Below are 144,179 nucleotides of genomic sequence, written 5' to 3'. Positions count from 1 at the left end.
AGCTATAAATATCCCCTGAATACACAAGCCGCCAGCTTCTGTTACTTCAGCAGCGCTCTGTGTGTGTGAACTGAAATCTCGATTGTGTTTGTCTGTTCTGTCAGGAAAGGGTTAATGTTTATCACTATATATATATATATATATATATATATATATATATATATATATATAAAAAAACCAAGAATATGAGCGAGCAGTATAAGAAGTGTGTTTCCCCCTGTACACGATACATCACGGGTGGGGATTCACACCAGCTATGTGTGGCTTGTTTGGGAGTTCAGCATGCCCAATCGGCCCTTCGAGGGAGTCGATTGTGAGCATTGTGAGCGTTTTCCTCTGAGAACTCTGCGCTCCCGGCGATCGCTCTTCGAGGAGAGCGGTATGCTGCGAGCACCCCGAGGCTCGGGTCCCGCTTCTGTTGAGGCAGAGTGGCGGCGTTTGTCTTGGGGCTCGCAGATGGATCGCACCGGCGACGTTGAGACGGGCCCCGCCCTATCTCAGCTTTCTCCGGCGGGATCCAGTGCCTCTTACCCGGCTCTGGAAGCACGCGCAGCGGTGGTTACTTCTGCACATGATGATGTTGATTTAAGATTGTCCAGTTCTGAGGAGCTGGATGTCGAAAGCTTTGCATCCGAGGAAACTACTTTGCCACATTATACTGCAAATGATGAAGGTTTGATGTATGTGTTATCAGGCGCTGTTGAAAAACTTAGTATCGATTGGCCAACTGATAGACAGCAGTCTAGAAATAAAAGTAAACTAGACGATAGATTTCTGTCTGCATCACCTCAACCTTCTCGCCGGTGCCTACCGTTCTTCCCAGACCTTCATGCTGAGGTTTCAAAGACCTGGGTTAGACCGGTTTCTAGCAGGATTTACACTAATCAGTCTAATGCTTATGGTAACATTTCTGGTGCTAAATCTGCTGGTTATGTGACGATGCCGAAGGCAGAGGAGACGCTCGCGAGCTATCTCTCGCCGGCTTCGTCGTCTTCACTTAAAGTACCGGCTCTTCCATCGAGACCACTAAAAAATACCTCTGTGCTGGTAGGCAAGGCTTACTCGGCGGCTGGGCAGGCGGCTGCTTGTCTACATACGATGGCTATTATGCAGGCTTATCAGGCCGACCTGCTAAAAGATGCGTGCGAGGGGGGAGAAATTTCCGCTGATATGATTAGCGAACTCAGGCAGACTGCCAATCTCACTCTTCGTGCTACCAGAGAGACCGCAAAATCTATCAGTCGGTCTATGGCAGCCATGGTGGCCACAGAAAGGCACTTATGGTTGAGTCAGACCTCCATGAAAGAGAAAGACAAATCTCTCCTTTTAAATGCTCCCGTTTCGCCTGCGGGCCTCTTCGGTGACGCTCTTCTTTCTGTCACGGAGAGGTTCCAGGAAGAGAAAAAACAGGCAGCTGCTTTTCATAAATACATCCCTCTTAAAGTGCGTGTCACTGGGGCTGCTGAACGTGGGCAGTCCCAGCCGTCGAGTTCGACCTGCAAAAGAGCACAGCAGAAACGGAGTGTCGCGTCTCGTGCCCCCCCGCAGAGAGACTGGAGGGACGAGGTGGGGCGCTCTCCGGCGCGGCCTTCTCGGGGCAGGACTGATCTGAGGACAGTCATTATCGCTAGGAAGGCCACGTCGAAAAAATCCTGACGTGCTGAACGTCAGGACTCTGAGGGTGGTCCCCATCGGGAAAGACTTGAGTTCACCGCACAAGATCACGGTGCCCTGTCTTTCTCGATGCCCTCAGGGGTCTGTTCTACTAACCCTGCCTATACAGGGCGTAGAGAGACTCGTGAGCGGTTTCCCGAGGGACGCTCGCCCCCTCTGAGGAGGGTTGTGAAGTGCTCAGACCAGCTGTTTCCTGCCAGTATGTTACAGGGCGCTGCGTCTGTCACTCGGGATGTTCATCCAGAGGCCAGCCTCGAGAGGCTGGTTCCCTTAGTAGAGTTCCTGGCGGAATGGGAAATGCTTCCCATTCCGGGAAATATGGGAAATATTTCTCAGTGGGTCCTGAATATCATAAAGAACGGGTACGCTATTCAGTTCAGAACGCGTCCACCTCGGTTCAGAGGGGTTCTGCCTACTGTGGTGGGCCCCGAGCAGGCTCTGGTATTAGAACAGGAGGTAAAAACTCTGCTTCAGAAAGAAGCTATAGAACGGATTCCTCCACCCAGCAGGGAGTTAGGATATTACAGCCGGTACTTCATCGTTCCGAAAAAAGATGGAGGGCTGCGTCTCATTCTAGATCTGCGTCTCTTAAATCGCACTGTTGGGAAGCTCAAATTCAAAATGCTCACTCTAAAGCAGATCGTGTCACAAATCAGATTCGAGGACTGGTTTGTCACGATAGATCTAAAGGACGCCTACTTCCATGTTTCAATCCTCCCTCAACACAGGAAGTTCCTGAGGTTCGCTTTCGGGGGCGAAGCGTACCAATATCGGGTTCTTCCGTTTGGCCTAGCACTGTCACCCCGCACGTTCACGAAGTGTATGGATGCTGCTATAGCTCCGCTCAGGCTGCAGGGCATCCGTATTCTGAACTATATAGACGATTGGTTAATTCTAGCTCAGTCGGAACAGCAGGCGGTTCGGCATCGAGATGCTGTTCTTGCTCACATCAAAAGATTGGGGTTGAGGCTCAACGCCAAGAAGAGTGTTCTTTCTCCATTACAGAGAACCACCTTTCTTGGTGTAGTATGGGATTCGACGACGATGCAGGCACGATTGTCACCTGCTCGTGTTGCTTTGATTCTCGCCGCAGTATATCAGGTCAAGCTAGGCCACTCCTCCACCGTAAAACAGTTCCAGAGACTGTTAGGTCTCATGGCGGCTGCGTCCAACGTGATACCCTTTGGCCTCCTGCACATGAGACCATTACAGTGGTGGCTCAGAACCAAGGGTTTCTCCCCGAAGGGAGATCCTTTTCGCATGATCATGAGTTCGCGACGGTGTCATCGCGCCCTGGTTATGTGGAAAGATCCTTGCTTTCTGTCCCAAGGACCTGTGTTGGGAGCTCCTTGTCGTCGCGTTTTGCTAACGACAGATGCCTCTCTCACGGGTTGGGGAGCGATCATGAGTGGTCGCCCAGCTCGGGGTCTGTGGAAGGACCATCACCGTCTATGGCACATAAATTGTCTAGAGATGTTGGCAGTATTTCAGGCTCTGAAACACTTCCTCCCAGACCTAAGGGGCCACCACGTCCTTGTCCGAACAGACAACACGTCGGTGGTCTCTTATATCAACCATCAGGGGGGTCTGCGTTCTCGCCCGCTGTACAAACTGGCACGTCAGATCCTTCTATGGTCCCAGGGGAAAATTCTTTCTCTGAGAGCTATTTATCTCCCGGGGTATTTAAATCAGGGGGCAGACATCCTGTCGAGACAGGGGCCGAGGCCCGGGGAATGGAGTCTTCACCCCGAGGTGGTGGAGCTCCTATGGGAGCATTTCGGTCGTGCCGAGGTAGACCTATTTGCTTCCCGAGAGACATCTCACTGTCCACTATGGTTCTCTCTCAGCCAACCAGCCCCTCTGGGGTTGGACGCGATGGTACATCCGTGGCCGAGGTCACGCTTGTATGCTTTTCCCCCGATCGCTCTGCTCCCGGGAGTTCTGGAGAGGGTTCGCCGGGACGGGCTCAGTCTTCTGTTAATAGCCCCGTTCTGGCCGGCCCGAGTATGGTCATTGGCTTAGAGGGTCTCTCCCTAGCTCCTTTCGAGCCCATAGAGGAAGTTTCGGAAAAGTTCCTTACACTTAAGACTATCCTTCTTCTGGCTATCTCGTCTCTAAAAAGAATTGGAGATATTCAAGCACTCTCGGTGGCTCCCTCGTGCCTGGAATTTGCTCCTGGTTCGGTTAAGGCTTTTCTCTGTCCTAGACCAGGGTATGTTCCTAAGGTGCCAACCACTTCCGTTAAACCTATAGTACTGCAGGCCTTCTGTCCTCCGCCTTTTTTGACGTCAGACCAGGAAAAATTGAATTTGCTGTGTCCCGTTAGGGCTTTAGATGCTTATGTCCACAGAGCTGCCCTGTGGAGGAAATCGGAACAGTTCTTCGTCTGTTTTGGGTCACCTAAGAAGGGGTGTCCTGCATCTAAGCAAAGGATGAGCAAGTGGGTGGTCGAGGCCATCTCACTCGCTTACGTTTCGGCCGGTCAAACTTCACCTTTGGCTGTCAGGGCCCATTCTACCAAGAGTATGGCTGCCTCTACAGCTCTTCTTTCAGGGGCTTCTCTTCAGGACGTTTGTGATGCGGCAGGCTGGTCCTCACCGCACACTTTCGTCAGGTTTTATTCTCTCGATTTTAGCTCCACTCCTGGGGCTCAGGTTCTCTCTTCGGCTTGTGTCTCCTAGTCACACACTACGGGGACCTGTTCGTATGGGGATGTGGGTATTGCGTTCCCACTGCGATTACACGCAGCGGTAGTCCCTGAAGTGGAACGTCCCGGGTTGCGTATGTAATCCTAGTTCCCCGAAGGGACGGACGCTGCGTGTCCTGCCATACTCCCGGCGTCCCCTTGGGTCGCTTGCTTCAGTAACATTAGAAGCTGGCGGCTTGTGTATTCAGGGGATATTTATAGCTTCCTGGTCAATGACGTCACTTGCTGTGACGCTCCATTTTCTCCTTTGACTGATTTCATTCATGCTTCAGACGCCTTACGCTGGGGGGCGTTCCCACTGCGATTACACGCAGCGTCCGTCCCTTCGGGGAACTAGGGTTACATACGTAACCCGGGACGTTTTTAATACTATTCCTCGATCAGTGTCGTTGTGGGTTTTGCTTTCAAACATATGAAATGACTGAAATAATTTGGTGATATGGAACTGAGCGGTCAAGACCTGCCCGGAACTACTTTAGCCGTGCATTTCCCAGTTAAAAAAAAATCTTAATCAACTTTATTTATTTATTTAAATTTTTTTGCCAACAAGCTAGCTTCTAAAAGACCAGTTCTTATCTTGAGACTAACTTTTTAATAGCCGCTTATTTTACAGTCCTATTCTACGTACATATGTAGACTACTTATTGTAATTACAACTGAATATAACTAGGTAGGCCTACTATCCCCGAACCTACCACTAAATTGAACCTGAACTCATGAAGCTGGCTTATATTACTCAGTAAATACATTGAAGGAGCACATACTGTAAAATAAAGTGCAACCAAAGAAGGTGGATGGGTTAAAATAGTTGAATAATTGCATGCCAATTGCCCAGAAAAATAGATAAATAAATATTGTGCATAAAAAATGAAAAAAGAGAGGTAGCCTAGCCTGTCTGACATTTCAGTCAATTTAACTTCTACTATAAGAACTTTTACTTCTAGTATAACATTTAACTACTACTACTACAGTAATGTATACTTTAAAATGTAAATAATATATGTTTCACATTACAGTTATGAGAATGAGATTTAGGTAATGAGATATTTAGAAAAAAATACAGATCAATAATGATAAAAAATCCTTTTGACATCCTGATGATTTATCAGAGTGAAACTGACACTACTTGATGGAATCAGAGAGAAACCAGTACCAGCATGTAAACTCTCATTACCTGGTAATGATGACAACTGAAATTCACAGAAGGCAGAATCTTATACAAAATCAGATTACAGCCACAGGCCACAGATCACAGGCCATTCCCACCGAATCTTTGAGTAAAATGACATCTCAAAACCAACAGCTCTGAGAGTCTGATAACGCAACAGGAAATGTTCTTCAGTTCATGAACACTGAAACACTGGTTGCAGGTACTGTATACCAGTTCAACCCCAACCGCCCCTAGGGAGCATATTACAATAAAAGGCACAATTTCCCTCCCTGGCTTGCACTGCTCAAAAAAATCAGTTTACAACATGTCTCAAAGTGGAAAGCAAGTGGCTTTTCAGAGTTATTTACAGTGACATTGAAGACAATTGAAGTTGAAGGATTGAGATAGGCTGAAGTTATGCTTTGTGTAGAAAGAACTTGACTCTGACCTTTACAGTGAGCAGTTAAGATAATGCTGTAAAAATAACCTGAAATTTAATGGTAAAATAATATATAATGCTTACTTAGTTAACTGTAAATTGACTAATATCAGACCAATGACTAATAAGTATACTGTATGGTGAAAAATACAATGAAGCCAGTCAAATTACAGAATTTACAGAAACAATTTATGACGATTTTTATAATACTGTTAAAATATTTTTTTCCTATAAAAATGTTAAGTAACAATGATAAGGTTACAATCAATTATGTTTACCAACGTAACCTTTCTTTTCTCTATTTCAAGTATAACAATGCATACTTTTATGAACGGCAAAATATTGAAGTAGTCCTTTTGTGCTATTTTAATTTTGTTTTGTAAGTCAAGTCACCTTTATTTATATAGCGCTTTTTACAATACAGATTGTAAGCAGCTTTACAGAGATAACAGGAAAGTAATGTTGTAATAGTATTGTTAAATACAAAATTAAATGTTAAATGTCCCCAACTAAGTCCCCAGGTTTACATCCAACCAATGTCAAACACACTTCATTTTGCATATTTCTTATATATTGCAGCATGTCGGTTCGATTTTAAAATCCGTTTCGAGCTACAGTGCATTCATATGTGGTTTAAAATCCTATTCAAATCGCATTTCTGGAAATCCATTTCAGTCTGACTGCTCTGATCAGATTTTGCATGGATAATGTGACTTTCTCAGGCCACGTAAAGCGCAAGCGTCAGACGATGTTATAGGAAACATGCTGAAAGTCGCTGCAGAAACAAGGTTGTGTTGTTGCAAAGTGGCGGACGAGCAGAAAATGACAATATAACGAAGACATATTTTGAAACTGGCGGAGATGACAGCACGGGATAAAGCTGTACAGGTTTCTGACTCTGTCTCAGAAGATGCACTAGTCCCGTCATGTTGTGGTTGTTGTTGTTGTTGTTGATTTTGGCGTAAACCTCTCATCGTCATTACCATAGTAACCAATGCAGACATTTAGGAAAACGGAAGAGCTGCATGGAATACACAAATTGTATCTGAACATTTGCGAAACACAATGTGGACTTCAATAATTTCAGATCAGATTCCAATTCGGATACACTAATAATCGCATTTGAACTGACATTGCCTAAGATTGGAATTACTGACGACTCGTTTAAGACGAGAATTGGTTCTTTCTTTTGGGAGACAATAACTCCATTTATCTGCACTTTGATCTTAAAAATTTTCCAGGCCTTTTACAATCACAAACAACACAGTACATAAAAAAATAATATTCCAAAAAGCATGATAGGGCCACTTTAAGTCAACAAAATGACATATGATAAAGCTATTTAAAAGACAATAGTATTGAATGTTTTTTTTGTTTTTAATGGAACATTTTTCATCCTTGGATTCATACAATATTTTTTATGATGTGCACAGTGTAGACAAGGCTGTGAAAACTAGTGTCAGGACATCTCTAGAAAACATATTCTGGCTGATTTATCACCAAACCACTTCCTTTAGTCATCTCTGGGAGATATGATCTGACTCACAATGTGGGCTTTCCAGGAAAATCAGCTTCAGAGTCATAAGTTGAATGGGGTTTGTATGGGAAAAGTCTGCATGACTTAAAGAAATGTTAAGTAATCTCAGGAGCCACAGTCTAGCCCAGGGACCAAGAGATCAGCCCTTAAATACAGGAAGAGAGGACAGTTTTGTGGAAAAGTGGCTTGATAAAAAGTGAATCCCTTTACAATTTATGCAGAGTTTATAACTACAGTGACACGCTTGTCTAACAAACAAGACAAAAATGAAATACCACAGGAAAGATGAATCTAGCATTGCATGCTGACAGATGCTAATTGCCTAATTAGTCAACAGAATGAGATTGGGCTGTTAGTATCAAACAAATATACTAGTCACTGTGGGCATATTTTGCACCAACAGTGCAAAACAGAGTGAAATAACAAATCCTTCAAAAATCAAATCTGCTGCTTAATAAAGCTATAAAGCCACACTGAGCGCAAAACATTTGACTAGAAGCTCTTAATTGATTTCAAACAACGAGCATGACAAGACTAGTCCCACTTTACGAAACTATTTAGTAGTGACAACAAGGGACAAAAAGCTAGTAGCAAAACACTTCTATGATTTTATCATTTGTGATGTAAAAAAACATGATGCACAAGTTTTCAATAACATATCCAGGACCAGGTCATATTTAACCCCCCAAATCTAAGGCAATAAATTAGAAATTCATTTTTTTCACACATAAAATAAAGCACACATAAAGACCATTTTATTGCAAACTTAGATTTTTTTTCTGAAAATTTAGAGAAATTAACATTTATCTCTCTATTAACATAAAGTATGAAGTATATTATTATATTAATACATTTAATAGATAGATAGTATAGATAATCCACAGACGATGCGTGATGCAGAGCAATACAACTACACAATCCACATAACGTTAACACAAGACAAAGACGTAGAACAGAGGAGAACTGAAGGCTTAAAGGGATAGTTCACCCAAAAATGAAAATTCTGTCAGTATTTACTCGCCCTCATGTTGTTCCAACCCCGTAAGACCTTCGTTCATCTTCGGAACACGAATTAAGATATTTTTGATTAAATCTGAGAGGTGGATCACTCCTCCAAAGGCTTCTAAGGGATTAAAACTTGCCAGCCCCGAAAAGTTATTAAAGATATCGTTAAAATAGTCCAAGTGACTACAGTGGCTCATTAATGTCCTTCTCTGTGGGCCTCGAGTCAGTTCACTAGTGTAATAGCGTAAGCTTCTGTTGTTGTACGTCACACGCATCACAGCGACCAGCGTCGGCCAATAGTGAGCCTACGTATCACTACGCTATTACACTACATTAACTGACCAGAGAAGGAAATTAATAGTTGAAATAAAGTTGTTATTTTTGTTTGTTTTTGCACACAAAAAGTATTCTCGTCGTTTGATAAACTTAAGATTGAGTCACTGTAGTCACTTGGACTATTTTAACGATGTCTTTAATAACTTTTCGGGGCTGGCAAGTTTCAATCCCTGAAGAAGCCTGTGGACTAGTATGGAGGAGTGATCCAGCTCTCAGATTTCATCCAAAATATCTTAATTCGTGTACCGAAGATGAACGAAGGTCTTACGGGGTTGGAACAACATGAGGCTGAGTAAATACTGACAGAATTTTCATTTTTGGGTGAACTAACCCTTTAAATACATACAGAAAAGTAACCAACGAAACAGGAAACAGGTGTGCCACTAATCAGTGAGTATGGCAACTTTGAATGACTAGGGCTGTGTTCGAAATCGCACCCTATATCCTCATTCACGACTCCCTACATTTCTCCACTAATATAGTCCACTTGAAGGAGTGAATGAAAACGAGTGAGTGAATAAAGCTGCTGCTTTCGCATAGTTTGTGCTTGCTGTTTAATCATACAAAACTTAGTAAACTGTCAGCTCCATTAGTAATGAAAAGATTTATATTTAACTCAATCATGGAAACTAGCAGTATGAACCTTAATTAAACAATTTAATAATCAATTAAAAAGGAATTTATACTTGTATGATATTACGCTGTAACCACATTGGACCATCGGTTTGAAAAATGAATGGATGGATGATTCATGGATGGATGAGCGACCCTCACAGTGAATTATGGGTATTCTTTAGTCTAGCCAGCTGTTGAGCGCAGATCAGTTGTACACTCCTTATTGCGGTGCATTGTGGGATTTAATGAGTGCACTTGATAACATCTACTATAGTTTCGTACACCACTACAAATGACTGTTCCCTCAAATAGTGGATGGATGGATGGATGATACTTTATTTAATTTCAGATAACATTAATTGTATTAAGTAACTTTAAAGTAACTAAGTTTATTTTATTTAACCCTGCCTTGACGTGTTTCTAAGAGATTCACTCAAAACTACACAATAACACACAAGCAATATAAAAACAGATTAAAAGCTGTGGTGTTTTGATCATATCAGACGTTCTCTGAGCACTTTTACATCAGAATGCAGGAGGCGACACTATCTGAGATCAGAGATGGACGTTATAACTGCTGGCTGACCGGCTCCTCTGAGACTCCGTGTGAAAGTCACCTTTATATGCTGATCTCGGTCACGTCTAATCAGATCCTAACAAGAGGACTTAACAGGGAACTGAGCTGAAAGTCTTAGACAAGGGACCTACAAAACTTTCTAACAGGTTAATGAAACGCTGGAAAATGTTCACAAAGCAAGCGTAAATTTGACATGAGACTATTCAAGCGAATCATGTAAGAGGGAATTAGAGAGAACATTGCTGCAGGAGATGTGTTTTTATGTGAGTCTCTGTAACATACAAGTACTGAGTAACAATAATTAACAACATGTATTAGGGTTAGTTGCATGTAATTACTATAAATAATTTTTAAAAAACACTGTCAAACAAAAAACAACAACAACAGGGGATTTGTATCTGTTAAACAGTTGGACAAAAAGCAGCCTTTGTTTTTAATGCAAATCCCTAAACAATTTTCAAAGCACAGCGCACCTGTGGAGACTTGTGAGGAACATGTAAAACATCATTCCCTGAGGCACCACAGTAGATTAACCACTACTGACTGTGATTTGAACTAACTTACGTATTCAGAGCCACTCCTGATACACCTAAAGGGAGCTCGACATCTGTGCTTTGCGAAACATTAACCAGTCACATTTAAAAGTCCTTTTATGCCCATGTCCCTTCTTGTGCTTCCAAGTGTAAGTTAGTAAGGTAGTTTCAAACCAGAATGGTGTTGGTTTGCCCCTGGCAGAGTTGAAATCGTTTTCTCTACTGTAAGCCTGAGGGCATTGCTCTCAAATGGGCAGAATAAAAAACGAAAGAAAGCACCCAGGTCTACAAAACTGCTCACCGGAAGCTTTAGGGTGTATGAAGCTCATGCGAACCTATGGCTGACAGAGGTTAATGCTTAAAGACCTGGGAAGAAACGTGAAGCGTCCTTACAATTGCTCTTTACAAAGTGAGATAATGAGGATTAATTCAGCCAAAAATGAAAATTCATCTTTTACTCATCCTCATGTCATTCCTAACCATTTAACATATAAAGACAAATTTTAGATGTATAGGCCTACTTGTTTTTTTAGATGAATACTTGCAATTTAATGAATAATGCTTTCAAGCTTCAAATATAAAAAAATAAAATAAAAGTAGTCCACACAACCCATGCACTATAATACAGGTCTTAAATAGAACAAGATAACAAACTTATTAAAACAAACGAAGGTAAGAGCTTTAAAAAAAAAATTTGCGACTGATTTCTAAATCCCTGTTTGGATGGGACTAGATTTCTAAATAAAGTTTGAGTTACAATTATCATGGCAACTGCAACGGGACTAATATCTGGGAGTAGAGTTGTCGAAATTACTGACTTCGGTATCAAGTCGGTACTTAAATTTTAAAAATATGACGATACCAGCATTTCCCTCTAGCATTTTGAGCGCTGTTGAACGGATTCTTAAACACTTCAGATTGGCCATTGTGTTCACGCGCTCAACATATATCTGTGATTGGCTACAATGATCAACGAGAGCGTTTGAAAGCGGCGTCTATCAGCAGATATATTAGGGATCTGCTTATAGACGCCTGCCTTTAAATGCTCCCGTGTTAATCTGTGTAAGCACTCGATGAAGAGCGTTAAAGATGTCATTATTGATCATTGTAGCCAATCAGAGACATATATGTTGAGTGTGTCAACACAATGGCCAATCAGAAGTGTTTAAGAATCCATTCAACAGCGCTAAAATTGCAAGAGGGAAATACTGGTATCGTCATATTTTTAAAATTTCAGTACCGACTTGATACCAAAGTCAGTACTTTTTGACAACTCAAAGTTTGTGTTTTTTCTAGATGTGGGCATTACAGTAGGTCATGTGATGTAGTTGTGTGCATCATATATGATGTTTATGTCTTTTAATGAAATATCTATTTACATATTTTTTAATTTATTATAAATAAACTTTACATGAGCTTATAATAAATCCACATAAGTGAGCAGAGAAATCTAGACAAGTATTTAACCTGATGTTTAAATAGCCAGTTTCCACAATTTGGATATCCTCTATATACAAATTCTATATATTCTCTATATATTGAAATGTACAGCATGTGGAGGATTGGTGTGCAAACGGTAGCTTCGGCAGGTCAAAAAACACAGGAGGAGCGTTGGGGTAAAACAATATCAGCCATAACAGACATTCGCATTCGGACAATATTAGATTTCATGGAGAACCACAAAGTTTGCTGAAAAACTGTTAGTAATTTGATCTGGATGGTTGTGTGAGTTGGCAGATTTGGTTCTGCAGAGCTGTAGGTGCTACACACAGTCTAAAACAGCACAAGTACTGACAAAACTCACCACATTTATCCATTATCTTTAGTTCTTCTAGTGTTTAGGTGCAAGAGTATCTGTCCTAGTTCTTCATTACCTTACGGCAATTGGACAGGCCAAGTTTCTGGACGGCAAAGTTTTCAGAAAGTTATAGTATAATTAATCAATTCAGTTGTAATCACCTGTACACGATCGCAATCGGAGTCCTCATGACCCTTAGTGCTCAGTCGGACTAAATAAATATGTCTAATTTGATTAAAATGTTCATTTACATTTTAGTAGTGCCTCTCAAATAATAGAGATTTGTCTGACAATCACATTTCCTGATTTTTTTTTTAACAGGACTCCCATTTGGAAACCACTTGTATCCAAGACAAACAATTACTGCCTTAGACGTACTGATGAGTCATTTTTTAATTTCCAATGGATTTTCATTGGATTTTTCTACATTCAGCTGGGTTTATGCTTAAGCCCACAATATCTGTTGGCCATTGTACACTGTGTAGAATCCCACTGGGCACACACCCGTTGTTTGCTCTTCAGAGTCAAATTAAATCCAAGGAAAAATTATGAGTCCATTTTAAAGTCTACCTAAATTGGAAAATGTATATTCTACCAGAGAACCTACAAATGCTGCTAAACAAATTAAATATTCTGATGATTTCCCATTAGCCAGATCTAAACATCACTGCGCTTCACACTTTAAAGAGCTGCAGTCTTTTGCAACATCCCACTACAAACAGATGGGAATTTGTTTGACAGCGTTCAAAGAGGGACTAAAACTCCAAAGACAGGGTGGCCCTCAAGACCTCAGACGAAACAGCATCATTCATTTAAGACAAACAAAAACAAGGCTGTCATGAATGGAAGCACTGTCCGTTCAATATGTCGGTTTTGTACCGAAGTGTCAGTTATGGGTTGTGGAAATTATACATGGTTTTCCACACTTCTTTTAAAATTAAATATGGAATCTGGGACAATGACAAATAGAGCGCATGAGATGAGCAAAAGGAAAAATCATGGTAACACTTTATTTCGATAGTCCACTTTAGACATTCTACTAACTATAAGTAACTTTGCAACTACATGTCAACTAACTGTCATACAAGTATTAGAAGGCTGTATGCTTAATATCTGCTAACTCTTTATTTTAATGCTCCCCAACAGATATTCTACAGACTTTAAGTAACTTGGCAAATACAAGTCAACTTATTCTCCTAACCCGAACCCTAACACCTAACAGTCTACTAATACTCTAATGAGAGTTAGTTGACATGTAGTTGGAAAGTTACTTAAAATTAATAGAATGTATAAAGTGGACTATCAAAATAAAATCTTATAATCTGAACCGGAGGGTCAGCTAACACATTGAATTAAACTTGAAAGTTAAAGACTTTCTTATAAAATGTACTCTAATAATCTTTTTATAACTTTACAGTGATGATCATGTTTACAGGTTGTAATCAACCAGACATTTTTGGCATTATGCTAAAAATATATTAAAATGATGTTTAATAAAAAAAAAAAAAGTAAAAACATGTTGATCATACAGGTGCATCCAATTAATTCTCGTTCACGTTTAAAAAAATAGTTTTTAGACCGTAAGAATGTAAATCCAAGTGCGCCATTTGGGACAGGAGAAAACTTATTACCGTCACCTGTGTGGTGGACAAATGGGTCTATATATTGGGTTCTGTATTTTTTGAGATCAATTAAAGTGCTCATGCTCATGAACGTATTATCGTTCCTGGTCTGTTCAAAATCAAAACTTTACTTGGAACCGCTATGACAAAGTAGATACTGAAACCGCTCACCACTGAGTGTGATTGACTGTTCCCATCACTTCCTTTACTTGTCATCTTCTGCCAACGTGAGTGCAAAGAGCAAACAGTTAAGGTGACCTATACACACAACCACAATAAAAGCCACTCAAGCAGCTTCAAGCCTTTGATGATCGATTGTAATCCAGCTTCACCAGATGGATCACTTACAGAAATATAACACCAACTTCAATGTGAGGCATCTCTCATTTAGGACACTGAAATATGATACACGATGAGAACGAGAGAGTTAGATTGTGTATGTGCGTCTGACTGATAAAGCTAAGTTAGCCTTGTAATTTCATGAATTGTCAAGTCACCTATATTTATATAGCGCTTTTTACAATACAGATTGATTCAAAGCAGCTTTACAGAGATAACAGGAAAATAATGCAACAAAGTTTGTTTCTAGAAGAAAAAAGCGTCCCCATCCAGCTTACGTAAGTTCAGTGATGGTTAATTTTGTTGTAAAATAGTTATTAATTTAGTTCATTTATAAATATATGTTTACAGGTTGTAAATAGCCTTTTTAGCTACTCTGGAGAAAACGGTGATGTTATCGTCCAGCTCAGTTCAGTTCTCATATAATGGTGTCAATACAGGCAGATCAATGCACTGTAAAAAGTGATCAGTTGACTTAACTTAAAAAAAAATTAGGAAACCCGTTGCCTTAAAATTATTAAGTAAATAAACTTCCTGCTTAATCGAAATAAATTAAGTAATGTGGAACTGTCATGTTCACATAACTTATTTTTTTTCAATTAAGCATTAAGTTTATTTACTTAATAATTTCAAGGCAGCAAGTTTACTAGAAAAATGTAAGAAAGTGAACTGAACACTTTTTACAGTGTGACAAAGTATGACAAAATATCTTAAAAAATAAGATATTTTGAAGAATGTTTTGATTACAAAATGAAAGTCAAAGGGGGCTAAATATCTTTGAGTTGGCCAGTCTATAAGCTATAAGCCGATTTTGCTGTCTACTGTTTTAAACAACACCTTTTAAATATTATCGTGTAACCAATGTTTAAACAGAGTCATTAGGTGAAAAGCATCATTTTTTTCAATAGTCATAACATAAAATATATTTAATTTGTGTAGAATTATTGTTTTATGTGCAAATACTTAGTAAGTTTCTTGGTTCATTATTACTGACTGAATTATTTAACTTAAACATTCCTTCAAGTTTTTTCCAAGTAATTTATAATTTAATAAAAAAAAAATCAAGGCCACTGTTTTTATTTAATTTGTTCACACTAAAATGTAACCTTTGTAACAAGTGTAACAATGTAACAAACAAGCATGTTCAATAGCATATTAGTTTTTGATGGGGCTTAAAAATTGGTATTAACAAATATGATATTTCACTGTCAAAAAAGTAATCTTTTTGTAAGTTGTTCAAATGTTTCAAATTCAAATTAATAAACAAAGCAAAACTACATGATGACAGCAGAAAGACGTCTGATCTCTCAGGGAAATCATGTCCAATCATAGCACACAAAATTTAATTATTATCCAAGTATGTCACTCTACACTTTCTTTGTACTTTGCACTAACTAAGATTTGAAGAGAAAACAATTGCTGGGTATTTGCTGCTTTATCGATTAACAAAGACAAACCGGCATCCCACAGGTTTGGTTATTCATGCTCAATTTCCCAAAAGCAAATGATGAATATAAAGGAAATTCTAGCATAATCACACTGTGATCAGTTTGAATATATTAATGTCATTATCCATATTGTGTAACTTATAATGTATTCACTGTCGTAAAATAGTCATTCATTAATATAATGTTACTGTACAGTGTAAACCCAGATTTTGTTTCTAATTAAACTTACGAGTGACCATTACTTATTCTTTTATGTTTTGTAAAAACCTGCTATGATTACTAAACAACATTAGTTGTTTGTACTATTTAGCTGAAAGATTCATTGCACTAATCAAATTTAGCAGAGATTACTTGGTTTTTAGTTTCATAAGGAAGGGGAGGGGTTCAAACACCACATCACAAATCAAAAACCTGCCTGGTCACGTGAAAAGACCCGCGTCTAACGTGCTTCCAAGGGGCTCTACACCTGGCTGGACGAGCACAGGCCTCGGCAACAGACGGTATTGAGAATTAACAGAGGTTTAGATGTTGATGAATTATTGTTTAATTTAATTTAAAAATATTCACCATGACGGTGATAAGTGTTGACTTTAGTTGGGCTCTTGCCCTTATCATTTGAAATTTAATTATTATCTGGCTGCTTTACCTGTGTGTCTAAAAAGGCACAATTGTTATAGCTAAAAAGCTAGGAAAGTGATCCATTGATGACTGCACATTGATGTTGTCATTAATAGAGATTAAAAGTCATAAAAAATGAATAGCTTAATGTTGGAATGCATGATGGGTACCTAACAGTACACCTAAACTCAAAAAGTATTAAAATGTGAACTAATGATTTTCAGTAATGACTACTAATGTAAGCTTGTTTTGTCTACTGCACCTACATAAGATTATATGTTAATGCAACTCAACACGTTTAGTTTCAGCTTGTGTAAAAAGTTAGGGTTCCATGTTAATGCAACTCAACATGTTTAGTTTCAGCTTGTGTAAAAACTAAAGTGGTATAGGGCAACGGTTTCCACGCGATTTGCGAGTAAAGTCAACTAATTCGGGTTAAGTAGTGTAGTTTCTTCCTATAACATGTAAGTGCTACATGTCATACATGTTTTCATAGTTACAAAAGACCAAGGCTTTAAGGTACCTTTTCAGTAAATGTAAAAGGATACTTCAATTATACAGCAACGTAATTAACTCTGATTTTATGGCCGTCATGCTTTAGTACAGCCAGATTATGGTGGGAAATGGCTGCTTTCCATTCACACACGCACTCGTATCATATGACCTTTCCCAAAAGCCCTTTCAATGCCTGTAACCAAGCTCCCACTCTTATCCTATGCTTCTCAGTTCAGTTGTGTGTATTTCTCACACCCTTTCATTCAGCATTCAGAGGGGTCCTGGTTAGAGGCTGACCACCGATGCCAAACTGGGATCAGTTCCCCAGGATTCCTAAACATAGCAACCTAAAGCAAAAAAAAAACTCATTTGAAATCAGCGCAAAAAGGCTTTCCCTTACAAACACTGTGCTTGGGTCATTCCCACTATACATTACTTTCATGTTCCCATTTACATTTAATTATTACACTTATTGTTAGTAATTAAAAATTAAAGTATTTTTTGATGTTGATGTGCAGAAGTCAATCTTAAATAAGCCACTGAAGGTTGATTTCCCTAAATACTAGTATAAACAAAGTGGCGCTATCAAAATATTGCTCTGTTTTTTGGAAAATTCTGACTAGCCTGACTCAGCAACACTGACTCAGCCAATGGCAGGAGTTTTTTTGACCAATGGTAAATGGGGGCGTGTTCTGAAACAACTGTTTTGGTATCTGTAGTTGGGCAGAAATTACACACTTTAATTTAAAATAGGATTGAAATTTAATGGATACAAGATTCACCAAAAGTTTAGTTATGTTTAATTTAGTGTAGTTTTGTCCCATGTTCACAGAGCTTAGTGCACTTAATTTTGAAATATTGGTGCTCTTTAATTTCTTCCTGCTCTAATCTAAATATTTCAAACCAAACAAAACATGTTTTCTCTGAAGTATTGTTTTAATAAGCCCATCAATGATAGATGGTTTGTCTTTTGTAATATTCCTAACAAAAGCCAGTTTCTTAAGTGATATCATCCTCCAAGAAGTGACCTAATTTTTGGTGGCATAACAACAGCATAGATATGAGCAAATATGGTTACATTTAAAATATTTAATTATGTTAGATACAATGAAAGTAATCTGTATTATAAAATAACATTTCAAAAGATGATTGAAAAATATTGTAATTAACTTCCTGACCTCATAAGCCAACTCAAAATCCCACACAGAACAATGGCTAACTTTAGCACTTAATTTCCATCCAGTTAATTGTCTTGCCACCATGTAAACAGGTTATAATTAATTATGTTTAAGTGCCTGAGCTTGACCAGTGCATATATTTGCAAGTCTAGTACACTCTTAAAAATAAAGGTTCGGTTTCACTTTATTTTGATGGTCCCTTTAACACATTCTGTTGTCTATAAGTAACGTTGCACCTGCATGTCTACTAACTCTTATTGGAGTATATGATTTCCATTACACGAGAGTAGATGTTAAAACTTCATGCTGATTTGTACTCGGCTTTCGCCAAGATAATCACCAACTAAGACGTAGCTTTACAGTAACCTATGCTTCTCCATCCATTTACGCTTCTTTCCATCTGGTGACGTGAATCTTCTGTCTGGTGTTAATACAGTGTATAGCGCGTCAGCACACACAACGGCTGCAACCACAGTGCGGTCCCCCCATAACAACCCTCTGGATTGAGCGGAGTAGGGAACATCTCTAGGGTCTTCAAGTGGGCACCTTCCGTCCTCAGTGTTTCGTCGACTAGCCCACGACACCTCAAGAGGGCTCGACAGTGACTCTGGCGTCCCAGAGTCCCCCCCCTCCGTCCCCCACTCAACTCAGCCCAGCTTACTGACCTCTACTTCCCTCTTGCTGCTGAGACCTAACCACAATCTCACAATCTCTCCGCAACCCAACCATACGCGCCAACCCGTTTGACTAAGGCTGTCGAGCCCCACTGGTGCGTTAATATGCAGTTTCAGTGGCAACGGTTCCGTATGGCATACCACCTACCACAAAACACAATATCTGCCCAACCACCCGTCATTCACGCAATATACACAGGAACGTAATGACTGTAAATACTATACAACCTATACAAATAAACCAACAGTTGCTGCTGAGACCTAACCACAATCTCACAATCTCTCCGCAACCCAGCCATACGCGCCAACGCGTTTGACTAAGGCTGTCGAGCCCCACTGGTGCGTTAATATGCAGTTTCAGTGGCAACGGTTCCGTATGGCATACCACCTACCGCAAAACACAATATCTGCCCAACCACCCGTCATTCACGCAATATACACAGGAACGTAATGACTGTAAATACTATACAACCTATACAAATAAACCAACAGACCTTTCAAGTTTTCAAGAATTCTACGAAACCGTAGCATGGCGGCCTGTACACAGCCAGCTAGAATCTTTCCGTCTCAACCACAGCCAGTTGCTGCTCCTTTCTGCTGCTTCAGATAAGTTCTTTACTGTACGACGCAACTCTTGGCCACTGAATCCGACGTCTCTGAGGAACCGGGTTGTAGAGTGTGCCACAAAACCACGACAACCCACTTCCACTGGATAAACCTGGACTCTCCATCCTCGCTGTTCTGCTTCAGTGGCCAGATGAGCATACCGCAGTTTCTTCCTCTCATATGCCTCATCTACCGCATCCTCCCATGGCACTGTTAACTCTATCAGTTGAACAATGCGTGCTGATCCAGACCACAAAACAATATCTGGTCGTAGGTTAGTGGTGGCAATCTCAGGCTATAAGTAGACTGGTAGGTTTAGGGTTAGAATAAGTTGACATGTATTCGCCAAGTTACTTATAGGCAGTAGAATGTATGTTGGGGAGCATCACAATAAAGAGTTAGTTGATATTAACAGTCTACTAATACTCGAATGAGAGTTAGTTAACTTGTAGTTGCAAAGTTACTTATAGTCCACAGAATGTTCAAAAAGGGACCATCAAAATAAAGTGTTAAGTTCTTTATTGGCGTAGATGGTTCAATGAAGAACCTGGAACATCCATGGAATCTTTCATAGTGGAAAAGGTTCTTAAGATTATTCAAATGTTTTTCACACTAAGAAAAAATTGGTTATTTCAAGAACTGTTCCCTGAAAAGTTCTTTCGGGAACCAAAAATGGTTCTTCAATGGCATCGCTTTGAAAAAACCCTTTTGGAACCTTTATTTTTAAGAGTGTACTTCTATATGAATTACAACCCAATATGCATTCATTTAAAAAAAAAAAACGTATTTAATTTAAAAGGTACTGCATTACAGGAATGACCTGCTTGTTCCTTCAACACATTCCTTCACACTTGGTTGCTTAAAAAGACCCTTGTTCACAGCAACCTATCACAGCTGGTGCATAGCTACATCTTGACCCAGCCCTATGGAGCCTGTAATTGGCAATAAGGTGACCATTGTGAGCCCTCAGGTGAAAATAGCTCAGCCTATTTGAGCAATCATGCATTTTCACAGCCAACATCTCTGATTAAAATATCAGTAACGTCACTTGGCGAGCCCCACAGACTTTTTAATTTCGCTATAGATGACTTGGTGCAATGCCACGTTATTTTCCAGACATCTTCCTCGTGCTAATATAGGGTTTGCACGGCCTTTCTCGCACTTGAGTGATTCCAGTGCACTTCTCCTTTGCGAGAAGAGCGATTTGGTGGCCCACTCAAAGAGGCCAGACAGAGGCTGTGATTCCTGGGTTATGATTGAGGTCAGTTTGGGGCAGTCAAGGAGAGATGCCAAGCTACACAGGGCTTTTAGCAGCTGCTAATGAGAATGAAGATCCTCTTGTAGAGTGGCAGACACAAAAAGATGCTGTCAGACGGGCTCTAGCCCTCTGACCCTGTGTTAGTGCACTGCCAATATTAGTGTTCTTAATATACGCTTTAAGGTGCAGTCACATTAGCAAAACTGGTGGGCAAAAAGGGTCTACTGTTTATTAGGAGCTCTCGCACCAAGTAGTTCCCTTAGGAACATTTTCCTGGTTGCATTCGCACCGACAGTAGGAACTCTGAAGTGACGTAATCCACGCTTGTTGTAACTTTTATTTTGATGGTGCTGAGAATGCTAGAGCCTGTGCACACAGTGTTCGTATTCTCCGTTTTCATTAGTTTATGATCTGTTCAACAGTATTGTCTAATATGTTATTATATAGAACTGTTATACATAGAAAGTAGGCCGTATATGAAAAGGTATTAGCGTATGCCGTGTGGTTGATGTCCAGTGTCGCTAGCTGAGCAGAAATAAATGATCATGTTTGGCTTGGTCCCTTCAAAGTTGCGTTGGATTTTCTCCTTAGCATAGAGGTTAATAGGCCCTTCTATCACTGTTTTCCATGTGCGTAAAGTTAGTTTGTGGAGTAAATACAGTAGGCTGTAACCTGTGTGTAAGCTTTTACAAAAATGGCGGGTGTTGGTGTTTCACATACGTTCGACCAATTAGCGTTCACTAACGTCACTGGTAGTTCCTATAGTGCTGGTTTAGACCCGACTCTGAAGTAGGAGATAAATTAGTTCCTCCAAAAGGAATTCCTAGACCTAAAATCGTTCCCAGTTCCTGCCAGAACACACCAAAATCCGGATACTTCTGCCAATAGTTCTAGGAACTATGAAAAGGTTCCTCCAGTGCAAAAGCCCCTATTGACGTTATTATAGCGATGTATGAAGCACAGCTCACACAGAAGTCACTTTCAAACCAAGCAGCTTTCTGTTTGTCAACTTGTCAAAATCACCAAAAACGACCAACCCTCACCTTCAAATTCCCAACCACATGGATTCCCATAAAATTCGGCTGCGAGAATTCGACAACAATGGTAACTGTGATTGTACCTTTACTCTTAACATTCAGACCTGAAGTTGATGTCAGTTCAATGCTAAATTTGGTAATATTGGTGAAACATGAAACTGGTGAAACTGTTTCATAAAGGCACTGAAACCTCTCAAGTATCAAATGACTGAGATCAGATGGATGCGTTCGTCATGCACCCAAAACATATGCACATGTCCCCCATACACGAGGGGACAGACTTCAACAAACTGTGCTGATGCCGAAACATTTTGTCACATTGACTGTCCGTGAATCTAGGTAGAATGCAGACAGGGGAAGTATACTTTGGGTTTGAGTATTAAACTTTGGCCAATAACTTATAATAACCTAACAGCCAGTAAAGCAGGAAATAAAATTTCATTGACTTTCACTAAAGTAGGGACCCAAGCCATATCTATAGAATATCCCGGAGACTTGAATTGGGCTAGTAGGCAACCACCTATCAATCACCCAGAACATGCTAGCAACCACAGAGCAACACACTAAAAAGCACTCAGAAGTCCTTAGAAACCCTCTAGCATTGTAGCAGCAACAACACTTTAGTTGTGTCTTAAATAACATACTACAACTCTTAGATAAAAATGGTAAAAAATATATCAATGGGGGCAATATCCTTTCAAACGGTAGTACTATTTAGGTACTAATAGGTCAAGTCTAGTCAAGTCACCTTTATTTATATAGCGCTTTATACTATACAGATTGCTTCAAAGCAGCTTTACAGCTATAAACAGGAAAATATTGATACTAATAATAATAGTTACTAAACATTTGTAGGTATTATTATGTACCTTTAATGTACCCTTTATAAAAAAAATATACTTATTTATTTATTTATCCTTCTCAAAAAATTAGCATATTGTGATAAAGTTCATTATTTTCCATAATGTAATGATAAAAATTAAACTTTCATATATTTTAGATTCATTGCACACCAACTGAAATATTTCAGGTCTTTTATTGTTTTAATACTGATGATTTTGGCAAACAGCTCATGAAAACCCAAAATTCCTATCTCAAAAAATTAGCATATTTCATCCGACCAATAAAATAAGTGTTTTTAATACAAAAAAAGTCAACCTTCAAATAATTATGTTCAGTTATGCACTCAATACTTGGTCGGGAATCCTTTTGCAGAAATGACTGCTTCAACGCGGCGTGGCATGGAGGCAATCAGCCTGTGGCACTGCTGAGGTGTTATGGAGGCCCAGGATGCTTCGATTGCGGCCTTAAGCTCATCCAGAGTGTTGGGTCTTGCGTCTCTCAACTTTCTCTTCACAATATCCCACAGATTCTCTATGGGGTTCAGGTCAGGAGAGTTGGCAGGCCAATTGAGTACAGTAATACCATGGTCAGGAAACCATTTGCCAGTGGTTTTGGGACTGTGAGCAGGTGCCAGGTCGTGCTGAAAAATGAAATCTTCATCTCCATAAAGCTTTTCAGCAGATGGAAGCATGAAGTGCTCCAAAATCTCCTGATAGCTAGCTGCATTGACCCTGCCCTCGATAAAACACAGTGGACCAACACCAGCAGCTGACATGGCACCCCAGACCATCACTGACTGTGGGTACTTGACACTGGACTTCAGGCATTTTGCTATTTCCTTCTCCCCAGTCTTCCTCCAGATCTGCCACCTTGATTTCCAAATGACATGCAAAATTTGCTTTCATCCGAAAAAAGTACTTTGGACCACTGAGCAACAGTCCAGTGCTGCTTCTCTGTAGCCCAGGTCAGGCGCTTCTGCCGCTGTTTCTGGTTCAAAAGTGGCTTGACCTGGGGAATGCGGCACCTGTAGCCCATTTCCTGCACACGCCTGTGCACGGTGGCTCTGGATGTTTCTACTCCAGACTCAGTCCACTGCTTCCGCAGGTCCCCCAAGGTCTGGAATCGGTCCTTCTCCACAATCTTCCTCAGGGTCCGGTCACCTCTTCTCGTTGTGCAGCGTTTTTTGCCACACTTTTTCCTTCCCACAGACTTCCCACTGAGGTGCCTTGATACAGCACTCTGGGAACAGCCTATTTGCTGTTCTTCAGTCTTCTTCAGATAACTTCAGTCAAGTTATCCTCATTTATATAGCGCTTTTAACAATGTAGATTGTTTCAAAGCAGCTTTACAGAGATAAACATATAATTTAAGGTAACAGAGATTGGTTTGGTTTTATAGTGGTTCTTGAAAAATGTTTTTTCCAGCTAAAGTTAGTTTTGATTGATTCACTTCCGTCTAAATGATCATTTGTTATTAAATTAGAGGCCGCTAAGACGACACCGTTCTCTCTAAACAGACTTTAAACGTGAACCTGTGATAGACGCTGATGGCGTTCACATGCGCATTAAGAATTTATTCTATAGTTATGTGCGTTTGAATATATGTGCGCAGGTTTGTAATTCCTTACAAGTCTTACCCTTGATTGCAGTTTTGAGTAATGAAACAGGCTGGGAGTTTTTAAAAGCCTCAGGAATCTTTTGCAGGTGTTTAGAGTTAATTAGTTGATTAAGATGATTAGGTTAATAGCTCGTTTAGAGACCCTTTTCATGATATGCTAATTTTTTGAGATAGGAATTTGGGGTTTTCATGAGCTGTGTGCCAAAATCATCAGTATTAAAACAATAAAATACCTGAAATATTTCAGTTGGAGTGCAATGAATCTAAAATATATGAAAGTTTAATTTTGATCATTACATTATGGAAAATAATGAACTTTATCACAATATGCTAATTTTTTTAGGAGGAACTGTACAACCCCAAATCAGAAAAAGTTGGGACATTTTGTAAAATGCAATAAAATCAAGAATCTGTAATTTGTTCATTCTATTTAACCTTTAATTAGCTGACAAAAGTACAAAGACACGTTTTCCAATGTTTTCACTGACCAACATAATTGTATTTTGTAAATATGAACACATTTTGATTTTGATGGCTGCAACACACCCCAAAAAAGTTGGGACAGAGACCAAATAAAAGTGAAATGATTATCCAAATTAGATTATCCAACTATTTTGAAACCGTCCACAATGAGCATGTGAATTGGTAATAGTTGAGGGTATCGTGTTTGGGTGTAAAAGTGCTTCTCAGTCTTTTTAAGCAAAGATGGGTCATGGCTCATCACTTTGTGCCAAATATCATGAGAGAATTGTCAAACAATTAAAAAATCACATTTCTCAATGCAAGATTGCAAAGCATTTATGCCTTTCATCATCTTCCATACATAATATTGTCACAAGATTCAGGGAATCCAGAGAAATCTCAGTCTGTGTAGGGTAAGGCAGTAGACCTCTGTTGAATGTGCGTGACCTTTGAGCCCTCAGATGGCATTGCACAAGATACCATCATGCTAATCCATTAAATACAGCCACATGTGCTCAGGAGTAATTTGGAAAACCGTTTTCACTGAACACAGTCTGACTCTTTATTAAGAAATGCCACTTGAATCTCTGTTACGCAAGGAGAAAGCTTTACATCAGTTCTATGTGGAGATGCCGGCGAGTTCTCTGGGCCTGAGCTCATCTCAGATGGTCTAGAAGACAGTGGAAATGTGTGCTGTGGTCAGATGAGTCCATGTTTCAGCTTGTTTTTGGAAAAAAAATGGACATCGAGTTCTCAGTCCCAAAGATGAAAGGGACCAACCAGACTTTCACCAGCGACAGGTGCAAAAGCAAACATCTGTGCTGGTATTGAGGTGCATCATTGCAAACGGTATGGGTAACTTGCATTATTGTGAAGGTACCATTGACATGGAGGCATGTATTTGGATTGTACAGAGACATAAACTGCCATCAAGATGACATCTTTCCTGGGAAGCAAGACAATGCCAGGCCTCATTCTGCACAAGCTAAAACTGAGTGGTTTCTAGACACTCTCCACCATAGAAGGGATGTGCCTCCTGTTTACTGCAGCCCAGATATGTCTCTTATGGAAAATGCATGACCCATCATGAAAAGGAGATTCAGGCAATGATGACCACAGACTGTTGAGCGGCTGTCTTTTATCAGACAAGATTGGGCAAATATTCCACTAGCAAAACTCCAACAATTAGTATCCTCAACTCCCAAATGATTAAAAAGTGTTATTAAAAGGAAAGGTGATGTGACACAGTGGTAAACATGTCTCTGTCCCAACTTTTTTGGGGTGTGTTGCAGCCATCAAAATCAAAATTTGTTCATATTTACAAAATACAATTACGTTGGTCAGTGAAAATATTGGAAAACTTTTCTTTGTACTTTTGTCAGTTAAAAAAAGGTTAAATAGAATGAACAAATCACAGATTCTTGATTTTATTGCATTTTACAAAATGTCCCAACTTTTTCTGATTTGGGGTTGTAGGTATAGTATACAAAATATATCTGTTGAAAGGGTAACAGCTGCCAGCTTTTGTACTTTTTCAGAGAGTGACACATTATGAACCTAAACTACGCAATACATAATTACTATCTAGTTTATGACATTTAAACGGCTAGGTTGTCATCCTAGCATCGGAGTCTGATAGCCCCTCTCCCTCCGCTACGTAATAAAAGCTGCATAAAGTCTCCAACATTCCATGTCGTTCCAAACTCGTAAGACTTTGATCAATCTTCGAAACACAAATTAAGATATTTTAAAGAAATCTGAAGGATTTATTTCCCTCCACTTACAGCTACACAACTACACAACTACCACTTTGACACTTCAAAATCATAAGATCATAAAACAAATCCATATGAATTGAGCAGTTTAGTCCAAATTTTCTGAGAATATGCAAGAACCAATGAAGTTCATTCTCGTGTTATGTAGAAGATCATAAAACAAATCCATATGAATTGAGCAGTTTAGTCCAAATTTTCTGAGAATATGCAAGAACCAATGAAGTTCATTCTCGTGTTATGTAGCACGTGTGTGTCAGGGTTCTGTCACTTCGGTCTAGTTTATTCTTGGTTTTGTGACTGAGCCCTGACACTCCTGTCTTGTCTGTGTGAGAGCGTGCGGTTTCGAGTGTGCTCGAGGCGTGCGCTCTTCTGTCCATGTTGTCTTGTGTGCGGGGCGTGGTGTTCGGATACCAGCACTTCAGTCTAATTTGGTTTTGTGTCGGGATTCGGACACTTATGCTCTGCGTGTTTGTATTCTGTTGTGAGTGAACAGGATGAGTATTTAGTTGTCCTCGTGCGCTCTGTCTTGTTGTTCAAGCGTGCGGCTTCGAGTTCGCTCGGCCGTACGCTCTTCTGTCCGCGTGAGTTGTTGTGTTCTGTGTAGCACGCCGTTCGTGTTTTCATCGGCTGCGTGCTCTCATTCTATGTTTTGTCTTGCGCTGTTTTGTGTTAACACACACGGCTTATGAGTTCTCATTAGCTGCGTGTTCATGTCTCGTTTTGTTTGGGCACATGGCTTGTCATGTGTTTCCTTGTGCCATGTGCTCTCTTGTCTATTGCCTAACCCCACCCATCTTGTTAACTGATAATAATTGGTTTATTTGCCCCCCACCAGTCCTCTCATTACCTGCCTTGTTTGCTCCCTATTTATTCTCCTTGTGTTTGCAGTCCTCTGCTGGATCATTGTTGAATGTAAGTCAAAGTCAAATTCAAATCAAGTCTTTTGGTTTCCCCCTCGTTAGTTTTTGTTTGTGCTTTGTTTTATTTTGCTTCATAAACGCCGATTTCTCCTGCGATTGAGCCCTTGCTTCATCCATTCAACCACAAACCCTGACATTTTGAGCTTCAGCAAGAACCAATGAGATTCATTCTCGTGTTACGCAGCACGTTTGAGCTTCAGCAAGAACCAATGAGGTTCATTCTCGTGTTACGCAGCACGTTTGAGCTTCAGCAAGAACCAATGAGGTTCATTCTCGTGTTACGCAGCACGTTTGAGCTTCAGCAAGAACCAATGAGGTTTGTTTTCAGGTGTCAAGCACATCAAGTCAAGGTTGAGCTTCTGTTTGTTCACTGATCAATGTTTATATGTGCATAAAAGCCTTAATTAAATCTGTTCATCATTCTAAAGCAATCCAGTCTCTCCAGAAAATTTGGACTAAACCGCACAATTCATATGGACTAGTTTTACGATGTTTTTATGAACTTTTTGAAGAGTCAAAGTGGTAGTTGCATTGCTGTCAATGGAGGGACATAAATCTCTCAGATTTCATTAAAAAATCGTAATTTTAGTTGCGAAGAGGAACGAAAGTCTTATGGGTTTGGAACAACTTAGGTGTGAGTAAATGATGACATTTTTTTTTCATCTTTGGGTGAACTAACCCTTTAAGTAAGTGCATCATCCAAATATTTGAAGTGCACTTCTTAAAGTTGGAATTTTCAGGGTGAACACAGTTCTTGCACTAAATACTATATTACATAGCATATTCAAATTGAGACCCACCTTATCAACAATTAACAATTAACAAAATGGAAAATGGAAAAATCTCTTATTGTGCGATTCTGTTATATTTCTGTTAGTAACAAACATTACACACTTCACCTTAAAAAAGGACCAGGTGTGTGTTTGTGTGGGAAGGGTTTTCATTTCATTAACAAACAAGTCATGTTCTTTAATCCAAGACAAAAAGTCATTTTCTGATTTTTTTTTTAAATTATTCACTGCCTCCATCTTTATCACAGAAAGTAAATTCAAGTCCAGTTGCCATACCACATAAAGAGTGATTTTTATGGGTTTGAATCTGAGGTAAAAGATTTTCACACACACATGGCTTGTGCAAACACACTTTCTGGTCATTGACACTTACTCATTGAGCTGAGAACCTAGTTTCTATGAAGGTTCATCTCAGCAGACTAAGCTCTGCACATCTGAACATTTTCTTTTTATGTTTTCCATATGGGCATAATTTTAGCACTGAAATCAATATAATGCAACCTTAATTTAACATTCTAATGCATACTAATGTTACACTATTAAAAAACCAATTTAATCTGCCAAATATTAAATGTATCAGTGCTGGTGCCCTAGTTGTTAATTAAAGTTAATAATAAAATTGATAATTCAGCAGTTACTTTATTCATCTCCCTCTTTATTCTGAACCGCAGCTTCTTTTTCTCTTTTATTCTTTACAACAAGAATATTCAAAAAGACCCTCAGGGAGCAAAATTACATCAGCAATAAACTCACTTCACATATTAAGTTAAACATTTCAGATATACATCTTACCTTTCCCGTAGTTGAAGTGGAGTTTGATGGATTTGCCCTGGTTGATGTGTAGGTACGTAAACCACACGGCAAAAGTAAGCAGCACCAGCAGCAGCAGAAGTTTGAACTGCTTTCGTATTTTCTTCACAGGGAATCGCAGCATTTTCGCAGCTGCAGCATCATCATCAACAGCAGCAAAAAGAGAGTGTCAGCTGCTCCTCAGTCTGGCGCTTTAGAGACAGACTCCTGATGTCACAATGTCATATTTGCATCAGCTAATCCACAGTTTGCCACATCTCAATTTCTGACATCACAATGTCATATTTGCACGAGCTGCTTCTTAGTTTGCCACACCTAAATTCGCAATGTCACAATGTCATATTTCTAAAACAAAAAACAAAAAACAGCAGAATCCGTCTTAGCTGCTACTTTAGTTTGAAGCATCAAAAAGATAGGACTCCTGATGTCACATATCTGATAAATTCCACTGTCACAAAAGTCATATTTACAATTTGCGTCAGTTGCTTCTCTGTTTGGCACTTTAAAAAAAAAAAAAAAAAGATTCCTTATGTCACAATGTCATATTACAGCAGCAGAAAAATTATTAAAACAGTTTACTTGAGTCTTATAGAGGCATCATATATGTATAAACTGTTTGTGACTTCAGCTGCTCCGGAAATCTTCATTTAAGTCCCATTTGCGATAAACCAGTTTTAAAAATAGGTAAAGATGAAGAATAGTCCAGTAAAAAGAAGTTATTGTAGGCGTACAGGCAAAAGAAAAGAGCAGAGGGCTGTTAATCTTGTGAAAGCCGCTCTGACAGCAGTCCAGCCACTCCAGAGAGGATCATCTTCTGGGTTTAAAGCTTTCACTCAAATGACCAGTCTAACTTTTTAACACTGCGTTTTCGCATTTAATTAACAATAAACAACACAATCTAACTGCAGAACCCGCAGTTGCCCCTTCCTAAGGATGCATTTTAGATTTGTTGAGATATCTCAAAAAGTCATGATAACAATACAACCATTCTTATAAACCTGTAACTGCCATAACAATTTGCAAATGGAAAATGTAGAGTGAAACCACCTCATATAATACAATATGTGCCTATTATGAATTGTGAAGAATTCTTACATCTTTGTTTCCATTCATTTAACTCGTAAGAATAATTTAATTTCTACACTTTTTCTTTAGGAGTAATTAGCTTCAAAGTGGTCAAAAAAGTGTATAAGTGACTTTAGCACCACTTTGAATTTACTTCAAAATGTAAGGCATGCAATTGTATAGAGATAATTAAAAGTAATGTAAATAAACACAATGCATAAGACACTTATAGACGCTACAATATCTTATTAAATGTGAATTTCGAGTAGATGCACTGATTTAGTCAATTTAAACATCACGCGCCTGGTACCATATCGCAATGAGATGGGGGAGAAAAAACAATGCAATGAAATAAATGCTGCTTTATAATCAGATATTATTTTCCGGAGCTTAAAACACTAATATGTGAAAAGAACAACGATGATTGAAGAATCACATTGCTCTGGCGGTTTATAGGTGATGCGTTCATGCACCTGCTATCCATCCAAGTCCACGCGCAACTTATTGGCTCTTTCAAAAAAAAATGTAAATCAAACGCGTGCACCTAAACGTTCCGTCCCCCGTTAACAGAAAACCCTATTCATAAAAACAATAACAATGGTCTATTGGCGTCCGTACGCTCCAATACCGCTAGCAGCATCTGACATTTTGATTCCACTAGTGCGCTCCGCAAAACAAACGCTTTGTTTCACCGATGTGATGTGATGCGTCAGTCTCCGCACGCGGGTCCTATCCGCGTGGATGATGTCACGCCTTTAGTCAGAGAAACTATTTAGCAATGAGTCTCATAAATCCCACGAGCTCCGCTTCCAGTCCTACGATGTGACCGACTCTCGATCCCCGCGTTCAACTGAGCATCCATGACTCTGCCGGGGAGCGACATTACGAATCCTACTATTGAACTGGGCGAGCTAATGAATTATTCAACAGGCCATGTTGACGTTACGTGGAGCATTTCGTCGTTAAGTTAATTAATATTCATAAGCCAAGGATTACCAGGCAGGCTTACTGGCCGAACGTTCCCTTTACGTAATTAATATTCATGAGGCCAACCCGTCACCATAGTATGATTAGGATGTTCGCTACTGGGCAACCGAACTTGGGTGGAGCTGTTATGTGCAGCAACTCTATCCAACCATCGGCGGACTTCCAGCGCAATGCATTATTATTGGAAGAGATCGTTGACGAAATGCATATATTAATCGTTTGCTGTGATGATCTCACCTTGTTTATTTGATGCTTCCATAGTTTGACAGACGATATTAACACTTAAATCATTACGTTTATGAAACATTTCTCTTTATATTAATGACAAATTCTATTTCAATGATTGTTTTTCGTATGATTTATTTAGAAAAGTGTTTTTTATGTATTTTTAAATTAGTCAAATTAAATATTTGACTTTTTATAGGCTATTATTTATTTATAGTTTGTTTGACTTGGTCTATATTTAGAAAGGTGCATTGTTATTATTAAATTAACCATAGCTAAATGATAATTGAATAATATCTTAAATCAATATTTTAATTGAAGAATATAGTTTAATTTAGTTTTTTAGGTCATTACATTGTTTGGGGGGGGGGGGTAATGAAAAAAGACATGTAATAATGGGAGTTATACATAACTTGGGACTATTTGCATTAAAATGTCATATTTAAAAAAAAATATTGATATATATATATATATTTTTCCTATTCACTTGTTCTGTCTCCCAAAATGCCTGACATGCCATGATGTAAATCCTAGTGTCCACAACAGTGGACGTGTATGAAATCAATGCCCTGTTACAAAACAGAAAGTGATATTCTGATTTGAAACCCCATAACATTTTCCTGAGATGTTGATTTCTTACAAACAGTTGGAAATTAGTCAGATTTAAATGATAATTACAAAATATTATCATATTTCCATAAGAGTGCTAAACCAGATAGGGAGAGGGAGTTGTCAAGGTGAAACATCTGGTATCTCTGCAAAGCCCTGAATGTCTCCACATCCAGACTTAAAACTGTGACATGTATGTTGTCAGAGATATTTGATAAAATATAATGTCCTCTACAGAGAAAATGCCTATTCCTGGGTCTCAGGAAGTTATAATTTTTTAATAAATTAATGTTAACCACTATTTTGATTACTAAACAGAATAGAAATTAATGTAAGGGTTCTGTCACTTCGATGTGGTTTATTTTTGGTTTTGTAACAGACACTCATGTATCGGCAGGATGTTAAGTTACTGCCCGAATCATTGCCCATTTGGATTATATACGCTATAGATCTCCTTGAATTAGCCCAGGGGTTTGGTGGAGATGGCTTTAATTAACTTTTTCCTGGTCAGGATAGGTTTTCCGACATTTCAGTATGGATGAGAAACTTTTGGAAAACACTAAATTCGCCTTACTGCGCATGCGTAAAACCTCACAAAAGCTCACTGAGACGAAAACATAAGTAATAAAGTTATCGCGCAACTCTTCTGGCAGGTTCATTTTATTTAGCAAAATATCTCACCATTCACTGTTGCGTTCAAGTCTTACTCTCTCACCATTATATGTTTGGTCAAAAACACAACTGCTCTTATGTTTTTCCGCAGGACAGGAATTGTGAGTAAATTGTATGTCATCTTTGCAGGACTGTGATATGAAGAGTTTATTAAGTAACATATTTCAGCAACAGTGTGAAAGTGAACAGGCACATAACAGGCACAATACTGGTATAACATGAATATCTATTGGTACAATATGCGTCACATGACTAAACTTACGTCATCGTTTTCAAGTCCCTCTGTTTTCACAGTCCACACTACAACACGAAAACTGCATTTTCAAATGTATCCGGTTTGGAGAGCGTTTTCAAAAAGCTTAGTTTTCATTAATAAAAACGGCGTCTCAGTGTGGATGGAAGGCCAAAACGGAGAGAAAAGGAAGCGTTTTCAAACAAAAACATATTAGTGTGGACTAGGCCTCAAGTTACATTCAACACAATACATTCGAATAGATCATACATGTCACTCATAAAAAAGTCTGGAAAAGCTTCCCTTGAGATGCATTTGTCACATTATGATTTTACGAGGTAATTTAAAGTCCATCATTTCTAAACTCCTAATTCGCATTTTAAGTATTCTGCATATTTCCTGGCTTTGATCATTTACAGCATAAGCACAAGACTCATCAAATCTGTGAATAATTATGCCCCGTTTCTAAAATGCATGAAGCTTGAAGCAAGTGTAGAGCTTATATGGTGAAATATTAGGGTTTTCTCCAGCAGTGATCTCTTCCTTATGCAAGGAGCTGTCAGAGGTGGAACAACCACAGTAATTTCTCTCACAATGTCTTCTTCATCCTCTTTCCCTGAGAAACTATGGTCATGTGCGGTGAGTTTGAGCATAACTGTGCCGGGTAGGGTGACAGCCAGGTTTTAAATATGTAGCTGTCATCATAGCTTGCGATTATTATGACACAAGAGCTCACAGCTGAAAGAGAGAAAGACTAAGCAGGACTATTCTAATGGTATGAGATTTTCTTCCTAAGATATAATTGCTCTTATATAGAATGGCCTTTTCCCTTGTACTGTTTGTCTTCCTGGCCACTTACCGGCGTGACATTACAATAAAATGGCCAGCTTCAACTGAAATGTCAAGTGGATTAAAAGGCAGGACTTTTCTTTAATGTTGATCTCAATCCAACACCCGCGTTCATTGCAGTTACTCCTTTTTTCAGGAGTGAATCATTTCCACTGCATCTTTAAGGTTTGAAATGTGACTCTGCTGACTTCCACTTCCAAGACACAAACAAACCATGAGGATCGTTGAGAGTGCGGATGGAATTTCATTGACATGATAATGCACTTGATGGCAGCGTGTTTCTCATATTCAGCAGCCTAATACAATATTTGTCCCATGCATCAGGCTGGTAAATAAATGTCACAGTGGTGTTTGGGTTAGTTTGTTATCATTTGGACTTGTCTGCTTGTATTCACATGTCACGTGTCATCTTCACTGTCATCATCAGTTCAGCTGTATCACCTGTGTTTAGTTAATCATCATCATCATCATCTGTATCATGCTACCTGCTCTGCCGTCCTGTGTTTAATTTCTAATAAACCTTCGTTTTGTAAATATATCCTCATCTCCGTATGCCTTCCTGCAACCACCCGTGACAGATGATTTGACCAGCCCAAATGGACGACAGGGCTATATTTGTCGCTATTGCTCAAGAGAGCACGGAATTCTTTTCCTTCATGGTTAAGTTTGTTTGCCGAGCCGTCACTAGCATCACGCCAGATCAGCTGTGCCTGTATCTTCGGCAAGGACGACCGCCGCCTCACCGTCTGAGTCCTCAGCCTGGATGGCTGCCGCCATGTCAGAGCCTGTTCCTGGACCTGTTCCCGTCCCTAGACTTGTTCCGGTCTCAAGAACTGTTCATGTTCCTAGACCTGTCCCTAGACCTGTTCCTGTTCCCAGATCTGAGTCTGTTCTTAAGCCAGTATTTGTCCCCGAGCCTGAGTCTGTTTCTGAGTCTGTTCCTAATTTCCCACCCAACCTCCCTCTCCCGCCGCCTCTCATCATCCAGCCGTCATCCTCATCTCCTCTGCCTCCAGTCAGCCCCATCACTCGCCCTCTACATGCCAGTGTAATGGTGGGCTCGCTGAGGGGCTTCCAGTCCTCAGCACCATCAAGGACAGTGGATCCCTGGGATCCAACCCCAGCCACCGTGTCCAGGATTCCACATCGGCCCATCAGTCCACTGGCTCCTACCTCCTTTATCTCCCCCGTGGCCCATCAGTTCACCAGTCCCGCCAGGCTCCCTGTCCCCCCGGATCCACCTTGGTCACTTGTCGACCTTCCATCACATCTGGACTGCCCTCCTCTGGCTACGCCCCGTCCCTTCGTCCCCCCGGCTCCATTGGACTCATCACTCCCTTCTGCTCCTCCTTGGTCCTCAGTCCCTCTGTCTCCACCGCGCCCCTCTGTATCCCAGTCTACACCTCAGTCGCCCGAGCCAGCGGCTTCCCCGTGTCCCTCTGAACTAGGGCTGGGCGATAAATCGATTTTATCGATTAACTCGAATGTGTAGTTTACGCCGATTTTTTTGAATGAAAATCGTTTTTTTCTTTAACAACCGCCGACGCTCCCATCTGGGCTCCCGTAGTTCCGACCGGGCTCAGCACTTGCCATGATAGAGATACACAAACAACATGGCAAATGAGCAAGACCGCGGCAGCCTAAACACACCCGCCGAAAACATTTACAAGCTGAATCTGCAGGGCTCCCAACTCTCACAAGTTCACTGTGAGAGACGCAATTCTGTCACTTTTTAAACGCTCTCACGCCACACATCCATTTTCTCGCGCAGAGAAAAATTGCGAAGCAAAGAGAACACTGACACCGACAGACAAGACAGAGCAGGTTACTATCGATATGAAACAGATTCTCAGCTCTCAGATTCTGTCAGTTTTATTACAAAATTCAAACAATAAACACCGTTTTGGCGCTTGTAAATGTGACGTGAAAGAACGCTGACAGATCTCAGTTCAAGCGGCACGTGAACCGAACATCTGTTACTCTTTACTACAAACTTACCGAGATGTAATAAAATCGATCGATCAGTGTTTTTCAACCGCGGAAAGATGTCCATAAAACAGCTGGAGAACAACATATGCCACGTAACGTCATATTTACCTCAGGATGGCTTTTAATGACCCATAGCACGCATGTTAGTTAGACGCATTATAAAATAAAAAACGCATTATATTTAATTTGAGTTAGTTTTAACCTTTAATAATACCAGCTGACAGGGCTCTCTGTATGTTTACAGCATTAGGTGATTTTTTTTTTGGGAGAACAATTAACACATTAACGTATCTACTTTTAGATAGTAGTATATACGATAGTTCTTAGGTAGTAGTACGTAGCTACTGCGAACCTATTTATCCAAAGGAATTTATATTGAATCAAGATCAGAATCAAATCACAAGAATTGAATTGAAATTGTGAAATTTGTGTTAAGCAATAATAAAAACAGTAGCAAACCAGTAAACTTAATAAAATTATGTTTAGTTACCAAATCATTTGACTACCACAATACACTTATTGTGATGCAATTTTTTTTGTTTTTTTTACACATCCCCCCCAGTCCCAATCCACCCATTTTATTTTATGTTACATTTTCATTGTTTTCAAAGACAGGGCCTGTCCTCTTGTCTTTTTGGCTTGTTGTTTCTGATTGCACTTTAATGGAGATCAAATCCCAGAAGGGAATATTAAAACAAAATAAAGTTAAAACTTGTTTTGAACAATTTCTTTGTCATCTGCAGATTGATTTTAAGTATGTAGAGAAAAAAATCGATTTAAATCGTAAATCGGATTTTTTGTGAAAAAATCGGGGATTTTTTTTTTAGGCCATATCGCCCAGCCCTACTCTGAACCCTCTGCTCCACCATGGCTCGGCGAACTTCCCTCTCCTCCCTGTCATCCTCCCCAATCGGTTCCGCCTCTGTCCGTCATCGCCCAAAAACCTCCTACCCTTCAGCCTCCATGGCTCCTCCCCTCCATCAGCTCCATCATGGATCATCATCCTTACCTCTAGACCTATCACCCCTCTGCCAAGCCCTTCTTCTCCTGATATTCTGCCTGCCTTTTCCGCCCTTCGCCCACTCCTGTTCGCCCACTCGCGCCGTAAAGAGAGAGAGATGATGGTGGGGAGGTGGGGGTTTGGGAGGAGGAAGAGGAGCAGGCGGAGGGCTGAAAAGGCAGGCAGAATATCAGGAGAAGAAGGGCTTGGCAGAGGGGTGAGAGGTCCAGAGGGAAGGATGATGATCCATGGTGGACAAATAAGAGTCTATGATAAAGAATAGTCTTTTTTTAAATGTAGATTAAAACGTGTGTCAAGTTTGTGTTATCAAAAAATCCATTTAGTTGATCACTAATTTTAATCGCTTTCTTTTTTAATTATCAAGATAGTTGTATCACCCTGAAAAACTCATGTCATTCATTGACCATTTAGGGACATTTTCATATATTTGTGCATAATAAACACTTCTGGTATTGTGTTGGGTCGCCAATTGATGAGCAAATCTATTTGACAGCTATAGTTATACATGTTTTGTGTATTTGTTTTCGGACTAGTTGCATGTAACCATGTCAATTGGAATGAATTGGCCAAATCTAATTGAAATTTCACATGGATTGTAAGGGGTGGTTTAAACCGTTTTTAATCCATTTTATACATGTAAACACTTGATCGAAAACCGAAACTAGAAATGTATGCGCATATGCAATGACGTAAAAATGCCATAATGACCTATGATGCACAGAATACGCTGCTGTTGTTGAATCCTTGTTGTTATAGGGATATTTTTGGTCCCCTGTAAGGAAACAGCTTATAAATCATATTGAATATTATTATTATTATTATTTATTTATTTGGAAAATGTAAAACTTGCAGAAAGTAGGGTTAGGATTAGTGTAAGGGGATAGAAATTAAATGTGTACAGTTTAAAAATAATTATATCCATGGAATGTCCTCATATAAACATGAAAACCCAACAAATATTTAATTTGAAATGCTAATAAAAAATAAATAGGAAACCTTTTAGTTTAATGTTCATAGTTAATACAGATGCTGGTCATATAATTAGAATATCATCAAAAAGTTGATTTATTTCAAGAATTCAACTTTGAATTTGCACCTGCCCACACTGCCAAAAGAACCAAAACCTGGTTCAATGACCATGGTATTCCTGTGTAATTTCTGTGTGATTTCATGTAATATTCTAATTTTCTGGGATTTTGATTTTGTGGGTTTCATAAGCTGTAAGCCATAATCATCAAAATTATAACAAATAAAGTCTTGAAATATCTCAATTTGCATGTAATGAGTCTATATAATATATTAGTTTCACCTGTTAAGTTGAATTCTTGAAATTAATCAACTTTTTGATGATATTCTAATTATATGACCCGCACCTGTAGAATGAAGTACACATGTGGACCTGAGGAGAACTAATTTCATCATCCACTAAAATCACTAAAACAGCTGATAAAAAGTAATTGCAAAAATGTCTAAAGTAAAGTTAGATTAAATATTCTGGTCACACTTTAGATTAGGTTTTAATTCTCACTATTAACTAGCTATTAACGACATAATTTGCCTCAATAAACTCCTAATTACTGCTTATTAATAGTTAGTAAGGAAGTTGTTAAGTTATTGGGTATGGAGTAAGGGATGTAGAATATGCAGAATATTACATAGAAGTAATAATAAACAGCCAATATCCTAGTAATCTGCATGCTAATAAGCAACTAGTAAATAGTGAGAATTGGGCCTAAACTAAAATGTTAACAACATTTTCAGGTAATCACCTAAAAAACAAAAAGTCAAATACACTAAGTTTTACATGTAACTTTGACACAAAAGAGAGCAGCATGAAGACATGAAAACAATGTTGCACTTGCCACAATTTTGTGATCAATCTCTGCTTCTGTGAGGAATTGAAGAATCTCAGACAGGAACGCATTGATTTCACAACATGTGACCAGAAATTGCCTTTCCAAACAAACACCTCCGCTCCTGTTTTTCTGTTAGATGATGGTATTATCATCACAGTCAAAACCTTTGGAGAACATGATTACTTTATATTTGGGCTAATTTGATTAAGCTTTCAGCCACAAATAACACTAGCACTTTAAGACTCAATGCAGAATTAGCCTACATACATATACAATTACCCAGCTAACAGAGTACGTTCTCAGAACATTCGAAAAGGTTTTTCAAATAAAGTTATCTACACTTTTTCTTCTAGTAACAAAGTTATCCGGTCTTTAATAATGGTCTCAAAACGTTAGCACTAAAACATTAACTGTACATCGTTCGTGAAACTTTTTTTTTCTGAAACGTTTGGTTTTGGTAATTCATCGACCATTTTTAAAGGTTACAACTTGTTTCAGACTGTTCAGAGAACATTCAATATATTGTTTGCAAAATAGATTGAAATTTAACATTCGCATAACCAAGAAAAAAAGTTTTTAAAACGTTTAAAAAACTGAACGTTTTCATAACATTCTTAGAAAATTTGTTTGCTGGGTAGTTCCAGTACTCAAATTTGATTGGCCACGCAGTTGGGACTTTTCATTGTTTTATGATATTTTAGCTATTATTTTCAGTTTCACTATATCCCTAACACTCGCTTGTCTGAGTATGTGCGTTCCAGACATACTAGTGTTATATTACGCCAGGTGATTCAAAAACTCAATCGGTCAAAACTCGAAACAACGAAACAACCGACTGTCTCGATTGAGTCATTGAATCATTCAAAGAACCGTTTTGCTCAAAGATGCCGATTGATTCAGGCAATTTGTTGTAGAGTTGCTTGTAGAGTTGCTAAGAGACATTCGTGTTATTGATGGGCGGATATATCGATACTGACGTCGAGAATCGAAAGCATCGATACTCAAATAAAATATCGATAGGCTACTACAGTTTTGTTGTTTATATCTAATGTGTACAATGTGCATTGAATTGGATGAATAACCTATGTTAGTGAATAATTGTGTAGTAGAACCACTTCCCTGCTCATCTGAACTGAACACGCAAATGCTGCAAGTCAGAACCAATCAATCACAGAGAGCGTTCACACACTGCCAACAATGCATTCAAACCATATTGTCATTAGATAGATCAGTGATTCAAACGATGCTTAACAGAAGACAGAAAAATATATGTTTGAGCTATTTCACAATAAACAAATTGTAGCATTGTGCAAATTTGTCCAATTAAATTGTTTTAAATTGAATGTTAAAAGTTCATACTGATGTTCTATTCTCTAACTAATTTTAATATAAATCATACACTGTCAGAATAAAAAGGTTATATTTTATTGGTGCAACAGCCTGTCACTGGCAGTCCCTTATGAAAATGAACATTACAGTGACCATAGTTCAAATAGGCCTATAATATTTTGCTTTTTTCCACTGTTACCACTACAAGTAAACATTTTAACCATGTGTAAATAAAAATATAATCTAATAAATTCCAATTAAGGCATATTGAATGTTAAAATGCCTTTCAAATATAATGTTTAGTGGGTATCATTACCCATTTTAATCTTAGTAATTCAATAATTTAAGAAATTTTCAAATGTAAAAGTTCAGTTTAGAGGTATCATATTGGTATCGATGATACTGGCCTTGAAAGTATCGGTATCGTATCGAAAACAAAATAAGTGTCCATCTCTAATTCGTGTTCCTGTTTTAACCTCGTTTGGAACTATTCTGACAAAAATTGACAATGTAAGTAGCAATATTGTGTCTAAAATGTAGGTTAAAATCAAATTCTAATTTATTGAACTGTAAGAATCGACAAAATGACGGAAGAATGACAGATACCGAGCAAATTATCATATATAAATAAGGAATCATAATATTTTGTTACATCCCTGGCTGTATGTAGTTCTTCCCCCTCACATTTCTGTATGCACTTGTCACCATTTTCAAAAATAGTTTGGATGTTTTTATGACTCCAAAATGCGATTAGCAAAATAACACAGAAGGATTTTAATTTGCATGTTTTTCTGCATGTTAATCACTTTGGTTAATCCCTCTAATGACCTGCTTAATCATCAAGGGCATGCATACAGTGTTCGTCTCCTGCGCCCGTATTTGAGGTTTATGAATATATAAGTGACTGACAATCCTGTCACCTGTCAGTTATTAGACCACGAGTCGTAATAATCCGCTCTGGAGAAAGAAGCTCCATTCACACGCGCTTGTGTATTCCTGTCATATCTCAAGGAAGGAGAGTGGCATGTGAATGCAATAAGCCGAGATTTAGCTGAATTCAAAGGACGGATGAGACTGTCAGACACAAATGTTTATTTGTTCGTGCAGTGCAGCGCCGTTGGAGCTTTTCATTCATTACAAGTGAGAAACAGAGCGGGTCTATGAAGGATAGACGTCACGTTCACCTGGACAGAACAAACGTCTCTCACAGCTGTGAAAGCAGCACCTGCCTCGTTTTTTCTCTTCCTCCCTTTGATGTTAGAAAAGAAGGCCTCGTTTCAGCACAGGTTACAAGCGATCAAAGATTAGGAATAGAATAGAAAAAGATTGAAAAATTGGGAATTTTGGCCTATCTCTGTCACAGCTGGTTGCAGGATCTAGGCCTCAACTTTATTATTAACAACAAACCAGAGGTGTAAAGAGTACCTGAAAACCATACTTGAGAAAAGACAAATACCTTACAGTGAAAATGACATTACATGTAACAAGTCACCAATTCTAAAAAGTTAAAAGGCTGTATCTGATTTTAAAATCCCCCAATAATTTTTTTCCCCCCTTACAACTCATCTATGATCACCACAATGAGATATTTAAAGTTTTCTCCTTGAATTTTTTTTCATGGCTTAAAATAGCTTGAATGTGTAACTTCACTCTTGCCTCATTTAGTATACGTGGTTCTATGAATATGCAAATGAGCCCCGCCTCCACTCACTCACAGCAGCTCAGAGATCCACTCGTTGACGATCACACGTTGATCTGATTGGTCACAAGATAGTTTGTGACGTCAGAAACACCAGCGATTTCAAACCGCGTTTTTGAGATGGTCTTTGGTTCACTGCAGTTTTAAGCAGAACATTCTCAGCAATGGTGTTAACTTATGAATGACATGGTTTGTCTATTAAAAACACCACATAGACATATTTATTTTTACCCATACTGAACTGAACTGATGCAGTAGTCCTCAGCACTTAAGAGACGTGAACAACAAGAAACGTTTGATTTGTGATATTTTTTTTAAAATCAATATAAAACTGAACAACTCAAAATTGCAGTTGCAAGGTCGACACAACAGCCTTTTAAACGTCTACAGAGACAAGTCTCAGTTAAGCTCAAATGCTCAAAAAGAGCATAAGTAAACCAATATCATTCCAAAAGGTTTCTTCAATATAACGGATAAATAAAATAATGTTAAGTAAAATTTAATAGTCAAAGCCTGCTTGCACTGGACGTGCTGGCCTCATCACAGCTGCAGACATGCCCTCATCTCATATATGAAACACCTGCGATTCAAAAATAGTTACGTCAAGTCTGTAAAATCTTGCAAACGTGCATGATGTAGACCATGATGCTGCCACACAAATGTCCCCCACAGGAACTCCTTATAGTGCAGGCCATGAAGTAGCTACACTTCTGGTTTAGTGTGCCTGTATTCGAAAAGAATAGGCAAAAAAATTTGAACAGTCCTTACAATTCGAGGGCCATTATTGTAACCCCTCTACGTTTTTCCACTTTGGACCAACGTATTCAGGGTACGTTTTTATATGAAACTGGGTTTTGTATTCCCATAGGAACTGGAAACCCTGCTTCTGTATAGGCATGGGAGATAACATCAACCGACCAATGTGACATATGTTGCTTAGAAAGTGGCAACCTTAGTCTGGCCTTTCCATAGCAAACAAAGAGCTGAGAATGAGACTTCCTCAAAGGCTGTGTTCAAACCCTCCTGTTCTGCCTGTGAAGAAAAAAGAGGTTGAAATTGAGCCACCTCCAGTACTGAACTGAGGATTAAGAATGTTTGGCAAAAAGGCAGGGCTAGGCCAGAGAGACACCCCTGTGCCATCTGGCCTCCAACATAAACAACCCTCACTAATAGTCAGAGCACACAATTCTCCAACCCTTTTAGCAGAGAAGAGAAACAATAGAAGAGCTGTCTTGAGGGACAAAGCTTTTATATCTGCACAAGACATACCCAGCAAACACAGAACTTTGGCACAATGTACCCAACCTTCTAATGGGCAAGGTTGCTATAACTACGTTATGTGGTTAAGGTTGTTACAGCGTTGTCACAATGTTGACATTGTACACCAGATCAGGGGCATTGCTTAAGGTTGTGCCAAGGGTGTCTGGACGACATGTACTCGTCACTGCCCTGAAGCGCGCCACAAATCAAACTTAAATTTTAACCAACCGTTGGGATGTCTCATTCTTCATCGAGCAAGGATACAAGAGAATTGCTTACCTCAGCTAAATAAGATACCCGTATACATTAAATTGAGGCTTCTGAGATGCTTTCTTCCATGCTGTCCTCAACATTGATGTATAATCATCTGCCACTGGAGAATTAGTCTGTCCTCACAAACATCCCTGACACGAGCTTAATCAGGCACGGCTGCAAACCAACAATCTTTGCTGCACTATAACAAAAGAGCCATTTATATCTCTTTTTGGGGGAGATATGAATAATAATAATAATAAAATGGAATTCACATTTTATTTGTCTTATCCTATTATTTTAGTAAGTAGAATGAGTAGATTAAGGCTAAATTATTTAAATACTATACTAAAAACAAATCAAGAAACTAGGGATGCACCGATACCGATACCAGTATCGGTATCGGGCCCGATACCAAGCTCATGTACTTGTACTCGTACTCGTAAAAATACCCCGATACCAAAGACCGATACCTCACGTATATCCTTAGCTTATATTTCTTAATTCTTATGAGCACTCTTCCTGCAGTTATAGTGTTGCTAGATTTAATAGTACACTCTAATATTTCACTTTACACTTTCGGCTGTGATTACATTGTTACTCAGTGTTATGTTAAACATTTGTTCTGTGATTTCTTTGGCACTTTATGACAAATTTGATTGTCTTGTTGTCTGTGATTTCTTTAGAACTTTGACAACTTTGTGACAGGCAGGTAAAAATTACATTCATTATGTCCTTGGTTTTGCCCTTTGGAGGTTATTGGACACTGTGAAATTTGGGCTTTGAAAATTTGTGATAAGCACAATAAGAATGATTTATTTTTTTAAGTTTATTTAAGTTGTTGAAAATAAAGATGCTGATTTGTTCATTAGTCTCATTGTGTTGTTCTTAGAAAATTGCCACATAAAACGAGAAAACCCACCAGTACAACAGGCATCGGTATCGGTATCGGCGAGTACCAGGAAAAAAATATCGGTACTCGTACTCGACCCTTAAAAAGTGGAATCGGTGCATCCCTACAAGAAACCCATTCTCTCCAGGACTCTCTTCTCATTCTGTTCCCACTATAGGCTAACCGTAACCCTAACCTGACGCTTCCACTACCAACATCTACGCAAAGAGGCGGCTTCCTCTGCTTTAGGTAGGCCTAAGATGTGTTTTTCACTCTTTTTTTTATTGCAGTCGTTCATTATACGTTTTTAAATGTAGAAGATATGCTAGATATATAACCACCATAAACATTAAGACATTTAGAAGTCTCCCCAAAATTTAGAAATGGCCAAATTGTTCCTATCAATCAGTTCTGTTTGTTATTTGTGACAAAAAGTTGTACAAATTTTCAGGTTGCTCTTTCTCAGCAGTGCAGGGTATGTCAACGTCAAAAAATAATAATCAAATCAAAGAGGGCTGGTCTTACTGTTTACAGAAGACGAGTGTGAACTCCGGCGCACCACGTTAGTTTTACCGCTAAAAGAGTGCGTGGAAAGTATCAGCTAAACATTTAATATTTGACAACTGTTTTATGAGAGGAATGTTGAACGACCAGTTATATCCAGGGATGAAAGCTAGGCTACTCAACATTAAGAAATTTCAGCGTTTTGAATATAAAATATGCTATAATTTGCATGTGATTCATGAAGAGCATAACTGAATGTGACCGTCAAAGATACTGTCTAGAGTTCTTTGAATCAATGGAGGACGTTAAATGCCAGTTTCACTTTATTTTAAATTCTCCCAAGCTAGGAAAGTGCCAGGTGCTCACAGGTGCCAAAACATAAAAAAAAAAGAAATTTAAAGAAAAAAAAAACTTCAATATACAAAACAATAACCTTGGAGCAGGTATAACAGTTCATCCAGAGTACTCAGCAGATACTACACTCACTTCCACCAGTCACAAAAGAAACTTTTCTGCCTGACCACTTCCTTGTGTGAGCATTTATACCCATGGGTACAACCATTTCTCGGCAATCATAACATGGGAAATATCAAAACCATGAACATGTGTTACAGATCAAATAATCCCATTTCCTTCAACACACAAATTTAAATGCACAGCACACTCTTCAATTCAACACTAATTATAAAAAGTATCATTATAATTATACTAATCAACCATTATACATCAATACCTTCATCAAACAATTCCACCCCTTACCCCCCATACTTGGTATCTCCCACTTCCATGAGGCAACACAGCACAGGTACAAAACGCCTGACAAAAGTCCTTTCCGGTCTTTTACTGAAATCAAGATGGCCGCCACCATGTATGCTGATCCAGGTGATAGTCAACAGTTTGTAAAAAGCTTGAATGTCCACTAGGTTAGTGCTCAGATGGCCAGTCTGAGACACAACAGTCAAATTGTAGGTGTATGTTTGGGTGAATGTGTGGAAGCCATCTCTCCCTTTGCTGGTACCTCAAGGTAAATAAAGAGTCCTTTTAAAAACCTGAGTATGTGTTTCTAGACAGGGCTAACACAGGGAACAGAGGTCAGCTTTGTGACAGTGACTCAACAAAAATTGATTTGCGTTTTTGATATATCATACATACAAGTGAATGTGTGTATATTTTAAAACAAAATATTATTTTAAATTGATTACTTCACAACTGCAGTTAGACGTAGAACTTTTTTTTTTACGGTTTTTACTTTTAATTATTCCCTTAAATCCTTTATAATACTTAAATTATTTAATTCCTTTAAAAACAACAGCTCTGACAGTGGGTGGCTGTATTGAAAGCGCACATTGATGAAGAAACTCAAATAGATCTTTAATCCAAGAATCAAAACAATAAACAGGAGAATAACTAGAAGGAAACCCCACATACACACTGATGGTAAACAATCCAGGACAAACCACTAACTGAAACTGAGGGCTTATACACAGGTGAATAGGATGAATAAATGAAAACTGTGTCAAAAGAAAACCACCCAGAAACTGAACACAATGAAAAAAGACAAAACAGAACATAACCCTGACAATTACAGCATCAGCCCATTTTTTGGCATGTTTTTTTTTTTTGGATGCCACAGAGTATATGAAATAATGAAATACTGCCCTAACGAAAGACAAATTTTGAGCACTTTACTGTATCAGTCTTTTTTTATGTACCCTTGAATAGGACACTGCACACAGCCGTTCTGCGCCATCAGCCCATTTCACAGAGCTCCAGAGAATGCATTAACATGGACATATGGCTTTATATTGAGATATATTGCCCTAACGAAGCCAAAATTTGAGCAAATAGATCTTTATTAATTCATATGCATCCATACTCTCGTTTTCTTCATAGTAAAATGGCAGTGACGCACAAAGTAAATAGGTTATAGTATAAATAAACCAGAAATTGTAAAGCATGAGCACTGTAGCAAATTAGCTCAAAAGAGAAATATGAATAATTAATAATAACTTTTAGTCAATTATAAATTAATCAGTTAATAAAATTAACGTGAATTAAATTTAGTCCTACGATCAATTAATTTGAGACAGACGTCTCACGTCTATCAACTCTCAGAAAGGATAATTTTTGTGACCACAGATAAAATGACTTTTTCTTAGCATGTAGCTGTGATTGCATTGCAAACTCACAAGAATGTGCACAAAAGTTTTAACTCAATCACAAACACATAACTAATCTAAACAAACACATACACACAATCACGCATACATGGGAAAATAGAAAATGACTGAATTAAACATTAAACAGAAGCAGAAATTAGGTTATAAAAGAGTCATTTAACCATCTGAACAAAACCATCAGTTTCTTATTTCAAAGCACCTTGTTAACAGCGCATACTAAATCTCTGTTAAATATACATTACTTATAATGCCTTAGCTGTTGACCAAGTGTCCGGATGCATAGGAGAATTGCAATCAATTTATATAACAAGAATACAATGCATGCTATTAAGGCAATGATGTACACCAATGTGCAGGGCCTTAAATGAGAATTATTTTGATAGGAAGCATGGAATTGATGAGGTTACAGTACATTAACTAGTGGTTCTATCATAATGCATCAAACAGTATACAATACTAAAAACACTATACGTAATAATCATACACACAATGTCCAGATATATACATTTATATAAGGTTTGCCTATCAAATAATGGAAATAAGTAATTTTTTTAGGGCCTTTTGAGTCTTAAATGGCCTGTCCTGTTGGATGTGCATCTTCCCCCTCTGGAACGCCTCTGAGGTCCACTAGTTGATGGGATAGTGTCACCTGGGGGAATAAAAACTGATAAAGATCAGTGGGAGAGCAAACCTCTCGAAGCCAGCTTGGGCCTTCTTTGACCATTGCTTGTTGTGGTCTTGAGGCATCTGTTGGATTGTCTGATTGTTCCACCCGCTACAGCACGGAAAAAAAAATAATAATGCAACGTTTCTTGCGTTTGCATTATTATATATATTTTTGCATATATATATATATATAATTTTTTTTTTTTTTTTTTGCAAAGGACCCTTTTGGGGCTTACACAACACCATTTTCAACTGAAAACAGAAAAGCTTTTTATGCGTTTTGGCCATTCATTTACACAACAACAGCGAATGGGGGCCTGAAAACACAAACTTTTGAAAACGGGTTTCAAATTGCAATTTTTTGGAAACCGACACTGTTATCGTCTTCTGAGTAGACTAAAACTAAAAAAAAAAAGTGAATTTGAGAAAAGTGTGATCTGCCATTGTATGCCAAATCAGCATCAACTAACATGTAAAATGTTAAAGCTATAATATATGGTCAAATAAATAACATACTATACAATGCAACTTCTTTCAACATTACAACAACAAGATTTCATAAAATGTTATATCTCAAATCAATTTTTAATTCATTAATAGATTTTGAATTTAAAATTGATTTTGAATTTGAAAACTTTCAGTTGGGAACAACGTGGCGCTGTCGCCAGCTATTTCTACCCAACCTTTACTTTGTGGGTGTAACTAATGTAGGTTTATTCTATAAAATTACATAGGTACACCCACAAAATAAAGGTACGTCGGGTAGAAATAGCTGGCGACAGCGCCACGTTGTTCCCATCAACCTGCAATCATTAAAAAAAGCAAACAATAAAATAAAAACAATTAATAAAAGCTGCTTGGACATTCTGCTCAACATTTCCTTACTGTATAATGCTTAATTAAACCTTTTACATGCCTTAAATCAAACAAAATAGTGTGAATAGCACTATTTAACACTGCTATCATATCAGCTATGAAATATGGCCTCTTCTAAATTCTGCTCATGTAATATTCCATCAGCTTTTACCATAAATAAGAATGTGGATCAGCTGGTTTTCACATGCATGATCAGACACGCAGATGCTCTGACAGCACGGACTGAAATGAAAAATCATAAACAAATGAGATGTACAGCTGAATGAAACACTGAAAATAATCAAATTTAAAAAAATAATTAGTAGTTACTAGAGTAATTTGTTACAGTCTTTAAGATATATGTATTGGCTGTAAAAGTTTTTTTTACTACACAACACAAAATCAATGTTTGTGGCATTGCATTCACAGAGTTACAAACAATCTAAAGCTACATAAAACACAAATATTAACAAACCTTCATCAAAAGCACAAAACAGAGGTAAAACATTTGTCAATTCTAATAGCATTTATTTAAATGTAATTTACTATAAGTGTTTTTTATGGTGATGAGTAAATAAATAAACATTATTTAGAAATGCTTGGTCTAAAGTAGAGGTTTTCAAAGCATCCTCTTGCAAGGGACCTTCTTTCTAAAATATATACAGTAGACAGATGTGTATTTTCCTACACATCTGTTGACTGGATAAATCTTTTTATACAGTGAAAAATAAAATTTAAATAATATAAATATTATCTGGAATATATTTACTTTTTATTAAGACTGTCTTTTTTTGGCCACCATTCGATTACTGTAATATAGACTTGAAGAGAAACATAAAAACAACAGATGTCAAATTTGTGATTAATTATGAATTTAAAATTTAAAATGACCAGCTCTGGTCTTCTGGTAATCCCGGGAACTCAATTTGACCTAAACACTATTTTACCTTTTTTTTTTTTTTTAATAGAGAACAGTTATTGTAAGTTGTAATAATATGTCATAATGTTACTGTTTTACTGTATTTTTAATCAAATAAATGCAGTTTATAAGCTGGATACTTTCAAAATATATTTAAAAAATGTTCAGTGGTGTTCTATATAGAATACTAGCATTCTTGACTCAATTTTAAAGAACGCTTTATGTCAAAAAGGTTCTATATAAGGAGAAATGCTGGAAATGTTTAATGTTTAATAAAGTATATTTTCAAACTCTTTCATTTATCGTTCAAATTAATTAGTAATACATTTAACACATTTTTAATTGAAAATAATTAGAGCTAAATTCATTCATTTAAAATAAATTCATAAAATGATCAAATGATGGGAACTCCTTAAAGATTCAATAAATGAAGCTCTTGACAAAACCTTTTCTTCTAAGAGTCTCCCGACCCCAGACTTTTGAACAATATTTAACTATTGATGCATTTGTAGCAGACTGCTATTAGATGATAAATAATGTAGATGCTGAAATGCACATCCAGAGATGTCTTTAATCTCTGAACACCGCTGACACCTGCTGATCATCTGTGTTAATGCAGTTTTCAAAAATACAACTGTCATACAATTCTTTCTTTTCAACACTTTGTATTTTATGCATTGCTTTGTAATAATAATAATCGAAACATAATTTATTGACATAGCACCCTTTAAAAACAATGTGTAATAAGTGAATAACACAACTAATATAAAAATGCAAAGAAATCAATTCATAAGAAATTAGACAAGCACAAAATGTAGTACGTTCAAATTTGAAAATATTATTTAGTTGTTTATATTTAGGATGCATTAAAATTACAAAAATGTCCGATCTCTCTTGTAGTAATGCATGTATATCCACTGTATATCCACAGATTAAATAGAGAATGTGATAAGTGTGTTTTAAAATTTCCAAAATTCCACAAGACCTAAAGTGGTAATAGTTGAAAAGTTGATAAGTTATGAGATGATACAGAACAATTCAAATTCCAGGGGGGACGTTTACATGAAAACAATGTACTAAAAATGGGAAAGTCTTTGCGTTTCACGCGTACAGACAACACAGTTGTCAAAGCGATCCCGTTCACAAGAAAAACGACTCAAAACGCTGTAGCTATTATTCATGCCAGGCCAGTAGTTGGCGATGTCACTTTGTAAAGAAACACTACGCGCCTATATCTGAACGTACACGTACAATATTCATGCGCAATACATCACTGTTTTCACAAATGTGCTTTTTGTAGTTGACACGAAGACGATAACGGCAGGCCTTTCGTTTTGAAACTTTCACTTTGAAACACATTTTCAAAAGTTTTAAAAAACAGGAAAAAAACCGACCAAAACGCATAAAAAGTTTTCAGTTTTTTGTTGAAAGCGGTGTCATGTAAAGCAAACGCTTTCATACTATCCGCACCCGGGTTCGATTGACAGAAGTGAGCCGCTAAAGAATGATTCGACAAAATTGTGTGTTTGTGTGTGTTCTCACTCACTTTCCTGACAAGCGTGACTGACGCACTGCAAGCAGAGAGTGTGTATATGTAATTTCTGCTCAGATATCCTGCATTCTTTAGCACATTGGCAGCTCATTCATGGCAGACACAAGCATTGTGTGCTGTGAAAACAAAACCAAAGGTTCAAGGTAGTGTATAAGTGAGGCATGCAACACTGTGCATTTTGCAGACTTCTCCTGCGTCACCGTATCTCTGTATAAAGGTCTTTACATAAATCTCTATGACCACCAGAAGCAGTCCAGAGAAGAAAGAGGACAGGAGATGTTAAAGAAGTCTCGCTATCACTGATGAGAAACACTATGAACATGACTTCAAGAAACTTGGAGATGAAGACCAAGGCAGATGCAGATGTGTTCATCTCACATGATAGATTTTTACATTTCCAGTGTTGAAAAGAGTGTCGTTGCATCACTTTGCATGTGGAAAGTTCCTGCAACAATACTAAGTGTTGTGGGTGATGGCGAGGACTGTGCAGTGGCTAATGTAATATTTGGCACAATTTGGTTTGGGTAAATTTACATCAATTAAGTGATCATTTTGGACACATTTGACATCATATCTCGGCGCGGAAGACAAATGATCAAACTTAAACCGAATGGATATACAGTTAATATTTGGACACCTAAAATAGGGGTGTTCAATCCTGCTTCTGGACCTTCAAGTTCATTTCATAAACTCGTTGAAGAGCGATCTGTTTCACGTATTTTGTTATTCTCAGGTCTCTAATTTGCAGTCAAGTCTCATATCAGTTGTTTGAGTCCAAGCCCAGTCTCAAGGTCATTTATTTGCAGTTTAATTCCAACTCTCAGACTTGAATTTATATCTCTGTTAGCTGCACATTCTGTAAATTCTGTTACTAATTTAAATGAGAATTAACCAATTCTGTTGAATTGATATTGATGTGTGGACCAGGTAACCGGATGAATATATTGATGAACAGACATATTCATGGATGTTTAATAATTGTGATCTGGACCCGAATCTCCGCATTTGCCTTGGCATCCCATTTTCCTGCATTCTGCTTGTGTTAAACTTTCTACAATATGTAGAAATGTCTGTGCGTTTTTTTCCTTTTATGGACAAAAACATTGTACAAAACATTTGCTTTTGTGTTCTGCAGAAGAAAGTATGTGACACATGTTGGGAATGAGTAAACGATGATAAAATTTCCCTTTATAATCAAGCACATACATTGACAGAAGAATATGTTTCATTGACCGCTGAAACATATTTTATACATAAAAAAAAAACTAGTGCTGAAGATTTGTAAGTAGATTAAGAAGAACTTTGGTTTGGTTACTGCGAATCTGTGTCTGGAAGTGATCGCTAAAGCTTGATTTCTACAGTGGTTTTATCATAGCCACAGACTTTTGGGTCACTGAACACTTTATGTTTGCTCAGATCATCATAAACCACCTGAGGGTAAAGTCGAGTTCCTTGAGAATGCAGGGAAAGCACCAGAGACAATGGAGGCGTGATGATGGTGAGCAACAACAGATAAAATCAGTGACTAAATCACTATGGCAGGTTGCATAAGAAATATTGGATTCTCCTTTCTGAAAGACTTTATTGTTGTTCTCGTGATATGATACATTCTGCCCACACCACAGGTTAGCCTTCATATGATACAAAAGAAAAGTAAATCAAATAGTTCCTAATGTCATACACAACAAGTCTCACCAGAAATATTAATGTGTTCAAAAATTGTCTCTAAATTGTGCTCTACACCTATTATAGAATATAATCGTAGCTGATATTGTTGTAACATGGGGAGAGTTGTAACTCCACCAACTCCACTAATGATCATTTCCTCATCATCATTGTTTACCACTTCCTTCCAGATCCTGTATGAATGGTTGTCAGTAGGCACATGCAGATTTTATAAAGAAAAACAATATTTTGTGGTTTGAATCTATTTTTTCCCACTAAACTATATTTTGTTTAGCACTTACATTTTTGCAGATAAAATGTAAATTATTTAATTTGATGCATCTAACATACATTAGACTAAATTGTAGTTTTTATACTGATTTCAAACCAGTTTGCAATAACACAGCTTTTTTTTTTTTTTTTTTTTTTAAAGGAACTGATGAGATTTTAAAGGGACGGTTGATTATGATTTCACTTTTCTAACTTGTGCTGTTTGTAATGTTGCTGTTTGAACATAAACAACATCTGCAAAGTTACAACGCTCAAAGTTCAAAGCAAAGGGAGATTGTCTTTTAAAGAAATTGCTTTTTAAGGACTACAACAAACGGCTGTTAGGGTACATCACTAACCCTAATATTGACATAAACCCTGCCCCCGGAACACGATTTATAGATTATCAAGACAGAATATGCTCCAAATTTGCTCCAATACCAAAGTAAAATAAAATACATGTTAGTGTTTTCACGACTTTCCAAAAAAGTAAAGGAATATAGAGAGATTGATTAAGTTGGTCAGAAGAGAGAAAGATGTCAAATTTTCCGTCACTCCCTCAGATGTTGTATTAGTAAAACTCACACAGCAACGTTTATTCCCTTTTTTGTCATTGACTGCCAAGGTAATAACACAAAGTATAGTGTTATAAATGTGTATTACATTTTTTTTATTAATATGAAAAACTTTACTAGATTTGCAATGTTGATAACTGTGGAAACGCGTCATCACAGTCTGTGAAAAAGAGTCCATAATGTTTGTTTTTTTGGCTACAGATAAAGATGACCAATGTTTCCGGGAGTCTCTTTTTTAAAAATAATTCTAGGAAAGAAACGCTCAATATACAGACTAAGGAAAGCAAAACGTGAAAGCTGGGATCAATACTCCTCAATGACGCCCTGAGAAAGAATGACTGAGACGAGAGTGATATTTTATTAATGATTAAGTTTAGAGCTGCCATTGAGAACTAAAGGCTACTTCAAGGTTACATTTATGAACTCTTAATCACGCCAGAAAATGTGCTTTTTACCACATGACATTTATTTTCCTTGCTTCAGGGGATTTTTACGAAAGGTTAAACAGCCTCACAGAACATTAATTGTCAATAAAGGTTTTGTTCACATGATTTAACGATTATTATTGCCACAAGAAAATCACCACCTTACTTTCCATAATTGCAGCCAATGCAGTTTGTTTGATTTGTTGGATGAGGAAGGAACTTTAAAGGAACCTGAGGCACTGAGGTAAATGTTCCCAACATGTTCTGAAATGCATTTACAAAGCAATTTTGTAATACATCAACAAAGTTACTGGGTGTTAGCAAGAGAGGTGTTTAAGGATTAACAGAAAAAAGTGAAAACAAGACTTTAATGATTACACAACGTAACAATACAAATGTGTTATGTCAAATAGTAAGCTGCACTGCTCTTTATGACCACTAGGTGTCTTTTACCTTTTTGGTCGCCAGTGCTCTCGATGAAATTCATATTCCACAGCCGTCAGCCGTCCACCACAGGCTTTATCATCAGCATTCAGCTCACTTGCATCTGACCTGGGCAAGCCTTCACACACGCTTGTCTTTAGACCAGTGTTTCCACACAGGAAATCCAAATCTCATGCTGGACACACCAGTCGGACTTTATAATGGAGAGGACAGGCTGTCCCGTCTTAGTTTGAATGTTTATCAATGTCTTTTCCAGTCAAATCTTTTGAAATGTAAAACAGACTCAAACTAATAAGGCCCACATTACAAAGATATTGTTTAAATGTTGTTAAACATCTAATAACCAGTACAAAGTCCTTAGTTTGGGTTTCAGAACAGTCAAAGTGTATGTAATTCAATACGAGCACTATGCTATCCGGTTGACTGCTTTGTCTGGTCATTGCACTGTCCCATCTGTGAATGCTAGTTGAAAAACGATCTATCCTCTAGTCACGTATACACAATAGTTAAAAGGAAAATGTTTAGCAAACATAGGAATTATGTCTTCATTTTATTCAACCTGATGAGGTTCCAAACTACCTCATCTGCGGAACACAAAAAGAGATGTTTAGCAGGATGTTCAAGCTGCTCTTTAACATAAAATGGAAGTGGATGGGGAATGTTCAAGATTCAAATAGGACCAAAAAACAAAACAAACAAAAAAATCACCAAAATGCTTTCCCCAGTGTATCAATTACAGAAATGCATTACAATATTGCGTTGCTCCCTAAAAAGTAACTAAATCGCATTACTTAGTTCATTTTTTCTAGACTCAATAACTAATGAGTTACTTCCTTTTGCATTACTTTTTCTCACCTGCTTGTTTGTTTTTAATAAAAATAAAAAAAGTTATATTTTTTGCAAATGTAAAGGCCCTTTCACACCAAGGCCCTGTTTGCACCTAGTATTAGATGCGTTTTGGTGGATCAGATCACAAGTTGACGACGCTAAAAACAGTACAGGTGTAAATGAAGTCTAAAACGTTTTAAAGGGTTAGTTCACCCAAAAATGAAAATTCTGTCAGTATTTACTCTCCCTCATGTTGTTCCACCCCGTAAGACCTTCGTTCATCTTCAGAACACGAATTAAGATATTTTTGATGAAATCTGAGAGCTGGATCACTCCTCCATAGGCTTCTTCAGGGATTGAAACTTGTTCCCCGAAAAGTCATTAAAGACATCGTTAAAATAGTCCAAGTGACTCCAGTGGCTCAATCTTAAGTTTATCAAATGACGAGAATACTTTTTGTGCGCAAAAACAAACAAAAATAATAACTTTATTTCAACTATTAATTTCCTTCTCTGCTGGCCTCGAGTTAGTTCACTACTGTAATAGCGTAAGCTTCTGTTGTTGTACGTCACACGCATCACACACATGACCACCGTCAAATGAATAGTTGAAATAAAGTCGTTATGTTTGTTTGTTTTTTTGCGCACAAAAGGTTTTCTCGTCGTTTGATAAACTTAAGATTGAGCCACTGTAGTCACTTGGTCTTTAATGTCTTTAATGACTTTTCGGGGAACAAGTTTCAATCCCTGAAGAAGCCTATGGAGGAGTGATCCAGCTCTCAGATTTCATCAAAAATATCTTAATTCGTGTTCCGAAGATGAACAAAGGTCTTACGGGGTTGGAACAACATGAGGGAGAGTAAATACTGACAGAATTTTCATTTTTGGGTGAACTAACCCTTTAAGCTTGTCCACTTTCGACCACTTCCAGGTAGTCGAATACGCATTTGACCAGATTACTTTTGTAGTGTAAACGTTCATGTGGTCGAATGTGTTCAAACAGCCAGAAAAGATGCCTACACTCCACCAACTGACAGCATGTAAACATTATGGGAAGTGCTCTAGACAGACGGGATTTAAACTTTGTCGACTGAAGACCCAAGTTTGGTTTTAAGACAAAAAAAACGTACCAAACACAATGTTCTCTCAATTCCTGATTTCTAACACACACACAGCATTCATTGTGGTCTTGTGGCTGTCAGAGCAGAAATGAAAGCAACTGGTCTCCATATGTTTTTCCATCGTCTCCTTTCGCGTTCATAAATTGTGTGAGCGTAATTGATCCATTAGATCAAAAGATCTGAAAAAAAAAAACCATGCATTTACACTATAGACCCTCCCCTCGAAGAAATCAGGACAGAAGTGGTTGAAAGTGGACAGAAGAGATGGATTAAAACACCAGGTGTAAATGGGAATGTGTCTCCCTCGTCGACTTGATCAGATTGACCAAAACGCATTTTAATACCAGGTGTAAACAGGGTCCAAAAGTGAAATAAGCCTCAGGCTAAAGGAAATGCGAAGCTCAAACAAACCTTTCAGCTGTGCTGCCATTCTGGATTGCAGAAGAATAGGACGCAGGAGAAGAAAGTTCAACACTTTTTATTAAATAAAAAACAAATTGAATGTTTATTTATTGGATCATTAAAGATCAGCAGCAAAGACATTGGTTAATAAAGTGAGGTGTGTGTAATATTTAATTTTGCATTTGACTGTTTTTATTCATTTTGAGGAAAACTGAATCTGTTTTTTGTAAGCGAGGTGAGTAAACGCATGTTCACAAGTCTAGATTAGATCTACAATAAGAATCATGTTTACACAGCACACACAACGCCTCTGCACGTACTCACGATTGCTCTCAACATGGGGACAGGAGAGGTGTCAGTCAATACATGGAAAAACAATAACTAGCGTTACTCAGTTGAAAAAGTCATTCAGATATTTTGTTGTGAATTTAAAAGTTTAATTCAAAGTAAAATTCAATTACATGCATTCCCTTTAATGTGTTACCCCCCAACACTGACTTAAGGGTTCATCATCTTCTGCAAGTTGCAATTGACAATAATGAGACAGACACACTTGTAACATGTTTTCAGTTGCATTGCAGTTGCATTTATTTCTTACTTGGACTGAATCACATTCATAGCAGTATCACTAAAAGAGCACTACGGTCCTTTAACACAATAACGAAAGGAATTAAACTACTGGATAATAACAATAAGGTAAAATATTGAATAGACCTCACATCTACTCAGAAAAGAAATAGCATTCGTTCACAACACAATGGTAACTTCACAATGTTAAGGGTCAAATGTAGAAAAATATATAGATATATAGCAAGAGAGAGGTACTCCTATAAATATGTGTTTCCCTTATTTAGTAATATTGTTCACAGACAGACCATAAAACCTAAAGATAAAAAGATTGTAATTACAACTGCACAGCTTTCACTACCAAAGCATTGTCACTGCCTTACATACAGCATAGTCATACAATTTTTTTTATTACATATATTCAATTCCAAAAACTCTATACAATATTGGTCCACCTTAGATGCGTTGTACTTTTCTGTAACTGTAAATGTGAAATCCAACATATGAATACACTTGCAGTATGTGCTTTTAGTACTGGGCAGTGGTTACCGTCAGCTATGGGAAATAATAATGCTATTACACTGGTATCTTAGAAGACTTTCTCATAAGATGGAATCACAGGATTATACCATATTTTATGTTAGTAACAGCATCTACCCTTGGATTTACTCTTACAGGCAGAGGTGATAGAGTATAATATAAAGCAAATTTGGTAAAGTTGGGATAGTACACAATGTTCGTGGCAGATGTTAGGAAAAAAGTGTGTTAAAGCAAAAACAACAACAAAGAGAATAAATAAGAAATAAAATGTTTTTTCCTCCCTTAAATCTAATGTCTGAATACTCAAACTTAGTGAGCTACCTACCTAGACAGCATTTCAAGGCATCATAGATGCTTCCATCAGGAAGAGTACATTCTAAGATATCTCAATTAGCTGACGCAACACCGCAAGTATCTTTTACAGAGAATGCAATCCCAGAAAACACTGTCTGAAAAATCAATCCAAGATGGAGGACGAGTCGAAAGAAATGTTAATTATAAATACTTAAAATTTCACTCAATACTGAAAACACAGTGATAAACACTATTTAAATAATAAAAGGTGTATTGTGAGCATACTGACGTGCTATTGCGTTAGCTTAGCAACATGCTAATACGAGACTCCTGTCAGTCATTGATGTTCAATCAAACTGAGACAGCAGACAAAATGGTAGCTCACTAGGTTTAGGAACAAAGCTTTTATATTAGTGAAAAAAGATGGCAACAATAATATGAAAGGATGTATTTTAAAAGTGCATTTAAAAGGTGCCCTATACTACAGTATGATGCAAAAGGACAGAGTTTAAATTAAAGATTGAAAATTCTGAATCATTGAGAACTTCCTCCACAAGGTATGAAACACTTACTGAATACCACTGTAAGGCCAGAAATATACTGTACGCAATGTGTTATTAAGGCCCACTCACACCAAGGACAATAACTATAACGTTTTAATCATCATTCTATGAGAATAGCAAAATTCACCGCTCAACGATAACGACAGAGGAGCGTTATCGTTGGAATCACTTTCAGAATGAGTTTTTTTCAGCTGATGATGATAAAAACATTGACAGCCAATCAGAATCAACTTTTAAAGAGCTCACACATTTAAAGTGGCAGACAACAACTGCAGTATGGGCTTCTAATAAACAACATTATCGTCCGCTGCTGGGATGCTACTATGGTTTTAGTTATCTTTATAGTTTTGTTTATTCAAGTAGCTAACTATAAACATACCATTTATTTAACCAGCCTAATTAACTAAATTGCTCAGTAAGATGCAATGGAAGCTTGTTTTAAAAAATAAAAATAATAATTGCAACTTTTATTAGATATAAAGTCAGAATTGCAAGATATAAACTCACAATTGCGAGGAAAAAAGTCTGAATTGTGAGATAAAAAGTCACAATAATCTTTTTAATTTTTAATTCAAGCTTCCATAGGATGCTCTTCAAACTGTTGACATACAAAACCTGACCGTAGAAGAACACCGTTTATAGCACCCCTTGTGGTGACGCTGATAATGCTTACGTTATGCACTGTCACCTGACGCGTTTCAGAATGCAGTTAAGCACAAAATCTGACTTTATGAATTGCATGGCATTTGCGTTGAGTAAGTTTCAGGCCTCAAACTCAAAGATAATATCAGGAAAGCTACACAAAATATGAAATGGAAAAGTGCAAATATTTACAGTACATCCCTCAAAGGTGTGCATTGAACCAAGTGGATTATTCCTCATTATCTTTAACAACACCTAAACACAGTCATCAATACTGAACCCAATGAACGCCCGGCATTCGGTTTCATCCCCCTCGACCCGTCACAAAAGCATCAAACACCTGAGTGCTGACAGTGGGGGTAAAATGATCGCACTCACTGCCATTTGAATAAGGTCACAAGCTAAAAAAGCCAGATGGAAAGGAAATCTTCCCCGTGCCAGTGACTGTCTCCACACTTCTCAAAGGACAGCATTTCAGTGAGGGAAACAGAAGGCACCTGTTCTCCTCCACGGAGTTCGCATTCACACAATAGAGAAGGACACGACTAGGCGAGGTCGAACTCGAACCATCTGGGAGGTGGCAGCAGGTTGCAAACAAAGAACAAAAGAAATGCTAAGTATAGAAGAGCAATACTGACTTTCTAAACTACCATTAAAAAAATGGTCACATGACATTTACTATGAGAATTCACTTGAAAAGTCTGTTTTCGCCTCTAAAATGTGATTAAGAGGACACTTCTTTTCAACTCTTATTTTCATGAAACCTATCCTATGAACAATTATAACTTCATTTAAAATGTCGTTCTGCCGCAGACCTTCACAACACATTACTGATTCGTAGTGTGGGACACAATGGCTCTGAAATGACATTCTGTTTTGATGACCTTGCAAATCATGAACGTTTTTTTTCCGGCTACGCTGAAACGGTTTGCTGACAGTGTCCCTGCATAGGGAACCTATGAAACTTGGCATTAAGCAAATGTGTAAAAATAGCCAAGCTGATTCTCGAGGGCTCAGCGGTTGAGTGCGTGTTGATAGCGACAGGATCGTTTATGTGTGTCTCAGGATGCTTAATGCTATATAGAGGTGTAGACGCCATATTTAATGTGATGTGAAAAAAGTCTTTTTTTGGCTTGTTTTACTTGAGAAGCAAAATGTTATTCATTTAATTAAAATTTAATTTAGAATAATTTAACATACAAAGAACTTATGTTTTGTGTACACTGGAAATGTTCAATGTTTTGTTTGCTGAACACACCAGTGTACACTGGATGTTGCTGTCCCGTGCAACACGACCAGGTTGAGGATGCCATATGACTTTAAAATGGACCACTGTTGAGTGATCCGCTGTGTTTGCATTCAAAGCGCATTTCCACTCACACCTGAGGGTACAACAGCTGAGTACATTATCAGACCGGGCAGCATTTCCCATCATGGCTGACGGTTCCCTCATTTAGCATCAGTAAGGATCAAGCTGACGATCCTTTTTGAGATTTATGAATAAAACAATGATCAGTTTGAATCAACTGATATTAAGTACAGTACAGTACATATGCTATTTGCTTAAATGGCAGAATCTCACAAAGCCTGTTCACGTCATATTTCACCTCCCCCCCAAAAATAATATTTATATTTGAATATTTTGCATAAATAAAATGAAGTCTAGTTTAGTATCGGTTTTCATTAATTTATATTGATATTTATTATCTCACTTAAGGTTCATATTAATTATATGAATTAATTACCATTAACGGGATTTTAAAAATTCCTATTTAAATCATAAAGTACTTGTATGATTTTAGTATTTGTTGTACCATAAAGAAAAAACAAACAAACAAAGGGTCAGCACAGAATAATTCTCATTACATTACTGAAAATCTAATAAGAACCATCATTGAGAATAATGAGAATTATAAAGAAAAGTAAAACGTCTGGGTCCATTACAGGAATGACAGCATTTCTTTTTACATTATGGTCTTGAAAATAACGCAAAAACACCTTCATGAGAATAAAATAGACATTTTCTTTATGCAAAATATATAATTTTAAAATTTGTAGTGAAATACGACTACAAATAATTTGTGATTCACCATAGTATGGAATTCAGCTAATACAGCACAGCCCTAAACGAGAAAAAGAAGAACTGAAAACAGTACTGGCTTACAGATAAAATACCTCATCTAAAGCACACGACATAGTACATTCGCCCACCACAGGCTTTCCCTTGAGTAAGATGCTTCCTACTGGCAATAGACAAATGAAAGTGGTTGGAAGCATGATATATGCGTATCATCTGACATCACTCCCTCTTTACAAATATTATCTGATACTATACAGACAGAATTTACAGTACAACTTGTACTTATTTGCTGTTTCCTTGTGGTAGAGGTATTGAGCAATGCTGCGGACTTGGCAGAAACCTAAGAAAAAGATAACAGACACTGTCACCCTTCCCTTTTTATGAAAGTTTCGATCTGTGGTTTCATATACATCTCAAATCTTAGTGAAGAATAGCCTCATCTAGAGACAACGCTAGCGCTGGTTGCAGTCATTTGGGCTTGATGGCCTATTTGAGCCAGGACAACTACTCCAGCACATGTGTATTTAGACATGGAAGTTTGTGTACTACTGAAATCAACACTTTAAAATGTGTCAGTGACACAGGATCAACATTAAGGTATACCTCACAATACTTACAGCAAAGATTGTGCAGATTTTCAATACAGCAGCACTACGCTAACATATCTGCTTTAATATGAAATGATTTTCATGCTACTCTCTGATTACGTTTGGGGAATCTAAGATGAGACGGGGAAACCAGCCCCTAAGAAAAACCAGAACCACTTTGTATGTTTGCTGGTCCATTCTGCAGGACTGAAAGTAGGTTCCAGATGAAGACTAGTCCCTCAAGACTCTCTCTTTGTTCACAGTACAAGCCATCAAGGACTATCTGAAGAGGACAACATATCATAGACACTGAGAAGACACTGAGGTTGAAATGGAGAACATGCTTATGTAAGGAAGTAGGGTATATTGAGGATCTAGTAACCAGAACTCCAAAACTGTCTGTCCTTTCCTGACACCAAAATAGTGGTTCTACTAGAGGATTGTAGGAAACAAATGCGGTATTGTAAGACTGAGGGACTATGGTGAGAGACTTGACTAAGTCAATAGGCTAAAGACCAAGGCTCAATCCCAATTCACCCCTTGGCCCTACCCCTCCGTTTTGCACGTTCCTGTCTAGGGGTAGGGTGTCCCGATTCTTGTTGTGATAGAGGGGTAGGGTGAAGGGATAGGGCTACATAGCCCTCGAAACGGAGATTTTTCAGAGGCACACTCCGAACGGAGGGCTACGAGAAAGTTCCCAGAATACATTGCAAATCACCGGCGGGATGGCTTCGCAAAAAAAAAATATATATAGTCATTTAAATTAAGAAATTGTATAATAAATTACCTTTCCGAAACAGAAAAGACATACATTTCGAGGAAGGAACGTAATAATCATCATGTTTCCTCAGAGGTAAGAGCAGCGGCGCTCATATGACAGTCGTTGTCATGGAGAAATCCTTTAAAAACTCGTCGCTTCCGTAACGTCAGAGCGATCATCGACGACTGATGACGTATGGGGTTCACGAAGGGTTGTTCCATTTCGTAGGGGAATATTTCAACCCCTCGGCCCTTGTAACTCTGTTTTAAGGGCCAAGGGGTACATTCGAAAACAAGGGGTAGGGGCAAGGGGTGAACTGGGATCGAGCCCAAGACTATCAAACTTTGTACATGTATCCAGCAAGAATTCGCCCATTGGTCTGGTCTTACATGGATTTAAACTGGCGATTCCTCAACTATAACCATTATATCCCAGTCATGCTCAGACAGGGGATCTGTGGGAGGACCAGGGGTTTCAGGAAGTGGAACTTGAACCTGTGCAGCTGCTACCGATGTTGAGTCATTAGGGGAAGGTTGGTTAATGTATGGGCCCTCAGGCTCTTTTCCAAGATGCATTGGCATCTTGACATTCGACTGCCGACAGTGCGATCAACATCTGTGCTGCATAGTAGGTCGCCATTATGATGGCTCGAGAGTGGGGCACAGGGAAGCAGAACTTGTTGACAGCAATGGTGAGGTCAGATACCATGAAGAGGACGGCTCCGAGACAGGCCGACAGCTTTGTCCAGGTCCACAGGTCATTGGCGAGCTGGACTCCAGCAATGGCCCTCCAGCCCATGAAGCCGATGAGAGCGATGTAAACGGCCACCAGGTAGGTAAAGGGACCAGAGAGGTATGGGTAAAGAAGGGTGTAGCTGAGGCCTGAGATGACAGCGATGACCAGACCTGCTCTCGAGTTGATGGGTTTCATCCCAAAGGCCGAAGAGTAGAGAATGTGGGTGATGGCGAACATTAGCAGTCCTGTCAAGGCAAATTCAACTGAATTAAGTATTCAATGAAAGCATCATAATGAAAGCAGGGGGTGTCCAAACTAGGGATGCGCGGTATATCGGGCACCCTATCGGTATCGGCCCATAAATAACGGATTATTTCCTTCAGCTGAGACACTTCAGATGCGCACTGTTCATATGGAGATGGTTTTGAATCACTTGAAATATGATTGGAATCACTCAACATGTGCAGCGCAAGTCAGTGCAGAACATCATTATAATGGTGTCCTTGGGACATGGATTTTAAGGGTGAAACTTTAGTTTTTGTAACCAGGCTCTCGAAAATTATATAACAATTTGGATATAGATTTATCGGCCAGTATATTGGTTATCGGGTTTCAAATATAAAGAATTATCGGTATTGGCTAAAATGTTCATATTGGTGCATCCTTACTCCAAACCTGCTCCTGGAGCGCAACCTTTCTGCAGAGTTGAGCAACAATACACAATAACTTTCAAGCAATCCTGAAAACCCTGAATAGCTGGTACAGATGTGATTTCTCAGGGTTAAAGATCAACTCTGCAGGAAGGTCTCCAGGAGCAGGATTGGACACCCCTGAATGAAAGAATTTAACATAAATATCTCTTGTACAGGATTTATCAAGAAACGTGCAAGTCTTGGTACCACAACCCTGTTGTTTATTCCAAAGGAAAACTTGAGTAACTCCTTGGTTCCCAAGGGTATCTTTGGGCAAGAACGGTTTGTCCCAACCCTCAACCTTGACCTAAAAAAACACCATTCAACCTCTACACTACTTTCTCAGAACAAGAGCCGCTGATACGGCATGATAGTTCAGGGTTGGAACATAAAAGTTCTTGCTTGAGAGTGGAGACTCGCATAAAACCACAGTCTACTTTCAAATAATTATCATGAACTAATTTAATCAGCATTTGAAAGTGCAAAAAAGTTAAATACAATGTTATATTGATACAGAGATTTTGATCAACAGAATTATACATCTTTCCCTTCTTATCAACACACAACACACATATTAATAACTCTTAATCCTTTTCTAATCAAATCAGAGCAAAACAAATTAATTAACTCACCGTGACTAAAGTAGCCTTGTTCTTGCCAGATGAGAAATGCATCACCCAAAGCTGAAAAAATAAGTCCTGCCAGGATTTTCCTGGCACTGGAGTGGGCACCTAAAAAGCTGATGCCATGAGCGAGCAGAAAAACCCAAAGACAGAAGATGGGCAGGCATTTGATGAGGGCACTGTACCAGGTGGGGCTCGAGGTTGGCAACCACAGAACAAAGTAGACGCAAGTGGCTTTGAAGAACGGAACAAGCTTTGGACCCTCGCTCTTGACCTGTAGGACAAAGGAGAGATTGAAGTTGTATTCATGGGAAGTGAAACACTATCACGTGAGTCAGAAAGACTGACACAGAGCTCCTTTTACATTTAACAATTGGAGGTGATAAAAACACTTAACAAGAAGCACTTTGATTCATGTGTTTTCTTTGGAAATGTGAGATATAATGAATAAAAACTATGACAATTGTTAAATCTCAGAAGGATACCAAACCCAAGAGAAGTATGTCAAAGTTTTGCTGTAAACAAGGCAGGAAGAACTGGGCATCTTTCGATCCAAGAAACCCTAAAGTTTCAAGTTTAATTTATTTCCAAAGCCATTTAAAAACAACAGTCGTTGACCAAAGTACTGTACATAAAGGGTCATAAAACAAACAACAATAATAAGGATGATGTACTGACTTACACCCCAAATTATGTAAGAACATACAGCTTGTTTTGTGACCCATAGGGTCAAATTAATCTGATTACACAACCATTACAAAACTGGGTGATTAGACTTCACACCACATTGAGCAGTAGCTGTCATGAATACAATTTACCACGTTTAATCTTAAAATTATAATTCATACAGAAATGTATGTGTAACTAGTACATGTAGAACTGGATTTTTATTATATTCTCAAGTAGGGTTGTCAAAAGTACTGGTACCGGTCTTTCTGCAGTACCAAGTACCTGGTCTATTTGCTACCTGCTGATAGGTGCTGCTTTCAAATGGTGTGAGCGCTCTCTGAAGAGCATCAAAGGTTTCTATTTACAACACATTTTTTGCAGCGTTGAGCATTGTAGCCAATCACAGACATGTTTGTTGATCATGTGAGGGCAATGGCCAATCAGAGGCATTTAAGTTAGTCAGAATCTGCTTAATACACCAGAGTTTGTTCAGCATTATATTTTGTTATAACCAACAAAGTATAAAGGCAAGGCAAGGCAAGGCAAGGCAAGTTTATTTATATAGCACATTTCATACACAATGGTAATTCAAAGTGCTTTACATAGAAGAAATTAAAATAATCAAAAGAAATCAGAATAATTAAAACAGTTTAGAATAAAAGATAAAATACAGAAATCAGAATAATTAAAACATAAAATAAAATACAGTGCAAACAGTCGGACGAACAGTGGCACAGTGCTCATTCAGTAAATGCACAGCTAAACAGATGTGTTTTGAGTCTGGATTTGAATGTGACTACTGTAGGAGCACATCTGATCTCTTCTGGAAGCTGGTTCCAGCTGCGGCTGGCATAGTAGCTAAAAGCAGACTCGCCATGCTTAGAGTGAACCCTTGGTATTTCTAGCCGATGTGATCCTAATGATCTGAGTGATCTGTTGGGTTTATATTCAGTGAGCATATCTGCAATGTATTGAGGTCCTAGGCCATTGAATGATTTATATACCAGTAATAATACTTTAAAATCAATCCTAAATGTAACTGGCAGCCAGTGTAAAGACCTGAGGACTGGTGTGATGTGTTCATATTTTCTGGTTCTGCTCAGAATCCTAGCAGCAGCGTTCTGTATGAGCTGCAACTGTCTTATGGTCTAAAGACGATATAAATAAGAGGTTTATTGTGCAGTATAGACAGATTTTTGATTATAACAGCAGTTTTCACTCAGTAAGCTTGTGCTGTGTCTGAGTGTGACTGCTCCATTGATTATAAAGGAAGCACTCTTTGCTTGCTTTCTGTGTAAATAACCCATTTCATAATTTGAATAAAGTTTTATTGTTCATGTTGCAAAGTACACACTGCAAAGGTGCAGGAGTGACGACCGTATTAAAACGAAGGCATTCAATGTTTGACAATGGACGAGAGTAAAAAAAAAATCTGATGTCAAAGTCTGAAAGTGCAATAGAACTTCCACTTGTTCGGTTTCCTGTAATTTGTTTCTTTGTTTTTCATTTTATTACTAACTTTTCATGAGATTATTTTAATGCAATGTTTATTTAACTGAACAATATTTGAAGGCTACATGGTAATGTTTTAACATATTACTTATAATCATAAATCATTCAAATGAACAAATTTCATTTATTTATTTCAAATAGTTAAAATTAAAAATGTATATTACAAAAAAAAAAAATAGTTACAATAGTTTTTGCTATAGTACCGAAAATGGTCCAGAGAACCGTGAAATTTGACTGGTATTGGTACTGAGCTAAATTTTGGTACCTTGAAAATCCTTTTCTCAAGAAAATAGGGTTGCGTTTTACTACGATGCTTTGGGATGTTGCTAGATGGTTTCTATGTTAGTTACAAGGGTGTTGCTAAGTGGTTGCTGAGGTTGTTGGCGGTTTCCATGTGGATGCGCAGGAAATGTGCGAAAATTGTAGGTCATGTTCTTTAGAAAAGTAATATCACAAGAACAACCCCATAACAGTAACTATGAACAATAATAACAGTATGTGTTACACACAACACAAGTGCTTCAATAATGACCTATATTAACTGAAGGGGGGAAAAGTGTGCTTGTCCTAATCCTTTTCTTAGTCCATGACAGTTGGTCTTGGCTTAGTCTTGGAATTTGTAGTTTGAGCCTTAGCCCGTGGGGGAAGTGGAAAAAGGCTATTGTTAGACAGCGTACATTTTAATCAGATTCTAGTGTACCCCGCAGTCAGAGAAAGGTCACACTGAAATACAGAGACTTTTAATTTCAAGGCAGTTGATGTGAAGAGATGGTGCACACAGCAGAAGCTCTTTATAATGCAGACTTGTGGTGCAGTTCTACGAAATGGATGTGGTAAAACTTTGTGGTTATAAAACTAGGCTGGTAAATGAAAGGTTGTATGTGCGAACCTCACAAGGAATGATCCATTCACTATAACCATTTTGCTGGTGGCACTGTCCTAGTTATAACTGTACGAAATGCACCCCCTAAATGACCGTTTACTAAAAATGTAGTCTAAATCATGTAATCTAAGCACAACATTTCATTGAGCAATTTAAAAAATGGTTTGCTAAATAAAATAGATAACATAATACAGTTCATAGGCTGAACAGTGGGCCATGTTGCCACACTCACCCTCGGTTTCACAGACAAGGTTTAAGTATAGTACTGGACTAAAATGCATGTTTAAGCTGTTTTAACTGAAAGCAACTTTGACATAATTTAAAATATATTAGTGCCATATTTATGTATATTGTTTTTTCTCAAGATGCACATCAGTAAGGTTTCTTTGCCTAATGCATGTTTATAAAAGATACTTAAATGTCCTAATTTTACTGAGACCTTATCCTGGTTTGATCTAAACCCTGTCTGTGAAACCAAGCCTACACGGGATAAATTGTCACAATGATAATCTGCTGTTACATGTTTTCAGGGGGGAAAAATAAACAGTAAAACATCTATGAAGCTCAAAATGTATGTAAAAAGTCACATACCCCTATAAAATATTAAACTACTGTTTGGCCAACGATATCAATAGGCTACATTTAAAAAAAAAAACCTGTACACTAAAATCACACGTGACAACTACAGTTGGTCATACACCATATAGCCTAATAAAACTTAAAAAATTTAAAAAATCATAAGTGAAAAGAAATTCTGAAACCAGAGGACATTTGAAACAAAAGTTTTTGCTGAAACAGTGAAACTAGATCACTTCAGAAACTGCATGAACAGACGCTCTTCCAGTCAGAATGCATGCGTCTGTATGAAACAGGAATAAAGGTTTGTCACGAGTGTTTCTACTGAATAAGGCCCTTTGAAAGCAGATGAAAGCAGAGAAAATGGGGAAATACTGAGAATGCAAACCCTGAAGAGCGATTTAATTATAGATCAATGGAATCTTTGCATAAATAAACCAGCGCAATTCATGACCATATAGCACATGGTTTGTGGAGGTAAAAGGCTTGTTCGACTTGAACCGGCGCTGCAAAGACCGATCGGTTGATGACATCAAAGTATCGCGAGAGCGATTCAAAAGCATAAGGAGCCGTCTGCTCTCTAATCGCTCTCGCGGTACTTTGATGTCATAAACCGATCGGACTTTGCAGCGCCGGTTCAAGTCGAACAAGCCTAAAGTAAACACGAGCATGCTGGCCATTATCACGTGTTCATTGTTATTCTCAAGATAACAGATCAAGGATGCATGGACAAAAATATACATATAAAACAAACAGTGATGTCAGCGTATGTGTATTGTTCTCCTTAACAGCAAAAACAAGTCAATACATAAGCACAATTTTTGATATTTGTATGACATAAAGAATGTGATTTGCAGAGCTAAGCAATACATAAATTCGAAATTAAAATGATCACTTCAAATACTTATGAATGCATACGTAATGCCAATCTCAGTTTAACTGATATCGTGTCTTTATGAAGTGATAATGTCATTTAAAAATTGGTGTTTTAATGACAATCTTTAATAGAGGAAAGAGGTAACATACTTACCACAGTGACCGGAGAAACCATCTTTATGTGAGTTTGAAATGCCAGTGGAAAGATGAACAGATCGGTCGTGGCTAACACAGCACCCGCTAGTATTTACGTCCCTTTGTATGCGCGATTTGTTTTTGTCTTGTGTTTGGGACAGGCCATCATCAGTGGGAGGAGAGAAATCAGCTGTAATGTGGGCGGGGCCTGCGGGTGAAAACAACCCGCGTCCAATCAGAAAGCGTGAAAGTGTTTACATTTCGAGCCTCAGCAAATGTTGACGTGTGGGCGGGATTCAAGCTGCATCACAAGTGTTTAAACTGTAACCGTTTCTGCCATTAATATTTGATTGTTAACGAGTATTTCTGATACATATATATATATATATAATGTGAGTTCTATAAAAATTCAGAATGTTTATAAATCGACATTTAGTTGTGTAAACAGACCGCTGAACTGTTTCGTGGATCTATATCGACACCTTGTGGTGGCATTAAAAAACAATATTGCGTCACTCGCAATGTCTATTTTGCCTGAACAAGTCAAGACAATATTAAATTGCAAAATGATGAGTCGGTGTCGCAAGTCGGCTATATAATACATATTTAGCATGCAAAAGAAAACACGTGATATATATAAAAGAGTAGTATCGTTCTTGTATATGGTCATTCATATCATTCGTCTTTTTCTTATAAGTATGTTTTAAGTTTCTTTTGTTTATTAGTATTTGTTTAGCAACCTTCATTATGTATTTTTATTAATTGTGTTGATCTATTTATTAGATTATTTGTTTTTGTTTAGATTGTTATTTTCATAGTAATTTAGTTGCATTTAAAATCTCATTGGCTGTCTAACAAACAAAAACAAGAAAACACAAGAAAAAGCACGTGGTAAAATCTGTATGGACTTATCTTTTGTTCATTATATATATATATATATATATATATAACATAAAGGGTTATTTTGTTTTGTTGCTTGTGGTCAGCTATTTCTAGTCTAAGTTAATTGTGACTAATCAAAACTTTATAAAAAATGTTGTGAAAGAAGATAGAAGATAAAGTAGAAAATTGAAAAAAGAAGAAGAAAACGCATGTCTTAAAACCGGATGTGACGTAGAAATGTGAACCGGATGACGTGGGCTTGGCTGTCGTGTCTAGAGAACACAAATCTCACAAGAGGATTTCCATATTCACGTTTTTTTAAAGCTTTTCTCTTTAATGTCGTTTAATGACAATTTAGGGAAAGTGATACGGTATCACTGAGCAAAAACAGAACGGAACTTTTTATCATTAATCGTTCAAGCTCTCCGTTGTTTAACGGTTTAAATGTACAGCAGCTGATAAGATGACGGCCAGAAGCTGAAGCCATTAATCGATGGTTTTCTTTTTTTAGTTAGTGTCTGCTTCCTCTAAACTCGTTTGATTTTAACATCAGGGGAGATATCAGTTAACTCATAGATCGTGTTTGCGGGCACAAAGGCTGGCTGAGGTGAGTGTTTGTCGACTGGCGAGTGGTAGCTATTGCTATTAGCTAAAGAAGTGAGCTGTGGACAGTAAGGGATCATGGATTTCGACAATGTGCTTTCCATTGCCACCCAGAATCGAGGACTCGGCAGCGTACCGGTATGTATGAGGAGAACTATGCATGCACAAATAATATAGCATCATTTAGTCTGTGAAGTAGATTAAAATATGTGCAAGCGAGGCCTTTGGTAAGTTGGGTCCAACTTTATGTAGTTGTTTGATTAATTCAAATGTTTTACTGCTTTCACATGTCTAACTAGCATGTTTTATGTTAATATTAATAAAATGTGCCCATATATTGATATACAAGTCTAAGTCATGTGGAACTTTGAGGCGTATGTAATTTTATACACACATGCTCATACACATAATGCTCATACACATAATGCTCATACACATAATGTTATACACATTGCTATTGGGTCATACCGTGTCAACTCAACCAGAGGTCTCCGGCTAATTCTAAAAATGTTGATCTTTTTTTATTTTCTTTTTTCATTTACATAAATGAAGAAGATCCCCATATAAATGTGAGTTAACCACGCAAGACCTTGAAAACGTTTAAATCATTTTAAGATATCTTTAATACTATTTGAGTTACAGGCACACAAACTTTGGAAAAAGAATATTCATGGCACTCGTACAGGTTTATTCTATGCAATTGTGTTGACAGAAAAAAGAGAGACATTTCTAGTTTCAACATTTATTATTTAGTTATTCCTCTTTTAAAGAAAATCGTATCAGCTGTATGCAGAGTGACCCACATTTGGTTTTCGACCACTGAAAATGTTTACAATTTACTCATGGAGCCACATTAAGATCTACATATGTCTGGGATTGAACCATATAGGGCTTTTAAAATGAAGATACAAAACTACATTTTTGTTAACCAGAATCTAAAGGGATATTAAGAGATCTTTTAATAAAAAACACAATAAGAGCTTTTCCCCATTTTTGGACTGTCACTGTTAGCATAGAGTCAGCAGATTTTACCGATCTCAGTGTAAAGAGTCATTTTTACCCTCTGAAACTTGGCTCCAAATCTCAAAAGTGAATATTTTAATTTTGACCCCCCTTTTGCAAAATAGTGACTCAGTAACTATACATCCATTACATTTAATATTTTGGCTTTCATCACTATTTATGTTTGTCTTTCTTCAGATTTTTTTTTAACAGGATCTACAACTTCTCAAATGTGGTTGTTTTAACACGGAATGACCCTATTCCTTTCAATAATTTCTGTCTTTAATAGAAGCGGTATAGCTTAAAAACTGGACCACCCAAGAAAGATGACAGAGTCAAAGGTGTTAATTCGGCTGCGGTTCAAGCCTTCTTGAAAAAACAGGCCATGGACCAAAGGAAAAAAGGTACTTTTTTCCTTTGTAATCTTTGTTTTGCTATATATAATATTTCTCCTTAAAGCCTGCCAGCCAAGTCATTGTTTATGTCCTCGTGTCACTACAAACCCTGTGGACCACAAAAGATTGCTCTTTTCCACATGATTGGGACGGATGCTGTCAAGATGATAAAAACGACCTTAAATCGCCATAAAAGTAGTCAATGCTACTTGTATTTAGACATCATGTCGCCGATTTCATTGTAAAACAACCAACTGCTTGTAGACGGTTAAAAACCAGAAAAAATGTAAATGATAATAAAGAAAACCAAGACCTCAGATCTGTCTTTTGTGTAAGGGGATTTATAATACCTTTACAGTTGTTTCCTCTCAAAAAAATGTGATTTGCTTATACAAATCAAATATATTATTATATTAAATGTATTATTATATTATCATATCGTATCAAAATAAGTAGTTGTCAAAATCATTCTGCTGCCTTTCTCTGCTGCCCTGCTGACGCACTCCTCTAACATTTGCAGATAAAATGTAACTGCAAAACAAAAAACACTTTTCAGCACATTAAATGCACACACACCTGAAAAGGTAGCCCACATGAAACTAAATGGTTATTAGCTTCTTTAAAGGGCTTATTATAAAGTCATCCCATGCTTTGGACTATTTAGGCAAGGGCATGCACTTATTTAAATTTTTAAATACATTTTCTCCATGGAAATGCCTCTTTAAGAACTGTAAAGTGATGTCGCTCAGGATTTTTGAATCTGTGGAAGTCTGTATTTTTTTCAGAATCTGTATTTATTTATTTTTGTGGCCAATCACCAATTGGAAGCAGTATTGGCCGATACTGATCCCCGAGATAAATAATAAGCCAACTATTCTTAATGTTTTTTAAGTATGATAAAATAAGAAATGAAAACTATTATGAATGGCCAACTTTAAAACATAAAATGTTTCACATTTTGCTTGCCAATAAATAAAGATATTTATTGGCAAGCAAAATGTGCAACATATTTTATTTCCTCTCTAAGAGGTGATCAGGAACAGATTAGAGCTTAACAAATAGCCTATAGCATTCCTGTGAAAAAAACAACAACAGCATCAGTCTTTATCAACAGAGTAATTAAATGTAAAACACTACATGGTATTAAGTGTATAAATTAAATATATATTAATCATACTAAAGAACAATGAGTATTTACTTCTGTATCTTTTGTTGTTTGATTGTCATTTATGACAGACCTCAGCAGGAATATTAGGCTGCTGTCACTTCAAGACAGAATGCACAGATACGATATACTCTTTCACATCTGTCTTAACCCAATGATTTATGTTTACTTAAGACATAACCAATGGTGTTTTATGTCAATACTCTCCTAGCTGGGTGTTTTAACACATTTCTGTATTAGTTTAGACACGAAACCAAAGCTCAAAGTTTACTGTGCTTCTCCGTGTTCCATGCACAGAAAGCAGGATGGGGAACAGGATCACATTTGCGGCTTAATGCAGCGTCTTAATGTATTTATTGCGATAACGATATAAATATAGTACCATTCACCACTGTTTTCGGCTACAAGTGATAGCTGCATGCATTCTTGAGAGCCTCAATCAAACATTGATCTAAAGTAAAACATACCCTTTATCAAATATGCCCCTATAATATTACAATTACATAAAAGAAGAAAAAAGAAACCGTAAAAATCCAAACACCAGCCCATGCAGAAATGGAAAATTTACAGATAAACGTTTCTTCTATAAAAGTGCAGATGTTTAAATAGTGCAACTGTATTGAAAAACATCACACAATATTAATTACACAATAATAATTCAAATCAATTACAAGTTTGAAATGTAAACACAGAATCTGTATTTATTTATTTTTGGGGCCAATCACCAGTTGGAAGGAGTATTGGCCGATACTGATCCCTGAATTTATTTACACTCTCATGGTGCAAACAGTTGCAAAAAATAGTGCAAGGTAACAATCCCTACCATGTCTTCAGATAGGTTACAAAATTACGAGAGTGCAAATAATTAAGTTCTATAATTAAATAATGCTTAAGTAATTAGAACTAAAACTAACCATGTATGAAGGAAAACGTATGAATACATATTTGTAATTTTAACTGAATTTAGGACTGGTAGTGGTGCTTAAGATATTGTTGGTCATTCAGTGTTTCTGTAAAAAAAACCTAACACTGATAAGATACCTAACCTAATACTGATAAGATAATACTACTATTTCTACAAATTAAATTACTGTTAGAGAATTTACAGTTAAAGACCCAAGGACCAGATATGATTAATTAAGACCAGGAGTTAGATGTGCAGTCAATTTAAGACCAGAGTCAGAATTCTAATAAATTGAAGAGAATTTTTACTGAAGATAGTTTGCAGTTTCAAAAGCAGAAGTCCACTTCAAGACTCACAAGGAGTTCGTAGGCCGCCCCGTTACAGTTACAAAGATCACAGCAATTATATCCTTCATCAAGGTATAAGCTACGTCATTGCTTCAGGTTGAGTGATTCTGATTGGCTAAGAAATAGATAAACATAGTACATTTCCACACATGGATAGGCAGTAGCACATTTCCATAGTCTGTACGGCTGCCACCAGGACCCTGAGTTGGGTACGAGTGGCTCTCCGAGGTCACAAGACTGTGTTTCTAGCTGCCAACATGTTGAAGAAAAGAAGTCAGTCAATCTCCAATAATGCTAATTGTTCCTGAACCTGTAACCAAGAATACTATCACACACACAGACACACAGCTTCTTCAAGGTTGGATTTGGTCGGGCTCTATTTATAAACAGAAGATTCTTCCCAAAACATCCACATAACATGTTATTTCTCTCAGTGATAGGACACTTTAATATAGAACAGGAAATGCTTTAAATAAGAAATGGTCACTCAAACTATTGGTTCCAATAACCCTCGTGACCTATAGCTGTCATGGTGAACAAGAAGAGCAGATATACGTTTTAAAACATGAAGACCTTTCTCAGAAAAAAAAAAAAAAAAAAACGAGCCCATTTCATTTCTGGAAGCCGGGCTAAATGAGCAAGCACTGTTACTGCAATCCTGGCATGGACCATTTCAGTAATCGCACTGGAAACTTCTATAGCGAGGTTAAATCTCATAACCCTGGAGAAAGTCATTCAACTCATTTAATATTTAGAAGGAAAAATATTGATTAATACCTTGATTATAATCACTCATTAGATATACATTGAAGCAGCAGTGGATTCCAGGATCCACTCCCTTCATTACTAAAAATAGAAACCGCACTAAGGATTGATGAGCTGCTGGGTTCATGAATATTTATCACGTTGACTGAGTTCGCTCGAACTGATTTGCTGAAATCAAAACGGGGGCGGTAATAGATGAGCGCCATCCAATGAGATTGCTGTTTGGCTTTTTAATTTCTGCTTGCTCATAAAAGGCTGAATAATTCCAAATGAACTCTGTTCTTTTTACAGGAAAATACAACAAATTATATCGTTCACATGCATTACGTCAATTCTGCGTGGTATGTAAGACTCTCTCGCTCTCTCTTTGAGTGTGTGAGAAACTCTGAGTGCTCTCAGCAAAGCGACGGCGAGTCGTGCGCCTCACACTAGTGTTTATTGTGCGTCAAATACACTGTGCATTCATTGAGATGAACTGAAATAACGCTTTACGGATCGCTTGACAGAGCGAAACTCTCAAGCGCTCAGTGTTCCACAAGTGAAAATATATCTCTGTTCCAGATTGTAGAGGTAGTTCCTCGTTTAGCGATACACTCACGTCCTCCTTCCACCATAGCTGTTTTCGCTCTGCACGTGAGCTGCGAATGGGTCCCAAACAGAAATACGTCATTAATTAATAGTTATCGCGGGAAGACTTATCCTTATCGTGATAATTTTCACCTGTATATCGCAAGCTATAATATATCGCCCATCCCTAATTTGGACGTTAAGTTTGGGCTTGTAGGGAGGAAAGAAATGCACTAAAATATCACACTTGCTGTCATTGCCATGTCTCAGTCTGCTCGCAAAGACGTTGCAAATTTGTTGTCCTTTTCAAACACCTGGTGGAACTGCCAGAATGTAGTGAAACAATTTTAGATATGCAAAGAAAAATTGCAAGTTTTGCACCATCTGAATGTCTTTATAAAGACCACTGATCAAAGTAATATAAAGCTAAAGATTGGCGCCCAATCAATCAGAGCACCCTTATTATCGATAACAATAGTCAACAAATTTCGTTACAGATTTGATCAATTAGTTTAGTTGTTGAGGCCCTGTTCCAGTCATAGGCGGCCTTACCTATGTTTCACCCATTTCAATTGAAACAGGCCCCGCCCTCCGAGGCCCCCAAAACACCGGCAGAAATCCCATTCAATTTCTCCGTTGGATATTGATTTTAAGCCATATTCTAAACCATCCAAGGTCCAGGGCATTCTCAGCACTCAGACACAGAAGGGTGGATTTCTAAAAAGGGCTCAGGTGAAATCTACGCCCGCTGCCCGGTGAGCTCAGCTTCCCACGGTGCTGAAATAACACAAAGCCCATCATTGTATTTATGATAAGTTCGGTTCAGTGTCAGTCAGACACGTTTTCTTCTTTGCTTTTGTTAATAATTTAAGTTGAGGGGATGTTTGAGCTGTTTATTTTGTCAGCCCAGACAGCTGAAAATATACTGCGCTAATCAATTAAGCAGAGAAGTTGCCGTCCGTGAAAGGGCGAGGCTTATTCCAACTTAAAACGCTGTATAATTGTATATAGTTTTAGTCAAATAAGGTTGGATGATTTCTATGTTGAGCTTAGGGCTGTAGTCAACCAAAGAAATCCTTAGTCGACCAAAGTCCTGTCCTGCGCAACCATTAGTCGACAAAAAAAAAAAAAAGACGCGATGTTTTGCATTTTGATTGAACATTTATTAAACAATTGTCATAGAGCATTTATAAAACAACAACGAAAAAGCATCAATAATACATAAAACTATAATAATAATACAATTCTTTGAAAATTAAGTGATTTTTTTAACTGCAAAGTGAGGAGCTCTAGTCTATAGTGACAGTCACAATCGCGCACCTGACCACACCACACGCTACAAAAAATATAACTGCTCCTGCCAAATAATGAGAAATCCTAACAAAAGCTCTCGTTTATACAGGCTGTATATTCTTTACTTTCAAAACTATGGGTTAACTTTTGTCCAGCCGATCTAGGCGTTTTAAAACAAACACACAAAAAACCCAAATAGCCTAAAAAACAATCCTAATAATAATAGCTGTTGCCTATAGTAGGAAGGCATATAGGTTTATTTTCGTTTTGTTACATTATTTAGGCTATTTTCAAACGCGTAAAGTGTACAAATAAAAACAAAAACATAAGAAAACACAATCTTATCTATTGAGTCAGCATAATAAAGCCGTTAAGGGTACTTAAAGATCTGCAGGCCTAGTCCACCTTTTTTATGTTGTGGGCCAAAAACACTAACATGTCCACATTCTTGGGTAAAAGACAGCTCCTCGACTTGTTAACAATAAATCCTGCTTTGGAAAATATCCGCTCTGCAGGGGTGGAGGTTGCAGGGATGCAGCCAGACAAAAGATTTCGTGGACATTTTGTCATATATAGCGCCTAAAAACGCGTAGAAAACGCTAGGGCGCGCCGTGTTCTCCTTTTTCTAAAGCGCTAGGGCGGTCGCGTTCCGGAGGCGTCTGTGCTAAGCACAACCATCAGCTGCGCTCTCCGTTAAGGCAAGGAAAACGCTTGCGAGATTCTGAAAAGTTGAGATGAACGCTTGGAAAAAACGAGCGCGTCGCACCGCGACTGCGTCGCTTCCATTATGAGCGCGCCTACATTTGAAATAACGAACTTGAGCGCACAAGACGCGATGTGTGAACAGGCCCTAAAGCCAAAACAAGCAGGGTTCTAACTGAATGAATACAGCAAAACTACCTATATTGCTTACTGAGCGCGAAGCAGCAGTGGAGCCAGCCACAGGTGCGGTTCACGAGTGTTCCACGTGGTGCGCTAAACTGTGCCGCTGTTACAAAATAGCCTAAATTAAAGCATTTAAAGTTGGGGATAAAACGTATGTTAATTATATTTAGAATACAGGTATATATAACTACTTATAAAAGATTAAATATCAAGGAGTAAATCAATGAAAATTTCTTTCTATTTGTAAAAAAACAAAAAACAAAAAACTGGTCGACCAATGAGAATGTCAGTCGACCAAGACGGCATCGACCGATAAGTCGACTAAACGACTAAAGTTGACAGCCCTAGTTGAGCTACCTGTTCATGGAGCTGAAAGTGCACGTAATATAATAGTATACCATTGATGCAAACCAACAGGAATCCTTGCTTTTTCTGCTCTATTATGTTTGTTTTATATGGGTAGGGCCCCATATTAGTTGTTGGAAACGGGCCCCCGGATGCATAAGGCCACCATTGGTTCCAGTTTATTACAAATCTCTAACACACAAGTTGTATGGAACACTTTTTTTTAATACTTTATTTTTTAGTTTAAATTTAAAATAATGCCAGTATCTATTCAAATTTGTGTTAATTATAATAGTTTAAATTCTGTGGTACACAGAATATGTAATTGGGCATGTGTCCAATCCTGCTAATGTTCTGCAGATTGTAGCTTCAACATGCACCTACACACTTGCCAGGAAGTTTCTAGTATTCCTAAAGAGGCATGACCTTTGTTTGGTGGTTCAGGCATATTTAATTGTGATTTGAATGAACTCTGCAGGATAGTTGGCCATCCAGGAGCAGAATAGGACACCCCGTCATAGGGATTTGCAAAGACTTGAGGGTGAGAAAATGACAGAAATTTCAGGGCTCCAGACTGCTACCAAATGGTTGCATTTTGCGACCTTTTTTTCTTGCTGGTGTGACAATTTTGTTTAGGTGATGATACACAGGGCAACTTTTTGAGTAATGTTGTTGAGCGATTGTTGCTTGGGCACTTTCCCATTGAGAATGGCAACAAATTTAAATCAGGATAATTTAGATCAGCCGTGGGCCCTGTGTGTCACCTGGTTGCCTGTTGACGGCAGCATTGCCCAGAAACATTGCTCAAAAAGTTGCCCCGTGTATCATCACCTTTCAGACTGATCTCATGAAATGGCGTATGTATGACACGCCAATTCGTATTTCCATTTTTGGCGTGCTATCAACACGCATAATCGCTTTTCAGCGTGTTTATCAACGCCTTTGACTTAACGTTATATTACTGTATTATGTATATATAGATATATGACCTACCCCAACCCCGTCCCTAAACCTACCCGTCACTGGGGTTAATACCATTTATGAGTGTTCTCCTACCATCCTAGGAATAAAAAGATCGCTCCACAGATGTAGATATAGATTTTGCTTCGTTTCGCTCGGACATTTAACGGCGTACACATACACGCGGAATCACTCGGACATTTAATGGCGTAGACATACACGCAAAAGATTTCGGCGTGGACATACACGCGGATAGCTCAAAATGCGTATAGATAACACGCCACTTGACTTGAAAGTGGCGTGTATGTTTACGCAAAGTCATGATGTCATGTTGCACCTTTAGAGGTCGCACTGGTGCCACCAGCACGCTAACCATCTGATAAGAGCTGCCATTTCTTTTGCCTATGAGAAACATCAAACGGCAAGCGAAACGAAAGCAGAAAGAAACTGCACTTCTCATTTGAGCTGAGCAGCGCAAGACCGTTTATCAGCTCGGACCAATATTAGACCGCAGTGTGAGCTCAGTCAGAACTCTTGCTTGACGATCTCAATCACACGACACCTTTACTTCACAGTGCTGGGAGATCTGACGAGAGAGCGTTTGAATTCGCCGCAGTATTAATAACACTGCTGCAAAATATAATGAGAATCAATCAAATCCGCCAAAGAATTCTCACAGAAATCAGATCAAACAGCGCTGACATGAAAACAAAGAGAAACATTGTGCCATGAAAGAGCAAGTTATAGAAGGCTTTTCAATCCACAACATTCACCATGGATTAAATATAGTATTGCTAAAACTGTAACCATGGCATTGTGACAGAAATAGTCGATTTTTTTTACGTTATTCGTCTCAGGCTTCGTACAACCTTTTAAGAGTGAAATTCACTCTTCACACTTTTTCAAGCTCTAAATAATAATAAACTGTTTTTTTTTAGTGTGGTCATTTGTAAAACTAAAATTTAAAGACAGATATAGGAAAACTGACAATTTGTGGCAAACAAACACTTTTTAACAAAAAAAGACATGCCATTACCACTATAACCAATAGATGGCGGCAGAGGCGCACTTGTTAACCATTTCCCTCCATAATATATCGAAAAGTCACAAAGTCTCATGAAAAACAAAAACTTTTCTTCAAATTGTGACTGATTCACACAGAAAGCAAGTAAAGAGCACTCTTTTTATAATCCCTGATGCTGTCGGTCAGTTCAGTATGATATTGTAGTACAACAATTGTATGTTTAATAAGAGTAGAATATTAAAAATTTTCAGTACAAAATTAGGTTTTTGCATTTTACTGTCATTAATAAAAGTTAGTTTTATCTGCATCTCAAATCAAGCTGTTACATTTCTATTATATACACATGTAATATTATTATTAACTAACTTTTACTTATTAATGCAAAGCAAATGTAATATATATTACCTCAATGATAAAAAATCTCCCCAGAGCCGCCAAATCAGTTGCTGGTGTCACCATCTGTGAAACTTAGTGGCATATGTTAGTCTGGAGCCCTGAAATGGCACTCACATGATGCATATTTTGATGTCACTTTGCTTCTCCTTTTTAGAAATCCAGAATAAGAAGGCAAAAGAAGAACTGTTAGCCAAGAGAGTGGAGCTGAAATCAGACAGGAAGGCGCGGGCAATGGCTTCACGAACCAAGGACAATTTCAAAGGATACAACGGCGTCCCTGTCATAGACCAGCCCAAAAAGAGGCAGTCGAAGGGAGACAGATCAGAAGAGCAGGAAAGGTCAAACGGATATGATAATGATGATGATGTTGTTGATAATTATGACTATGAGGGTACGGATTCTGAATCTGATGAACCTGAACAAAGCAGGCCTGTTAAGCCTCAGCCTCAGTTTCGGGCTGAGTTCTCCAACAAAGCTGACAGCAAACCGAAAAAAGCGAGTGCTCCAGCTAGGCCCGCCCCGCCATCAATGAACTTTGCAGATCTCTTGAAACTTGCGCAAAAAAAGCAGTATGAACCTGTTGAAATAAAAGTAGTGAAGAAGACCGAAGAGAGGCTCAGAACAGCAGAGGAGATTCGAGAACTCGAATTGGAGCGCAGGGTTAAGACACAGAATAAAGGGAAGGAAGCAAAACCAGACAAGAATTTAGGACAGAAAGACAGCAGATCTCAATCCAGCTCAAATTCTCAGAAGAAGAATGTAGACCGAGACGGCAAAAATGGGAAATTGCCTAAGCCACCAGTAGAAAAGCACCAGTCAAGTAGTGCCAGCAAAAAGCCAAAGCTTCAAGCATCCAGTGAACGAACTCCAGGTTCTGCCAAACTACATGGAGACAGAAACAACTCAGGCTCATCAGGTGTCTTAAATGGTAAATCTGCCATGAAATATGGTGCTCAGTTTAACACAAAACAAGCACCACCTAGACCATCGCAAGGCCAAAGGCCCACAACCTCAAGTGACCTTACCCCAAGGAAGGGGAATACTTCAGTATCTCAAGGGAAATCAAGTATGTCGGGAAGTCGCACTGTAGCTGCTCCTGGTGCATCTAGATCAGGGCAAGGGCCACACAAAAACTCTGGGCAGGGGAGACCTAGTAGCTCCGATAGGGGTGGGCAACCTCAGAAACCAGCAAAACCAGTACATTTATCACGACCTGGGAGCGTTGCTCCACCTCGACCTGGTAGCAACGGACTTGTACGACCCTCTTCTGGTGAGCCCTCAAAGCAACCAAGACCAGGTGGTAGTTTTCAAGGTCAGCAAGTTCCTGGAAGCTCCAGGGCCTTTATAAATGGACCAAGTAGGATGGGAGGTAGTGTTTCTGGGAGACCGGTAAATGGCATGGGATCTGGGCCTGGTAGACCTCAGTGCACTGTTGTTTCAGAGACTATTTCATCAAAGAACTTTGCATTGAGACCTGGGATGGTTTCGAGGCCTCCGGGGCCACAAGGCCCCAAGACCGTGATTGGCCCCTCCGGCCACAGAGTCTTGGTTAAACCTCCTGGTAAGAGATAAGAGAAGCGTTTCATTCATTCTAATTGTTAATATTGTGAAGATAATTACTGTTTCAATAGATCACAATCTCAGATACCCCAAAATAATTCCTATTTGTCCCTTGAAAGAAACATAAGATCCATTAATATAAAACATCTTACAACAGAAGTAGGCATTACAGGCTTTAACGTTATACGCATTTCAGAAATGTGTCATGTTAACCCGTAACAGAATATAAAGTGTTAGTCACTTACTGACCTGGTCTGTGCAAAGGTTTTATTGATCTCATGTCATGTATAATTAAGTTGCCGTCTTTATATGCAAGGATACCAGAAAGATATACCATTTTGAAGTCACCATGAAATCAACAGTGTTTGTTAAATTATGTATTTGTTTACATAATATTTTTTATAAATTCACTCACGTGATCTGTTATCAAAACAATAACTTTCCCTTCCCCTCGCACCCACATCTCTTCTCTGAGGACGTGTACCAGTGTGAGGGCATGAGATCAATGAAATTAGCAAGCAGCAATGATCTAATCAATTCAGAAAGCTGAAAAGATCATTGTAATTTATGTTTCATGCTGACATTCATGTACTTGTTTGTTTGCAAATTGAGGGGACAAGTGGAAATTATTATTGGTGGTAATTGACAACTCATCAAAGATGATTAATCCCTGTGTCGTGAAAAATCCTATCCCGTCGCAGAGACCTCTATCCCTCATATTCAAACGCCATTCCATGGCTTTTTATGATACTGTAATTGGTGTCCGATTAGAAATTAAGATGAATTTGCTTTACTATATTTAGTACTACAGAATGAAAATATGCTAAAGTCTTTTAAATTACTTACAAATTTACCAAAACTAAAAATCCCTTAACTTTTCCCTTCGGTAACTTTCGGCCTTCGGTTAACAAGTTAACATCCAAGCCTACTAGCTTAGCATAGTGCTAATTAGCTTGAAAGTTTCTTTTGATTTGCTTCAAGAAGATTTTGAGATAACATGCTATGTTTTTGAGGAAGGGAGGAATACTGGGGGGAATTTTAGGACTTTCCAGACAGGGATAGGATCTTATACCACATATTATACAATACCGTAATATTCCTTTAATTGTACTTGATGGGAGTTGATCATGGATGCTCCTGCTTTGTCAAAGGCAGTTGATTTAGTGAATCATCTGCAAAAATAGGAATCCCGGGTTTTTTTTTTTTTTTTTTTACATACTCTGTAGTTTATCAAACAAGCGGAATTAATTTGGGAATCAATTCTTACGTTAATTGTCTTTGAATTGCTGCATTGAATTTGCAAGCGTTTATGAATAAATATGAATTATTTACACACACCTTCATTCTTGTTTTCATGAATGAGGCAGGTTGTCTTTAACTTGTAGTCGGTAGCAACATGTGTGTTTATGCGTGTTCTTGCATATTTTTGAAGTCGTATCCCCTGCTATTTTTGAAGGACCGTCGTTGCCCCCCATAACATCCACTTATAAACGCAAGTATGAAGAAGAGGAAGAGTACGACTCGGAGATGGATGACTTCATCGACGATGAAGGAGAAGACCAAGATGAAGTTTCAAAACATATCAGGGAAATCTTTGGCTATGACCGGAACAAGTGAGTTCTTGCCCATTTTAAGGTTACATAAAATATCCTTTGCCTTAAAATATACTCAAGTATTTGATCTTGTTAAAGGTGGACAAAATTTTGCGTATTTGCATAGAGCCTTAAAATACGAGTGTTTTTTGCATATATTGTGGTAACGTCCTTCGTTTCAATAGATATAAAGATGAGAGCGACTATGCACTGAAGTTTATGGAGAGCAGCTGGAAAGATCAGCAGAAAGAGGAAGCAAGAAGGTAAGCCAACACATTCAGCTGCGTACTGTGAGTGGACAAACAGTAGCTTTGACTAACCCATGTGGTTCATCATAATTTTCAGTTTCAAATCATCACACTATTGCCTCCTTTCCGTGTGTTTCTTGTGCTATGCCTTGCCCCGATTGTCTGATTAGCCTGCGAATGGCAGTGCTTGAGGACCAGGAAGAGGAAAGACGAGAACTTGAGGAGATTAATCGGAAGAATGCCAAGAAGAGAAAATGAATATATTTTCCGATAGACTGAAATAAAATGCTTCTCTCCCTTTAACGCAGAAGACCGGAGAAAGTTAGTTCCATAATAACATCTGTTTTTTTCTGCTTCAGTTTACGCCTGGGTATCAAGGAGGATGAAGAAGAAATGCGACTGGAGGAGGAGGAGATGAAAAGAAAACTAGCAATGAAAGCAAACCGGAAGAAGCTTTAGTTCAGTTTACTTGACTTTGATCTTGTCTTATTTGGTTGGAACCGAGCGGAGTGGAAATGTGCCACGGACATTGTTACACTATTTATTTGAATGGCCAAACCGTGGGCAGGTTTGCACTATCATGAGCCCATCTGACGTAGCTGAGCTTCGGAGAAAATTATGTATGAAATTAATATCTGAGAATCACAATGGCAATTTTTGTATCTGTAGAAACAATGTAAGTATATTGATGTGGATGCCTTACACCTCAGGCACCAACTTCTTCAAAATTGGTCCTGATTTCGGGAGAGTTATTTTATTACTTATAGTACTATTTAATTGATGAGGAAAGACAGAAGACTGCCATTTTTTCCAATGTATTTTTTTTGTTAAAATTATTTGACAGATGCTTTTGTCCTGTCATTTGTTAATTCTATATTTTTGCTTTAATTGTGGAATCGTGTTACAGAAATCTGAAAGAAAAAATTAGTTAGTGGGTGTGGAACTCAAATATTAACTTTGTCACTTTGCACATGGTCTTGTAATGCGAATTACATCATTCAAATTTCAGCATGTCTTGCTTTTAGACAACTAGTTGCAATGCCATGGTATTCTGTGAAGAACCTTTAAGCTCATTTGATACTATGGGTTACAAATGCAAATTAAATATTATTACCACCACAGTACTTTTTAGGGGTTATTAATCCGGACAGCCATTGTAGAAATTAAGCACGATGCTCAAATAAAGTGCTAAAGTGGTTTTGACCAACAGAGTGCATGACTCGCTATAGCTATGGATAAGGAATGCTAACATTTGCCTACCTTTACTAATTATTTGCCCGCTCTAATTTTGTCACTGACCAGACTAGAGTGAAAGCCCGCTCATGTTTTACCATCATTTGTCTTCATTATCTACAGAGTAGGGCCGAGCGGGGCACAACCTAACGCGGGGCTAGTTGTAACACGCATGGTTTAGAACTTTCCACACATCCTAGCATGATAAAACGTATGTATTTACTAGTTGCCATTTCAACACTATACTGAGAAAATAGTGCCAAAATTTAACCATAGCAAAAGTACATTTCTTAAGTAACTTTTGCTTCTCTGTTTTTTGTTTATTTAAAATGAGACAAATCGATATTATTTTAATCTTATATCTGATATTTAAGAGTTGAGATAGTTCTTTAATGCTGATCTAACCTGCAGAAGACACTAGCCGAGGTTTAAGTCCCCCTGTGGTGAAAATCAAGTTTTTAATGTTGTTTATATGTCTATGTGGTGTTTTTAATATGCTTTAAAGTGGTCATCGGATGCAAGATTCACTTTTATATAAAAGACGGTGTTTGCATATAAATGTGCCTTTGCAGTGTGTGGAGACAACCACCATACAATGAAAAAAATCCATTTCCTCCTTTTATTTAATCCTCAAAAAGTCGAAATACTCAATCAAGCCTTTTGGTTTTTCTGAGCACTATGATGTCATAATGCTGATGCTCCACCCACGACCGCTGACGAACTGTGCCGTATTAGCATATTTCTGCCCTCAGCCATTCGACACCCACCATGGAAGAGAGGGGTGGGGTGAGCAGTTGCTCATTATCATTTAAAGAGACATGCACCCAAAACGGGTCACTGTGAACAAAGCTGGTTTTGAGGAGGTAAAAAGGGTGTTGTTTTACGCAACCATTGAGGAATTTTAATCAAAGTATATTACTTTACATGAACACCCTAAAGAATCATACCAACTTCTGGAGAATGGGCATCCGATGACCACTTTAAGACAAACCATGTGCAAATTCATAAGTTAAAGCAACACTAAGTAAGATTTTTTTACCTTAAAATAATGTTTCCAAAATCGTTTCAGTGGTTCATCAAGTCGTGACATGGTGAAATGCACTTATGCCACAATTTGTGCGGTCCTTTATCTGATATATCCACGCTATGTGAGATTGCCAGATCGGGTCGCATTTCTGTAGTTCTAATGAGACATAAGAAAACTACTAATTTGACTTGCTTTACGACAAGCGTTACAATTTCTACAATTGCTCGTTTGTGATGTCGCAATACATCATACTTTCATAAAATCATGCATCATACTCTACCTTGTTGTCTCTGAGTTGGAGCAAGTGAGTGGAGGCGGGCAAAATTAGCATTTTCATAGATCCGTGTATACTTAATGAGGCACGGGTGTAGAGTTACATTCAAGCTATTTTAAGGCATGAAGAAATATTTTTTTCGAGGAAAAAACGTTTAAATAGGTAATTTTGGTGATCAAAGATGAGTTTTAAGGGATCAAATTATCGACTACAAGGGGGACTTTAACTCCTTACTCAGTTGGGGGACGTTCTAACACTGCGTTACAATGTGCCCTTATTAGAACTATTCTATTCTATACTTTTATTAATTCTATTGAGAGAGACGGTGAAGTCCAAGTTCAAAGGCTTGAGGCGTAATCTGTTTCCATGTAGGCTCCTACAATGCTCCGTCCTTAACCTTATATACTGGGAACTTGATGCATCGTTCAGTCTTTCCCAATACTTTTACTTCCAGCTTTCCAAAGAAGATACACTCTGGGGGGAACAGCTGCTTGGCTGAGAAGGACCCACACTTAGGTGGTGAGCGTGATGTTGAAGCTTGCTGAGATGTCACAGTAGGTCTTTCCTGTAAGCGTCCCTGGTTCTTTGTAAACTTTTGGTAGCAGGCTCGATGATCGCCAGTTGTTTCTAAACTGGCACCTACAAGACTCTGGAATGAGATTACAGACATCCTCCATGCGAAACGGCGAATCAAGAGATTCTTGAAGACGTCTATCACGAATGTTGTGTAGCAGAGCCAGCTTGTCAGTAGCAGACCCCTTAATTTTACCAAGGGGTGGGAAATCTGCATGCTCAAAGCCATGTACATAAAATACAATTTTCAGGACCATGGTCTTTTGGATTTGGGACCATGGTCTTTTGGTTTGGGACCATGGTCTTTTGGTTTGACACCGTCATCTCTCTTGGATTTCTTTGTAGCAGGATTGAACTCTTCAGACTCACTATCATTTTCTTGTGTTTCTTTGACTTCGACTTTGACTTGGGCATGATTAGCAACGATCACCAACTAGCCAATTATTAGCTATTATAGTATAACAGTGTTGACTTTCTTTTTCCCTAATGTTTTCAAGGCAGCTTCAAACTTAGGAGTATATTTTTCCCACTCACCATCGATATCTCCCTTCTTGAGGATGATGCATGCACCAGTTTTAATTTCCCAGATTGTCATCAATAATTTTCCGTTTCCCAGATTGTCATCAACATTGGCTGTTTGTAGAGAAGGTGGGAATATGGGCCGCAACTGATTCAGAGTGGCACTGCATTTCTCCAAACAGCTTTTTTTGTATTTTGGGCTTGCTAAGTCTGGACTTTCTGATAGCCTTTTCAGTGTTATTGATTTTCGACCACACTTATTGTTTCAAATTGATTCAAATCTAAATCAAAAACTTGGCACTATATTTTAAAGTGGGGAATATGTTTATCAAACACCTAAAGCATTACAATGCATAAAGCATTACAGCATGTTCTTTTTTGCTTTTTTGGAAATCCAGAGTGGCAACCAGTATAGCCAGAAAAGACATACATGTGACAATATTTAAGGTGGGGATCATCAACATTTGATTATTAGACATCTTACAGACTGTAAAAACACAAAAGTTAGAAAACATATATCATTAGGGTCCATAGGGGAGGAGTTCCAGTGATCCAATGTCACAATTTGTTTAAATTTTTTGGTGTTTACTGAGTTTTTATGCACTATACATCATCTAATCATGACAGTCCTAATATCTATCAATTCCTCATGCAAAGAAGAAGAGAAAATGGGGTGGATTGTGTCGGATGTATTGTTAAGATGTAGATTAACGTTTTCATTTTTCACAGCCGAAAATCAAGCACGGACACAAAAGATGATTCAAAAAATCACATATGGGACAATAATTTGCGTGGGGAACATCAAAATTCATTTTCTAGACACCTTAAGGATTGCAAAAAACTAGGTTAAAAAAATATACCTTTCGGGTGCAGGTGAACCCACCCCCACGTACCCACCCCCTTTCCTACCCTACTACACCTAGCATATTTTATTTGCATGACATCAACCTCTTGGCTTGCCGTAGTATATACCAGACGTCAGTCAGCTGAGCTGAATGTGTTTTGCGGAAGTTTGAGTTTCACTTCATTGCCTGGTTGAGATTCAACAGCTCGGGCTTCACCGCACAGTTTTAAACAGCGATCATGGATTTAAATTCGGAATCGGTGAAGAAAGTTCTCTCTAAGGTGAGTAACATGAACGCCAGTAGTATTAAATATTGATGAATATTTAAGGGTGATGATAAACACTGGTTAAACCGGTTTAAAAAGTTTAGTCAGTGTGTCAAAAATCACGCCTTTAAATGTGGATTATTTACTCTCTCTCTCTCTAACATGGTACTTGGTTTCCTTACTAGTATAAATTTCGTGATGTGGCCATTGAAGAGCTTCAAAAAGTGTCCCGCGTTCACACTGATATGGAAATAAAGTCTGGAACATACAGTAAGTAATTTTCATAAAACATAATAACATATAAAACCACATTTATCTGGTTAAGTCAAAGGGAGTTCAAAGCTTAAATTATCTTACTTGAATCATTTGAATCTGCTGAGTCATTACTGAAATTTATTTTGCAGCATTCAATGACAGTTTACAGAAGGATCTACTCAAACTGGTTGGGAACATCCCAGTCGGATATCAAGGTGAGACTCCATGAAAGAGAATCTATTGTTTAACTGAACAAGAAGTATACTAGATCGATATAATATCTCATTTATAATTGCTCGGAAGAGTCTTCTTTACGTTGATTTGAACACTGTCTTCATTGATGATGATGTATTCACAGGACACTCATATAACCTTCCCATCATGCTATGGCTCTTGGATTCCTTTCCCTTCACGCCTCCCATCTGCTTCCTGAGACCCACTTCCAGCATGGTCATACGGGAGGGTAAACATGTCGATTCGAAGGGGAGAATACACCTGCCGGGCCTGCACAACTGGGACCACGTAAGAGAACTTGTTTACTGTATATGCAAAATGCTTTATTTGATTGATTGTTTGATTATTCAATTCCTAATTTAAAAAATGTCCCTTATGCTCACAAAAATATAGAGTAATTAATTACTCTAAAATTCAACGACCTTAAATTCATTGAAAGTCTTTGGGATGTGCTGAAGGAGACTTTACAGAGTGCTGGACTCTTGCATTGTCAATACAAGATCTTGATCAAAAATGGATGCACCTCTTGGTGAAAATAACATTTATTTCCATCAAGAGATGCATCAATTTTTGGTCAAGACCTTGTGTTGACAATGCAAGAGTCCAGCACTCTGTAAAGGGACCAACAATTATTCAGACACTTTGACCTGACCATGTTTTGCTTGCGAGTCTTTTCTTTAATTGCCAATGCAACCTTTTTACACCACAGACTGAACAAAATCAAGCATTGCTTGGTAATTATTTGACCTACATTTTTATGATCTAATTGTGTAGTTAAATTTAACAGCTGACAGATATTCAACCTAATTCATCTGTGAGAAAGTCTAACAGAAGGATGGACAAAACCAGTGAAATATCAACTGATTTGATAACTCTTCTTGTCATATTTATTACAATTTTCTATACCATACCAAATAAACTGTGATAATGTGAGAAATGTTGAAGGTACTCTGAATACATTTTGACATATATATATATATATATATATAAATAAATGTCACTATTGCAGCCAAAGTCATCTGTGAATGGCCTTCTGGCAGAGATGACTGCTAAGTTTGAAGAGGAACCTCCACTGAGCACCAAATCTTCATCACATGTTGACAATCCCAACGATCTACTGGCATTTGTTGCAAATCTCAAAGTTAATGAAGGTATGTGTGGAATGGACCAACAAAATGTAATTGCACATGTTGAGTACAGCTTTTATGAATTCAAATCATAATCTGATGTGGTTTTGCTCTTATAGGTGGAAATCGTCCCGATCAAGAGGTTAAAGTGTCTGTGATTGGCGGGGGAGATTTGGGAATTGCTGCCGTGTTGAGTATTATGGCGAAAGTAACTACATGATTGTCTTTTGTTTGCCAAAATTGGCTCATGGCTACGTATGCATATTTTTATGACCAGACTATGTCATGTCATTCTTTCTGTCATAGTGCAGTGTTGACAAACTGGTTTTGATTGACATTCCTGAGAGTTCCACCAAAGGCGGCACGATGGATTTGGAGATTTTCAGTTTACCAAAGGTCGAGGTCTCAAAAGGTGCTTTTCATCATTACATCCACAAAAACTCACAATGTCTGTCCATAACATGTCTGGTGCTGTGACCCAATTGGCCTACTTGTACTATGCCCTAAAAGTACTGTTTTTGAGAAGAAAAAGTACATACTTTTGTGTGTAGCAGAAGGGTATGCAAGCTTTGGGACATATTACTTCGTCGTAATTGTGTCTTAATAACATGCAACCTGTCACTGTCTATGTTTACACGCACAACTTTTGTTTCAGTCGCACTGAATTCTTTCCGATTGATGAATCCGAACGTAGTGTTTACCTGAACGCTAAACGTGATCGGGTTGATGTGCGCGTTTACATTTCACAAGATTCAAATGGGAATATATTTTTTGACATGCGCACACTGCACGAATATACAGAGTTTCCCGCTGTTTGCGCATAATAACCGTTCTCCTACATTGGTTCTTTATTTGTTTTAAACAGCAGACTTAATATTGATCCATTGCTGGTCATAATTTGGAGACAATGATCATATGAACAGTTGTGCCGTGCTGCTTATATTTATCACGCAGCAAAAAAGCCCCAAACCAGTCGTCTGAAACAAGCACTGGTGGGACATTGTCCTGCTCCACTTCCCTGACGCTGAGTGAGTGAAAGGAGAATTCTAGAATATCGGGACACTCATTTATACAACACTTTATTCAACAGGCATATGACTGCACGTCATAACGTTATTTTGAAGTCATTGCACATGCGCAGTCCTTTCAGTTTCGGTTTTCAATCCGATCAAGTGTTTACATGTCCTCTCGATCGGGTTAGAAAAGGAATAAACCACCCCTTTCAATTCGATTGAAATTTCGTTCGGGTCAAGCTCAATCGGATCGAGTAATCATGAAGGCTTTTCAGTCCGATTGAGCCTTCAATCCAATTACTAACAGATTATTTGGTTGCATGTAAACGTAGCCACTGTTTAAACTGCCCTGTCAATCATCTTGCCACAGTTTAAATCCTCCACATTTAATGAAATGTAATTAAATTTCACACAGAGAAATGTAAGAGAAATCGCACGTCATGGGTCTTTCATTCGGAGAACTCCTCACATTTGCATAATGATGCATTTAAAAGTTAATGACCAAACGCATCGTTCTAAAAGTTCACAATGTTGTTTTAGATTAAATATAATATAAAATATAATGTGGATAACATTTAATAAAGATGTGCGGTTGGTGCGCGGATGAGGAGGAGGGAGGGTCTAGCTAGCCTCTGTTTTGTTTGACAATACTTTAAACATCAACAAGAAGTGACATCGCTTAGAGCTGTTTTAACCGTCGGTCTCACACATCCGTCACGTTTGTAGTTTTTTAAAACTTATTATATGCGTTTGTAGTTCTAATCGAATCCTCGTCCACAGCGCAGTGGGTTGTGGGCAATATTAGCCGTTAGAGTTTGCACGGATCTGCACTTCGTATTCTAAAATAAAAGAAGACCATCCGGGTATCTTTGGAATACTTATTTCAACATACTACGATTTGGGACACACTACTTCTAATTTCGAATGCTATTTAGGACGGATAGTATACGACACAGCATCTGTCATATTTCACTCCGAAATCAAAGGAAAGAAATCAGGCATCATATTTTGCTTTGTGACTATTATTTACATGACATTTAAACACATTTCTCATTAGTGTTATTTTAATATTATTTATTTAATATCCTAGTATTATTAATATTTCTACATTTTCAGTTTCATTTAAATTTTTGTTTGTTTTAGTAGTTTTGTTATGCGTGTTGTCATTTATTAATAATGTCTATGTAACTTTAATTTTATTTTCATTTCAGGTTTAGTTTGTCATTTTAAGTTTTTCACCTTATGTTTATATTTTATTTTATTTTCAGCTTTATTTCAATGACCAAAAACAGTTTTTAGTAGTTTTAGTTAACAATTACAGCCCCGATTCTTATTAATGTAACGCTATTATATATGCATATGTATGTATTTATGTATATATATATATATATATATTTAAATAATAGGAATTCAAACAAAATAATATTATTTATTTTAATTTTGTTGTGAAATAAGACTTAAAGACTTAAAAAAGACAATGTATTCATAATTCCAACCCTCCATTATGTGAAGATATGTAATTTTTCAGTATAATTATATATATTTTATTTTTATATTTTAGGTTTTAATTTTAAATTTTATTTAAAGTTGTGTTTACAACTTGTGTTAAGTTTGGTTTTAAATACCTGTATATAGGATTTGAGTTTTAGTTTGTCATTTTAGTACTTAAACTAAATTAAAATGAGAAATGTTGCCTGGGCAACTAGCTGAAATAAAATCTGTCTTTTTTTATATTTTATTCCAGTTAATTTTACTTCAATTAATGAAAATATGTTTTTTATGGTTTTAGTTTGAACGATAATAACCCTGGTGAAGATACAGCTGTCACCACAAAGTCTTTACAAGTCTCTTAATTTTTTACTGTCTACACTGTAAAAGTTCTTCAACCTCTCCTGCACAACAGATAGTGACTGTCTTTAATCTCAATTTCACAGACCTGTCAGCCTCAGCGGGCTCTAAAGTGGTGGTCGTCACAGCGAATGCCTGGAGTGATGAGCAGTCATATTTGAGTGTAGTTCAGACTAATGTGGACATGTACAGAGGAATCATCCCACATCTCGCCCAGCTGAGTCCAAAAGCTGTCCTGCTCATCGCCTCTCAACCAGGTTAGTGATCGGCAGCGAGCTTAGCCTGTGCTTAAGGACAACATAAAACCAGAATCTCCCATTTATTATCTTTATTGATTGATTATTGATTGTTCTTATTAGAGCTGCTCGATTAATCGTTAAACGCTTGCGATCTCGATTCAAACACCCACGCGATCTCATTCCTAAATGACAACGATTTGCCTGTGACTATTAAACCTTTGACAAAATCACACCGGAACATTTAAATCTGTGTTACAATTATTCATATTACATTCATATATTATCACAGATGTCAAAATAGAGCAAATCACCATTTGAAAGTAACTTGGCTCTTCATTATATCGTTACACCAGTAGGTGGCGACAAATGACGGTTAAAAATGTATTTGACATTGAATCATTCATTCAAGAAATTCGTTCAAAAACGTAGATTTATCCTGTAATTAAACAAGCAAAGTCTTTATGAGTGTGTCATTGAATCATTCATTTAAACTGATTCTCTCAAATTAATTAAACATTTTTAAATGATCGTCATCATTTTCCATCTATTCTATATCTATTTATATTAAAAAAAAGTACTTGTACTGTGTTATATTAAACTGGGAAGGGTCTTAGCACTTGCATATTGTTGTCCTACTGTTAGTTTAACTGCTTCTATTGTTCTCATTTGTAAGTCGCTTTGGATAAAAGCGTCTGCTTAATGTAAATGTAAATAAACTGCAGCAATTTAAGTTAATTAAGTAAAGTTAGTTTAACTGTCTGTTCAGAATCGCGGGAGAATCGTCATCTCTGTTTGAAACCAAAAAATATTTGATTCTCAATTTATCCAGAATCATGCAGCTCAAGTTCTTCTAGTGAACGATTCATGTTTAGTCAGTAATTACTAATCTGAAATATAACAGACAACAGAATCTTGCTTTGTCGACCACGAATGTGACCTCTGACCTTAATGTTCGCAGTGGACATTATGACACATGTCGCCTGGAGACAAAGTCTTCTTCTGCCCTCTCAAGTGATCGGTGTGGGGTGTAATCTGGATTCAGAGAGACTGTCTCACATCATCAACATTTCACTGGTGGCAAATAACACAGGCAAGCAGGCCTGGGTCATTGGAGAACTCTCAGAGAACAAGGGTGAGTGGATCAGGAGCAGATTGACATATTTTAAAGTGTTCATGAAATCATTTTCAGATGTTTATCGAGGTTATCTTATGAAGTTAGCAAAGTAAAAAAAAAAAGATAATTTTCCATCCTCATTTTGACTCTATCACACCCTATTTCAAGGGGCGTTTCTTCTTTCAGAAACACAAGTAAACGCCCACTGCTGTGATTGGCCAACTTCACCACAGCATTTGTGACGTGTTTTTTAATGTAAACACTGCGGTAATAGCGCCAGATTAAAATGAATTAGTTTATCACTATACCAACATTTAAGTAATCACAACTAATACCAGTACAATTTCGCAATTCTCTGTACCAATTTAGGTACCAAAGAGAAATTGAATTAAAGGGTTAATTCACCAAAAAATTTAAAGTCTGTCATTAATTACTCGCCCTCATGTCGTACCAAACTTTAATGTTTTCGAACACAAATGAAGATATTTTTATGAAATCTGAGAGTTTGCTGTTCCTCCATTTTGACAGCTACGCAACTACCACTTTCAGGCTTCAAAAAGTTCATAAAGAGACTGTAAAAAATAATCCATATGATTCAAGCGGTTTAATAAAAATTTTCTGGAGAAACATGATCGCTTTATATGATGAACAGATTTAATTTAGTGTTTTATTCACGTATAAACGTTCATCAACTCACACACCAGGGGCCTGTACCATGATGGTAGTTGAACAAACTCAGGGTTACAGGATTAGTTTAGAGTTGACAACCAAACCAATCCAAGCAGGCTTTGTTGGTACCATGATGCTGATCATCAACTTTCTCTGTCAACTCAGGCTTTGATCCTGAGTTTAGGAGTTTAGGTGTGACATCAGTAGTGAACAGCCAATCACTGCTGAGAAAGAGTGAAACTGAGATTTATTTCTCACGAGAGAAGCAGCGCGATTCACTACAGAATATTACTAGATTGAAAAATGTAAAGAATTTAAACAAATTTACACAGCAAGAATAAAATAGCTGTCTATGAAAGTGGACCACTAAAATAAAGTCTTGCTATATCAGTGCAAGTAAAAGTTGTGAAGTTAGTTTATACATTTGATAAAGGTAGAGAAAATGTAACATTTAAGCTGACATGTAGTTATTTTATAGCTTTATCCATTGATTCTAAAGCGTATTTATATTACGTTATTATATTTATTCAATTAAACTGTGCGTAATATTAATTGATAAACTAAAATTGTGCATGTGTGATCGATTTAAGGGTACAATAATTACATAAATAATATCTAAAACATACAAAATTATTATTCTAAATAAGCATTACTAAAAGCCGGATGATTTTGTCTTTAAAAATCATTTGCTATGTAGTGACCTTTAGTTTGGAGTGGAAACAGGTGGAGCGACTTTATCGCATCAGGCATGTGTCACTTTGCTCACAGCTGATTGGTCCAAGCTCGGTATACAACCTCTCACCTGGAACATAACCTGCCCCGGACCAGGTTAGCCGTGGAGCGTAAGTTACTATGGCGATGAACACTGCTAAAAGCCAAATTACTTTAATGGTGCCTAAAACCCAGGGTTAGCACAAACTAAACTGAAACATATCGGGCTAGCCACCTAAACCGGCTTCATGGTATAGGCCCCAAGTGTGGTAAATGGAAGCTCAAGCAAGTTCGCTTGACGTGCGAGAACCAATGAGATTAATTCTAGTGTTACGCATCACGTTTGAGCTTCTGCCACAACCTATGAGGTTCATCCTCGTGTTACGCAGCACATTTGAACTTGCAAATGTGATCAGCACCTCGAGTGTGCACTGATGTCCTGAGGTCGGGGTCTGGCTTTAAATAATAAATTCGATTTGTCTCTGGTTGTTCCTCAGTGGCAGTGTGGGGTAATATGGCGCCGGGAACTGACCAACTACAAGCGTTAACCCCAGTGTCCAACTCCACCAAACCCTTGATGGACAGGTGTGGGTTTAAATGATCACTGTCAAGATTTTTTAAAATATTATTTCTAATAGAAATGTAAAAATGATTTGTTTTTTTATTGCATTATGACGGTGTGAACCGGTTTTATGTTTTTAGGGCGTTAGAGATGCTCAAGGGCAGAGGTCAGAAGTCATGGTCAGTTGGGTTATCCATTGCTGGCGTCATTCACAGCATCGTAACAGACCAAAGGAAAACGCACTCTGTCACAACATTGGCTGAGGTATGTTCAGTTAAGTAACTCTGTGGCCAGTCCTACATGTGCATTAGTGATGAGGATTAACATGCAATTAACTTTCATAAGGGTTTTGAGGTTTAAGATTCAAATTGTCTGTCCATTTTTTTAAAAATTATTGAAGTCATATTTGGGAAGTGAAAACCTCATAGAGTGCATTAGTGTCTTGCCACTTTTTCAGCTGCGTTGGTTCAGTAAATATTTTTCCATTCATTTTTGTAAAGTGTTATAAGCCATGAACCAAACCAACCAACCACGAAGTGAATCAAAACATTTGAAAATCAGACAAGAAGACAAAGGTTCAAGGCTGTGCACTTAATGGCTTCAATGAGGGAAAGAACTACAATCCCATGAAGCATTGCGAATGACAAACAAATATCTGTAAGAAATCTATATAACAATATATTTTATTGCAAAATATGCATATTTAAATATATATAAATCATTTTATTGGTTTGTTATTGCATTATGAAATGTGAATGGTTTGACATGTTTTCAATGACAATATAAATGCAAAAATGAGAAACCAATTCGATTATGTAATTCACGGTGCTTCATGGGAGTGGACGTTCCCTGCAAAGCTGTTTTGGTGCGATTTCCTCGCCGCGATACAATATCATGGGTAATGTAGCTTTTCAGCACAAATTCCACTATCAAATACAAGTATTTAAAAAAAAGTTGAACTATTGCAAAATGATGGCTTCAACCAAAAGCATATACCATCGGTTAACAACAGGTCTGTCTTTAGAGGTTCATTAACTTTAAAAATATTTTTTTTACTTCCAGAACTCACCTTTTGCACTCTAAAGGAGTCACTGAAACATTAAATTGTTTTGCAGTAAAATGTTAAAGATGCAGTTAAATATCCATGTCTGTAAATGTTGAGAGAATTGAGTCTCCAAAATGTGTGCGTTTCCTTCATTCAGGGTTGGGGTGGAATCGGCTCAAAAGCGTTCCTCAGCTTGCCGTGCATCCTCGGGGAAAACGGCTCCACCAGATTACCAGGTGTGTGTTTAGGTTCAGAAGATGAAATGAAGCTGAGGGAGAGTGTGGCATGTCAGGTTAACCTCTTCATGCAGCTGAGATTGTAATTCAGGAGCTGGATAAAACAGCATCACCTCTACCGCAGCTTTCAGAACATTTACGGACGAGGGGCTATTCAAAGGAATTTCTAATAGAATGTGAAGATTCGGTTTAGTCCTTCCTGCAACACTCGCTCATGTTATATTCTCACTGAAGCCACTGTGAAGTGAAAGTCTTGCATCTGATCGCAATAGCACTTAAAGACTCTATCCTGGCTTCTGGTGAAGCATTATGCATAATATTACTGCACTTCAATATTGTTTACAATACAAACTATGTAGATGCAATCCTTTTCGTCATATAACTTATTGTATGTGGTTACCTTTGCAAATAATGGTGCCTTTATGGAAGCTTCAATTATGGTAGATGGTTAAATTACAGTTGAATGGTAAAATGAATGGCTTTAAGTGCTTGTTAAAAGGGATGGTTCACCCAAAAATGTTAAATTTCTATCATTACTCACTCTTATGTTGTTCCAAACCTGTATGAATTTCTTTCTTCTGCTGAACACAAAAGATGATATTTTGAAGAATGTCGGTAACCAGACATAATGATTGGCACCATTGACTTCCATGGTATGTGCCTGTTTGGTTACCATATTCTTCCTTTGTGTCCAGCAGAAGAAAGAAGTAACACTTTAGAATAATGGGCCGTCATTAATAAGTCATTAATACTATGCAGGAAGTAATGCAGGACTAATGAGTAGTACTACATTAACACTTCAGCTACTACTACTAACTAACTAATATAAAAACAACTAATCAGTAAGTAATATCAAATGTAGGATAGATCATTATTAGGTAATCAATAATTACTTAGTTAGTTAATAGTTATTAATGAGACTTATAAGAACATTACTGTGAAAAACATATTTTTTCACTTTAAAAAAAAATTGGTCCAGATCACTATTAGTTCCTGCATAGTGACAAGGTAACCCTTGAGTAATTAGAGATGGATTTTATGACCACGTCGAGAGTAAAAAAAAGACAGTTGCTAATGTCTCTGACATGTTTATTGTTGTGATTGGTAATTAATTAGTAATACTTTATAATTTGTCATAATTACCTATTCGTTCTTAATGATGCCAATCTCATTAAGTAGTTATTGATTACCTAATAAGGAACTATCTTAGTCCTCAATATGATATTACTTGCTGATTAGTTAAGCTTGTTTCCATATTAGTTAATAGTAGCTAAAGTGTTAATGCATTACTTCCTACGTAGTTACTTATTAATGACGGACCATTATTCTAAAGTGTTACCAAGAAAGAAATTCATACAGGTTTGGAACAACTTGAGGTGAATCAATGGTGACAGAATTTACAATTTTGGGTGAACTATCCCTTTAAATACTATTATCAATCATGTAAATCTGTGATGTAGGTTTGCTTAAATTAATTAAAGGGTGTGGGTTCCTAATGTGCTTTTCTGCAAGCGAATGTACATTTATTTCTAAAGAAATAGATCCTGGTATTATATTTTATCACGTTGTGCTTGTCATGTACTGTACCTCTGAATGTGCAATCAGAAAAATGATAGCAATAATGTAAATAAACACTCCACTTTACTTTCTATTGTTTCCACTGTTGCAATGAGGAAAACGTTTTTTGTTTTTTTAGTTAACGCTGCAGTCAGTAGTTTTTCCTCTTTGTCGCCATCTCTGTTCGACTTTACATGGGTTGTGCCTCGGCACGGCACAGCACGGATGAATCCAATGTTTTGAGGAGAATGTGCGGCTGTCAGTCGCCGCGCCGTTGTGGACACTGGCATTCAGAATCACAGATTCTACTTTTTGGAAGTATGACCAACATATGAATTTTCACCAGAAAATGTCCTCTGAAGTAACATCCACTTTTGTTTTGACCAACTAAGGGAAAAAAAGAATTGCAGTAAATCGTGCTGATGAAATCTAACGATCGCTTATTATATCACGTCAAACCGTGCAAATGATACTTTGTTCTCAAATTGTTAATGTTAAGAATATCAGCATTGCGTGACTACATTTAATCCCCTTCCGATATTTATATTATATTTATATTTATCCTTGTTTTCGCATGGGCCGGTTGCTCTTTTTTTTTCTGTAGCCACTCTGAAATCTGAACAAAGTCTTTTGCATTTTACAACAGGTGAATCTCCAGTTGTCACTGGTGATTGTCATTTGAACCTTTCTGGATCCGCCGTCAAATTAATAAGTTTAATTATATCAAGTGCTGTGAGAAAAGACTATAAATCTCCACCTCCAACATCCTCACACTCATAGTCTACTAGTCGAGACTCCTTCTTTATGTGTACAGATGTGACGTAAGGATGCAAAGACATGCTCGAATTTCCCGTGGAAATCCACCAGTACCACTGGAATTAAAAACATTATAAGAAGCTTACAGTTAGAGAGCTAAGGCAAGCAGATAGTTTTGAACATTGGCTGGTCATTTATTTTGGATAATTTTGAACCCAAAAAAGTTACGGACTGGAGCTTTAAGCAAATAAGTCAAATGAGCATAAACCAAAATAAACTTTAAACTGGGGTTAAAACACCATTTTTAACATGAGAATCAATATAAAAAGCAATTAAATATAGGCTGTTAATACAAATAAAGTACAAATCAAACTAGTTCTATTTACATTTACACGATAAAGCCATAAAGTGACCTTTAATATACAGTTCCTTCATTTTTTTAACATTCACTGTGGTGGCTGTATTTCCCAGCAAATAAATTGACCAAGCTGGGCTTCATTTTCACAAGGTGGCGCTAAAGGGCAGTATATAACACTACGGTTTACAAATGGAGAAATTTAAAAGAAAATTCCTTTGAGCAAATCAAGGACCACTGAAAAATATCTTTCAATTATTGTAACCAAGGAACTTTTCGGTGTGGTGAGATCCTTGTTTACATTTCCTAAATATGATCGTTTCAAAAGATAGTTTGATTTTTTTCAACAAAAACAACACAAAAATTGCACTTAGAAAAAGCAGTCAAATCAATTATTTTTGCTTTCCATCTAGTCGAAAACCAATGCCACTATAGTACTTGTATGACAAGAACCCCCTCAGAAAACAACATGCAGTCAAAACAGACCCAAACAAAATAGTAGTGACTGTCACATTTCAGGGTCCAGTGGAAATATCAATAATTACACCTAAATTATTAAAATGATTAAAGCGATCCCTTCAAAACACATTAAGACTTCCCGGAAAACTGCTTACTCAACTTGATAACTGGTGATTCTGATAACCGCTGCCACTAGATGCTTCACCTTAGACAAGAGGATTTCAATGCAACAAATTTGCCCGAAACACACACACTCTTTAAACAAACACACATTCTAGCATCCTGTTTTGATCTTATATAACACATATTGCAACATAAGAAAATAATCACAACATCTAAAATATTAAAACACCTTTTACTTCATATCATTGAAGTATAAAAGTCCAAATGATGGAAACATGTCATCAGTTCACACTAACATGATAAGGTTGATTCCAGCAACTAGTGACTTGGAACATGCATTAGGTTGAGGTCTGAATCCGAGTGTACAGGAGAGAGCATAGAGGGTTGGGATTTTTTGGGTGGTAGTCTTGGGGGCTGTGACTTACCGCTATTTTGTTCAGTCTGGTTTACAACCACCTGATTGCTCGAGGCAGAAGATATAAGAAAGGGTTTATCTGCAAAGCCGGTAGGTGGGTGGGGGAAAATGGAGCCTGGAGTCACCCAACGGCTTGAATCCTCAATGCATGGAGGAGGTGGAGGGAGTGGTGAAGAGTCAGGGCTGTAGAAGAACATAGATGAGGATGGTAGAGGAAGAGACATGGCATCTTCTGAAGGAAAGGGAAGGGTGGTGTTCCTGAGGCCCAAGTTTGGGTTTTGCGGCAATGTGGCCGCCATCTCCAACAGCCACTCCACAGACTGATCCTCCTCTTCCGAGAGGTTGTCGTAATGCGAGGTGTTGGAAGGCCTCCGGTCACCTGAGGATGGTGGGACATACAGGTTGACGGGAAACTTGCTTAGCTGCCGATAGGATCTATACGAGGAAGGTGATGAAGATGGATCCTCTAAGATGAGATCCAAAGGTTGGGTAATTGGAGGTGGTTGAGGTGGGAGAAAGAAAAACTGGACATCCTCTTCGAAAGGTACAAGCTCGACCCCTTGTTCGGTGCAGGGAAGAGGGGGAGGAGGTAATTCAGGGAGATTTAAAGAGTGGACACTGGAACAATCTGTTAGGGGTGTCTGGTACGGAGGAGGCCAGTCTTCAGACACCGCTGATAAGGGCCTGTTGACACATTCACCCTTCAACGCAAGAGTCTCTGTTGAAAATGGTGTAGGTTCTGGTTGGAGTAGCTGATTTCTTTGTACAGGGGCACGGCCTTGAGTCTTCAGAGTGGACCCTGAATCTTCAGGTGTAGCTTGTGACAGTGATGAGTTGGAAGATGAGTGGGTATGCTTTGAAACAGGGGAAGAGGATGTAATGGAAGGGATGAGTTTATCGCTGCCCTGGTTGTGGGTGGTGGTGTCTTCCGCCTGAAGCTTGTTTGAGGTTTGATTGTTGTGTGCAGCTGGTGGTAAGGGTACAGACTCAGACTGGATCACTGGAAGCAGCACTATTGGGCGCTCCTCACCCAATGGTATCTTTGGGAACTCGTCTCCCTTGGCTACAAGACACACCAAGAAAACACATTTGTTGTAACAGTCTAAAATTGTACAAGACCTTCTTTCATTGGAAGACCTGTAAAGATGGACTTCTAAACAACTAGGGGATATAAACTGCTTTGTGAAAGCTTCTCCTATTGCATCAGACTGTACAACTATTTTTTTGGGTTCTTATTGGAACCTTTACTTTTACTGTAAGGTTTACTTTACCTTTTTCACGCAGCTGGCGTAAAATTCCAATTGTTTTTAATGGGAGCGCCATGTTTTTTAAACGCCATAAGCGTAACGAGGCGCTGAGCGTTCATTTAACGTTCAAGCGCTGAGCGCCCGGCGTTTTTTACTGGTCGCCAAGAGTTGAAAAATGTTCAACTTTGGGTAAAACGCTGCGCTCATCCCTGTCACTTTTTACACAGCCGTCCAATCAGAGTGGAGGAGGGGCGGGACAAATATCACACAGACCAAACTGTCACAACGATGTCAACCAGCAGAGCTAACCGAACAAAATGGATGAAAAATAAATTTAGTATGAAACAAAATTATCTGCGAAATCAGTTACAAGTAAACTGTGCTGCGGTTATTCTGTATCATAGCAACGAATTGTCTCAACTGAAAAAACGCTGCGCTGCCAAAACGCTCTCAAGCGCCCACAGCTAGGCGTTTTCAGCAGAGCGTCTAGCGTTTTCAGCCGGCTAAAAACGCTTTGGTGGACACACGGCCTAAGTCTACACTTACAGACACCAAAGACATTCAGTATAAAATAGTAAAGTACGCCTTGTGAACAGGTCGTTCTTAATTATGCTATCTGGTATTTGCACAAAATATTGTCATTTGCAAAAATAACTTTCTTTTACCTGGAGGAGGGAGGTCAAGCTTCATCCTGCGGAGTTCTGACATAGACGAGTGTAGGTGCTCAATAACAACATCATCGCTCATGCTGAAGGAAGAAGCAATACGGTCCTGCAGGAACTCCCTCAGATCCTCCAGAGACATCTTCAGAAGATTTTCTGAAAGGAAGAATAAAGCTATAGACTTTATAAACTTCAAATTAATCTCATCTACACCAACCAAATAGCAACATTAGAAACTAATGGCTGACAGTATATCTAGGAAGCTCATTTACTACTACAACCATAACCCTTGTGTTTTTGAGCGCCACAGCTCAGACTAAATATAACCTTATTTAATGCTCAATGGCGCAATGATGATAGCTGAACTGCCCAAAATGGGATTTTTGTATAGCTACAAACTGTCGTCAACCCAACCTTTAACTACCATACAGTTCTGTGTTGTAATAGTGATAGCTCATGGATTGTCCATTGTAAATTCTGAACCTTCAAACTTTGTTACCAGCCCAGATATTTAACCACTAGGCTACAGAGATCCACCAAAGTGGAAATCTAACTTACTTTTGTACAATTTGAGGAGAGTATAGGCCATGGCGGTAAGAATCTTTTCTCCCTCTAATATGTAGATGTCCCAAAGACGCAGGGTGAGTGTGAAGGGTGTCTATGTAGTAGAAACACAACAGAGGCAAGTCATCAACTGGCTAAGCAAGAGCTCCAACATGAATAAAACATTGACATAAGATTCTCTAAGGGATTCAGCCAAGCCATATAAAACTTTTAGTAGATGATGTTTCCAGTCTTTTTCACACGAAAACTCGCTGTAAGCGAGTGACGTGATTCTCTTCCCCGAATATTCAGCAAAGAGTTGCAGATTTTGGACTCTGCTGGTAAAAAAATTAACCTTTTGTCCCGGCCTGGACTAGATCATGGAGAGGGGGTCCAGAAAGAGAGAGTGATTGCAATTTCAAATGTATCTATGCCTAAAAGGTGCATATTAGTACCTTAGGGCAGTGTTTCCCAAACTTTTTTCAGTCGAGGCACCCTTTGAAAATTTTAAAAAAATTGTGGCACCCTACACTAGTGTTGTCACGATACTACTTTGATACTATACCTTGAAATGTATTGATTTTCAATACCACAGGGAATAACTGCCGTATATAGGCCTACTGTCATATATATATTTTTTAATATTATCAATTTTTTTGTCCATCCTTTTAAAGTCTAGGAAATCATTAATTTCTTCTCCAGAGATCACTTTACATGATGACATATTTAATTAAGGCTTTTCATAATTCAGCAAAACATTGCTCAATTACCATTGCAAATCTCACCTAAATGTTTGTTCACTCAGTATAGGCCTATTTGTGTTTTATATTGGGCTAACTTTGTTATAATTGCACAAGATAGCTTGTTTTTAATATATTTTATAATGTAATAATTTCACAGTTAATCTCCAAATTAATGTATAAACAACATAAAGAAGTATATTTTAAATAATTGTTTAATGGCATCTTTTTTTATGAATGAAGCCCAGTATCACTGATACCAATATTGCTACTGATGTCAGGAAATACACAGAAATTGAATGAAGTTATCAAACACTTTACAGTCTTCACTGCATAAATTATAAATGAAATATAGATGAATCCTTATTAAAGCTACAAGCGTTCTTTAGTCAAGAGCAGTGAGTAATTTTCTCTGTTACCTGTTCTTTGATTCTGTTGTCACTGCTGCACTTGATTATCTCACACTCGTCCCATCTTCTCACAACTCTAATTTAAGATTTTAACTAATTTAAGACAGCTCTCATCAGGATACTCAACAAAACGGACATTTTGGCATAACTGTGTGTTATTATTCGTTCAAGCACGAAAGAGAAGTCGATTCTGGCACGCGATGCGCGTCGTCCTGTGTCAGCAGGACATTCACAGACAGCGCGTTCTCTTTTGTCTTTTCGCGGTTGCATGGTTTAAAAGCATTTGCATGAATAAGAACGTGATTATATAATGTAACGCTAGCCAAAGGATGACAGAAAAAAACGGATGCTGCGTTAATTGTGTTTAAATATTTTTTAACGCGTTAAACTAAAAAACATTAATCGCACGCGTTACCGTTGACAGCAGCACGGACATAACCGATGTGTTTGTGAATATTCGGCAAGACGGACGTTGTGACAATGTTTCGTGTGTATTTGACCGTAAGCGCAACAAGCCATGAAAAAGAGGCAGCTTTATGTGTGGACGCTGGGAATGAAGCACGAGACTGAAATCATGCGGAAATCGCAATTCAACGAACGCAGAAAACGTATGATTTGCATTTTTTATTATGAATTTGTGTGCATTATTTGTTGTTATTAGACTCTTCCGACGATGCGAGATTGATGATACATTTATTATTATTTTTTTACACATTTTAGCAATTTTAAAATGTTTAATGGAGTTTTTACACGGCACCCCTGCTCTCGCCAGAAGGCACCCCGTTTGGGAAACACTGCCTTAGGGTGTCTTCACACCTATAGATCGTTTTTTTTTGTTTTGTTCCGAAACAGAGACTTAATTTGTTACAATGTTGCATTTTCTTCTAGGTTCGGTTAGCCTTCACAAGGCAACTATTCAATGCGTACCAAAATGTGTTTACACAAGTCACATGCGAGTACAACTGTCCTCTTATTGGTTAGTTTCCTCTGCGACATCCATCAAGATGATTGACAATTTGCTCCATGAGCTTATTGTGGCTTTACTAGTAACTGTCGAGACACGCAAACACTATACGAATGTTATAATGCAGCTAGAGCAGGAATCAAGGCTTCATCGGGACAGCATTCTCAGACGGAGAAGCGCAATTACACAATGGTTTAAGATGAGGATGTGCTCTTTTGTTTTCAACTGTGACAACTAATGTCACTCACTCACAGAATTAGACACTACTGCTATTTCTATAACACATTTCCCGTTATGAATTATAATACCCTTTGGTTCGTTGAATCAGATTGCTTTCACACCTCAAAATAACGAAACAACCCCAGAGTTTGTTTGCAATCACCTCATTCAGGCGGTTTTGGAGCGATTGTTTTGGTGAGGATCCGAGCGCGATTGCCATGTTCACATATGCCTAAACGGACTGAACCAAGGGAGAAAACGCAACCGGTTCCGAAACAAATGCTCAGGTGTGTTGACAAGTAGAAAATGAAAATTGTACCTTACCCTGTCAATGAAACATTGAAGGAACCATTTGGTTGTGTAGATACCAGTGGACATCTGTTCCTTATCCTGAAGTTGAAGACAACATTTGAAAAACTGAGAAAGTTTTTACTTATATTTTGTAAAAGCCAAGCAATTTAAGATTAAAATAAGAAATCTCACCAAGTGTTTCCTGAGTTTGGGAAGGAGTTTAGACAGTATTTGGTCATGATGAAGCTGAAAACGATGGAGTTTGGGAAAACCTGGGATGAAGAATCCTTTTAGAAACCACAGAGAAAGACAAAGAGATGTATCAATAATTACAGCAGGTTCTACAAAAACAAAAGATCTATCTATTTATCTACAGAGAATGAGAGATACTCACCATGCATGGCATGTTTCTGATTGGTCAGTAGTTGTGATAAGGCCCAGAATGCATCTTCCTCATTCATGTACATGAGCAGAATGGCAGCGATCTGGCTCATCCCCTGACAGTAGCTCACCTCCTACACAAAACCAGCAGAGTTGGGTAAGTTACGCTAAAAAACAAAGAAAGCTAAGGCCTAAGAAAACAGTAGTGTTCATTTCCCTAATTAACTTTTTAGTGCTCTTGTAATACTTTTGCTATAGAAAAAGAACATCTCCTGCTTGCATCTGAATCTCCTTGTTCTCTCCACCTCTTTCGCTCTCTCAATCTCCCTTCCCCCCCTCCATCGCCCTCCTTTTGCCCAGTTGACCCACTTTGAATAGGCACATCGGGAAGGAAAAGGAATAGAACACCATTTCCTGATTCTTTGAGACTGACACGCTCCTCATTTTTACAAACAAGGAAATGTATGTGCGTCTAATGTTCCAGCAGTTTTGTCAAGCATCCTGTCAAACCATCATTATAAAAATCATTCTTCCACTTTGTTGTTTCTGTTTATGGTGGTCAGTTCCCAACAAGTACCCAAAAAAATACATTAAATAGCATTACGTCCAATTAGCACCAGACAGACAGCCTCTGTTATAGATCCTGGTCAAATCCTTGGAATATTTGTTTGTCTTAGTTGGTTTTTCTAGCCAGGTCAAACTGTTAGCTGGTTTCGGGCTGTTCAACTGGTCAGGCTGATAAACCTGGTAACTAGCCAAACATCTGAAATCATTTACAGGCTGGAATACACAACACAATTTACTGTCTGGAGGAGCCAGTCTGCGGATATTATGCAGTGAGGAGTTGACCAATTTCACAGAAAATAGCTTAGTGTACGATGGGCACAGACTTCCTGGTGTATTCCAGCTTTAATTTTAAGTTTATCCAACTTTGAAGTTCATACATTTGCAAACAAAAGGGGTTGTGGGAAAACATGCAAAAGAAACATGCACAGTTCCACAATTGGGACATCATCCGGGTTTATAGTACCTACTATTTTCAACATGCTACCATTTGGGACACAATTGTCCTATATAGCTTGCATGCTATACAATACAGATAAGTATGCAAATTGGCATGCAGTCGTGTCTTTATTCACTCACTGATAAAAAATACAAGTTCTATTTCATTTTTAGGGTCTGTAATCATTATATTTAGCTCAACTTAAGAACAATAGAGGTGGATGGGAAGTCGCCATTAGTGCGGTAATTGTGTGTATGTGTGTCGGTGTAGGACACCGAACTGCCCTTCTTCCCCTCCGCCCTGCTTCATCCAGCACATGTTCTGAGTTACATAACACATTTACACACAAACATTCAGACTCCGTCAGTCCCTCACCGTGTTGTAGACCGAATAAGCTGCCAGCACATGGAACAGGGCTTGTTGTCTGTTAAGGACAAAAAACACAGGTCAAAAACGGCCTTCAGTTGCTATCAAAAGTTAAAGGAAGTTTAACAACAAGATTTCAAATTTATAGTTTCAACGTGTTAATGCTGTGATACTAATAGTGGGCTAAAAATGGTCAATGACATGAAGCTACTATTTTTGTGTTCAAAAGTACATTAAATGTGCATTTCATACAGACTACAGAATGTTTGAATCTGATTCTTCTATGATGAACTTGTCTTCAATTTCGGTCTTTTCAATTTTCTTCAATTTTTGTATGTGCAAAAAGTTCTTATTATTTCATGAGATGTAGTCAACATTTGAAAAACTTTACAAAATCGCTCACTGCAGGTTGGCTATACCACACTTTGTTTAGGCAGACAGTGAAACCACAAACATTAAACAGGAAATTATGTATTATGATAGCGAAGACCCCTGCAAACCCTAAAGATCAGATTAATTTGACCCGTTTATGACAGGGCAAAGTATAACCCTAAGAAAACTTCATGATATTCATTCCAATGTTGTTTATGCCAGTGAATATTTAAAAAAAAAACTTAAGTATAATATGTTTGAAAATGTTTTATTTTAATCGTTACACCACTTGACATTGTTTAGCTTAAAACTATTGAAGCCTTAAAAGGCCATGGATTATTATATTATTTTTGTGTGATCTTGACATAATAAAAGTCTTGTATAATGATTGTTTGATTCTGAAACAGGAGTCTACTGTTGCTATTGTAACGAATGTAACTTTCAAGCGCATCTGATCGACAGATAAACGGTGCGCTCTTATATGTTATGAAAATTTCAGCAAAACGTTTGCTTCGCTTAATAATAAAAGTCTACAATAAATAAATAAATATAGGCTGGTGATAACAAGAAAATTAAGTCGTGATAACGATAAAACAACTTTTGTCATGTCGAGATCACAAGACAATTTTGTTGTCGAGATCATGAGAAAAGAAAGTCTTGATAACGATAAAACAACTTTTTTCATGTCGAGATCATGAGAAAAGAAAGTCTTGATAACAAGAAAATAACTTTGTTGAGATCATGAGAAAATTAAGATGTAATCACAAGATAACAAGAAAGAAAGAAAAAATAATCCATGGCCTCTTAGGGCTTCTGCTGAAAACTATAATTTTCAATTAAAATATAATAAAATATTAAAATATAAAATATATTTAAAAAATGTTTAACATGAACATTAACATTATCATGAACATCTTCTTTGTCAGTAACCCAACTACATTTTGAGCAAAAAACTCTTGAGGGGTTCCAGCCCAAATTAAACAGTAGAAAGAAACCAGCTCACAGTAAGAGTCCATTCATGCATAAGCCATCACATCCAAAGGAGATGCATGTTAATAATTCATAGCATCTGTGGATTTAAAAAGATTTAGCAATCCCTTGGTAACAAGCCAGAGGAAAGCAGAATTGTGACTAGTGTGTTGTAGAAACATTGATGAGTAACGCAAACAAACAGCAGAAGTGTTAAACTGCACTTCCGCCCCATATCCTCTTATTTGACATGCTGCGCAAATAAAAATGTAGAAGTCATTACTCAAAACTTCCATCGACCAGATACCCTGCCTGTGCAGAGAGGTTGGCGGTTGATCTACGTCTATTGTGGGTGTGCCACCCATGCAAACCACATGGCTGAAACATCTCCATGCACTTTGGTCTACAAACATTGACGTTTGAAGACCATTTCAGTTTGCTAAGTACGAGGGAACACTGTTGAATCTCAAATTTACTGAAAGGTTACTGAAGAGCATCTGGTCTACGTTTTGTTAAAAAGCCATGATTTACTTGAAATCTGTCCATTCTTAAGAGGATATACAATCCCAAGTGGGTCTTTATGATTGTCCGGCGCTAAAGGAAATCTTTTTTTTTTTTTTTCATGACACTGTGGCAAAGCTTTATTTGTTATGGACAACATCAAAGTATATATTTATTCTGGGCATAATGGTAACGAGTCACCGGTTGTGTCATTTCCTGTTGGGCCACTCACAGAAACAGGAAGCCGAACAAAAACGCAGTGACAAAGAGGAAGTTGCTCTTGTTTTGGTTTACAAGGTCTGAGCACCTCATTTAAGAACCATCTCAACACAAAAGTCTGGGTAAAACACACACACACACACACCACAAAAAAGTACAATGCCAAACAGACCTTGAGTGAAACAAAGAAAAAAATAGATTTTGTATGTGCATTTATTCATTCACGCAATATCTTACTTGACCCCAAAGCGCTCCATGAACATGATGTGGTTTCTAAATGTCCTGTTGACATCAAGGTCAATCTGCTTAATTTCTGTTGAATACTTCTTGGCTTGTTCCTTCATTTTCTGCAACAACATGGAAACAATAATTATTCGAAATAATGCATATGTTATAAACAATTTAGAGTTTTGCAGACACTACAGATTGCGGTTTATTAAATGAACAGGTAAAAACAACATCCTTTCGACAGTTAAACAGTGACATTTTTAAACATATTTCCCAAACACTGCCCATCTGCCATTGGTCAGTCAAACAGAGAGTCACCTCCCAAACTCATGCCATTGGCTGATCCAAAAAACAAGTACATTTTTGAAGCATCAATGTTCATCCAGTACTCTGAAAATCAATGAACAAATGGCTTACTAATGATTATCTGTGCATAATAAACTGATAGGAGATTTTTTTTGTTTACATTGTCACTAAACTGTTGTTGTACGCAAAAGATCTGCATTAGCTTTCCACAGGGAAATAATATTATATTACGTAGGTTTGGAGCAATGTGACAATTATAACTTGTAGTAAATTATCCTTTAAAAATTAACCCACAGGTAATCTTTTAAAAATCTTTTACAGTAATACTTTTATATATTTAACAAATTACCAGGTGACTGATTTTCACTGAAGTACACACTATGTATTGCTGTATAGCCACTGGTTTCGATTTAAGATTAACACTTATCATCCATCAGAGCAATGAACAAGTTATAAATATAACAGTGGCACCAAGATATATTTAGAAATTCAGATACAGATACAAATAGTGTCATCTTGAGCTCTACAGTTTCTGCAATGACTGAAAACAAAAATGTACCTGTATCAAATAAAGGGAAGTACAAGATGGTAGTACTTGCACTACCGTTCAAAAGTTGGGGTTGGTAAGATTTTTAAATGTTTTTGAAAGAAGTCTCTTCTGCTCACCAAGGCTGCATTTATTGGATCAATAATACAGTTAAACAGTAATATTGTGAAATATTATTATAATGTGAAATAATTTTTGTTTATTCCTGTGATGGTAAAGCTGTATTTTCCGCATCATTACTCCAGTCATCAGTGTCACATGATCCTTCAGAAAACTACTAATATGATGATTTGCTGCTCAAGAAACATTTGTGATCGATTGTGATAATTTTGATTATCAATTTAAAAATAAATTGCTGCTTAATATTTTTGTGGAAACTGATATTTTTTTCAGGATTCTTTGATAAATAGTGAAGAATAAATTTCTTAAAATAATATATGAATCTTACTGCCCCCAAACTTTTGAACGGTAGTGTATATATAAATACACACTACATAGTCTCAATTAATCAGAATTTCGGTTTGCGGCATAAAGTCTGGTCTTCTTTACAGCTTATTCTGGAAAATTTTTTTTTTTTTTTTTTTGGTTAAAAGTATAGTTCACCCAAAAATGAATTAAATTTGTTCATCATATTAAGCGATCTAGTCTCTTCAGAAAATTTGGACTAAACCGCTCAATACATAATGGATTAGTTTTACGATCTCTATATGAACTTTTTGAAATATCGTAGTGGTAGTTGCGTAGCTGTCAATGGAGGAACAGAAATCTCTCAGATTTCATCAACAATATCTTCAGTTGTGTTCGGAAGATATTTTTGTTTCTCTTCTGAACGAAAGTCTTACGGGTTTGGAACGACATGAGGGCGAGTAATTAATGACAGAATTTTCATTTTTGGGTGAACTATCCCTTTAACACCAAGAAACTTTTATGTATGAGTTGTTAGATTATACAAACCATGCAAAGCAGAAAACCTTTGTTATCAAATTAAAACATTGTTGCGGCAAGAGGGCAGAGACAAAACTCGTCTGGCTAATTTAAACCCAAACAATCACACAGGACAAAGTAAAACCCAAACAAGTGATTCATTGAATGAACGAACATCAAACAGCCACTTTTAATTCAAAGGAGGTACTGGAACTCAAACAGACGATCCTCGCAAAGCTCCTACCTCGTACTTCCTGAAGTTGGCCTGTTTCACATTTTCCACATCCAGCAGCAGAGCCCAGGCCTGACCGCGCAGCTTCAAGGGAATCCCCTTGTACACCCGCTTCATCATCTGAAAAATGCACACGCGAAACAAATAGATGGCGAGATTTATTTTTGGATCTCCATAATGCCGGACATGTGAACCTCTTTAAACACAGCCTTGAGAATATAATGGCAGCAATATGATAAAAGACAGCGTTCAATATTTCAATATAGGAACTATTTTACGACTGTTTCGAATTCAATTAAAGCTGGAACAATCAAATGCACAAGTTACCTTGTCACTGTTTTGGTACTTTTCCCATTTTTTCACCATCTTAACCCATTTTTCCTCTCTTTCGACCTCCTGAAGTTTGTACTAGAGACAGAGCATACTGAATTTTAGTCTTAAATCTAAAAATGTACCTAAAACAAAGAGGATAGTCATATAGAGAAACAGGAAATGGTTAAAGCTAAACACCCATGTTGGTTTAAATTTAACATCACAACTTGAATGCCTATAATTGTATATAGTAGACACCATAATTCAATGGGTTAACTTATTTAAAATGAATTTTGCCATAGAAGATTTAACAAGGATTGCAGGTGCAAGAAAGCTGATATCCTAAAGTCACCTTCTCCTCCGCTGCGGTAGGTGTCGGCAGTTCCTCTTCACTGGAAAGAAAGTGTAAAGGGTAAATGGTTGTTGAATCTGGATTTAAAAATTCAGAAGCTTCATTGGAGGATTTTACTGTGGACTTATGAAACACAATCCTCACAACACTGTTCTAGTGTTCACAGTCAGGCGTAATGGTTCGCACATTCTTTGACAACACAGTTGAGCGATTTAAGGGATAGTTCACCCAAAAATGTAAATTCTGTCATTAATTACTTGCCTTCATGTCGTTCCAAAGCTGTAAGACTTTCATTCATCTTCGGAAAAACACAAATGAAGATCTTTGTGATGAAATCTGAGAGCTTCTGTCCCTCCACTGACAGCTACGCAACTACCACTTTAACGCTTCAAAAAGTTCACAAAGAGATCGCAAAACTAAGCCATATGAATTGATCAGTTTAGTCCAAATTTTCTGAAGAGACTCAAACGCTTTATATGATGAACAGACTTAATTAATGCTTTTATTCACATATAAACATTGATCAGTGTACATAAACCGAAGCTCAACAGAACCTGCTTGAAGTGCGAAAACAAAAACCTCATTGGTTCTCGCTGAAGCTCAAACGTGCTACGTAACATGAAAATGAACCTCATTGGTTCTTTCACGTCAAGTAAACATGCTTGAGCCTCTGTTTACCACCGCTGTTCTGTGAGTTGATGAATGTTTATATGCGAATAAAAGCCTAAATTCAATCTGTTCATCACATGATTGAGCCTCTTCAGAAAATGTGGACTAAAGCTCTCAATTAATATGGATTACAATCTCTTTATGAACGTTTTGAAGCGTCAAAGTGTCAGTTGCGTAGCTGTCAATGGAGGGCAAGAAAGCTCTCAGATTTCATCAAAAAGATCTTCATTTGTGTTCTGAAAATGAATGAAAGTCTTACACAGGGTAGCTGCACACTTTTTAAAGTCAAATTTAAGGCTTTTTAAGACCTTTTTAAGACCTGAACAAATCAAAATTAATTCCATACATTAGGGGTGCGCAATATTGACAAAAATATATTTCGATATTTGCAAAGTTTTGTTGATAATATTTAGATGGTATTTTACTGATTGTGCTTTTGTACTGGTACCATGGCTGGTTTAGTCCTGTTGTTGACAGCAGACTCATGAAGAAGATATTCATATTTTTCATATTCTATGCAGAGGTCAGTTCACAGCAGTGACCGAAATTGACATTTTTATTAAGGGGTAATATTTGCCACCTTAAATTGATTTCCAGGGGCATTTTCAAATTCTAACATTCAAATTAAATTCTATCAGAATAACACTGTACCACTGTCAAATTAAATCATTCAATTAAAATCCATCCTTACAGCGCAGAGGTGACATAAGAACTGGCATTACTATATTTACAATTCATTTACAATTGCATACATAAAGCTATTCAATATTTAAATATGAACTGATTTATAATTTTAACGTTTTAATTAAAGGGTACTTTAAATATGAAACTAAAACCACCAGTAGGTGTCGGCAAGTCACTGTCTTAAGCGAGTTGAGGTAGTCATTCATTCAACCGATTTGTTCAAACGGCTGATTCATTCAGGAAAAACAAGTGATTGTTCACTGAATCATTAAAATGATTCGTTCAAAACGCGGATTTCAGTCAAAAATAAAATCGTTGTTTGTTGGACTCATTTTGAAATTTTTGACTGCGAAATAAAGGGAAAACAAACAATATTAACAATATTGTGTCTAAAAAGTAACTCACAATGTTAACTTATTGTTAATTTAACTGTTGTATAAAATAAATAGCACATTTGCTATTGTGCACGGGAAAACGGCACTCTTGCTCATGTGATATTCTAATATAACAACATAATATGATATCAATAAGACAAAAACTCATTTGGGACCTATAACACATCAAGCACGAGAGACTATGCGATGTCAGCTCGCAGTTCCTTGTACATAGTTAAAACAATGATTACAATGTCATCATAGTTCAAAGTTCAAAGACAATAACGCAGACTCCTAAGCACAGAAAGAATGAACTTACAACTGAACTGACATTTACTCATTTTCATCTTCTTTCGCGTGCAGAGGACAGACGTAATGCCGCCGTAAATTACGCGACTTGTCACGTGAACAAGCAAATCCACAAAGTAATAATAATAATATTAATAAATAATACGCAAGCTAATTAGATACGTCAAAGTCAATGTGTCATCTAAAATTTAAGACCTTTCATAAGTAAAAATAAGACTAAGACTTTTTTATGGGCGAAAATTTTAAAAATCTAATTAAAGATTTTTTAAGGACCCTGTAACCCTGTTACAGGTTTGGAACGACATGAGGGCGAGTAATTAATGACAGAATTTAGCTTTTTGGGTGAACTATCCCTTTAACATCTTCAAATAAGGTCAGAGGTCATCGTATTGTTAGACTGAGTGGCAAAACTGCCAGGACAGGTGAGACTTACTGCAGGAAACCGAAGCGGTCTGTGACCCTGTAGACGCTGTAGTCGGCATCCTCCCAGGGCTTAATGTGCACACCCTCCTGCCTGCCCTGCAATCAGCCCAACAAACACACTGAGAAACTGGAGCCGAGAGACGATTGAGAATCAAATAACAACATGACACAGTAAAAGGCAAGAAAAACATTTGAAAACACCCAAACTCTGTTTAGAACAATCCTGATATCCCCCAAAAAATGGGGATACAAGAAATTCCCATAATCCATAATTTATTCTAACAGAGTGATTTCTCTGTATATCTTGAATTCCTTATCTGTATAAACTCCACACACTTATCTAAAGGTATCTTAACTACGCTGAGAGTTTCCATCCAGACTGTATTCAGTTTAGCAGAAATGCAAGCATGACATCCAGCTGTTGTCCATCAAGACGCTTCCTCCTCAAAACATTTTGGCTGTTGAAAGCTAAAACTTGGTGCCTTCGCAAGCTGTATATGGAGATACGGAGGGGGGGAGTTTTTTTAGACAATTTAAAAAAAATACGTTTAGCTAAATGTTTGCTCACTCATTGCATTTGTGTCTTTACAATGGGGTCATTTTTTTTAGTTTACACAACAAAAGGAAGCTTGATTTCAATCTTTGAATTAAATTGAAAAAAGTAGCACAAATAAATACATGAAATAAAGAGAAAAGTTTAGGTCTAACACTAGTATTCAGAAATGCTAGAAACGGAAAAAAGTAATCAAATGTAAAATAACACGGAATAGTCTTTTAGTCCTGTATTATTTGAATACATAGGCTATTAATCCTGATTCCTTACAATTAATGCTATCTTTTGTTGTTTTATATACAATAATGACAGACACATTTTAGGCTACTCTCACTTTAAGAGCTAGTGCACAGATCCACGTTCACATGTTGCGTGTAAAGCGCAGTCCGCGCCACTTTCTCCTCTTTTAAAAACGGCTCCCTGTTGCTAAGCAATCATGAGCCACGTTCTCCATGAAGACGAAGACGTTTCAGCAAAGGATGAACGCGCAAAAGACGTAACGTGAACGGCCCATACTGTTTTCATTATAGTGTCACATGCATTTTCTTTTTGTATAATTTTTTTAAGACATAACCGATTGTGTTTGAGAGGATACTCCCCAAGACTGGAATTTAGACAATGTTGTGTGCTTTTGACCGTTAAAGCGCTATAATTCAAGAAAAATAACTCAGTTTTGTTACTCACGAGCTGTTTATTATGCGGGTTAAAATCGCTTGTATGTTTAAATAGGTAAGACTTAAAAAGACGCACAAATTATAAACAATAGTGACGATGCAATGGCCCGATTGTGCAAGTGACATTTCCATCAAATGTCCCGACTCCTGAAACGCGAGAGTCTAGAATCACCGCCTGCGCAGCTGCAGCGCGATTGGCTCGCCTTGTGTAACCTATTTTAAGAGACAGAGAAGACACGGCATTGGCAGAATCACTCACGCTGTTTGTGAAATTGCGTCTCGCAGAAAGTTTTAAAATGACTGATTTGATCTTATAATCTTATAATAAAACCTACATGCTAGATTGAATGAATGTTTGCGGGAATTTCCCGCATTATAAACGCAAGAGCTGCGGGAATGATTAAAATGATGCGCAATACCCGCAATCCCGCACCGAAATTCGAGCCCTGCGTACAATTTAAAAAATGGCATTCGATGGAGACATTTTTGGAGCAGAAGAAATTCCATTTATACTGAGAAAGACACATTGTTGTCAAAAGATATTTTTGATTTTATCAAAAGCTTTGACCTTGGCTGTACTTGAATCTAATTTAAATTTATTTTAGATAATTAGACGTGATGTTTTATGCCTCTGAAGCATGTCTGAAACATTTCCTTAGGTGGTACATTCCTACAAAACCACTGTCTGTGAAGTCATGACTGGGCAGCCAGGCAGACGCAGCCACAATCTATCCCCAAAAAATGACCACAATATGAACCACATCTACCTTTACCCACATTTTATACGTCAGCAGCCTTTATATTTGTCTTAAATCAGTTGTGTGCAGCATCTCTTAGGAAAGTTGTTCCTAGCCAAGATCAGCAAATTGCAGCAACTTTTTGGGAGGTGTAGTCTAGTGGTTAAATATCTGGGATAGTTGATCCATGAGTTATCACAATCATTCCCTTGAGCAAGACACTTAACCCTAAGTTACTCCCAGCAGTGGCCTACCCCAAATCTTGGCCTCTCCCAAGAGGATTGTCCTTGTATGTACTGCAAAGACATCTGATTTAAAGGGATAGTTCACCCAAAAATTTAAATTATAGCATGATTTACGCACCCTCAAGCCATCCAATATGACTATCTTCTTTCAAATGAACTCAATCGTTTTAAAATATACATTTAAAAATATCCTGGCTCTTCCAAGCTTTATGGTGGGAGTGAAAGGGGGGTGAGATTTTGAAGCCCCAAAAAAGGCATCCATCCATCATAGAAAATAATCCACACGGCTCCAGGGGATAAATAAAGGCCTTCTGAAGCGAATCAATGGGTTTTTGTAAGAAAAATATCCATATTTAAAACATAGTTAGCTATAATAACTAGCTTCGAGCAGACGAGCGTACACAGCGATTTGTTTAATCTGCGAGAGCTGCTAAGCTTACGATACTTCTACATCCAACGTCATACATCGCGTCAGGAGTTAGGCTACTCTTGTGGCGCAAGTCAACTTGCACAGTATGTGTGCGGTCGTCTGCCAGTAGCGATTTATTATAGCTTATAAAGTTTTAATATACACAAACGCATTGCTCCGTTTCAGAAGGCCTTTATTAACCCCCTGGAGAAGTACCTTTATGATGGATAGCTGCATTTTTTGGGCATCAAAATCTCGCCTCCCATTCACTCCCATTACAAACCTTGGAAGAGCCATGATATTTTTAAGATATAACTTTTAAAAATATTGTGTTTTTTTGAAAGAAGATAGTCATATACACCTTGGATGGCTTGAGGATGAGTAAATCATGGGATCATTTTCATGGGATTCAACTATCACTTTAATGGCTAATTACTAGTTTACTTGTGCTATTTTCACAGTGTGCCTTGCTGTCCATGTCACTGAAGGTCAGGGACATTCATTAACCAGTTTCCTCATGTCTGGACATTGGCTCAACCGGTCAAAGTCCAAAACTTAGGTCAACAACTACAGAAATTTAGAAGGTAGACAACAATTTAAGGATGTCACTTGCCTTCTCATATTTGTTGATGATTTCAGCCCGTTCTTCAGCTATTAGCGTATCAATGTCCTTCTTCATCTCAAAATCTGAAAAGGGAACAAAACAAACAGAAGACTTTTGAGATGACTGGCTCATCCAGATGCATGGAAACATGTCTCTGAGTGTTACTGACTATAAGGGATGGGCGATACCACTTATTTTGTTTTCGATACGATACCAATACTTTCAAGGCCAGTATTGTCGATACCGATACCAATACGATGCATATTATAATATATAATATATTTTGCATATTATATATGCCTTAATTGGAATTGATTAGATTATATTTTTTATTTACACATGGTTCAAATGTTTACTTGTAGTGGTAACCATGGAAATCTACAACATATTATAGAACTATTTGAACAATGGTCACTGTAATGTTCATTTTCATAAGGGACTGCCAGTGACAGGCTGTTGCACCAATAAAATATAACCTTTTTATTCTGACAGTGTATTATTTATATTAAAATTAGTTACAGAATAGAACATCGGTATGAACTTTTAACATTCAATTTAAAACAATTTAATTGGACAAATTTGCACAATGCTACAATTTGTTTATTGTGAAATAGCTCAAACATATATTTTTCTGTCTTCTGTTAAGCATCGTTTGAATCACTGATCTATCTGATGACAATATGGTTTGAATGCATTGTTGGCGGTGTGTGAACGCTCTCTGTGATTCATTGGTTCTGACTTGCAGCATTTGCGTGTTCAGTTCAGATAAGCAGGGAAGTGGTTCTACTACACAATTATTCACTAACATAGGTTATTCATCCAATTCAATGCACATTGTACACATTAGATTTCTGGTCAAATAAACAAAATCACTGGTAAAAAAAAAACAAAAGATTGTAGTATCGATATTTTATTTGAGTATCGATACTTTCGATTCTCGACGTCAGTATCGATATATCTGCCCATCACTAATTACTATTCCTCTACTGATCCACCTTCAGTTCTGTTTGGGTTAAACGCATGAAAATGATCCAAGGAATCCACATTCCACCAATATTACAACATTCATCAAGTTCTGCCAGAAGCTGAGAGACACTCATGTGAGGTGAGGTTGCACAAATGCACATTCATCATGAGCCAAAAACAGACTAGTGCTGTTATATCAGCTAATTTTTCAAGCACTCCCTTTTTTTTAGTCCAACAGTCTTGTCAGGAAAAATGCTGGACAAACTCGTGTAATATGCAAGATGACCAGGACTGAAGTCACATAGGCAACCCAACATCAACGAACCACTATCACACTTAACTGTGCAGGCCAACAATTCAGCCTTTGCCCTCCCATGTAGATGACCCAACGTATGGTTCTCTAGTCAGATCAGATTCATTCACAAACTCAAGCTTTGCCCAAAAAAATGCTATAAAATTAAGCAGCAAGTCAATTTTCATTAATGCCAAAGAAGTTAAACAACTGTGCTGGTAAAGGTTGCAGGTTCAAACCCCAGTAGAGGCAATCCATAAAGCCCTACCCATTGTGGCCTAAAGCAAGACACCCATATTTATCACTTCAGGGCAGGCTGACTAAACCATTAATAAATTAACTGAAACTTGGATGGATAGTTCACCTAAAAATGAAAACTCTGTCATCAATCACTCATGTTGTTCCACACCTGTAGGCTTTCATTCATCTTCAGATCTCTTTATGAACTTTTTGAAGCGTTGAAGTGGTAGTTGCATAGCTGTCAATGGGTGGACAAAAATCGCTCAGATTTCATTAAAAATATCTTAATTTTTGTTCCGATGATGAATGAAAGTCTTACGGGTTTTGAACGACATGAGGGTGACAGAAAAGAATGAACAGACGCATATCGTTGCCACTATACTGTTTTTATTACGGCATTACTACCTGAAGCACCAACTATACTCGAGGCTAGTTCAAATTCGCCAAATGAACATCCTCGTTGTGCAAACATTTTATTGTCGTCAGCAGTAAAGGAGGAGAAGACTGCAAGCAATCCTGCGAGAACCACTGGAACAGAAAATGCTTTCACACTAGAAACTAACCAAACCTTTGTTCAGTTTGATCCGGACCGAGAACACCTCTTTTCATCGGACCAAATTTCGTCTGTTTGGTCCGGATCGTGGTCCGGGGCAGTTTCACACCTGTAATTTTGATTCGGATCAAACTGGAAAGTCTGAAAATCCGGACCAAACAAGGTAGGTGTGAAAGGGCCCTAAGAGAAGCTTATTTGAGGATTCAAATGAACTGAGAAGGAAAAGTTACTTAGTCCTGTGAAACTCTGTGGCGACAGCATGTAATCAGAAATTGACAGAGCAGAACTAACGCAGCTGATACTCACCAGCATGTGTTGAAAACTAGCGAGGTCTGTTAGTTCCTCTGTGGACAGGTGGGACTCTTATAGAGTCTACAGTTCACCAGACAACTGCCCTGCAGAGACACATGGGCACCTTTCTCGTTTAACCACCTGTCCTATTCAAAACATTAGATCGTATAAATGGAAACCCAAGTTTCCCTTTCAAACTTCTCTTCACTCTCAGAAAAAATGAGCACTTTTTTTTAACCTTTACTCCTAAAGGTCTGTACTGTGCACATGTTTTCCTGTCATTGTTTTAAGCCCCTAAATCAATAAGTGAGCTGAATTTTCTTTGATTGCTAAAGTTATTAAAGGAATAATTCACAGAAAAATGCTAATTTTGTCATAATTTACTCACATTCATTTCATTCAAAATCAATATGACTATTTCTTCCATGGATGACAAAAATAGAAATGTTATTTGATAAAGAGTGGTCATTATATTATTCAGGATTCCTCATTTTATGTTCCATTCAAAAATAAAATTTGGATTGGGTTAGAGTAAATAATGAGAGGATTTTTCTTTTGGGAGGACTATTCATTTAACACTGTTTCATCGAAGAAATAAAAATTAGCCTATATAGATTTGAATTGGGTAAATAACTACAGGATTTTTGTTTTAACACTGTGTTGTCTATGGTAAGGAAGGAATAGCACTATCCTAATGCTGTATACACGTAACCACCACCCTCGTGAGAAGTCAAATGTGCCACAATAAACAGATCAGTCTTAAGACTTGATCTGGAGCCAAAACACTTTCATTTACTGCAACAGGGAAAGGCTTCTTTGAGAAACATTACGTCTCCTATAAGCTGACCAGGGAAAACAGGTCAAAGCTAGCAAGAGATACAAGCATAATTTAATTACCGCAGTCTTGTCTATGAGTCGGGGAACTTAATGGCTTGACAGAAATCATGGGATTAAAAATGTGGGCCACTACAAGTAGGATTATAGCAATGCCTGCATAAACGTCTATCCTTTTGGACAAAAGCAATAAATGGTTTTTCGTGATATTGTGACTTTTCCTCCACACTATTCAAACGAAGGTTAAGCCAAAACAGTTTAAATGTTCTCATGAAACTAAATACAGAGACGTCACCCGCAGATCTGAACGAATAACCACATGCTTGCAATTATAAGTGCACTAGGATGCAGCCGTTTTCATTGATGATTCAGACAAAAACAGTGGCACAATATTAGTAATTATCTGAGAAGCTCATGGTCTTAGTGAAACTTCTTTGTTGTGCAAATGTTAATAATTTTAAACTTTTTGGATCCCCATTTGTGACACCTAAGATCAAAAACCAATGGATTTTTCACTTAAGCCCATTTCACACAGCGCGCTGATCCCGGGAAATTGCCAGAAAGCCTTCTGTGTGAACGCAAACATGACCCGGGATTGATGCCGGGATCGATGCCGGGTCGGGGAGCCCAGTAACATTTCCGGGATCAGTCCCGGAACGCGCGCTGTGTGAACAAAAGCCGTAACCAATGCCGTGTCGTAATGATGGCGCTGCTGAAGCCGGGATTGTTCGCCAGCGTGAAGCGGTACGTAATGCGCTAGTTTATGATCGAATCAGAGAGAAAAATGCACAAGCGTGGTTTCTCGAGAGATAGAGAGAAAAATCGCAGCTCATAAGCAAACTATAGACGCTGCTGAGACATAACATGTCACATCGATGTCACGTGTCTTCGCTGGATTTTTACGGGTTGTGTGTGAACAGTTTCCTCTGATTCCGGAAAATCACTGGCAGTGTGAATGAACCAAAGTCAAACGAACCCGGGTCAAATCTCAGGTCACTTTATCCGTGTATTTTCCCGAATCTCTATGTGAAAGGGGCTCTAAACATCTAAACTGTGCATCACTCTGCTTCTTTAAAACTAAATGCCAACTCTAAATCCACAGAAGGATCCTGTTGAAAATGCCATTTGGTGTTCAGCCAAAGGAATACAGGTGTGCCACCGCCAACGTTTGCACAGCAGGAGTGCTTGCTTTGCATCAATCACAGGTCAGTGGCAGGAGGGCAGTGAAAAAGTGCTGACGGAGAAAGATCCTGAACGCTGGTCTGTGCTCAGTTCAGCTGTTTTTACTGGTAGAAGCCAATACTCAGACATGCAACAACCAACAAGAGCAATACACAGCCAGAGACGCACTACACTTTACATGGAAGTGTGAATAATCACCATTCATGGTCTGCTTTGGGTCAGTTTTGAGAACTGAGTACTTGAACTTCCCCACGTAGGTTATATTTAATAAACTGTGTACAAAAGTGAAGGTTTAGATGCATCATTTTCACTTTAGGTTTGAAGTTATCACAGTCCGTGGAAAGCCCAACCACATAGTTTGAAGTTGCAAAGCCAAACTACAGAAATCTCACCGAAACTCAAGACTCAAACCACCAATAAATTAAAATAAACGTACTATAAATAAATGGGTGTTTTGTAAGATCTCGCGCAAGTTTCTCATGGATCTTCTGAGCTTTGCAGAGAACAAGTTTGGACTATTTGCAGTACAACATAGTGACATCCCTTCTCTGATACAATGCCAAAAACTACTCAAATAATCAGATGTCATGACAAGTTTAGCATGTGATACACACTATGAAATATCCCTGAGATACAAACAGTTGATTTAATAATTAAAAGTATAACTTGATAAGCCTTACTACGTACTATGCATAAGGCAATCAACCAATTCCAGAGCCATTCAATACAGAAAAAAGGAATAAAAATAATATTTTCTTAGTATAGGCTACTCCTTTTGGGTGAATTAACCTTTTAATACATTGAAAAATAATCTTATTATTTTAATTGATGGATCAGAATATATAAGCACAGGGCTAAAAACAATGTAAAACGTGTTCAGTGTTTGTTGCCCAAGTTTGGAAAATGAACATTAGTAATGTTCTGTTAAAATAGCTCAGCCTATTTCCTATGAACCCAGTTTCCCCAGGGAAAACTCAAAAGGCCTTCTCAATCTCAACTAAATGAAAGTGTATTTCTGGAGAATGTAAGAGTGCCTAAAGAGTGCCTAAACATGTCACAACCTTTTTGCAGTGTTATCATCTGATCGACTATACTGAAAAATGGTAGACCACCAATAACGCTACAGAACAATGGCGGAAGAACCCAACTGCAGAGTTATCCGTCAAGCTTCTGCAGATTTCCACTGAGAGTTTGACAGCTGTAGATATCTTGACAACTTTAAAAGGTTGAAGGTCAAAATGAGCCAATTACGATTTGCTAATGACAGATCGTTTCAAGAGCAAAAATGGACTCATCATTTTTAAACCACTTTTCTAAAAGCTGCCGCAATAAATGAAGCCACAAACCTATTATTAGATGACAGGCTGCAACATGTTAGTTTCTTCCCAGATGATCTAATACACCAGGGGTGTTTCTTCCGAGAAGGCAAGGGAGGTAGTGTCCCCTGCCTCAAAAAAACTGGACGAGAACATAATTAATAAATAAAAAAATCGGGGGTCGGGGTTAATGAGAAGATTAATTAAAAAGTAAGTAAACAACTCAAGTACTTTATGTCATTTCAAAATCAAACTTGAAATGGGTTGAAAACATGATGACTATGGTTTTTAGTGAGCAATTAGCTTGGTGAAATTTTGAGGTAATTCTTCTTGTCTGTGACCAGTGTGTCCAAGCTTGATGACTGATGAAAATAAGTGGCTATTATAAAAAGAAAATCAGAATATTAGGCTACTTCACAATGAATATGCACTGTTTAAAGTGTTACTGCCTTTAGTTATTATTTTGGAATACATGTGAACATGTGTAAACACACTAACTTCATGAAGTTTATTCTTGGTTTTAATAAATAGAACATTAGTTAGTGTTAAAAATACAAAATAGAGTTGTATTTGGTCTTTCTTTATATGTAATGTTTATTTAACCGTGTAACAGGAACATAAATTTACATTTAGAATTTATTTTACATTTTTATAATATTTCACACCATTACTGTTTTTTTGTTGTTGTATTTTTGATTAAATAAATTCAGCCTTGGTGAGCAAAAGAGACTTCAAAAACATTAAAAATCGTACTGATTCCAAACTTTTGAACGGCAGTGGGCCTATATATATATATATATATATATATATATATATATATATATATATATATATATATATATATATATATATAAATGGTTAAAGACTTTGTAAGGAAACACATGCGCAGCAGGCCACACATGTCAGTGAGATTGTGGTTCATTAGTTCTCACTGGAGGGTTTCAGAAACAGAAACACATGCTGTTGCCACACTTCCTCTAAATATATTTTGAGTTCAACTCAAAAAGAACATCTAATCCACTGACTTCTGGCAACACCTTGCACACGATAGGAGATTTAAGGGCATGCCAAAGTGTTTGTTATTACACACAAGAGCAGTCGACTGAAGTGGAAACCGGCGTGGGCCACACCTCGCGCTCTGAAAGAAGGTAAGGAAGTAAGCTGGTGACCACAATGCATCCTGTCCTCCTGAAGTTCAAGGTTTCAACACGAAGCACTATCTCATGGGAACGACCAGCAATTATTCACGTTTAAAATGTAAAACGGTAGTCTCTGTGTAGTGTATTGAAACGAAACACTTTACGTTCTCACGCTGAAGTCACATATGTTATACCAAATTCGGATGGCAAATTTACACTGCAAAGGTGGCGTAGGAGCACTTCTGCCGTTCTTTACACAGACTGTCTGATGCTCCGAGGTGGAATAAATGTGTGTAATGGGAATAAATACACAGTGACAGCAATTAGTACTGTAAGATTTGATACTAGTCATGATTAAGTCTGGCTTTTATGCAGCATTGCATCTTTGCGCTGAATTTTGAGCAGGCACAGAGCAGCCTTAACTTGTCATTACTGTAGGCATCTTTACACAGCCAAGATAAGGCTGTTCTGTGCCTGCTCAAAATTCAGTGTAAAGATTCAATGCTTCATAAAAGCCAGACTAAATTGTGCCTGCTCAGACCCACCTCAGCCCCTAGAATCAATAGTTACAACAATGCCACCTCGGAGCAGTATTAAACAGCCTGTGTAAAGACGCCTAAATGCATTTTTGGAAGCGCTTCTGTTCCACCATTGTGATGTAAATTTTACGTGTGTAAAGATGCCTTAAGGCACTTAGATATAGTAGAAGTCATGGTTAAAATGTTCGATTTGGATGCTGACACGTGACCCATTACCGTGCATCCATAATGGAAAGATGAAAAAGCACTCAAAAAGACACAAATGACTGATAGCCTACAAATCATATAAATATCTATGACATAACATTATCTGCCGATGTAAAATGTTTCATGGCTAAAGGCATATCAACATCAATCGGTTTCAGTAGAATCAAAATGTCTTACAAACTAACGTTAAAGCCACATGAAGATTATTTAGCGGCAACTTTTAGTTGTGAAATGGCAACACTACAAACAAGACCCATTCTAGCTTCTAGACAAAATAAACACGTTGAAAGCAAGACTTTATCTGACTTCAGACAGATCAATTGACGTTCATCTGAGAACTCAAGTTGTTTTCACGCACAGACGCGACAGCAAAACACAATCTCATCAAAATGAACGAAAATAAAAACAGCATTATATGAAGTCTTTTACCTTTGAAACCAGACACTCTGCGCTTCACAGGCTGTTGTTTAATAATTATCTGTGTTCATAATGAATCCGCTCAACGTGGACAGACGAGACTCAGTTCAACTCTGCCTGATCACACCAGTGCACGAGAACGCGAGCGCGAGCGCGCGTGGCTGTGACCGCGGTTCAGCTTCAGGCAAGAAATAGTTTCAGTGTAACTGTAACAATCTCACAAGTCACAACAGCTATATATGTATACATTTTACATATAGATGATGATAATTATTATTATTATTAATAAAATTGGTCCTATTATTACAATACAATTCATTATTCATGCATGAACATAAATTCTAAACAATGACAAACATTTGTAGAGTATTATAAATATATACATTTTATGCAAGTTATTAAATTATTAGAAATAGGCTACTTAATTATATTATATTATATTATATTATATTATATTATATTATATTATATTATATTATATTATATTATATAATGCAGTGAGTGGTCTTGGTGCGTCCTCTAGCGGCCATGCGTATTTCTGTCCAATAATTTGGTTTAGGTGTATTTGCATAAATCTTTAAATATCTGAAATAAATATCGGGTTTATATAGGTTTCAGATAAATGGATGGCATATTCCTTTTAGTGATTTGCTGCTTAGCAGATGTTTCTAGTTTCAGATAGATTTGTCTGTTCTAAAAAAAATGCTAAGCCCCTATTTAATATATAATGTAACATTAAATATTGAAAGGTAATACAAATATATATATATATATATATATATATATATATATATATATATATATGTTGTGGAAATTGCTTGAGAAAAAAAATGGATTCAATATGTTTTAAGACAGACAAGACATATTTGTATTGTTGTTCCATATTTCAGGTTTCAAACTAGAACAATTGATCAGACACCAGACTTGCAGATTTGTCTTTGTTTGACAAGTCAATTTATCTGTAATTGGTAGTGAAAGTAATACACATAACATTATTGATCCATCTAAAGGCAGCTTAATGTTTTTGTATTGGTGTTATCAATCACAGCTTTTAATTATTTTTGAAAAATGATTAGTTTTTCACGTTTTTATGCAGAAATTATCCTACATTGATTTTGGAAATCAATCAACTGTGTGCTTACACAGTACACTAAATGTCTTTTGGCTAGATGAATTTTGTGTAGAGTTGACTCATTTTCTACCTGAAGAAATGTCATGTTTAATTATTTCCTTCAGTATTATATCGGTGTTGTTTTATTTAGATACCAATATAGCATATTGTGATTTCAAAAGAATACAAAAAATAGGTCTACAGCTTAGTAGCCTAATATGAATACATAACTGAGAAACATAAATTGCTAAAACACACAAATTGAGTTATCCCCCCTTTTTATAGTAAATAATTAAAATCCTCCTGGCCAGTATTAGCATGGTCAGCCCCTGCTGGAAGACTCCGGAACTACAACTTCTGGAACGAAACACATTTCAGTATTTCAAATTAGCTGTTTATACTGTATAGGCCTACTGATAAAATGTGTTATTTTGCAAGAAACATATAAATCACTATTGTGGTTCATTATCCAATGATAATCCGTTTTAGCTACGTTGGGTTGGGTAAAATTAGTGGGTTCACATTATTTTGTCAGTCGCACCCCTTTGAAATAAAATAGTTTTTGAAGTATAGGCTACCTCCTGAGATTTTGAGTTTATGTTTTCATAATTTAACTACATGTGTTCACGGTTCTCTGATGTAGGTTAATGGTCACATGACATATGCATGAAAACAATTATTTGGATTATTTTTATTTTATAATTAGGCAGTAGCCTATCTAGGGCTGCACGGTTTGTTTGAACTCGAAACACATTGTGGTTATTTTGTCGTGAGCTGACAGCGTTGAAGTTAACCTAAAATCAAAATTGTTCATCTTCAAAACACAAATGAAGATAATTTAACGAAATCTGAGAGATTTCTGTCCCTCCATTGACAGCTACGCAACATTCACTTTGACGCTTCAAAAAGGTCATAAAGAGATCGTAAAACTAATCGAGCGGTTTAGTCCAAAATAGGGCCTGTGTAAATGTTAATGCAACAACAGGCCTAATTGTAATAAGAGTTGTAATAATACAATTGCACGTTAATATAAAAAAATACTTGATAATTATAATAATTTTACAACTTCAGTTAGTTACAAAACTAATAGCCTCTGTCTTAATTATTTTAAACGGTAAACCCTCAAGCTTTTATTTTGGCAGAATAGTCATGAAGGCTTTTCAATCTGTTAAGTTGAAACAAGTTTAGGTAACACTTTATTTTACAGTGTCCTTGTTACATATGTTACATGTAGTAATAACAGTAAATTATTAATTATAATTACATGCATCTAACCCTCAACCTAATCATACCCTAACCCTATGTAGTTGCTTAATGTTACTCATTAAATATATGAATATATATTATATACTTATTTTTATATACTTAAATATATAATTACACTGAAACAATGACACCTTAAAATAAAGTGTAACCCAAATTTATAACTGCTTCTCATTCATCAAATCTGATAAATTCAGAAAACATAAATTATGCACAGAAATTTTGGAAATAAAGTGACCCTGGTGCAAGTTGCATCCTAGATGCACATTATATAGTGTAAGCGACATGCAAAGATGGAGTTTGTGTGGATTCACTGTGAGGCGAACCGCTAATTAATATCTTTTAATGAACTCACGAACCCAGAACCCCCGTTTGGGAAACCTTGAATGGCACTGGCTGCTCTCTCTCTACTGAAGTGACGGGGTTTGAAGCCCGAGGGCCCAAATGTGGCGTCTCTGGCTGGTCTCAGACACACACTGACATTTACCGGCTGCTCTGTTGCCTGCATGAAAAAACAAAACAAAACACCACTGTGTAATGGTAATGTTTATCATGCCTAGAGGAAATGTTCAGTTCTCAGAGGTTTCTCTTTCATAGATTTACGTTTAATGGACTTCTCAATTATGTTTCATATAAATATCAAAATTGTTTTGAATGTTTCTCAGTAGGCCTACCTCAGGAGAAGAAAATAGACACAATAAAACTATAACTCAATTTAATCTATGAGAATTGTTTCGAGTTCATATTTGGATTTTGATTGCAGGCTTTATATCTTGGCGAATCTGAGCACAGTTTGAGACATACTGCAGGTGTTTTTCAAATCTGAGAAGTAAAAGAGTAAAAGTCTTGGCTACTCAATGGTCTATATTGATTCTATGTAATCTCATTGGGGCCGCAGAGAAGGAATTTTACATATTAAAGAGATCTTTCCTATTTTTAATTCTGATAGGGAAACGCAGTACACTGTAAAAAATTATATGTACAGTGTATCGGTTTCAGATATATATATTTAAATTATTTAAATTATAGATATACATCAATAAGTTATGACGACATGTTTTTACATTGCTTCAACTCATTTTTTCCATTAAAAAAATGTTTTCATGCCTTAAAATAGCATGAATGTAACTGGACACCCGTGCCTCATTTAGTATACGCAGTTCTATTAATATGCAAATGAGCCCCGCCTCCACTCACTCACACCAGCTCAGAGATCCACTCGTTGACGATCACATGGTGACCTGATTGGTTACAAGGTAGTTTGTGACATCAGAAACACCAGCGATTTCAATCCGTGTTTTTGAGACTGTCTTTGGTTTTAAGTCACTGCAGTTTTGAGGAGAAAATACTCAGCAATGGTGTTGACTTTACACATGGTTTGTCTTAAAGCATATTAAAAACACCACAGGGACATAAACAGCATTAAAAACTTGATTTTCACCACAGGGGGCAATTTTGAACTTCAACACATTTTTGGTGTCATTTAAGTTGAAATGACTTAAACAGTTGAATTTAATTAAAAATTTAAGGCAGCAACTTTTTTATACAGTGTATTTGACAATTGAAAAAATGACTTAAAAACTAGAAGGCGAAGAAAAAAAATAGTCTAGGTACAACACAAGGAAACGTGTTCGCTAAGATATGTTGTGTGGTTGTTAGCATTTCTGTGTTAGTTATGGTACTTCATCTGGTATTACAATTCAACAATGCAAATATTTAAAATTTCTTCCCATTATTAAAAGAAGGCAAAGCACATTTCCCACAACACTAATCTTTGCAATGTAGCTAAAAAGAGTTAATTACAAATAAATACTATTTGTATTTAGCATCATCTTCTAAAATTTTTTTTACGTGAGTACATGTTTTAGTACATTTACCCAATTTAAATGGATCTACGGATCATTTGCATGTTTATGTGTGTGTCTGCGGAGATACATTGTGTTCCCCCCAAAAAACAAGGTACACACAGTGTGCTATAACTGCTCATTATTGTCTCATCAGTGTCACAGTGAAATAGCCACCATTTACATCAAGAGGAATTGCATTAAAACACAGATGATTCAAATGATAATGCCACATTTCTATCTCTATTTGACATGATGATCTATAAAACTGCCAGTGCTACATGTTCCCCATATAAACCGGTGTTGACAGAGAATCTATTTCTGCAAAGAAGCTTGTTTGCTGTGAAGGGTGTAATTTCCAAACAAGATGGCGTGATGTGCGTGGTGTTTTGGCAGATGCACAATAGGAGACACCTGTGACAGGCAATGGGCCCTTTAACAACCCAGACAGTGGCGTAGCCCACGTCATTCGCTCTGTACCCCCTAAACCACACATGACCATGTCACATATACACACCTGCCTGATCAGATATTAGCAAAGTGCATTATTTGTATGAAAATATGTTTTTGGCAGATATTTTGGGATAATTGTGGGGTGATAAGTCTTTGTCTTGATTGAGTCAATAGGAGAGGGGATGTTTGGTCTAAATATGTGGCGATGGTTGATGACAGTTCCTAACATCTTAATTTGTCCCCTAGCAAAGGGATTGAGCAGATAGTACTGCACTACGCTTCTGACTTGTAAAGGTGATTGCTAGGCATCAAGTAAAGGCAGGAAAGAAGACAGTTTTAAACACAGTTTAGTGTCATCATTTTACTATGATGGTTTTTATATTTGTCCGTTTGATTTTGTGGTGCAATGAAGTCAGTTGAATTTTGTATGGCAAAAATTAGAACCATTCATGTAATTTTGGTGATTAATTCATCATTACCGACTTGTTGGTTAGATTTTGACTGGCAAAACTGTAACAATTTGAGTAATTGTAGCAACAAATCCATCAGAAAACTCTAATTAGGTAAATAGATTCATCGCTATAGGCAAATGCATTGAAACTTTGCCAGTTAGATTTTGAATGGACATTGTTTTAAAGTATTTCTATCAATGAATTCCTTGAATTTATGCACATCTTGCTGTTTCAATACAGTAGCCTATTTTTTAAATGCAATATTCCAAAATTCACATAAAAATAGGTGGATGGAAACACAGTTACACTTACTATATCCACACACACACACACACACACACACACACACACACACACACACACACACACACACACACACACACACACACACACACACACACACACACACACACACACACACACACACACACACACACACACACAAAATTGGAATGACATCTAGATTAGTCTGATGAAAAAAAAGTCATACTCTCACTTTTTTAAATGAATGTACTATACTTTAGTTCGATAAGGTTTTTCATTTAATATTTTGTAAGATTTTATCTTACTAAATTAGATTTACGCTGTATTTATAATCCATTTATTCACTTTTCGAGCAGACCTGAAATTTGAATTTCCAACTTTGTAAGTCTTCGTAAATCTTGAATGTTTTAGAGCACAAACTTTAGTTTGTTCTCTTTGGAAAAGATGACATTTAGCAGATTATTGCTAAAGTGACATTTTTTTTAAAAAGAGAACTTAAAAAAGTTACAGAATTTTACGTCTATTGTTATGAAAAATTTACAAAAATACTATTTTCAATTTTATATGGAATATATATTTTCAAAAACACATTTTACTCTAAAAGTGCAAGAAAATCAAACCCATGAATCTAATCAAGTTGTGTTCCAAACTTGAGGTTGATATTTCAAGAAATTAGCTTTCAGTAAGATCTTGTTTGGCCGCAGGACTAAAAGTTTTCACTAGACGAAATTCATCTCCCATTTATTTCCAATGCACTCATTTTTGACTGCGAGGAGCACAAACAAGTGTGACTATTTTTTCAGGAACATTTACCTTTTCGAGGAAGCAGCTTTAACTCGAGCTTAGATATACCCCCCAGTGGGACTACACTTGTGAAGGGATGCCAAAACAGCTCATGCCAGAACAAGATGAGCGGCTGCAGTTAATTGAAAGATTAGATGGGTTCACTCCTCCCGAAAATTAAGTTGTGGGCTTCACTTGTTGTTCTTCTAGTGTTCTTTGTGTGATACGGACTCGGAGGTCAGAGTTTACAACCCGATCTCACGGCAATACGTATGTATTTTACGAGGTGGCTAATTCGTACGAATGTAATATTTTTGCTGAATCGTACTATTTTACGAGTTGCCCAATTCTTGTGAATTTGTACGAATGACCTAACTCTGACCCCACCCCTAAACCCTAGCCGTCACTGGGGTTTAAACACATCGTACAAATTAGTACGTGTCAGGTCGTATGAATTCGCACGAATTAGCCACGTATGAATTGGTCGTGAGATTGTGTTGGAGTTTACCCAACTTGGTAGCATTGCAAAATTGCATGACATGTCTTTTCCAGTCTCCTGAATTTGCACATGTATGAATGGAATTCAATGGAACTAAATGTACGACATAACGACCCAGAAGCTGCATGTGTTGATGCTTGTTTGCAGTATGCAGAAAACCAGCGCTATTCTTTCGCTTCCTTTTCCCTTCAGGAAATGCTAATTGTCTGTTGATTTATGTTAATGAATCCGTAAGGTTGAGGGTTTTACATTTGATAAACAGGACATCTTCATCGCATTAGAAGTTCAAGAAATGGCAGGTTCCTCTGTTCCAGGGTCAGGTCAGGCAGTAAGTATGCAGTTAGACTGTCTCAGATCCAATAAATACATTTGGCTCCGTTGACTCCCTGATGTGATAAAGGCTGCAAAAGCCCTCAAGCGCTGATGTCTGTGTGACCCTCCACTCCATTGGTCAGAGATGAGACTGAGATTGCGTCCTAACACACCCACCCTCTCCAGTCCTCCCTGCGCATGCAATTGGAGAGAGGAGCACAATGAATGTCAGCCCAATTTATGTTTACTCGACTAAAATTGTTGACGGATGTGGAAATCGAAACCGTCTGGCAAATGTTGCCCGCCCCGGATATTTGCTGTTTTTACATCTAATGGTGGAATTGAGTTTGACTGAAGTGGGCAAACATGAGAGATCGGATTATTGATACAAACAGACTGTAGAGTATGAACTCCCTGTCTGTGCATCCCCTGGTCTCCATTAGGTCCTCTTAAGCCTAACTCTGCAGTAATGGCTTTTCTGGGAGACTTGATGAGCCCCCGAGCCACTTGTGTGAGTTTAGGGGGGCGGCGTGGACTCCTGCCACAGCTGCAACCATTATCGAGAGGAAGTGGACGTCGTTCAATGAGCGCAACAACACCCATTGCTTCCACGTCACAGCCACAGACTGCCATGTTTACCGAAATGGCATTGATCCAGCCTTATGACGGCGTCTGCTCTCCGGTCACGGCACATTTCAGAGGCAATTTACTCGCATCTGCTCCGATAAGCAATTTCAGACACAATGTCTTATTTGTGTTGTGTCGTCTCACACATTCCATGACAGAAAGCCTTTTATCGCTACATGCAAACATCATTCTGCCCTCTGCTTATGAAATGATCTGTCTTACCTTGTCATTCCTCACAATTGTTTTGTCACTCAGAACTGTTGGAATGCTAAAAGGATAAAGCATATTACCTAGAAGACCTAGTGAGACCTAGATGGTGTAAAAAGTTTTTTTTTTCTTTTTAAATAATGAAAGTCAGTGGGGTCCATAGTTGTTTTGGGCTTATTGACTTTCATGGACAAAACAGTTGAAACATTCTTCAGAATATTTTCTTTTGTGTTCCACAGAAGAAAGAAAGCCATGGTTTTGGAATGACATGAGGGTGAGTTAATGATGGCAGAATAATTTCATTTTTTGGTTGAACTAGAAAGCAATAGCGGTCATTTCACCGTCTAGGTTAACTATTACTAGGTTATCTGGCTATGAGTAACCCACTTCTAGCCAAAATGACCTTCAATTTGGTTACATGTCATTTTTGCCAAAACAACAAAGATATTCCATAATGTAAGCAAAGTCAACAGGGATTACAAGGTGTTTGGTTTCATTTCTTTGACATGTTCTATGCGTATGTGTTTCTAATCTTGGGCTATGGTTAGACGTCTATTACATTTTCACTGACAGCCCAAATTCTGCATTGTTTTAGTCCAGACGACAGGGCTGTGTTTGGACGGCTGTTAGACATCTTTTAAATGTCTTTTAAATGCAAAATTGCTTGCTGGGATTCCTTTAACAATATGATTGTGCCACTTTTGTATTCGGTAAATCTGATGAGTAGCTTATTAGTGGTGTTTACTAAGGCAAGCATAGTCTCAGCCTCACGCCCACGGACCGTCAGCTGAACGTCTGATGCATATGGCACACTTGTCTGGAAACACTTCAGGAGTTTCCAAGTCGTGATCAGATTGGTTGAATTCTGCAGGATGTCTGGGAGACGTATGTGCAATCTGCCTGGAAACAAATGCTGTGATGCCAAAACCCCTCGTGGAGAAAGAACGCCGTCATGTTTAACTGTGAAAATGAGTGCTTACCAGGATCAACTAAACGCTGGATTTTCAAAAGTATGTGAAGTTCGAGGCTCCATTGTTACAGTAAACTTGCACAAAGTTCTTTAATGAATAATTTATTAGATGCACGCTGGTCTGTTATAGGGACATCGACATTATATTTTCACGCCCCTAAACATGGAGCGGGAACAAAACGAACTGTGATTGGTTGCGTTACATGTCAGTCAAACGTCCTCTTGGGCGGTCCTTTGCCAAGAAAGAGCTGCGATACAGTCCAGACCTTCTGCCGTCAGTCTGAAGGTCTGGCTAAGCGAAACTAAGGCAAGCAACTTTAGTTCAAATTTAGGACTGGGGATTTGGTAAAAAAAAAAAAAAACTAAAAAGTATTAAACCTTGCATGAAACACATCCTGGACCATTTGTGGACATCAATGATGCGACCAATAATAACAAGAAACTCTATCAACCACATAGCAACATGTTAAAATCCTATATTTTGTGGTGCGACTATTTTAAGGGCAAGCATCACTCCATTTGCTACAGATATTCTTTTACTGGAATGATTTGTATTTTGGCTAATGTCACTGTCAATTCATGGCTTGAGGGTGAAAACTCATTCCTGTTGCTCTTAAGAGCTGTAGATTTGTCTTTGTGAATTATGGCAGACATTTTCTTGGCTCATAAAAATTTCATGAAAGGTATTAAAGAACATTTTTGTTGCTGTTTTGTCCTTTTTATCATCAGAGCTGATTTTGAGAACAAAGAGCAAGAGGGAGGTGATAAGACCGAGGAAAACAGTGTGTGTGTTGAGTGAAAATGTCAGAGTTTAATTAGGAGGTGCGTCTGTGGGTTTAGGGTGTTCGTAATTATCACATCCAGTTCCCTCCTCGCCTGCGGCAGGGGCTGCACATGGTGCCATTACGAAAGGTAAATTCAATAACACGCTCCCTCTTGGAGAAGGTTTGGGACTAATGGGAGCAGGGAAGCAGTGCTGTTGTCCCAAAATAAACCCTCAGGTGAGAGCTGTTGTACATATGATGTATCTTGTGGGTTTAAGTTACAATGTGTATGTATTCAAAATAAGGTTTCTATTTCGAATGGATCCAGACAAGACAAGGAACATAAATTGGTCAAGTGTAAATTTCTCTTGATTGATACATATTAATATGAGTTTTAGGCTATGCCCTGTGACGACCTTGTTCCTGATCAAATATGACACATATCTTCTAAACGTACCGTCATTTAGACACCAGGCAGATCAACAGTGACATAAAGTTACACTAGAGCAAAATGCTAATCCCTGTGAATTATTTAAAGCTGCAGTCTGTAACTTTTTTTGTGTTCAAAATTTAAAAAACTAATATATATATATATAAATATATAATAAGCGGGTACATCATAAATCCATTTTCAAAACCATGTTCTTGTCTTATCCTGAATCACTATGGTACGCCTATAATAAGTGTTTATATTCTGACCATTTAGACTGGTACGGTCGTACCGCTGCGGAATAGCCCAGTTAAGTAAAGCATTTTTTTTTAAAGTTTAAAAGAAAAATACATGGCACGTTAAGTACATATAACATGGCAGGTTCCTAAAACTAAATATTAATCTTAATAAATGTATTTAATATATGTAATACATTCATCTTAATAAATATTAATCTTAATATTCAACGATATTATTGATCTGCCTGCATTGACACCATATATGAGAACTGAACTGAGCGACGACATCGCTGTTTTCTCCAGAGCGGCTATATATGTAAATTAACTAAATTAATAACTTTTTTTACAACAGAAATGAATCATCACTGAATTAACTTAAGCTGGATGACACTATTTACTTCTAGATCTGCTGTACAGCCGAAACAAACTTTGTTACATTATTTTCATCACTGTAAAGCTGCTTTGAAACAATCTGTATTGTAAAAAGCCTTATATAAATAAAGGTGACTTGACTAGACTATTAATGAAAATAGAAGTAAATTATTATTCTCAATTATTAAACCCTCAAGTACTTCAATATATTACAATACATGTGACCTTATTTTGAAATCTTATGTTATTAGTAATGCTCTCTCTATTGTGGGTTTCTCTCTATCTGTCTATGTCCGCTTAAATATAATCTTCCACTTTGGCTATACTCAAAATAGATGGCAATTCAATCACACATATAGAATCACCTCATTAAAGTCAAAATGAAAGGTTTCAGAAAATTAATTACACAGTAGCCTACACATTACAGTACTTCATGCTAATGCTTCAAAGAACATTGTGTTGTTTCCTTAACTGATAAAACCAGCACCAATCATACATAATGAGCATTAAATATATTCCCAATATGTGACATTTTCCATTTTTAAAGACACTATACAAATAAAGACTACAGTTACTGCACTAGTATCTACTACAAGGTCCTTTTTGAGACTTTAGGCCGTCACGACACAACCATAGTCACAGCTCAAACCACCTCTGACAAATTAGATGTGCAAAAACTGACGGAGGTGCACTCTACGTGATTAGCCGTTTTGCCTGGCAGCTGTATTTTGACACATTGAAGCGCAATTATGCCAACGGGTAATTACATCCACAGCATAACTAGCAAAACACGAAATACAGATATGGCTTTTGTGGTTCAAAATGAAGTTTTCTTCCACCCTGGTCAATAAATGTTAACTTATTAAATAGTCAATCAATCAGTCAAAATATCTATCTATCCATCTATCCATCCATCATCCATCTCTTATTTCAAAATAGTTTCATTAAAGGTGCTGTATGTAAGTTTTTGACTGAACTAAAGCATAAAAATAGCACAAAATGTTAGCAGATAATTAGGAAACATGCTGACTTCACATAATCGTTTCTCTGAAAAAACAATGCTATAGCCAGTTCTACCGTAGCAAATTTATTACAGTTTTTCTCAGTCGCTTTGGTGCATTTCTCACATTACTATTTACATTTTGCACAACAGTTAATGCAGTTCTCGAAACAATTAGTACAAACTGCAAACCCGCAAAAGCGTGTCACTTGCTCAAAATGGATAGCTCATTCCTCAAAAGCAAGTATTCATGTCAATGAAAGTGTCAGTGTCATCGAGATGAAAAGTCCTGACACCATTGTTTATGAACAAGATAGTCAAATGGCTCTGTCATATTTTCATTATGATTGTTTATACTCTGTAAATGTTTTCCAATGCAAAAAAGTCAGATCTTGGTGACACTACCTGAAAATGCTCAAGACAGCACTATATACTATTTGCACAGCCATTTGAAAACTAAAGTAAAGTTACAAATTACTGTATTTAGTGAGGTAACTGAGTATATGACACTGAATATGTTTGTTTCACATTTTTACTGCATATGCTCTTTGCAATTCTAATTTGTTCACAGCATTGTGCAAAAGAAAAAATACACCCTTATTTACAACAAACATAAACTCCCTTTGTGTTGAGCTGTGCACAACTGTAAACCATATTGCAGGATATATTGGAACTGAACATACAACATACATCGTACTGTAAATCATTCATGCACATCCAGACGTTCCTCTCGGTCCGGCCACATAGGTTCACCTGAGAGAAATTGTTCAATTTAGGAGACATTTTCATAACATAAATCAGACCAACTCCACCCTGGATCCTCCCACCATCAATTACGCCATGGGTTTTCATCCTGGCTGTACTCTGTGTGGTTATTTGGATCCTCTCTCCATCAGCTCCTCTCTGACACCGCCAGATCATCTCTGCCATGTTTTTACCAAAAAGGTATTTCCGGGAGGAGGATGTAATGTAAGGGTTATGTTTAGTTCTGTGAGTTCATTTGTGTTTTAGTTTGGCTTTCCCTGTTTCTGTTTGTTTGAATTCTAATTCTTCATTTCTATGGTCTCTGATTAATCACACATCTGTTTCTGTTATAGTTCATTGGCTCTCCTTGTGTATTAAAACCCATAGTTTCCTCTTTTCATTATTTAGTCTTTAAGGTAGCGTACATAGTAGTTGTGTTATTCTGTCATTTTCTCCTGCATGTTTGTTTTGTGTTTCTTTTGGATATTCTATTCGTTGTGTGTTTGCTACAGCCACACACCTCATTACACAATGGCTGCATCTGAAATCGCATACTACCCTACTATATAGTAGGCGAAAAACAGTATCTGACAAAAGCAGTATGTCTGAATCCACAGTACTCTAGGCAAAAAGTTCCCGGATGACATACTACTTCCGGCGAGATTCTTAAGTGTGCATGTGATGGACACTTTACTATCCAATGAGGCCACAGGAGAGGATTAATGAAAGTGAAACGACGCAACTGACGCTGGTAGGACAACATGGTGAATATAGTATGTCCAGATTGCATTCATACTACAGACATTCATACTGTAAAGAACATACTTTTTTACCGGTTGTGAAGTAATGACTTATTCTGAATAAGTACCTACTCAATAGAGTCTATTTCGGACGGATACCCTGATGTGATGTACCAACCTGATCTACTGATAATTCTTAAGTATTGTACAAGTGTGCGATTTTATTTGAATTATTAGGTAAAAATATGAAGGTCAATCCCCTTAACCAAACCCTAATGGGGGCATAAGCAGACAAAAACATACAAATGAGATTTTATGAATTCACAACCAATTTAACATATTATAAAGTACTGAAAAATTGTAATAAGACTTTTCATTGTATGAAAAAGACCACCTGGGACATTCTGCTAAATGTCTCATTTTGTGTTCCACGAAAGAAAGAAAACAAGGGCTTGGAAACACATGAGTATGTACGGGTGAGTAAATGATGATCACATTTGTATTTTATCCCTAAAAGTTTGGCTATGAGTAAAGAAATTAAATCCTTCAAAATGAGTACTACAGTCCAGAGTCACATTTGAATGCCTTAAAATATAGTAAAGAATTAGATTTTGGTGGTGCAGGATAAAACTCACAGAAGAGATGTTTCCTCAAGAGTGTAACTATCCTCTAGCTAAATCAACAGGTTCCACATATCACCTGAATTTTGTTTCTCAGAGATATTAAGTGCTGATGTTTCTGGAAAATGTATTTATGTGAACTTCCAAAGTGAACAAGACAAACCCACAACATAAAACATGTCACCTGAAGGTCTCACAAATCTGATATTCGACATGAAACCTGTCACATTCATGCGCTATTGTCAGCATTTGTTTCAAAATACTCATTGTTATGGTTATTAAGTAATGTAGTTGATTACATTTAATAGAATATTTATTTGTTGTCGCTCCCAATGACCCCTGTTGAGATGAAAGGTAACATTCAATGAAGAAAAATGAGAGAAAGGACGATGAAGGAAAGAGAAAAGAATTGTGGGGGACGAAGAATAATCGGCCAGCTGTGAGCGTGCTGCAATTACTCTGTCTGAAGTCTAACAATTATGCCGCGGGCCCCTTCGAGAGGAGGCTACCATCCAATCAATACGTAATTGTGATAATTGTTGTCAGTGTGCCGGTGTAGGTTATTCTGTAACTTACAGAAAAGGGGGGAAAATGAATAAACAGTGCACATTGAATGCCAAAGGGATGTCACCTAGTTTGGAACGGCATTTAGAACAAAGGCTCTCAATTTGCAGTGTGGAGAAATGGGTCGTGAATGACGGTGAGTCAGCGAGGGTTGATGGGTAGCCATTGTTTCTACATCAGTCTGTTAATATCTGTGTGTCGTCCAGAGCAAACCGGGACATGTTCCATCAAGTGGTCTTAATGATTGTTGATATTTGATGGCCCTGGTCTATAGCTTGGAAATCTCAGATTGAATCCTCATCCAATATTTGGTTTTAAAGACAAGTCAAAATACAAAAAGAAAGGCTTTATATATATACACAATTTTGGGTTTTTATATATTATGGTAAAATTTATGTTGTGGACAGAGCCATCAATATACAACACTTCAATAAAGTTAATATTATAAATTCTTTAACTATGCAATAAGTACTGTTATTTAATTTCCTCACTACTAAATATCCCACTGTCAACTGTTAGTGTTATTATAACAAAGTGGAAGCAATTGGGAACAACAGCAACTCAGCCACGAAGTCGTAGGCTACGTAAAATCACAGAGCGGGGTCAGCACATGCTGAGGTGCGCAGAAGTCGCACACTTTCTGCAGTCAATAGCTATAGACCTCCAAACTTCATGTGGCTTTCAGATTAGTTCAAGAACAATGTGTAGAGAGCTTCATGTAATGGGTTTCCATGGCCGAGCAGCTGTATCCAACCCTTACATCAACAAGTGCAATGCAAAGCGTCGGATGCTGTGGTGTAAAGCACGCCGTCACTGGACTCTAGAGCAGTGGAGACGTGTTCTCTGGAGTGATGAATCACGCTTCTCCGTCTGGCAATCCGATGGACGAGTCTGGGTTTGCCGGTTGCCAGGAGAACGGGACTTGCCTAAATGCATTGTGCCAAGTGTAAAGTTTGGTGGAGGGGGGATTATGGTGTGGGGTTGTTTTTCAGGGGTTGGGCTTGACCTCTAAGTTCCAGTGAAAGGAACGCTTGATGCTTCAGCATACCAAGACATTTTGGACAATTTCATACTCCCAACTTTGTGGGAACAGTTTGGGGATGTTCCTTTTTCAGCATGACTGCACACCAGTGCACAAAGCAAGGTCCATAAAGACATGGATGATGAGATTGGTGTGGAGGAACTTGACTGGCCTGCACAGAGTCCCCACCTCCGCCCAATAGAGCACTTTTGGGATGAATAAGAGCGGAGACTGCGAGCCAAGCCTTCTCATCCAACATCAGTGCCTGACCTCACAAATGCACTTCTAGAAGAATGGTCGAAAATTCCCATAAACACACTCCTAAACCTTTTGGAAAGCCTTCCCAGAAGAGTTGAAGCTGTTACAGCTACAAAGGGTGGGCCAACTCCATATTAAACCCTGCGGATTAAGAATGGAATGCCATTAAAGTTAATGTGCATGTAAAGGCAGACGTCCCAAAACTTTTGGCAATATTGTGTATATACATCCGTTTTTGATCCGCCAAGTAAACCAATCCGAAAAAATCCACAGAACATTGCGCTTCTCCTAGCAACTCAACAGTAATGCAGTAGTCAATGTTAATTGAATCGATTTGATTGATTTTTTTTCAATTAGTGATTCCATGACTCACTGATATCGATTCTCATTTGTTTAATTCCTATAAATTGATCAGCATTCTTGAATTAATCACTTGAGATTTAATGACTCACTCAGAAAGTGGCTGAATTCTGAATAATATACTACTATACATACTATTTCATCAATATATGTGAGAAATAGTAAGAGTGGTGTGTGTAATTCTGAAAATCAGCCAGTTTTTGAACAAATCATGTAATGATGAAACCTCCTTGGTGTACTGATGTAACCTGCAGAAAGAGTTAATACAACGCAAATCCTCACTATTAAAGACCCCCTGTGGTGGAAATCAAGCTTTTAATGTTGTTTATTTGTCTATGTGGTGTTTTAATGTGGTTTAAGACAAACCATATGCACATGCATAAGTTAACACCATTGCTGAGTATTTTCTCTTTAAAACTGCAGTGAACTGACAGTCTCAAAAACGTGGTTTGAAATCGCTGGTGTTTCTGATGTCACAAACTACCTTGTAACCAATCAGATCAACGTGTGATCGTCAACGAGTGGATCTCTGAGCTGGTGTGAGTGAGTGGAGGCGGGGCTCATTTGCATTTTCATTGAATTGCGTATACTAAATGAGACAAGGGTGTGGAGTTACATTCTAGCTATTTCAAGGCATACATTTTTTTTCAAGTAGAAAACTTTTAAATATGTCAAGTTGTTATCAAAGATGAGTTTTAAGGGATTTTACTATGTACTCATTTAAACTAGAGTTGTGTGTATGTCTTAAACTTCTCATAATAGCACGTCAATTTGGGCATTTTGCTGTTGGTTAGAAAAATCGAGCTATGCGCGTACAGTACCATGAGTACTAAGGAAAATTTATGTCACGTGCACTGCATTTGTAGCATAAGTTTTGGCGCTGATATTTTAATGTCAGTTGAAGTTAATGTCAATGACCCTGCTCTTTGACTTTAGAGTTGCTGCTGTTCCTAAATGCTTCCACTTTCCAATAATACCACTTTCTGTGGAATTATCTAGCAGGGATGACATTTCACGAAGTTGGCATCCAATCACAATAACATGATTGAACTCACTGAGCTCTTCTGAATGACCCATTTTCACAAATGCCTGTAAATGCAGACTGCATGGCTATGCTTGATTTTATGCACCTGTTGATCTGATCGAAACACCTGAATTCAAGAATTAAGAGGTGTGTCACAATTCTTTTGTCCATGTAGTGAATAATACAACTGTTAATTTTATTATCACTGACTGATAATAAAAATGTGTTTCATACATTTCAACAAATTTGGCATCAATCACAGCCATTGCTTCTGCAATGTTTTCTTACTGAAATAACCCCAACTCTGGGCTCAAAGAAAATCTTGAGTTTTCCACTTGTAATTACGACTTTGTGGTGGCGTTCATGCACGTTCAACTTCTAAATCCAATCAGTCTGTCATGACTTGAATGCAAACAAACAGAACAGAACTTGAACAAACAGTGAGGTTCGACAGATTCAAGGTCCAGAGCTAACTAAATATGTTGT

The 144,179-nt window shown here is 37.6% G+C and overlaps 5 protein-coding genes across 7 annotated transcripts in view; 2 read left to right on the top strand and 3 right to left on the bottom strand.

Annotated features, from left to right (window-relative positions):
- b4galnt4a (beta-1,4-N-acetyl-galactosaminyl transferase 4a) overlaps positions 1-30,828 on the bottom strand; it is a 225,297-nt gene extending 194,469 nt beyond the window's left edge. Inside the window, exon 1 of one of the 2 annotated variants that reach the window (XM_077211313.1) lies at positions 28,847-30,828. In XM_077211313.1, the coding sequence (XP_077067428.1) occupies positions 28,847-28,988 (142 nt within the window). In that variant the 5' untranslated portion in view covers positions 28,989-30,828. The remainder of the gene's footprint in view (positions 1-28,846) is intronic. The other variant, XM_077211314.1, reaches the window with a different exon arrangement.
- Positions 30,829-56,767: 25,939 nt separating this feature from the next.
- tmem86a (transmembrane protein 86A) lies at positions 56,768-69,113 on the bottom strand. Its single transcript, XM_077211292.1, has 3 exons — positions 68,960-69,113; positions 64,299-64,563; positions 56,768-63,219 (listed from the first exon to the last, which is right to left on the bottom strand). The coding sequence occupies exons 1-3, from the start codon at positions 68,978-68,980 to the stop codon at positions 62,792-62,794; spliced, it is 714 nt and encodes a 237-aa protein (XP_077067407.1). The 5' UTR covers positions 68,981-69,113; the 3' UTR covers positions 56,768-62,791.
- Positions 69,114-70,033: 920 nt separating this feature from the next.
- On the top strand, positions 70,034-84,719 carry spty2d1 (SPT2 chromatin protein domain containing 1). Of its 2 annotated transcripts, none has more exons than XM_077211290.1 (6): positions 70,034-70,563; positions 71,717-71,831; positions 80,628-82,034; positions 83,490-83,646; positions 83,811-83,888; positions 84,233-84,719. In XM_077211290.1, exons 1-6 carry the CDS (start codon positions 70,504-70,506, stop codon positions 84,330-84,332), a joined length of 1,917 nt encoding a protein of 638 aa, XP_077067405.1. In that variant the 5' UTR covers positions 70,034-70,503; the 3' UTR covers positions 84,333-84,719. The 2 variants fall into 2 exon arrangements, with proteins under 2 accessions (XP_077067405.1, XP_077067406.1); XM_077211291.1 differs by having other exon boundaries at positions 70,064-70,563; positions 84,044-84,274.
- A 3,753-nt stretch (positions 84,720-88,472) lies between these two features.
- On the top strand, positions 88,473-99,311 carry uevld (UEV and lactate/malate dehyrogenase domains). Its single transcript, XM_077211289.1, has 12 exons — positions 88,473-88,624; positions 88,795-88,879; positions 89,014-89,079; positions 89,223-89,386; positions 90,108-90,249; positions 90,345-90,433; positions 90,532-90,637; positions 93,173-93,343; positions 94,284-94,457; positions 96,317-96,404; positions 96,522-96,645; positions 97,584-99,311. The coding sequence occupies exons 1-12, from the start codon at positions 88,583-88,585 to the stop codon at positions 97,746-97,748; spliced, it is 1,416 nt and encodes a 471-aa protein (XP_077067404.1). The 5' UTR covers positions 88,473-88,582; the 3' UTR covers positions 97,749-99,311.
- An 834-nt stretch (positions 99,312-100,145) lies between these two features.
- Positions 100,146-126,931, bottom strand: LOC143721130 (USP6 N-terminal-like protein). The gene is made up of 14 exons (XM_077211339.1): positions 126,785-126,931; positions 118,806-118,879; positions 115,585-115,670; positions 113,116-113,155; positions 112,779-112,859; positions 112,464-112,571; positions 110,452-110,561; positions 108,163-108,211; positions 106,798-106,918; positions 106,596-106,690; positions 106,437-106,502; positions 103,795-103,894; positions 103,240-103,392; positions 100,146-102,390 (listed from the first exon to the last, which is right to left on the bottom strand). The coding sequence occupies exons 2-14, from the start codon at positions 118,869-118,871 to the stop codon at positions 101,231-101,233; spliced, it is 2,235 nt and encodes a 744-aa protein (XP_077067454.1). The 5' UTR covers positions 118,872-118,879; positions 126,785-126,931; the 3' UTR covers positions 100,146-101,230.
- Positions 126,932-144,179: the final 17,248 nt, after the last annotated feature.

The sequence above is a fragment of the Siphateles boraxobius genome, unplaced genomic scaffold (genome assembly GCF_051911475.1).
Source record: "Siphateles boraxobius isolate OS27281-9 unplaced genomic scaffold, OSU_SipBor_1 65, whole genome shotgun sequence".
In the NCBI taxonomy this organism is placed as follows: Eukaryota; Metazoa; Chordata; class Actinopteri; order Cypriniformes; family Leuciscidae; genus Siphateles; species Siphateles boraxobius.
This window is presented reverse-complemented; position numbering and strand designations above follow the sequence as displayed.

Bases quoted from the DNA above. Each gene is read 5' to 3' on its own strand.
- tmem86a (XM_077211292.1), bottom strand. From the start codon at position 68,980: ATGGTTTCTCCGGTCACTGTG. The intron at 64,564-68,959 runs GTAAGTATGTTA...TTTGTCCTACAG, and splicing joins TGGTTTCTCCGGTCACTGTG to GTCAAGAGCGAGGGTCCAAA. The intron at 63,220-64,298 runs GTGAGTTAATTA...TTGCCTTGACAG, and splicing joins ACAAGGCTACTTTAGTCACG to GACTGCTAATGTTCGCCATC.
- spty2d1 (XM_077211290.1), top strand. From the start codon at position 70,504: ATGGATTTCGACAATGTGCTTTCCATTGCCACCCAGAATCGAGGACTC. The intron at 82,035-83,489 runs GTAAGAGATAAG...CTATTTTTGAAG, and splicing joins AGTCTTGGTTAAACCTCCTG to GACCGTCGTTGCCCCCCATA. The intron at 83,647-83,810 runs GTGAGTTCTTGC...TCGTTTCAATAG, and splicing joins TTTGGCTATGACCGGAACAA to ATATAAAGATGAGAGCGACT.
- uevld (XM_077211289.1), top strand. From the start codon at position 88,583: ATGGATTTAAATTCGGAATCGGTGAAGAAAGTTCTCTCTAAG. The intron at 89,387-90,107 runs GTAAGAGAACTT...TCACTATTGCAG, and splicing joins GCCTGCACAACTGGGACCAC to CCAAAGTCATCTGTGAATGG. The intron at 90,434-90,531 runs GTAACTACATGA...TTTCTGTCATAG, and splicing joins TGTTGAGTATTATGGCGAAA to TGCAGTGTTGACAAACTGGT.
- LOC143721130 (XM_077211339.1), bottom strand. From the start codon at position 118,871: ATGAAGAAGGACATTGATACGCTAATAGCTGAAGAACGGGCTGAAATC. The intron at 112,572-112,778 runs GTAACTTGTGCA...TGCATTTTTCAG, and splicing joins AGTACCAAAACAGTGACAAG to ATGATGAAGCGGGTGTACAA. The intron at 110,562-112,463 runs GTAGGAGCTTTG...ATGTTGTTGCAG, and splicing joins CCAACTTCAGGAAGTACGAG to AAAATGAAGGAACAAGCCAA.